The sequence below is a fragment of the Lates calcarifer genome, linkage group LG4 (assembly GCF_001640805.2).
Source record: "Lates calcarifer isolate ASB-BC8 linkage group LG4, TLL_Latcal_v3, whole genome shotgun sequence".
Classification (NCBI taxonomy): Eukaryota; Metazoa; Chordata; class Actinopteri; family Centropomidae; genus Lates; species Lates calcarifer.
In genome coordinates, this window is record NC_066836.1 from 11,882,456 (window position 1) to 11,996,108 (window position 113,653).

General features: G+C 43.8%; 1 protein-coding gene across 6 annotated transcripts; it reads left to right on the forward strand.

The window, feature by feature from the left end:
* The first annotated feature begins 20,356 nt into the window (after positions 1–20,356).
* LOC108883435 (zinc finger protein 521) lies at positions 20,357–111,083 on the forward strand. Of its 6 annotated transcripts, XM_018676556.2 has the most exons (10): positions 20,406–20,520; positions 21,184–21,224; positions 28,387–28,440; positions 35,368–35,568; positions 59,988–63,493; positions 63,670–63,754; positions 64,135–64,170; positions 91,949–92,080; positions 98,723–98,838; positions 109,614–111,083. In XM_018676556.2, the coding sequence occupies exons 2-10, from the start codon at positions 21,185–21,187 to the stop codon at positions 109,641–109,643; spliced, it is 4,200 nt and encodes a 1,399-aa protein (XP_018532072.1). In that variant the 5' UTR covers positions 20,406–20,520; position 21,184; the 3' UTR covers positions 109,644–111,083. The 6 variants fall into 6 exon arrangements, with proteins under 6 accessions (XP_018532077.1, XP_018532078.1, XP_018532079.1 ...); XM_018676561.2 differs by lacking the exon at positions 21,184–21,224 and having other exon boundaries at positions 20,357–20,520; positions 28,384–28,440; XM_018676562.2 differs by lacking the exon at positions 21,184–21,224 and having other exon boundaries at positions 20,357–20,520.
* Positions 111,084–113,653: the final 2,570 nt, after the last annotated feature.

Here is a 113,653-nt window from a genome sequence, read left to right on the forward strand (position 1 = left end):
AGAAGACGCCCGCCAACAGCCTCCAGCCAATCCCATTTTCCCATGTAATCCATACATGACCTCCAAGTTACCAGGAGAATGTGTTTTCCAATATTCCATCAATGTTGATATAACTGTTGTCTTGCTTTGCTCATGCAGCGTGTGTGTGTGTGTGTGTGTGTGCACGCACCTTAGATTCCAGAGTTCATGGCATGAGTTTTGATTTACCTCTACAGTGTGCCGCAGTAATTGGATGTGACACCATTCTCTCTGCTCTCCCTGGGGGATATAACAGGAATCTGACTATTATGGCCCCAGTCATGAATATGTCACGACAGCTGCAAACAAAGGCCTGTGATTTGGATAAGACTCCTCTGTATGTTGTCTCTACGCTGATATATGAGATAAATGCTGTGAGGGTAAATGAGTTTTCTGTAAAGCAATTTGCAGTGTTTACAAAGAATGATTAATTGCCATTGTTTGGAGAAAAAAAAAACTATGGTAGAGACGATGTTCAATATTACACGTTCATCGTTATGCCTCCCAGATATATACTTGCCTCACAGATATTTGTGAAAGCTATTATATCTAGTTTCAAAACAACTGAAAAATATTTTTTGGACCTGACATACATAAACAGGGTGATCCCCTAGAAAGACATTGTTTTGCATGCATCTGACGTGCAGTGCTTTGTTTAAATCCCATCGTTTGTAGAGGGTTTAGCCATCAAATCAAATTGAGTGTGCTGTTTTGTATGTGTTCTAGCCTCATAAAAGTAGTCTCTGGGTGAAATAGCAGGTATGCTGATATCAGTATTCCCACAGCCTGCATAATTGCTGTAATTTGCTTTCCCTTTGGGTAATCTGTAAACATGGCTGTTTTGATGTTTTTGGCATCCTCCATTGGCTGAGCTCTCTACTCCTCCAGTGGAGCCCCCATCCCAGCCCAGGGTGACACAAATAGATCCTTCCCCAGAAGGCGCACGTAGTTCCACATGGGCACAATCAATACAGCCCAGTCGTCACTGGAACTGTGGCGGTATTAAAAGCACCCCGTGAGCTGGTTCTCACCATGCCGGTGTTTTAGGGAAATAAAGCTATTGATCCTCCGGGGCTTCTGGCAGAGCATTAACCTGGGTCCGCAAATTAGAACGTGCTCATCTGGACACATCTGCCCACAATGTTCCCAAAAAGCCGGTCCCAGGGAGAGAAAAGGAGGGCTGCGAGGCCTGCTGCTTCCAGTGATGAGTAGAGCGCTACTTGACGCCCATGTCGGAGCAGGGGAGGCGTCTGGATGCCCAGGACTTCCATTAGAGGCCCAGGATGGTGGCATGGGTCGATGTGGTAAGGTTTGGTTGGGGGTACTCCATCTCAGATCAGTGTGGTTCCTTCCCCCTGATGTAGAGAGAGAGGGGGCTGACCCATAGTAAACCTGAGCTCCTGACTGGAAGGACAATGAGGGAAAGGGCTGCTTGTTTCAACTGTGTCAAAGACACTGCCTCTTTTTGTACAATTTTATATTGAAAACCAGAATTTCTATCACATTCAGAGATGTATCCAGAAGAACTAACCAAATATCCATGCAGATTCACCCTAAAGCACACTGCAAACAGTGAATATCCATTGATTTCTCCTCTTATTTGAAATGTCATATATTTCTGTTGGATTTAGTACAACAGTAAGCTGCAATTTGCCATTTTGAGATTACATTTTTATTTGTCTGAAAAACCTATAACTACTCCTCACTCTGTGGACTGATTTGTGTCACTTGCCGGGGTGCCATACAATCCAGTAATTATATTTGACAAGGAGATCGGAGTCTGGATACACAGAGATAAAAACACAGAGTTATGTGCGTCTTTGTGCTCAAACATAGTAAAGTCCTAAGCGACTGTTATTCCTTCATTTTTACCATGTCTCCCTGAATGCAACCCACCTGTATGACAGGTGACCCCAGTCTGACCCCTTCACTTTTCCTTTTGACACAAAATGTGATTTAACTGTGATCTTCCCTTTTGTATTTCACCTCTAGACCACATTTAAATGTCAAACTGGATGCAGGGGATATGTTCTATGCTTAAGAAAGATTTGCATGATTAGTGTTCACTGATGAAGAGAATCCATGTATCTCTCTTAACAACTCTTTTCACCAGCTTACGCTCACATAGACAAGAGACACTTTGGAAACTTTCCCTCTTTTTTTCTCAGCTTGCCCTAACAGTGGGAAGCTTGGAAGTTCTCTGCCCCAGTTCTCCATGTCCTTGAGAGTTGTGCCTTCGGGCCGGGGCTGGTGGGGTCCCGCGGAGCACAATGTGTGCTTCTCACTCAGGCTCCCGCTGTACTCCGCCGCCCCTGCATGGCTCTGGAGAGTTGCCAAGCTCTGAGGGGTTGTCCGTGTGAGTGGGGGAGCATGCATGTTACCACAGAACCGCTCCAAACATCTCACTTCCTCACTTCCTCCCCCCTCCCACCCACCCCGCGACAGTCGACCGGATATAAATCACTTTCCTGGATTGGCCGACTACAATGGGAATGCTCTGGAAGACGTTGTTATGAATAATCAGACTAATTGCAATAAACAGTGTGAAGTGATGTGCAAATGACTGATCTTGTTTTTCCACATTCTGCTTTTGCAAAGGTTAAACCATGGGGTAGACTGTGTGATGCCAACTCAGTGAGGTTAACCAAAGCCTATGTGTTATAGCATGAAATATGAAGAATATTTAATTTTTCTTGGTAAAATATCTTTTAGCATCATTTCCTTTTGTTTGGCGACTGAATTAACATCATAAGAAAAGGCAATTATAGAAGGTGGTCATAATTTGTAGCTGTATGTGTTTGACAAATCTCTTTATATTTTATTCAACACATATGCATTGTTTTTTTCTTTTTTTTTATAATTAATATGGATATTGGCCGAGAGCAAAGATAAAGATCCATTTTCTAATATTTTGTCCTTGGATTGTGCACTCAGGGAATTCACTCCCCTTTTTCTCTTTCGTTTCCCTGGCTAAGGCATGGGGAATTGGTGGGATGAGAGGCTATTCCCTAAATAGCCCATGGCAAGAGGTATCCTGATTAGCATGCTGCCTGCTCTCTGGCAGCAGTCCTCCAGGCCACCAGCGCTATCACTTACGTGCTGTTTGTATTTGTAGTTGATAGTGTGTGCTGTTATAATTGGAATGAGCTCAGGAACCTCGTTTGCTTTTGATCCGCTGCCAGCCACTCAGAGTGCTACTGGGCCACAGCTCTCACCTCAACACTCCCAGTGGATTATGGGAAACTGCAACGCTTATGTTCTAAAAAGCGCCTGACAGCATCTCACTCAAGGTCGAACAATACAATGGTAAGTGTGGGGAGTAGAACAAAAAAAGATGGAGGAAAAAAGTTGAACAGATATTTGATGTAACACTGGGTATTGAGTTGGGAACTGGGAAAATGGCATTTCAGACTTGTGAAAGTAAGAGGCAATTATCAAAGTAACTGTATGATTGTTTGGGGTACTTTCAATAACACACAAGGGTATGTGGAATTACAACTGTCAGAAGGCCTTGGCGTAAATCTGCATTTTTATGAACAATAAGCTGATGTAGAGATGTAGCCAATAAAGGCTGAACTTGTACAGTCAAACATAAAAACACAGCAAAGGCCATTGTCATTGCAGACATTTTGACTTGTCATGGTTGGAAAAGCACAGGGGTCACTAATGACAATGTTATAATGATTTCAGTCCTGGTTAATTTGGTGACACCTATGGTCACTGGTGGTATTACAGCAAACAAACCTTGAGTTTTAAAGAGCAACAAAATCACATTATCTTAATAAAAAGTCTCGTCTCATGAACAACCGTAATCTGATTGATGCTTCACATGGCACAAGTAGATTTCCACCCAACGTCAGATCATGATAAAGGGAGTTTGTTACCTTGCTGTGTTGGAGGCGCGCAACTATCCAGAAATGACCAATATTATTTGTTTTGTAGACTCATTGTTGACTATCATTGTCATATTAATATCAGTGCCAAGTACACTGGATTTCCTATGACTGCTTCACAATAAAAAGGCACCCCATTGTTCTCTGAGTGAATGCTTTTAATATGAAGCAGTAGCAGTAGGAAATGATTTAATTGGGAAAAAAAAGAAACTTGACACAGTTGATACAGCTGTGGGAGGGTGAACAGCAACACCAAGGCTAATATTAATGAGATAAAATTACAAACAGTAAGACTGGATTACATGTGGCAGTTTCCTGTGAATCCCATGTGCAAAAATTTGAATCCAGTGCAAGAGTGGCGGACCCTGCCATTAAAAATGGAAACTACTGTAATGAGAGGTAATTACAGAATGCAAATACACTGAACGATTATTACTGAAAAATGCTTGCCATAAACAGTATTAAAAATTGGCTTTGATTTCACAAAAATTGTATTATTATTACAACTTTACAGTGTGACAGTGAGCCAGCATGCACAATGTGAGGACCCTGAAACTGAAGCAGTTAAATGGACTTCAGCCAACATTAATTTTATTATTTACACGTGCGCTTGTTCTACTTTTGACATGTTCAAATTTCTTGAAATGACCTATCACAGAGAGTTCTTTACTGGTATAACTTCATCATACAACTAACGCATCATACTTTGGTGATGACTCAACAGGCATGACCCCAGTTTACTCTCTACAGTATTGCTCTTTTGGACCTCATCAAGAACTCCAATGCAAGACATGAAGAAGGCTCTCTAATGATGTATCCTTGTGGTTCATTTCCTTTCGCTCCATGACATTTCTACGGTTTGATCTGCTGGCTCAGCACTTTTCCAGAGTGGACCAACTCCAGAGACTTATGGGAGTTTGATGCTCCCTTGCTGCCAAATGCCAGCAGGCCAATGAAAAAAGATATCTGAAACTCCTAAGCTCAATATTTAATCAAGCGCTGGGTTACATTTGCTGTTTGATTAGGTAAGAGAATTCCACCTCCCAGAGTCTGTGATTGCTTTGAAAATATTTGGCTGAAAAAATTTATACTCTTCTTTGAACTGTGTGTTCTCAGCACTAATGTCTCAGCACCAGTAACAGTTTATAATTATCATGGTTACATTTGTGTTCTGTCATAGACGGCACAGAGGCACTATTTTTCTTTTTCCTCTACCTTTATCCTCTTAGATTATTCTTATTATCAATATTATTGTTCATATCATTAGCATTATTATTGGATGTTGCTGTTTATTATTATGGTCCTATTCAGCAGTCACATTATTACCCATGTTTTTCGACCATAAGTCCATCTTGTCGCATCATAATCACCCAGGACTGCAGAGAGTCACCTGAGAATAACCCTGATGAGCTTGCTCCAGGAGGGCATTACCACTGGTTAAGTACAAACACCTGCTAAAATATTGGCAATTAGGACATAATTAGCTGCTAATGTATTTCTAATCCGAAGCGGGCCATAGATTTGTCTTTTTTTGCGAAGACTCCCTTTTTTAATGTTCTCCGTTGTTATTGTTTTCCTCAGGTATTTGTATCCCGAGAACATTGACTAAGTGCCCTAGTTCATCATATGCAAATGGCTTATTAATTACACATGCATTATGCCCGTATTCAGAAGACATCAAAGGGCCTGCGAGTCTTCAGATGGTCCCCCTCTGTACCACACTCAGGTTACAAATGCCTGCGTGTGCACTTTCCTGCATGCCTTTTTCAGGCAGAATAACTACATCCTCAATTAAAAATTTTCACAGGAACCTCTCTCTTCTTGCCTCCTAATATTTGAGAAACACCTCCGGTGGTCTGTGGTTGTTTGGTAACCACAAATTGCAGATAATCATTTGAGCCTAGATTACATAGCATTATTAGAAAGCAGTGAGACTGTGAGTGTATCTTTGTAGCAAAGCCTAACCAATATTTGCTTTACTAAATGAGAAATGTCTATAGACGTGTATGGCCTGGCTAAGTTGCTCCAAATCTTTCCCATTGATCAGCTCCTTGATCACCATAATAGCGATTAGGTATATCAATGCTTCAGTCTGAGCTTCAGATGTTTCTGTTCTGTGTGTCTGCATGTTTGTTCTGTCTATTCCTCCCTGGTGAGTTCTCTGTTAACAACCCATACAGCAGGTGTCAGAGTGTGATTTATACAACCTATAATGCCTCACATTGATTAGCAATAGAGCTCTAATGGGATGCCAGCTCTTAAACTCAGGTTACAGAGAAAAAAAAAACAACACTGCATACTGCATACTTCATGGTGCTATTCTATATCACTATGCATCCTGTTTTTTTGTTGTGAAAATCAGCAAGGCAACCTGTCCAATGAGATGCTGTAGAAGGAGTTGGTGTGTGCAATCACTGTAACCCTGGGCAGTCCTCTTATCAGTCTCTGGTGGGTTGCTCTGACTGGGTGCTGCTAGCATAATTAGCACAGCACTCACTTTGATGATAAAATGGGTAATAGAGCATTCCTTCCCTCCCCTGCCTACCTGATTTTACCATCGTTTATTGATCTAATTAAAATAATTCAGCTGTTAATGGTGTAGTTTTTGTTATGGAGAGGAAGTTTTGATTAAAGACACTTAAAAAAGATTATGTGTATGAGTGTGTTTGCTGTTATTGACAACACGCACAACACATTTAATTTAAAGTTTCTTGTATCTGTTGTATTAATGATATCAGTGCTTAATGTATAGACTTAATGCTGAAAATAAATGATCTCTGAAGCCACTCCTGAGTTGGTCATGTTTTAAACACCAAAAGCAACTTAAAAGTGTAATTGTGAAGATTTACTGCAGTAATATGGAGGTGCTGTGGATTACTGATAGAAATGCAGAGCAATTTTTCCTCCCCATGTATAGGGGCATATAGTGTACATCAAAGCCACCAGGTGGGGCTGATTCTTTCACAAATGACTCCCACTTTTGGTATTTTTGCTGAGGATCACAGCAGAAAATGCATAAATGAAGTGTTATTCTATGGCATTTTTGTATGGCACCTCCAAAACTATCATTTCTCATTAGGAGACCAAACTGTTTGTGGTTGTCCTCATTACTAAAAAGGTAGAGCTCTACCCCCAAAGGTAACTTCATCAACACCAGAGACAAATCTATCTTAGGTGCTCTATTTATATTTCTGACTCACTGCCACAAAGATTTATTCTGCACTCCTGTCAATCCATCTCTCTAATGGGCAATGGCATCGTTTTTAGTTTAGATGGCTGGTGTGTGTGTGTGAGAGAGAGAGAGAGAGAGTGTGTGTGCATACACGCATGTGTGCACATTCTTTAGCACCAGGATTTTTTTTCTTGTCAGATGTGCACACAAAAACAAGTACCTCGAAGTCACAGAGCCCGTCTCATCTCTAAAGAGAGTCATCTTTAGATAGAGAGCTCAGATGTCATGTAATTAAGATGATAAAAAAAAGCCCATTTGCACTTCCATGGGTTATTAATGTGGACTAATGATGCTCAGATCAACTATAAGATGTCTGCTAGTTATGGGGTTAATCTCCTCATTCTCGCAAAAAGCCGTAAAGATAAACATCTTTACACAGAAATGGGCTCATGAAAGTCCCCAGAGAGCTGCATCCCAACTTCATAAGAAAGTTTGAAGGACCAAAAATAAAACTGCTGTGCCACCTAGCATGGTCATTTTTGCAAAATCAAAGCCAAGTAAACCAAGCACTGCTACTAAAAAATAGTAAAAAGTAACTGAATCTTTATCCATTAAGAAATACACTATATTTCAAATGATATATTTACATCACAAAAAATGTAAAATGTTAAATGTTTAGAGTGTGCAATCATATATTATTCTAAACATATTGAAATATATGGTGTTTATAACACTGATATTTTAGTGGAACAAATTAAAGAATAACCACGAATCCATTTGAGCTGCTTTTGTGTTTACAAACTATTGTAAAACTAGTAGTATATCACAATAGACCAATTGAGCTTAATGCATATTCCTGTTTTTTTGGTATGTTTTCAAAGGACTTCATCAGTGTAAGACATCAGAGATCTATTTATTACCTTCAAGGGATCTTAAAACTAAATCACTAAAACTGAAGATGCAAAGTTTTCGTCTAAGAAGTGAAGATATCATAAGCTGTTTGTTATCACTGAGGGTCACTGTTCTAAACTCTAAATTAAAATCTTTAATGACCTCAGAGTTTCTCAAATTGATAAATTCATGAGAAGGAACCTGGGGTTCACCTGAGTGTCTGGGTGGCAGAGCTTCTCCTAATACATTGAATGTGTAAATGTCATGCCTTCTGATGACTTTATCATGAATGCTCTGATCATTACATTGTCATTAGCTAGCAGACATGGTTGCACCTCGTTAATGCACGCAAACAATCTGAGGAGCAGCAGATAATGTTGTGTGGTGGTGGTGTTTAATGAGGGTCTGCATTTGCATACTGGCCTCCACCCCCACTTGCATTCCCACCCCACTCTCATTTATAAAAATAAATCACATTAGAACATCACCAGCTAATAAACTCGACTCCGGCCCACATCCCACATCCCAGTGATAGCCAAGTCTCAGTGCAGGAAATACACAAAGCAGTCTCTCAGGATTAGAGAAAACCTATTATAGAAAATTCTCATATGGCACTGGAACATTCTTCATATTAACACTGTGCTGCTGAAGTAAATTATGCCAGTTGTTGTGCATGCTACAATCAAATAATCCATCAAGGAATCTCCTCTGGAAGTTGGAGCAAATGTTGAAAGTCAGCCTATCAAATAATGCAACCACTTAGAAAAGTCAGATTTAATTACATATCCTATCACTGAAAATAGAAGTAAAATTGGAGAGTGTTTGATTTTGAAGTAGTTTGTAATCTTGATTGCACATAATTGTACAGGATACCACCTGAGGGGAGCTAGTTTCACTGCCATTTCTGCATTATTGAAAAGCTTTGATTTTGTGAAGAAAAGATTGTGCTTTGATTATGAAACAAATGCAATTAATAGCAGCGCTTGCATTTTGAAGTCAAATAACTAAGCCTGCTTAATATGCTTCCCTGATACCATGTGGTGCTGACTGTGAACATCGCTGCCCGAACCAGAGAGGTCAAGAGCTACAACCTTGTAGGAGCGCTTTGTCTTGTGTCGGTGTGTCTGTCCAAGTGTGCACACGTTTGTGCCCCCAAGTCAAAGCCCGCTAAATAAACAGTGTGTTTCCTGATGCCTAACGGTGTGCATGGCCCATGCACCGCTGATGTCAATCCACCCAGGACTACCAGTGGCCCCACTTCGCTCACTTACTTACTCTTTGGCTCACTCCATCCTTCCTTCATGCTCAAATTGACACTTGGTGCAGAGGCAGGCAGACAGGGGGCCTCTCCGCCCGGCGCCTCCAGAGATGTGGCCCAGCTGTCAGCCGTCTAATCCAGTCCAACCTCCCCCTGAGCCAGGCAGGAACTCCAGGCTGCTCACCCTACCCCCCACCACCCCCACCCTCACGCCTAGAGGCACAGCAAACAACTCAGCCCTCGTCAACACTACACACAGCAGGGCCGGGATGGGAGCACTTTGCTAGTCAAATCAGTCTTGACCATTCTTCATAAATCAAGCACGACTGTGTGACTGCACACTCCAGAAGCCTTGTGATTGTGTAGGAAATACAACAGGTTATAGACATTATGTTGACATTGTGCTGGAATGTACTGCATCATATACCATATATCAGTTTGACGGATTTTGTGATATTTAATGATGCTGTGTTATTTGTAGCACAACTGCTAAAGAGTTGCAGAGGTTTTAATATTTTTTCTGTCCAATCAGCTCTCACAATCTGAACAAAGAATCATAGGTGCTACTGTTGGCATGGTTACTATGTAGACAACTGTACAGAGAAAATAGAATATTGTCAAATTCAGTTGTACAGGCATGACTGAGACACTATCCAAATCTCTGCTGTCTTTTACACATTCAGTAATTTGATCTGACTTTGCAGCCATGCATCAATGTAAATATATGTATGTTACATCATAGACAACTGCATAAAAACAGCATTTCAAAAATCTGGATTTTTGTTTGTGTGGTTTGTGGCAGAGTCGTGGGCATGTGTGTTTTCAGGAGTATGTCTGTACCTTTTGTGTGGCTCCCCATGGCATTCCCAATATCAGTATTCCTGTAGATGTGTTTGATGTGTTTGAAGCCACGTAGCATACCTTGGAACATGACAGTAAACATGGCAGAGGCTCTCCCTCAGTGGAGCAGTGATGCACGTCACCCCTCAGAAGTGTGTGACGGGTGTACAAACCAAACCCACCGGGCCACGTAGTCTCCTGGGACTCTCCCTTACTATGCTGCTCTGACTGGCTGCATGTTGCTCAATGCTACGCTGTTCAGAGTAATTTCCAAACCCTCAGCCTGGAAAACAAAAGAGCAAACTAAAATGGGAGACAAGCAAAAGAGGAGAAATGCAAAACACGGACTTGTGTGACAAGTTATGGAACCCACTTAACTGGTTATCTGACCCAGCAGCACTGGATGTCATGATATATCCTGTTCTAATGTTTTCCCTGTGTTTCATCCCTGGAAAATCACTAGTGTATGTTTCCTGCATGCATCCCTGGGGAAATTAAGAGGCACACTATGTATCTCAGGAGGATTCCCCCAAGAATGAGAATAAAGCAGGCAGCATGAAAGAGTAGTGTTGGTGTGAGGGAGTTATTGGTCTGGCAAAGGGATTGCCAACACATCAAAATAGCATGGGTGTTGAACAAGACAGAAACTTGCACCATTTACACCTGCCACTGAGAGGGAGAGAGAAAGACGGAGAGTGCCATCCTGACATGGAAAATTTTCATAGCCACATACGCGCTGCATGATGTGAAGTGTAAGAGTTGACGCTTCATGTCAGATTGAATTTCATGAAGTGACATGTACAACATGTTCACATGACAGAGGTGCTTTGAATGTTGTTTTGGGGTTGGTAAGATAAGTCATTTGTATACAGCAGCAGTTTTATAATGTCACACAGGCAAAGCTTTGAAAAGAGGATCCTATGATCTGGGACAGGGAAAAAAAATGGAGTGCACCAACAGTTTGACAAAATAGTCAGTCGTCTTAAAATATTATCTAGCTTTTCACACTGTATCTGACACTGGATGCCAACAGCACCAAGAGTGATGTTAGAACATAATGAGACTTTATTACTCACTATAGTGGAAAATTGTCTCTTGTCTCATCTGGGACATACTGTAACAGCTGACATACGGCATTGATTTGTTAACATCCATTCACAATAACTTAAAAACAGCAAAACAACTGCTTTTAAGAGATACAGCCTCAAAATACTTGTAAAGCAAGAACACTTTTAGAAAACGGTCTTTGTCAGGGGACTGAGAGATGTAGTTGAAAGCTTTGGTGGATCATGAGTTACAAATTTAACTGCATGTAAGTCCTATTAGTACTGTCTTTCTAAACTTTATGCCCTATGTAGGAGTTTCCCTCCATGTCAAATAACAGTCGTGTTGACCCCGTGGTGTGCCCTCTTTGTTCAGCAGGACTCATCTCTACCTCAGCCTTGCAAACTGTTGTATCGTTCGTTTGCGTACAACGCGCATAGCTGACGTTTAGGTGAGAGGCCGTGTGTCGCAAATTGCCGTAAAACCCACACCTGCGACGCGTATTTCAAACGTGCCGTACACCTGTCCAAACAATGCTCCTTTAACCACATTAATTGGAGACTTAATTGGAAAATGGACATTTTGGATAATGGCTGAATATCGTCCTGCCCCCCTGTAACAGTGGACTATTAGTGTGCATGTAAACATACAGACAGACTCACTGTCGGAAAGTGGTATTACGAAACTGGCCGAGGCTAGCTATTTAGCATGCTAACTTCAGTAGACGTAAAGAAGTGATAAAAGTGGAAGTGGAACAAGAGTTAATATTTGCGTTGTTTTCCACTGCTGGACATAGCTCCTGGCGAGTAATGGGATGCAGTTTGACGACGAACTCACAATGTTTCTTCTAGACTGGTAAGTGAACGTATAAATTTACCTGTAAATGTCACTTTGGCCTGTTTAGACGCTGGTGTGGTTCTTACTTTTCAAGATCACTGCTAACAGCACGCTGCCTGCCCATGGCTTATAAACTACAGTGCACATTTGTTTACTTTGATTTTGTGTTCCCCCTGTCAGAGCCAGCAGCTTTCACAGCCAGCATATTTCTCCAAAGACTTTGGTTTCTAACTTTTAATAATGATAAAAAAATTACAATAAATTTAAACTAACACTAACATTGTTTTTTTTGAATGGGATGAATAAATGTAATTTCAGTTGCATTATTTTGTCAAACTACTTTTTCCTAGGTAATGGATGAACTTAACTATAAAAAAAATAATGATAGTAATAAAAAAATACCAGATTTAATAATGCCTCCAGAGATTGCACATATACATATGCTTCACGCAAAGCAAACCTTATGGATCTTGATGGTAAGATATGTTTTAATAAGAAAACACCAGAAGTACAAGGCTTAAGTCTCCCAGGTGTTGCTTTGACAAGCTGTATCCCAAATCCATACTGCATACTAACTTTATACAATATGTAATTTATACTAATCTTTGAAGAATACTGTTTCTAAAGCTGCTCAACAAAGAGACAGCAAAATGTTTTTTTTTTCCCCCCAAGAATGTGATAATTATTTCTCATGTGTTCCTGAAGCTGCTTTGCCACCTTCCACAACTACTCAACAGCACACTCCAAAATCAAACTCTAAACCTGCTTATCATTTGTAGTATGGATTTAGGATTCAACTGCAGGTTTTGTTGTTGTTGTTGTTTTTTACAGTGGTAAATATCTGTTTCATTTCTATTTTCAAGATGACTTTTAATATTTTTGATATTAACGACTATTGCCAGAAAACAGTAAAAGCAAGAAAGACAGCAAGATAGGGCGATGTGTGGGGATAGAGAGGTGGTTTTGGAGGAGGACGAGGAAGAGGAAGAGGAGGAGGAGGAGGAGAAGGAGAAGGAGGAGGGTAGTTCATTGAGGTCAGGATGACAGTAAAGAACAGATGAGATAGGGTGGCTGAGGAGAGTTTTGTAGGTGGGATGCTGTAGGAGTCGGGCGAGTGGGGCTGGAGGGGAGTAGAGGGGGTGGGTGGGGGAGGAAACTAGGCCAGTGTCCAGACTCAGAGCACCAAAGGCCCCGCGTCCCTGGATGCCCTGTGTCAGCCCTCTGACAGGAGAGATGGGACTTTAACACAGAGTTTTTCACCACCAGACGCTCCCCGTCTCCTCTGAAGAATACCCCTCCTCCTCGATGCACTCACCAGTCAGAGTTTGAGGAGAGAAATGCACTCGTTACAATAAGGAGGGCACATGGCATGGGACCTGAGGCTTTGAGTGCCGCCTCCTCCACACTCTCAGTAGAATTAGGATCTTTCCTGCAAGTACTGTGAATTTCCAAAGTTGACGTGGAGTAAATAGAATTTTTGAGGCAAGTTCACACTGCTTAGGTGCATGACCATAACAATATGTTCCTCTGCTTGTTGGCCATATGAAAAAATAACAAGCTCACTGAGCACGAATACACGACTGTCTGATAGCTGAATTTGAATATTCCTCCTCATCCCTGCAGTCTATTGAGCTCTCTCCTACCCCACAGATAAAGCAGACTTATTGTCAGGCTTAATCAGGTGGTCTGTTACCTTGGCAATTAAAGCCTTGTTAGAGATATAAAACCTTGAGACTCAAATGGAGAGTCCCTGGCGAGTCAAACCACTGAGCAAATCCTTAAACCAAACAACCTTCCAGTGGGAACACTTCTTCTCTGAGGATAGATGTTTAATTATCTCTGCTTGTTTGGAGGGGGGAGAAGGAAGAAAAAACTGTTTCACTCCCTCTTGTTTGTCTTAAAAGCTCATGTGTATTTATTGGAATTAATTCCAAGTGGCAATCAGTGCGCTATGTTTGATTGTCACAATGTATTGACCTAAGACAGTGAATATTACAAACTGTTTGTGAAAGATGGGAGAGGAAAACCACACAATGAAAGTGAACTGAAACACAGAGATTAAATCATGGCTTTAAATGTTTTCCTTAACAAAGGTAAAGCATTTTCAGGAATATTAAACAGATTTAGTGTTCTTAATTTACTGTAATGAATTAATCTTTAAGATATTGCTGCTAAGTGTGATCCATTTATCATTTATTCCCAATTGATGCAAAACACCTATTTCAATGTTAGCTCTCCTAAACTAGGCCAACTATTTTCCCGAATGAATATTCTTTTTTTGAAAATAATACTACATATTTGGGCAATATGATGTGATAATTTATCATTATTTAATGATCTCCCTCAGACAGTACATCACACATGGTGCAGTCAGCGACAACAGCTGTGCAGGATTTTGATGGGCTAATTCTCCAAGACTCGGCTTCTCAGCATGTTCATTCCCACATAACCTTTCGACCTCTTCTTTGGTGTCCACTTTTTCCCCTCCTCTGAAAGGCCCTCTCTGTTTCCCTTCTTGTCTCCTTTTATCTCACCTTTTTGTCTTTTGTCTGTTTCTCCTTACCTCTCTGACATACTCCCCTAAATGGACCTGGCATGCATCCCACTGTCTAACGAAGGTATGTGTGTGTGTGTGTGTGTGTGTGTGTGTGTGTGTGTGTGTGGGCGGTGTTTAGGGAGGTGAAACCTTCTCTGGGACACACTAATCAGCTCCAAACCAAGGCCTGGGCAGGGAGGCTCTGGACAGGTGAGTGGAACCACTACGCCCCCCCCCCGGCTGATCCTTACTGTGAGGGTCAAATCAGCTCCATCCTTTATGCCCTAGTCACTCCTTCATCCCTGTGTCCCCAATCACCTGGCTTCCATCCCTGGTCACTGGGGCCCTTCCTGGGGACCTCTGAGGGAGGAAATAGTGAGCAGCTGCTCTACCAAGGGAGCCTCCTGAACGCGCCTTCTGCCGGGCCCTGTGTGTGTTAACCTTTTCTTTTAATTAACACCGTCCCAACTCCCAACTCCCACCACCATAGTCCGGAGAGAGGTTCTCGGGGCTTATGCAACTGTCAGAGAAGTGGTGGTGGTGGTGGGGGGGCCATCAGGGAACGAGAAAGGTGGTGGGCGGGTGGGAGTGATGAAGGTGAGAAGGGTGAGGAGGAGGAGGAGGCAGGATGAATAATGCGTGCATGGCCTGGGAGTGAGGGTTCTTCTAATCCTTCGGAGCCTTCTTTATCCGCATGCCTTCACACAACTACAACGCACCAGTCATTCTACACAGCTGCCTATTTTCCAGGGACAATCCCGAAGTAAATTGGACAGGCTGATGAGAAGATGGCTGCCTCTAATTTGCACTACAGCTCATTAAGCTGCATGAGAGTCAAAAAGCTTTCGTTTGTGTTCTTGTCATTGACTACGAATGAATGGTAGATATTTGTAAAAACTCACAGAGGCCTAAACATATGCAGCTCTACATTTAGAGCTGCATATGTTTGTGTTTTCCAGGTTACAGAAGATATACATGCTATTTTCAAGGTGTTTAATCCTTGTTGTATGCAGAAGCAGTATCCTTTGTAGCAATAGGCATTGCCATGTTCTTAAGTCAGGATATATATTTATTTAAAAAAAAAGGCTCTAGTAAATTATTACATTCAGAGATCCATTGAACCTGATAATCAAACATTGGTACCACACTGATGTGAGTCTGGCTGATTGTGTAAAATGTTCTGTATGATAAGGGGCTCTCCAGCACACTTACATGCTGCAGCTTAGTTAACTACCAGCGTATAGAGAGGTGAGCAGGCTTGATCTCATCTTAAAGTGAAGATCTCCTAATGAGAGAGTGGTAATGAGCAAGAAAAAAAAATCACTCTCATTTCAGTAAAAAAAAAAAAGGAAAAAAAAGAAAAGTGTTGAAAGGTTTGCTATCTTTTTCTTTCATCTTGTGTGGCAGTGCCAAGTGGAAAATGTCCCATCTTTCACCGGGAGATTTTTATGTTCGTCTTGGCTCATGGTAATGCCCCCAGGGGATCCTCTTTCTTGGCATGTTCATAGTGGTCACCATTTGCTGGAGACGGGCTGTGGAGGTCAAAGCCATTTGAGAAGGACATAAAACCCCTAGAATGATTTTTGATCACACTATGAAACCGTCCAATTGTGGTTAAATGGTATTCTTCATGCCAATAACATCTTTGTGGAGGTTATTGTCATGACAATCGATTTGAAGTTTGTCAAGGGGAATAAATCGACATTCCATAGGTGAATATTCTGGACATTATATAAATGTAGCCAGCTGGTAAGTGAGTGTAATCCATCTAGGAATTTTATTTGATACCAATCAGCTAGCTGATGATGTGAAATGGCTTTCAGTGCAGGATCCAGTGGCGCAGGTGATAATATTGTTACCAAAGCCATGACAACACCCTACAGCTCAGGTCGTGATGTTGCAAGTGAAGGCTACGTGACTCTAACATCTCATGACCTCAGTTTTATGATGGAGTAAGTAAGGGGGAAAACTGCCAGGACCTTCTCCTCATGAAGACCCAGAGCAAGGGCACTGTCTCCCCAGCCCCATAGATCAGCCAGCCCTGAATGTCAAACCGCACAGCAGCCGCTGCAGTGCCAGGAGTCCCCCTCTCGCTCCCTCTCTGGCCCGTGATCCACTGTCTGGTGACACCACTGCGCTAATGACCCGGTTTGGGAGTTGCTCCGTGGGGCTCCTTGGCTTGGGAAGATGGAAGTTGCGGATATCCAGCTGGAAGGTCAATGTTGACGAGGACCACTCACTCCCTCTACTTTGTCGACATCCTTCAGCTTACAAGGATGTTGAGACAAGGAGCCTGTCACTGACCGTCCTGTTGAAACGGGCATCCGTTCACTGACGGGCAAACCAGGGATATCTTATGTGATTTCTGCACAGATTTTGTAAATATGTGTGCTATTTCTCAGTAGAGAAAGAAACTATGTTTATGTGAACTGCATACATATGATAAGTTTTTGCTCCAGTGTTTAATTGCCCAGCAATTTGGATAACAGTGAAGTTGGAAAGCAGCACTCACGCCTTGCTTGCCAACTCTGAAGCCGTCTGATTGTTAGCTCTCCATGTTGTTTTTGTTCTTTTTTTAATCAGTTTACTGTGAGAGTATGCCTCAGTGCTCAGAGAGGGCAATGTTTTCAGTCACTCGCATTCTTGACTTTTTTTTTTTTTTCCCTCAGCCTCGGGAGTTTGGCTTGTCGGAGCAGAGTGTAAAGTCCCCAGGGAGCACTCCTCTGGTGATGGGGGCACTGCCTCGACCTCACTCATGCCTGGTGTGGGTGGCATCCAACTAGGGAGACACACAACGGAGAGCAAGACTGAAGATGGTGATGCTTCTGGTGGACTCTCCCAGGACTGAGCCTTATTCTCAGGGTCATGCATTCCAGCAATCTCTGTAATTATAAGCAAGTAAGAAAAAAGTTGAATCTTCTGCCTTTCTCAAAATGAACGTGCCCCACTCCTCAAGGGAAACATTCACATCTCTGAGTTCTAGTAGCTGGATGGGTTTTAATGAGCCAAGTCAAGAGTGTGTGCGTGTGCGTATGTGTGTGTGCTTGGTGTACATGCATGTCTGTGTATCTGCCCTCTTCTAACGAGCGTAATTGACCGACTGTGCTTTTAAGCCGCCGTTTTTCACCATTTGTGAGAGTATTCTACTAAATAGCCTTCAGTGATTATTATTTCTACAGGAGACACTTCATTGGGATTAAAACTTTCTCTGAGTTTTAAAGTTCAGTTTCTACTTGTTTTTTTTTTTTTTTTTTTTTTGGACATAGTGCTGTCGGAGTCAAATGGACAGAGGTTGAGCAGGGCCACAGGTCAGGAAGAACTGCCGAAGGATCCCGCCACCCAAGGGCCGCAGATTCCGCTGGGGAACGTTTCACCCCGCTGTGAGGCAGAGTGAATTCTCTGATGCCGCGGCACACACACACATGCTGCGGCGTCTCGATGTCTAACTAAAAGCTATGGGTGGTGAAAAAAAATCTCCACAGAACTGCTCAGTTTAACTACAAACACTGTGGTAAGAAGCTTAGGTGATCTGAAAACAGACTGTGCCTCTCTGTGTTTCATGGCATTCTAAGGGCTTGCAGTCTGAATCTGAATGTAGCGTTTCTAAAGGACAACACAGTCAGAAAGTCGATTAGAACATTTACATGACTGACTAAATATGAACACAATCATATCATATACGTATATGTTGATTGTAAATATCCTGGCTGACATGTTTCTGACTAATGTGTCATGTTTTTTTAGTTATTGTTGTTTGATTCCCTTCTCTCAGAGGTGAAACTTGAAACAAAAACATTTGTGTTGGTTTTCATCGTGCCTATTTGCTCCCAAAAATGTATATTTGATTCTCCTCTCCATATTTATAAGGTTATCCCTGAGGGACGAGCCGTGTCAGACAGTTTTTTGGAGCATCATGAGCAACCGTCCTCACATGAGGCTTCTTCCACTACAAGAAGAAGGGAAAAAAGCAAAACAAAAAAAACAACAACTTCTGAGCAGGAGAGTACTGTAACTTGGAGACTGAACTGCGCGAGCACCGAGTCAAGTCAAGCCTTTTCCCAGTTACTTTGTCACTAATGAAAGTAGCAAAGAGCCCTGGAGGACTGAAGAGCACTGTTTGTTTGTGTTTGAGAGAGCATCCGAGAGGTACAGAGGGGGGTGGGGGTGGGGTGGGGGGGGAAGCAAGGTGGTAAAACTTTGGGAGAGCCGCCTGACAGAGCACTGAGACAGAGAAGGGGGGTGTGGGGGGACTTTGGAGCATTGTTAAGATTGAAGTTTTAAGGCAGCTGAGACCTCCTGACAGATTCCAAGCACCTACAAATAGATGTTTCATATGTGTGTGTTTACCAACTTTACTGTAGTATGGGAGGGCTTTGAATTTACCAAAGCGCATCACGTCAATCTATGTCATACTTTGTTTCACTGATCTTTTGCACACATTTTATGGCAGCTTGTGGGTGGGGGAAATTATCTGAATAGCAATGGGCGTAGATTAAATTACAAGACACAAATTGAGCATAAACAGAATGGAAGCATTGACACCATATGTAGGTCACATGTCCCCTCTTATTGTGTTTGATTCTCACATATCCACAAAAGATGTAAAATAAAAAACCTGTTTTTTTTTTTAAACATAAGAGTCTTGTAACGACTGTCAACTAATGTAGCTTTGAATTTTACATTGCATTTAGATTACTTTGTGTTAGGTGATTACCTTAGATGTCTGTAACAGTATATGGCCTCATTATGAACTCCAAAGTAAAACGTGGGAATACCCTATAGAATAAGTGCAGCCTTATTATATACTCACATCATTAACTTTTACAGTAATAGTTAACTTTTATAGTGATTTTCTTTAACAAAGTTAGATTCCACCACAGCAAAGGCTATCAAAGGTGGTTATTAATTTTCTTCTCCAACACCAGTCCGTATTTGGGAGTTGCCCTTATCTACTGTTTCTCTGCTTCCCTATAGGTCTGCGAAGAAAAAGCCCTCGGTCTCCTTTTCCATTCTCTGCGAAACAGCCGGAACAGAAAATGCATCGAAAAGTGGGGAAAAGCCAGTTTGCGTGACTGTGATTTTTAGATGAGGCCCCTGGCAGAGGCTACCTCCAGGCTGCGGAGGCTGAAGAGTGCAGAGTGAGAAGCCCACTGCAGGACTCCTCTCTGGATCTCATTTTCACATAGCAGGGGTAGTGTGGGGTGGGGGTCAGCCCTGGACATCCACATGCAGGTGAGGGTGTACACCAGTGCACTGTTGTGGATGATTTTGAGAAGAAAGAAAGAGTTTGTGTCATGTTTTTACACAATAACAGGTGTGCAAATTAAATTACTTCAGAGTTTACAGGCTAAAATTAGTCTGGTAAAGGTCAAATTTACTCCTGAACTACACCTGTAATGATTCAAAAAAATATAATGAGTAAGAAAAAATAAAACAAATTCTGCTAGAAGAATATTAAAAAACTAGAAATGTCATTTTAAACCTGAGAAAAGAGGTGTTTCTTTATCAATAATATTCAAATAATTAGTGGCATAAAACAATCTGACTGATTTTGCATTAAAAAAAAACTCTAATCTGTAAATAAAGTGATCGTCCTTAAATTCTATGCGTGCCATTGCATGTCATATATGTCAACAGCCACACAGAAAATGTCTCTCTGCTTAACCATTTCTACCAGAAGGGGGACCAGTCCGTCTGCCGTAGACGGAGAGTGGCCGACGGCGAGCTGAAGGCAGAGGAGACGCCAGGGTGAGCAAGCCGACTTTGGGTTTAGAGTTCGACTCCGGATCCGGGGACCAGCAGATCCAGCAATCCGCATCTTGCCATGATCCCTAGGATTTTAATCATGCCTCTCTGTCTGTGTGTGAGTGCAGGCAGGCTGACAATGATTTCCTCAGTGATTACGTACAGAGCGAGTCCCTGCGGGGTAGGGGCCCCCTCTGGAGCCATCCTGATGGCTTTGGGGGCCTTGCTTCCATTTTCCATTATTATGTGGACTACCGGAGCGACAGCGCAGTCCAAGACCTTGCAGGTTTGTGATGAGGAGGGAGCTTCCATCTTCTCTCTGCTTCTTCATCCTCTTTTAAGAGCAATTTAGACGTAGACTTAGATCAGATTCCGAACCTAATTCATGATTAGCTGACTGGAGTGAGAAAAGGAAGAGTCTATAATAGTTTTGATGCTGTTAGGTGGATATGAAGTGAAAAGTGTAATTATCATTTTTTCCTCCTTTTTTTTGGTTTTGTTGCATTTTTTTTTGCACTCTCACAGGAGGCGTTTTGCTGATGTCTTTCTCACGCGGATGCATTTGAGATGAGAGGCGAAAAGCAAATATTCCGCTTTTATTTCTAAACGAACATCATGCCTACACGCGTGTGTGTTTTCCCGGAGAATGGAAGCGCATGACGGGATTACTATATTCTCACACTTTTCCCGATACCCAGCTCAACTAAATAGTGTCGCCTATACCGATCGGGCTAATTGGATTTTATAACATCCACCTACTCATCACAAAATAACAGCAAACTCGTGCTCAGACCGCGCGGCGAGGGGCTAAGTTGCATCTTTTTCTGTGATGGTAAAAAGACCGCCGCGATTTTGGTCAGGGATATTTAGAGAGACTACACCTTTAGACTATCCCGTCTTACACAAATTATCAGACAGAAACTGAGCAACTTCAGCGTTTTTTCTATAGGATGTCGCGCCGCAAGCAAGCTAAACCAAGATCACTGAAAGGTAAGTGATAAGCCTATGTTTGGTGGCTCTCAGAACATTTTTATTTTTAAGGCTGATGACAAGTCTAGACGAGCATGAACTGAACTTATCGCTCACTGAAATGTAACTGTCCCCCCCTCACCCCCCTCCTTTTTTTTACGCATTTGGAAGTGTTCTTCCTCTTGTGTGTTGCGCATGAAATCCGACTGCATATATATATATATATATATATATATGCATGTGTATATACGTACTTGGCATCGGAAGGAGGTGAGGGGGGGAGCTGGTCGGCTTCAGCTCAAGACTGTATTGTAACGATAGTTAAAGTGCAAGGGCAGGGCATGGATAATTTAGAGAGCAACAGTGCAGCGCGACGCTGGCAAAAAAACATCTGGATGTGTTAAAGACGCTCCTGGTCGGAACTTAAGCCGTCTGATGGAATGGGGTGCAGAGTCACGTGACCCCCCCCCCCCCACTCGGCCACCTCTCGTCTGAGAAACTAAGGAGGAAACATTTTATAATATTTGGGGGGGGGGGGGGGCTGTGGCTGTGATGTGTGTGCGTGCGTGTATGCGCGTGTGTACAACAGTTGAACGTGAAATAGATGAATAGAGGTGGGGATAAGTGCTAATTGGACATGTTCATTAATAAGTTGGAAACATCTGGATTCATGAGCCATCAGCTCAAAGCTCGAAAACAACTGAACTTTAAGGTGTTTTTATTCCACGTAAAAGCTCAGCTGAGCATGTCAGTATATGCATAGTAGGTGATGTGTCAGATTTTTGTTGTTTTACTTTATTTTGTTACCTTTTGGGGTTTTTTTTTTAAACAGTTGAATTGGTGGTAATTTGACCGTGTGTTTGTGCCTTGAGTGTAGGTACATGTGTGTGAGTTTGGGGGGGGGGGGGGGGTAATAGAGACAGAACGAGAGAGCAACATGCATGGACACACACACACACTCGGCACACACACTACTTTTCTGTGTAGCCTTTTGATGGGAGAGCTGCTGGGTTTTTGGAGGTTGAGCTCCAGTTCATCTGGCAGGCATTGTATTTTGCTCAGCAAATAATTGTCCACAATTTCACATTCCCAGCTTGTGGTCTGTGGACCCCTTTCTCTCTCCCCTTTCGTTCTCGGAAGTCTTCATCTCAAAGGAAGATTACATGGTCTGCGGTAGTACATTCATGCAGCCACCATTTTAAATCAATACCCAGGAGAGGGTGGAAATGTGAGTGCATGCACATCTTAAAATTGTCACATTCTGTTTCCAGACCTGCACTGCTCTATTCACAGTAAACAGCTCTATACATAGATTTCCTATTCTCTCCAGACCAGATTGGCATTGACTGTTTTTTTTTTTTTTTTTTTGTTAGTTGGTGTGACATTTTCTATTCTCAAAAGACACATCACTTATATATAATCGTCTCCTGCCAGCATGCCTACATGCTACAAGTGTGTGTGAGAGTGTGTGTGTGTGTGTGTGTGTGTGTGTGAAAGAAGAACATCTGTTAAGATTTGTGTACATCTATGTGTGCGACAGAGAGGGATAGAGAGTGAGCGTATCAGTATGCAAATGAAGTTAGAGTGATGACATTGTTTGTTTTGTTATTGTCACTAAAAATTTAAATTGGAAAAATGTAGCGCACAAAACACCCCGACTTTTATGTCTTCATTCTGACTGCTCAAGCGGAGCAGAAATGCAGATACGTCATAGATATTTCCCTGTTTTGGACCAGACCCAAAGAAGGCCAGGCAGATGTTATTTATTGTTCTTTGTCTATCTCTTTCCTCGGGGACAGAGATACACTTATACAGATGTCCACAATAACTTTCCTTGTCATTTTTTAAAATAGTTGCTTGACACTGCATTCTTCACTCTTGTTTGTAGAAGGCAAGAACTGTTGTTTTATTTGTAGACTTTTTAAATATTTCTCAACACAAAAGCGGCGTCTCTAAATCTGTGTCCATGTGTTTTTAGATGTGCCCTCACGTGCACGCACGCGTGTGAACCTGTGTCTGCATGCACTGTATGTTTTCGCGAACAGAATGGGGTTGCAGAGTTCAGGTTTCACTTTTATAGGTTGTCTTCTGCTGACTTGAGGCAGTGGTCAGTGTGGACGGTGCCTTTTTTCCCTGCACAGAAAGAACACTTTGTTCTGCGAAAGGGAAAATAAACAGAGGTGCCGATGGATCATAGAGGGAAGGTAGAGCGGGCATCATGTGCGGTGTTTGAGGGGCTGGTATGGATAGTATGGACATGGAAGTGTATGTGGAGATGAGAAAATAACGCTGTGACAGTTGGCACTCCTTTTTTTCCCCTGTGTACCCCCAACACACACACCCACTTCCTCAGTATTGGCTGCTTGTGGGAGTCAGAGGTTATGTTTTTGGTCCCATCGAGGAAAAGGGCAACATTACAAGTCCCGTTTCAATTAAGTCTGAGAGACAGATCCGGCTACGTTATTGCTTGGGGGAATAAATGGCACAGGACGAGACCATACATCATTCGCTTATATGCAAACACTTCACCCCAGCCACTGACATTTACTCAATCCTGAGCCCTCTACATTTCTCAACTGTAGGCACATTGTAATTTTGTTTTGATGTGCAGAGGCTTTGGGTCAGCACATTGCCTCAGTCAGTGGTGAGCAGCGAGGAAGGAGGATCTCACTCCAAATCCTGCATGTAGCGTGTGATGACTGCCACGTTGCCTGTCCTACAGCACTTCCTGAATAATGTGAGGCTGGGTTGATATTTTCATTTGGAGCACAAATGACACTCTCACGCTTCAGCCCTGATGTGTTTATTGGCTGAGGTGGAAGTTTCCATGTCTGTCATCTGCATATATAAATATATTTTCTGCACCATTTACTATAAGTATAGCGGTCATCATGAAATCACTGCTGTGTCATGTATACCTTAAATATTTGATGTTTTTGAGGGAATAAAATTTGTCGCTGTGTGAATCAGCTCTTTTGCTTTGCTGTACATGAAAGGAAAAATTATTTTGCGCTTTAAATATAAACCTCACAGACCAGGTTGATTTACGAAATCTGTTTTTAAAAAAAAGTTAACAGACTAGTCTGTTTTAGGTTAAAATTCCTCTGCTCAGACATAAACAGAGTAGACTTGAAGAACATTTTTATTTCCCTTTATGTCAGAGAATAAAACTGCTATTGATATTTGACCTGTCAGAGAAAGCTAAAACAGATCTGTATTTTTTACAATCCACATTTGTCATAATCTGAAGCTTTTCTTTTTGGAGAGAAGAAACTTCACTATGTCTGTTGTACATGCATAACCACTCCCCCTGTCAGTCCTCATAAGCATAGGCCTGCGCAAGTGAAATGGCACCTTTAAGGTTAAGTATTTTTGTGAGAAAAAACTATTCAAAAACCCATTCCGCTCTCTATTTTAAATACACACTGTATTCAGTGTGTTTAATGTTAAATGTAATAAAGGCCACATCTTAATTTGAACAATTAAAAATGGAGAAAGGCACTCTTCCGCTCTATTTTTTCCTCCCCTATTAAAATGTCTATTAACAGTTGCGTCATTCTTAGTTTATAGGAAGCTGCAGTATTCCAGTCTGTTCACAATTAATGATCTGTGGCATAACACCCATTAACACTTTTCTAATGTGACACAAAAATATGGTTAGTATTATCATTAAGGAAATTATGATGGAGCCGTAGAAAAATCCCATTAGCACGGCTGTCAGTGCTCTTGACATGCGACTCAGTGTGTTGGACTGGGTGTCGCGGGAGCTGGCCGATATCTCTTCTTATTCCATGGCATGTGTCTCTCTTGTCATGGATTGTCTGCCACATGGAGAAAGAGTTCTGATTCAGAGACAATGATTGATTTCCACCACTTCTGCAAATGAAATTGCTGGGCTTATTTGCATCAGTCTCCTTTGCCTGTGTAAATAGCATTAATATTTTTTTTTCTTTTTTTTGGAAGCTAAATTTGCAGTAATTGCATAATGTGATCATTGATTCATGGCATTTTTTTTTACAGTGCTACTAGTGGAGTGCAATTTTTAGAATAGGTGCTCTCATGATTTGCTTACAGTACGTGGCAATATATGAAGGATTACCAATATTATGCAACGTGATTAACATGCTCCTCTATTGCAAATTATTTATGACACTAATCACCAGTTCAAATAATGCTCATTAAGAAAGTTATTCATGTGCAGTGTGTGTCCTCCTCCCTCCCTTCACAGCCCTAATTGAGGAGGGTTGACCTCTTGACCTGAGCTAAATTGAGTTGTAGTCCCTGTGGCGAGCGTCTCCTTCCCGGTCAGTCAGGGCGGATTACACAGCCATTGTGTTCGGCACTGTATCGTCCAAGCTGGCTGTAACCAAGCAGATGAGTCACGCATATCCAGGAACACACTCAGGGCTTTTTTTTTTTTTTTTTTTTTTTTTATTATGTATGAGAAGTGCTGCAAGAGATACCCACACACACACACACACACACACACACACACACACACACACAAATATGTGGCAGTCCTCGTACAAAAGCACAAAATATTTACAGTATATGTACACACGTTTGTGTGCGTACCGTCTACACACACTTCACTCTCTTCTCTTACACAGCAGGAATTCATTTGATGGATTAGGAAAGGTCCAAGCTGCTGACTTTGTCATGTTTTGCTTATTCATGTCTATTAAATCATTAGTTTTTTGCGCTTGTGATATTTCATTGTCTGGGCATGTGGTGACCAATCTGTTTTATGAATTCTGTTTTGTTTTAGTATATTTTGGTTTTTACTTTGTGTTTTGTTTTTGCTTCTTGTTTTGCTCTCCTATCTGTAGACAATTAATTCATCCCTGAAAAAGGAAATGTCCCGTCTTGGGAATTGTCACTCACAATAAAATGACAGTTACTAGGTTCATTTTTGTGTGTGGCCAGCGTGTTAATTAGTGGCCTTTAATGCTGTGCCACTTGTTGTGGGATTATGTTTTTGCTGCTCCACGTTTTAAAAATCAAAGGAGCAGCGCTGAAATGGTCCCAAGTGTGTTTGGTATTGTATCAACAAAACCTAGCAGCATGATTACAGTTTGTCACCAACTGAGTGATACACTGTACCTTGTCAAACATTAATTAACTGATAGCGTTGACGCATTAACATCAGTGCAAACGGAGTTGTGTTCAGTTGAAGTTCTAGTCATTATGAGGCGATCCTGAGCTTTAGGGTGTATTAATTAAACCTGTCCAGCTATTTGTATTTACACTGTGTCATGACTGTTGATCAAATGTCCAGCTCGTATGAAACATCACAGGGGTTTGCCCTTACTTGACAGCTCACCCTCTATGATCACTCCTAGCTGGCTATTAATTATCTAGCAGACAAGTGCAAATGAGAAAAAGAATTTGCACTGTGATGGAAGTTGTTTACTTTAAATGACAAAAACTTTTAATAAGTTCACAGTGGTGACAAATCATCACAAACCGCCGTTACGTTTAAGTTCTTATGGCATTGTGAAATAGAATTTTCTGCCTGAACTCCCTCATCTCACCAACAGGGATGGTAATCAAAACAAAAACTCCAGCTCCCACCACCAATCTCTGATAGAACCATGGGGGATTTATTAGGACCCCCTATCCCTAGCCCATTTAAATGATCCTAGATGCAAGGCGCTCAACAGTGCTGGAGAAACTCATTAAACTCTCAGGGCGTCAGTCACTAAGGCCTCCTTTAACAGGACAAGGTTTCTGTGTTGGCTGTTGCAGTCCTCTTTGGTGGCTCCTAGGGATGTAACGCCATGGTGTCCAACTATGTCTATTCCATCATTTTTAATTGATTTCGCTAATTAATTGCCAGACCCATGACCATTTGTTTAGCATATTTCCTGTGTACATCAATTAAAATTGTTACTAAGGCAAATATTTCCAACCAAGTTTGAATGGATATTGACATTTCTTTACAAAGGCTATTTTGAATAAAAGCCTCTCGTAGGAATTTCGCAGGAATTCAGTTTTGGCCGGACAAGGCCTGACAGCAAAACATAGTTGCTCCGTCGTTTGCCGTCTTCATAAGAAACAGCTCAACATTTTTTCCTCTTCATTTTTCACTGAGGTTTGACACCCTGCTTGACACTGACTCTTGCTCCCCTGAGGGAAAGGCTTCTGCCACCATAGGATCCTGCCTTAATTATGCAAAGTACAGGATATTTTGTGCGATTTTAAAAGTGCGCCAGTTTCTGCTTTGGCAGTCACTGCCACACTCCCCTACTGGGAGGTCCTGTCAGACTCCCCCTTCCTCTTTGCCCAGGAAAATGAAAGGCTAGAAAGAAAAGACATAATGGAGAATGCATTTCAACTGCAGGGGTGGAACGCAGAGGCGTAAGAAGTCCTCAGTGAGACCCTCATTTTACATGGAACAGGTGGGAGACTCTTTTGTTCTCTTCCCGCTGTTAAAATCCATTTCATTTCTTGTACTTGACATGCCACGAGGAACTCTCACCAGTTCCAAAAAGGCTCCAATGTAAGAGGTTCCTACCTTTTACTAAACAGAAGTCGTGTTTTTCAAGGCCAGTGCTGTTGTCAAAAAGTCAAAAGTGGTTTAGTTGCCATGCACCTAATGAGCGGATCTGAGTGCCGATCAAGCCGTCACTATTTTGTCAGCCACCCTCTTAGAGAGCTTCACTTTGCAGCTGCTTTGGCTGTTACGACACGTAGGGCGAATATATATATTTTTCTTTGCATTTAAGTTTGGATCACAGTCAAGCTTTTGGAAGGACCATGTTTATACTGGCGTCTACAAATCTTCCTTTTGATACCCATCTAATTCAGCTAACCAAGGCACTATACAACCTTCTTACTAATGCAGTCATCAAGGTGTTTTTCACTTGGTCACTGTTGATGTTGGGAGGACGTTTCATGGGAGACGTTCATAATTCATCACGTCATTACCCAGTCCAATATGTTATTTACGTGGGTGGCTGTTTGCCTTGTTGCCAAACCTCATACATATGAAAGGCTTGCGCGGATTCCCAAACCACAGGTTGAGCTGTCGAAAGCTGTTGAAATCTCTTGGAGTTTCCATACAGAAAATCTCAATAGTAAATAATAAAAAAGAAGGAAATCTCAATGTGTCTAACTTGTTTTCCACTGTTAACTGTTTCTTTCCCTCTTTTTCTCCCCCTTCCTCTTTTTCTGGCAGTAGAAGACAATGTGACAGAGGACCAGCACAGTCCCGGGCAGACTGCCATTCCAAGCGGTAATGCTCCATTTCATATTTCATCATTTTCGGCTGGAAAGTGGATCATGTGTCTGTGTGTGTTTGTGTGTGTGTGTGTGTGTGTGTGTCTGCCTGCAAAATCTTTGCTGTGTTCAGAAAAATATAAAGTATGTGTTTCCTGTTTTTGAGGTTTTTCGTACTGTAAACTGCACGGCTGCATGTGTTTTTTTTTTTTGTTTTTTTTTACAAGAGAGGGGTCGAGCAGTGCGGTTCTTGTTTGTGGGTTTGCGTGCATGCATACATGCAGGTGTGCTTATGGCTGTCCTTGTGTTCCTGACGTTTTTTTTTTGTTTTGTTTTGTTGTTTTTTTTTTCCGACTCTTTGTTTCCCGGCCCTTCTGTATGATGTAGAATAGAGCTACCCAGATGAATGTGTCCTGTCTCCACGTGTGCCATTCACAGTGGCCCTCCAGGAACAGAGCGGTAATTCAGGTCAGGCTAGCAGAAAGCCCCCTATGAATGAAGCCTGCTCCTGATGCACCACACTGTATATTTTCATTTCATTTGTCTCTGGTAAAGGTTAAGTCTCAGGTGTGGTTATTTTAAACCCGATATGGATGGTTTTGCCCAGCAGGCTGGGGACCCTGGGTACTCCTAGGCTGCCACATTAGTCCAGCATTTACCCACAGCTTTCTGAGTGCTCCTGTGTGAAATGCAGGAGCTGCATGCACCACGACAATAGATTCTAGCTTTTCTCAGCCGCTTACAACTACAGTATTATGTTCTCAGTTTTTTGTTTGTGATGTCTCTTTAGAGTCTAGAAGGTATTTAGAGGTAGATTTGAGACTCTTGAACGATACCGTAGTTAAACAAAGGCAGGCTAACGCCTCTGATGTCTCACAGAAAGTGCAATTTCTGACATTTGGCGTTTTCACTTATCACTCTCCTTTGTGTCCAATTGACCCTTTACTCTATAATTGATCAGAATTTTTTTTTTGTTTGTGTTTTTTTTTTGCTACATGTTTGCCCATTGCTGGAAAAAGCAGAGCGGCATCCATCTGCTGCCGTGTTAATGCGTATTGATAGGTATTGGTGGGTGGTTCTGTGGAAAGAAACTGCCTCCTTAGCCCATCTAACCCCCAGCTCGAGGGATGAAGGACTGGGCATAAGAGGCAGACTTGCCTCGGAGACCTCCTGTCATCCAGAGCCAAAGCAGAGCTAATGAGTGTGCCTGATTACAACGACCCCCTCAGACACACGAATCGCCCCCCCCCCCCCCCCAATCCCTCCACCACCTCTATCTCCAGAGTGAGGGGAGACAGCCGCCACATGATCGATGTCTGCCTGTGGAGAAATCAGGAGGGCGCACAAATTAATTTCTCACTTTCCTCATTTGACTTCGTCTGACTGATTTATTTTTTAACCCCCTCTCAGGATGCAGCCTGATGAATGGTCAATGAGAAAAGACTTGTTTGTGGCGGGAAAACTTTCTAGGCGGTGGGACATTTCTTTCGCTATATGCCAGTTTGTCACCTCCAACTTTTTTCATTGCCTGCTTGTGCACCGCCCGGTCTTTTTCCGTAACAGCAGTAATCCACCCTTACGGTTAAAACACTGCCCAAACAAGCCCCTTTTTAACATCAAATTGAAAAGCGGCGGAAAAAGCTTACCTGCTTTTCACGCATTTGCCACTTTGACGGACACGGCCACAATAGCCATTAGTCTCCTGACAAGCTAAGGGCTTAATCAGACATGGTGTCAAGATCTGCCTGATAAGTAGACCCCCAGTCGTGCTCTTCTGTGACTCTGCAAGTGTTCTGCAGGCCCTGCATCCTGTTTCTCATTCATGTTTGATATGTAGCAAAAGCAAAGGAGAAATGCTAACAAAAGAGGCCTTCTAAAAGATAGACAGTATTATGCATAGTATAGAGGGGCAGAAACAGTGTGATATCTGAGATTTAATGAGGCAGTGCGCTTTTTTACCCAGAGAGTGTCGAGCAGGCTTAAGATCTGCAGCTTGGCTTTACCACTGCGCTGCCTGTGTGTAATTATAACCACATGCCCCGTGCCTTTTCTTCTCTCTTATATATACATCCCTCTCTTTTTTCTTTCTTTCTTTCTTTTTTTTTCGTCGCTCTCGGCTATGTCAGATTGAGGCTGTTTTTTGGAGGAGGGTGTCAGCTCTGTCAAAGTGGAGTGGACTGAGGCAAATAGAAGTATTACAGAGATCTAAAGGGGCGTCTGGGTGGCAAGGTGCCGTAGTGTAGAGTAGTGTAGCGGAGTGGTGCGACGTATGAGACTTCTGGCTCTGGCTGAGGTTGAGGCTGCCCACAGATCAATGTACTGCAGGGCTCGCTACAGCAGGAAGAGGAAAGGACTCTTTCACTCCACCACTTCAGAAAATCATATTCTCTATTATTCATTTCCTTTGATGTTTTACTGCACTAATGGCATAGCAAGGCGCTCCGTTCAATATTATCACTCCCTGTGAGAGAGCGAGTGAGACAGGGTGAGAGAGAGAAAGAGAGCATTTGGTATGTTCAAATGCTGTTTCTCATTCAGCTGCTTTGATTTCCATTCTTTGTAAGCTCATATCTTTTTTTGGTGCAGCGATTTTAATGGTGGATGATGGCGTCTGTATACCTGTGATTATATGTGCTGCTTCCTTCATGTAGTGCTCTCTGTGTTGTCTTCATTGTTTGTTCTTACTCCTCCTGTAATTGTTTGGCACCTTTTCTCTCTGTGTGTGCTAGTTGTATTTTTATCTCAGCATGCATCATAAAATTTTCATAAATATGGTGCATGTTTATTTGTAACATATAACAAGGTAGGAAACATTTTCTGTCAGGGCGTCACTTTGAGCTTGTAATGTGTTTAGCGGTTTAAGAGAGATGACTTATGACAAACACCTCTGCTAATCTACTTTCTAATTTCAAATGCATCAAAATATTAAACATCAATTAGCCCTTAATATGAATCTGGGGGACTTGAAGCAGATAAATCAAATTGCATGTATCGACCATATGAACACAGACCCCCCCCCACCCCCCACACACGCCCTCCCTCCACATGCAAATTCTTGACAATCGTTAACAATCTGGCAAGTGTCAAGCTCACAGCCTCGTCGTCGGATCATGACGTTCTTTAATGATGGGGGATCAGTGGATGTGACGGCCTAAGTGGAGAGCCCCAAATCCCATCCACACAGAGGAGGATACACTCGGAGGCACATGTGGCATTAGAATGTAGTGTGACCTATATATGGCGGGTGCTCGGCAAAAGTTTTAGATTTTTAAATAATGAGGTGCCGGCAACCGTGTGAAGGTTATTCAATCTTAATGTCCTCCTATTTCTGACAGCCTCCCTCACTCTGATAAAGGAGCGTACTCACCTTTGATCAGGCCTGCCGACATGTGTCGACAGAAGCTGCTCGCTGGTTAAAATAAATTCTTAATTCGAACTTGGGGGTGGGTGGTTGTAGGGTGGGTTGCCAGGGAGGGGGCATCATAGGATCAGGATCTCTGGGAATATTGGGGAAATGAGGAGATGGGTGAGCTGGTAATAATGTTTTTCGACACCAAGGTCTTTCATTGCACAAAGAAAGACTCGGGCTAAACCCTGATGGAGCTAGACTCACTGTATCTACAGGCAAGTAAGAGCATAGCCCTCAGTGATTTCCTACTTTTCGTGCTCAGTGTTTTGGGGCAGGATTTGAATGAATTTCAGTTCGAAGCGCTGACATCCATCACATGTTGCGTTTCAAGAAATTGCGTAGTACCCAACAACAACTTTTCTGTGTCTCTTTTCCTTGTTCTAGGCTTTCAATATTTTATTTAATCTTTATGCTTAGGGTTAGACATAAAATCTCCAGTGAGGTTAAAGGCAGGGTTCATTGAGAGAGTTAACTTTTTAGATGGAAATTATACAGGCTTTGCAGCTTGGCCAGACTCCTCACTTTACCTCCTCATATTTTCTTTTTTTTTTTTTTTCCTTCCTCCCTCTCCCTGTGGTCAGTGTCTCCACCTGTCTCAGCGTGTGGGCCAGACAGTGGGGGACAAATGCAGGCCTCCCTGCTAGGGACCACGGGTCCCTGGTGGGTCTATTGGAGCAGAGAAGAGAATATCAATTAAAAGGTTATAAATATTTAACAGCAGAAATATTCAATAATATAAGGGTGGGGGCTCCAGAGGACTCCTCAACTTACAAGATGAAAGTTGTGGCATGATAAATGTCACTAGGCGCCATAAGAGACAAGAGCGTGTATGATGGATGGACTGGAACTCAGACAGATATTACATGGCTCTAAAGATGTCAATCACCATTCAGATTTCCACATTTTATTAGTATAGTGCTAATGCGCTTTTAGTGCCATAAAGACCAAAAATTAATCTGTAAAAATATTTCAGTCAGATCTTCATTATATTCCCCCCATGAATAATTTCTCAGTCTGAGCTGCGATCGTCTTACTTCGAGCTGACCTTATCAGAATATGGATCAGCGGTCAATGTAGCCTCCCTCTTGTCTTTACCTTATACACCAACATTGTCAAGCTGATTAAAAAAATTTAAAAAAAGGGCGTTAGGCATGATGAAAAATTCTCAATATGCCACACATCTTCCCTCCCATATTCCACATGTGATTGTCAGCCATTCCAAGCATGCCGGTATCGATCCGCTGTCCAGCCTGTAGAGACTGGTAGAAGAGGATGTCCTGATCTGATGGATTACTGTATGAGGCCCAGAGGCACAGGAACCTCAGTATTGACGCGGCTCCTTAATCCCAGGGTTGGACGTGACCTTGCCGTGTCAAGCCCACCCACCCCCCACCCCATCCCCAAAACATGTAGCAGTTTACACTTCCAGCAGCGCACCGGAGGTCACTCAGCTCGACCGAGAGCGCTGACCCGGCGTGGATTCACTGGAAGTTACAGCTGAAAACTTGTCACTTGGAACAAGAGAAAACAAGGGAGTGGAAATCAAACTCACACATGCATGAAGCTCTCTGGGTTAAAAGATCATAAATTTCCCAGTTTCTCTGAATAGTTTTTTCATTTGGTCATTACTGTAGATCTATTATGCGTGAAACACTGCAAGGATATCACCTTAGTAAGAAAAACAGCATAAAATACGTCCGCATTTTGCACTGAGAAGTGTATTTTTATGTCAGTTAAAACATAAAATGCTTAAATGTAGTCGTCAGTTGTTTCCCTGACAGGACCGAGTTGTAATATTAGAGAAATTAATGATTCATAAAGGCCGCTGGAAAAAAATATCAAAGTCTTAACCTCCTCCACAGGCACCCTGTAAAAAAAGACATGAAGTGTTCACATTTCAGTGCATATTGTGAATTCTGTGTCTGTGTGTGTGGATGAATCATAAGTCTATATTGTGTGGCTTTTGGCCTCAGTCAGAAGTGTTTCCCCTAGAGCAAGAAAGGCCTGCATCTGTGAGGATTGGGTTGGGATTTTCATTTTCTTGAAACACCTTCTGTTCTGTTCTGCATGGTCCCACCGGGGACCACAGTGCTGATATTTTTAGAGGGCATGTTCCGAGAGCCTCAGTCGCCAAGAGGGAAGGACAATGGAGGGTGTGATGTTACATCAATACTTGGCGCAAGTGGGGGAAAGGAAAAATCCTGGGTGGCCTTGATGAGTTCTGGAACGCCTTTCCTCAAGGAATTTCACAGTTTAAGAGCACCCTACAGAAGGAGGACTTAAAATGGCCGCCCGTGTGTGTATACACCCTGATATATACACACCCACACCTGCACACATCAGTGCCACACACTCCTTGTCTTAGGGGCTGTTAACTGTGTGCTAGGTGAAAAAAAAACAGGCTTCCTCCTAACGTCCCCCTCCGGAGTTTTAGGACAAGCTGAGGAACACTTGGCATCAGTGGGGCTTAAAATGGCTGCCAGTGAAGTGCAAGGGTTCCTCTCCCCCCAGAAAGCCTTAACCCGGGTGACATGATTGTTTGATTGTAAGTATGGCTTTTTAATCAGTCTTATTGTGAAGTGTAATGGTCACAGTGGGGGAGAAAGAGGGCTGCAGGCCATGCAGCCTATTTATAAGCAAGCCAGATTCGCTTTACGACGCTTCTGAATGAGGATGTTTATGGCACACTGCGAATGGACAGGGCAAGGTTTGATTTGCTGTCGGAATATTTTTGAATCTCAAGAAGAACTTGAGGTTAGACTGGTATTTTGAAAGATGATTCCTAGTCCTGGTTCAGGGTAAGTCAGTCGCCCACCCCTGGCACTGCTGCAGCACAAAGCCAACAAGAGACAAAACTGCAGATGGATTGAAGAATATTGATGTGCGCGACCCGCGGCTGCCTGCGAGCAAGGCTGAATAATTTAGGGAAGTGTGTGTCGTGACGACAGCCTAACACACACCAATCTCAGTTTTGTGTGTCTTACTGTGCTATGCTCCATACATCCACAGTTCTGGCTTAGATGTCTGGATAATATGGCAGGGTCTGTCTCCTTTGATAGACGCTGACTGATGCAATTCAGCACGCACTGGCGGAATTTCATATTTCTTTGGTCCAGCCAAAACTGCAATCCAGGATTTATTGACTACACATATTCCCATCAGTCTAGTTTCATATACTGAAGTTTTGCTTGGGTGAAGCAGGGCAAACACAACGTAAAACCATTTCTAATAACAGAGCCGCATGTGTGTGTGTATGTGTGTGTTAGATTTGTGTGTGTGAGCATTGTACCACCCTGTCTGTGTGTGCCTGTATATCTCTCACCCTCACCTGCCCAACACTTCTGTTATGGCATGAGTGGTTGAGTTACAGAGGCCCAAATTGAACCTGCATTTTTATTACAGCTTTTATTATTGTTTTTATTAAATCCAGAGTCTAGAAATCCATTTTATTGTCACCCAGAGGAAGCTGTAGTACTTCACTGTGTGGGTCACCCCTCTGACTATGTGGTGCTGTCATTTCCTGTGGCTCGGCAGATCCAGAGTGCGCCCTCGAGAGGGCGGCGGAGGATGGTGAGACTGGGCGTCTGAGGAAGAGGCTGCTCTCTCCAGAGGAAGGAGAGGAGGGAGAGGAGGAGGACGAGGAGCCCGCGCTGCACAGCTGCGACAGCTGCCGGCAGGTGTTCGAGTCGCTGAGCGATCTCACCGAACACAAGATTAATCAATGCCAGCTGACAGGTAAACAACGTTCAGCCCACCGAGCCTCCCCTCCACTCTGCCACTCAGCTCCTCTCCCACTCCCACTCTCGCTCTATGCCTTCACCAGAGAATATGCCACACTATGTGTGTTAGTATGCTGCGCCAAGGGGAGCACAACACCAGACTACCAGTTTCCTTGGTAGATATCCAAGAACATAGACACATGCACAGGCCTCACACGCATAGCACATTATTTATATGTGCTGTACATCAACATCCACAGACGTGACACACAAATAGGCCTCCATGTGTCCTTATAATAGATCACTGTAGGCTACAGTATGTGTATTTATAGTATGTGCATTGTGTCCTTCCCTATTTCAGTATAACATTTTAGACAGCACAATACTATTCTAACATTTCACTAGAGTGTAACATGCTGCTGCGAGGTCCCACAGTAACCAGACCACCAACTGGAAACAGATCCTTGCTCCAGGAAAGTCCCTCAGCTGGTCCCATTGCTAGCTAGCTGCAGTAGTAATACCTAGTGGGACTGAAAGAGAAGGATGCCATTGGCAGACTGTGTCATTGACCTGTTGATGGATGAATAGAGCTATAAATACCCTGACAAGGTGGCAGACAGAACTAATGATGTGAACTGAAGGTTTCCATGTGCTTCTCCTGGACTTGCTGTCCTCCTTTACACGTCCTGATGGGCCAGCATTGAGAAACACCATCTGACACACATTTCCCAATGTTTGGGCACAGACCTTGTCTCTTCCTATCTTGTTCAGTAACATAATATGAACAGGCTAAAGTGTAATGATCCCGTTTCTTATGGAGCACAGAAGCTACTGCTTATCATTTCAATGCAAACTCAAAGCACTGTGCAAGAGAAAGCTAGTGTGGCCTCTGTTTACATTCAAGCACAGTTTGATTTCATATTTTGCAACCCACAATCAGCAAACCACAAATTACAGGGTCGATATCCCATGAGTTTTACAAAGATTTTCCATTAACTGTAAGACAGTCTCACAAACTAAGTCTTGTGTATGTTTGTGTGTACATGTGTGTGTGTGTATAAGCGCACACACGAGAATGCTATCATGCCCCTATTGGTGTTAATTTAAGCAGAAATGCATGCATGTTCATCGGAGGTGTGACTTTATATGTGCAGGCGTGCCCGTTTACTTGTACATGTGCCTCGGGTGTGCTCATGTGTGTGCAAATTTTTTTAAAAAGTGATGCTCGTCGACTTAAGGTGTGAAAATCTATCTACTGTTCACTTGCACGTGACTGTCATCCAACAAATGCATTTATCGGTTTGAGGGAGACTGAGTTCAGAACCTCCTGACACCCTTTTTTCAATGTAACACCCAATTCTGTCAAGCCAACACAGATTTTTGGACAGTCTGTTTGGGGAGCCTAGGAAATAAAAACACAAAGGGCATTATTTAAGACAGAGGGGGACATGCACAAACACAGCTTGAATTAAAATTCCCTTTTAATTATACTTATTTGTCGGTGTAATATTAAGGAAATAGTAATGTCAAAAGAGTTGTGTATTTGATTCAGGGGCAGGCCTTTTATGTTCAGCACCATTCTAATGTGGTCATGACTGACTCAGCCATATTTTTCCTATAATTAAGCCTGGCTTTTATAAATGTCAATCTTACGGACAAATAACTCTTAATTGCTCAATGATGAAAAAAAAAACACAGTTTGGATAAGAGCCCCCGTGGAAACCAAACAAAAGAATCTAATTGCCATTAGGGTATTGTGATTGTGCAGAAACACTCTATTAGTATTCAAACACAGTGGGAGAAAAGAAACTTCTAGATGGCATACTAAGTACTTTGAATGTGTGCGTGCTTGTGTGTGTGTGTTTGTGTATTCTCTGGAATATGGGAGGAGATTTCCTATGTGGCATTATGTAGACATCCATGACCAATTAATCTGCCTTACATCAAGTCTCTACTCACAGATGGATCCTTTATTAGAACCATTTTCTAATCAACCACCAGCACCTGCTAAACCCCCCATTTTTACAATTTCAAATGTTTTATTTTTGGTAAACAAATTGCAGAGCTTGACTGGAACCAATCCACATATGGAGATTTTGCTTGCTGTTCCCTAACAGAATTCAGCTCGGCTTTTTCTCCCCAGCTGATATTCCATAAGCGTATACAGTGTATTACCAGAACCATGCTTTTGCTGGACCTCATTATACTGTGTGTCCATGTTGTACAGCAAAACATAAGTTTCACAACAGGAGTGAGACAAAACAGACTAAATAAAGTCTAAACAGATTCTAGCAGCATGTCGACCACGCCCAATGGACAGAGAGAAAGAGAAAGATGTTACATGTCACCGCAATCAATGGCGGCCATTGTCTCTCCCCCGTCTGGCAGAGGTATAACACCTTTCCATGCACTTAAGCCGTGACCACTGCAGTGCGCTAAGGGAGCGCATGGGTATGGATTGCCTCGTGTCCCCGATGCGATCGGTGCTATTGATCGCGCTAATGCTGGACTGCGGAGGAAGGCGAGAGCCTGAGAAAGGGAGCAAGGGAGAAGGAGGGAGATGGGGAGAGAGACAGAGAGAGAGAGTGCTGCAGGAATGCGTCCCCAGGGAGCCCGTCTTGGGCTGGGGCAGGGCTTCAGGAATGCTCCCCAGGAGATCCCAGTGAAGGCTAGGGCAGGGCTGGAAGAATGCTTCTCTAGAGAGTTGAGAGTGGAGGCTGGCTGGGGCAGGGCTAGAGGAATGTTCCCCCAGAGCACCCCTTTAACTCTGGGGCAGAAGTGGTGGGGCTCCGCGGGGGGAGAGAACGCTCCCCCGTCCCCCCTCCGGCTCCAGGATGGCTGCGGATCAGGTTTCCGTGTGGGGATCAGCATCCTGCCGACAGGGCTTTAGGCTGCCCTGGGGAGGAGACAGGAGGCTGGAGGCACTGCTATTCCATAGGCCTTTCCAAAAACACTTCACAAATGCTTTGTCTCACTGTCTCACTGTATTGTCTGTACACCCTTGTATTGTTACTGATCCTTCTTGGAGAAAAAGAAACAGCGTCTGTAGTTTGACTTTTGTTCTCAGTTGGCACAAGACACGTTCATGTGCTAGATATGAGATTGCAGTGGTAGGCAAAGAAACATGCTTTCAGACTTGCTCACCAAAGAAATACCTTGCTCCTCAGCTCATTTCCACTTGTGTTTACTAGCTAGCCCACACTGTAAATAAAAATAACACCTCCAGCTCAGAATTTAATTCAAAAGATTGCATTTTCACAAAGCCTTTCACTGTCAGTTCTCCAATTCCGTCTCTCTGAAGGTATTTGAATAGCCTAGTGCACACATGGGCTGTCAGCCTGGTGGCCATTCTTTCATTACGGGTCCAGGTCCCTTGAGCAACACCTTTTCTTGTGTCCTTCACTAGAGGAGGGGCATGGCTGCTCCCCCCAGAGAGATCCGTGCCCTGCTATTTTAACCCTCTGTGAGATGACCTTTTTAATAAGTGTCTTTCTCTGTTTTCCTGCCGGCCACTGTGCGAGCAAACAGAGCATGTCTTCTGCTTCCCTCAGATAAAGGAATCAATCAGAGAGGGTGCAACAGAGAAAGAGAGAGAGATAACTGGGCCATATATGGATTTATATTATGTAGATTTCCCCTTTCTTCTTCCCTGTAGACATTGCAAAATGCACTCAGCTTCAATAAAATACATTTCAGATTTATGAGAAAAATACAAATGAAATACTAATACTCAGTGAAAAACAATAAGATCCCCCCACAATGCAGAGGAATGGTAATATGATAGAAATAGTTTAGACAAATTTCTAATATGAAGTCTCTGTTTGCAACAGCTAGCCAGACAGATTTTTTAAACCCACTGATATATGTTTTCCCCCTTCCATTCCTAACCACGACATGTTTGTTTGAAGTGTTTGAATTCATTTACATCAAGTCTTTGGGTCAGCAGCATGGAAACATTCAGTAATACCCTCAACTATGAACAGGCTCCTGGCAGTCCGTGTTTTCTACTAACTGTTTCCAACAGGCTCCTATTGGTTGTACTGTGTCTCTTTTTTTTTTTTTTTTCAACTAACTTTGTGTATTGATCCAACAGCTGCTTTGTGGCTGCCAAGAAGAATGTGCCAAACTGCAAAGACTTTATTTGCTTCAAAAGGGCTCACATAAGAGGAAAGCGACATGAGCAAGACCTGATTAGCCGAACTCTGAGCCACTGCCGTTCATCAGAAATTCTGCTGTGTTTTTTGCCGGGGCGTCTTGCGACATCCTGGTACAAAGAGCAGCACACTGATTACAAGGCTTTGAAAGGAGGAGAGGCGGTCAGGGGAGAATAGCTACTTCTGGCACAACGCAGCCACTGAAAAGAGACCTCATGCTAGAGTGAGCTCTCAGAATTGGGCTTGAGTCTTTCCTGTGTGTATGTGTTTGTGTGTGTGTGTGTGTGTGTGTGAATTGGGGGGGTATGTTCGATGTGAGTGTCTGTGGGAGAAAGACAAATAGGTAGGAGGAGAAAAAGCGGTAGAGAAAGAAAGGGAGAGAAAGGGAGTATTAAAGTAGATGTTTGACTCCACGCCGTAGCATCCCTGTGCATTTCCTCTGTGCGACAGTGCCAGTAACGTTAACAGGAGTGTCATTAGGAATTCAAAGCATATGCCCTCGTGAGGACGCCCTCTTTCTCTCTCCCCTGTGCTTCACACCGCACACATTATGCACTGTATAAAGTATTTATTGGTCTTTGTAAGACGAGAGCTGCATTTTCTGGAGAAAAACAATCAAAATAAGAATAGAGGAGCCTTCGTTTTTTTGCTTGTGCTGTTGTGTGTGTTCAAGGCAGAAATGACAATGGCCAGCACTGCAACTCTTTGCCTCCCTCATATTCACATCCCCCCCTCTATCTAACACACTCTGTCTCTCATGTATTTGCTTGCTCAATCAGTCATCTGCTTAGGCATGCTAACACACACAGACACATATTAACGGGCACACACACACACACATGCTCCCTCGCAGCACCTGCGTGCTTGCACTTTGCATTTTAGACGACACATAATTCATCGCCCAAGAGGCCAAACACATGCTGTGACTTTATCCAGTTGACCTCTTTCTTAAGTAGGTAGCCACAATAGCAGGGATGACATGTGGACAAAACAGAGATAATCTCATGTACTCACCCAGAACTACACACTGAGTGAAAACACTATATCAACGACACTGTTATTTCCCCCTACACCGTGTAGCATCCCTTTGAAACTACTGACTTCAGTTGTGTGACAAAGACCTGGCCATGGAGCGGATGTCTCGGTTTCTCTTGCTCTCTTCATCTCTCCCTGGCCCTGGCTCTGCCTGCTCTTTGTTCACTCTCTTCCTCAGCCTGCAAGTCTTTTTCAGCGGCACAAGCAGAAGAATGGCACATTAAATCTTAATAGGACTGCGTCTGGCCGTGTTGAATTGCAGAGCGTGTTAAGCCGGCGCTTTCCTCCCCCTTGGCACACGCTCGTGGAAGTGGAAAACAATTGAATAAAAGAAACCGCTCCCTCCCTCTGTAACACAAGTGACTTCGGCTGATCTGCTGAAGCTATGAGACTGAACTGACTCTGGCTCACAAATGGCTTAAGCCCTTACTGAGAAACTGTAGCATAAATTACACTAGTCCCTTTTCAAAATGCATAGACATACATGGAAGGTAGACACAGGATTTACCTGACCACCCACAATGAAGCCGTTGCATATTCCCTTCTCAGTTATAGTTGGAAAATGCTGCCGTAAACTCACGACTAAATATTCTTCACACTAGCATGTATGAATGTATGAAGACATGGGAAGGACAGAGAAGGAAGAGGGAAGTTAAGAGGGAGAAAGCGATAGGTAGAAAATGACAAGACATGCAGAGAGACACAGTCAAGGTAGGGGAGAGCCAATCTTAGCAGCAGCAGCGATGTGAGTCCAGGCCTGCTTTGTAAGGCAGTCAGAGGTGGTAATTAGCCAGTGATGAGTAGACTGGTTGTGTGTCCAGTGCACGGCACTGCTGGGTGGGGCTGTGGGAGGTAGATAAGGCCAGCAGTGGGCTTATCTCTGAGAAGGACAGGCACCAGGCCTGCCAGGCAAATCCACCCACAGACCAGCCGCATTTTATTAACAACATCATTAATGCCAGACAGGTTATGTGCGGTGGCTCGGAAGAGAGACAGGAAAAAGTAAAAAACAAATAAAGTCTCAATTCCTGCTTGGCCGGCCGGTCTAAAGTACATAGGCACCGGTTGACGTGTTTTGAAAGCAAGGAGCTTGTGGAGATGTTTACCAGGTAGGCAGTCAACGGAAGGGCACGGAGAGCGAGCTTGGATCTTACCTCTGGGTTTTGCTCACTCTCCTCTGGGTCCCCAGAATTCAAATGATTTTCTTTTTTCCCTTTCAAACGTGGGACTGCTCACCAGAATAATGATGAAGCAGATACAGAGAAACATAACTAGGCACAAAGAAAAGGCAAAAATGTATTTTAAAAACTTTATGGACATTCTGAGCTCAGTTTTCTAACAAATGCTTTGTGAGATGTTGAGGGGATTTTTTTCTCCATAGTACAATCTGGCGTTCGAATTCATTTGAACCATTTTAGTTAAAAAAAAAAAATGTTAATGAAAAATACAATTTAATGCTAACAATACAGGAAGTTCTTTTTTTGTACCATTTTTTTGCAGCAATCTTATTTCCTTTGATCAGATGACACCTTAACAGGTGTCTGGTGTGTTACACAGCAAATGAGCGTTCACTCACTTTAGCTTGATTTCATAAACAATCGTGTGAATTGCGCAATACGCACAAACACTTGGTGTGTAATTAACACTCTATATTTGCATATCAAATGCCAAAGAACTTTTCAGTGGCGTGTCTCTCTATGATAATTTACACCAGCAGGCAACAGGATGTAACATGGCTTCGAGACAAAGACAAGTTCACCAATCAACATGTACCTCGTTCACAGACACCTAAAAGAAACGTGCAGGCTTTTGAATCACGTTAATACTCCCCGATGAAAAGGTCACAGGATTTTGCTTATGTCTGCGTGGAAATGTACTGAACATTGATCCCCATAGGGCTTTTTCCTTCAATGGCTTTTGCCAAACTCACCAGTAATGGGAGGAAGGGAAGGAGGGAGATGGAGGGCGGTGGAAAGAGTGACCAGTCCGACAGGTTTATGTCTCCCTGCAGGCTGAGCTCTGTGGAGTGGGTCCACAGGAAGGAGCGGAGCCAGCTGTGACGGCATCCTGCTAGCCACTGTGGTTTAGGAACTTTGGGGTTACACTATCACCGACTCAACATTTCCCCCCTCTCCTCTACCCCTCCCAGGGGTTGTTTTTGTTGGCCAGGGGGTAGTGTTTGGGTGGGGGCTGCTATGGGGCTCTGTGGAACAGCCACTCCTATACTTCAGGATATGAGGAGTTGAGCCACCCACAAGGACAGGGATTCTCAAATATCATGTGAAGTAACACATTTGTTCCTTAGTGCTAATTGCCATTTTCGGACTGGAAGGTGGGTTCATAAATTTTGTTTTATGGGCAGGATGGGTGTTGTTTAAGGTCTCCAAGGCCACCAGCTGGACTGCTCTTTGGCAGAGGGAACAGTGTATGTCGGTACAGAATGTAATGGTTCAATGGTAAAGCCATGTTATCAGGTAACACAGAGATGTCCTCTTAATGTCAAGAGCAGTGGACAGCAGGGGGTCCAGTGCCGCTGAGAATGTAAAGGTCATCTAATCTATTCCACCTCCAACCTGCCTAGCTGATCAATCATCCTGGAGGAGTCAATCGATTTGATCAGAGAGCCTCTCCTAAGAGATGGCCTCCCAACGAGTACCTGGGATTCTGTGGAAGGCTGCAGAGCGCGCCAGCTTGGTACATGTCTCCACGATAAACCAAGACATTAAAATCCCTGATTAAATAGTAACTCGCCACCTGTGGTAGCCATTCTCTAAATAAGCCACAGATTTAAAACAGCAAAGAACATCTACTGTTACCATCACTTCATCATGTTATCGGGCTCATTCCATATGCAATGCATGTACACTAAAATCTGATCATCAAAATCCTGCAGGACTGACTGACAGCCAAGAGAGATTGGACTGTAGTAAACAGAGTGGTAATCTTTATATTAGGACATTATGTGCCCCCCAGTCAAAGCATGATGCATCTTCCTCATCATGAACTTGGTTTGTAGAACATACCCCACAAACAAAGTCAACAGACAAAACCATCGTGTGATTGGATTTTAATCCAATTGCATTATTATTCAGGCCTCCCATTGGCCATTCATTACTCTCACATGGAGCCTGTGTGGGTTGTTATCACCCAATCAGGCTCAAGACTGTATTCTGGAGAGCATGCTTTCGTTTGCATCCTTTAAACCCTGTGAGCCTTCCCTCTCTCTGGGCCCGCCAACGGAATACCTAATTCCAAAGTAAACTGATTGCTCTCTCCAACAAGATTACGCTGTGATGATGTTAGCCAAATGAGACCACTATTCGGATGCAACCAGGGCAGGCGAGGATGCTTACCGCAAGATGACTGATCAGCATGTTAAGAGAAACGAGTTTGGGAAAAAAAAAGAGAGAGAGAGTGAGAGAGAAAACGAGGGATAGAAATCGAAAGAGTGTGAGAGAGTTGTGCGCGTGGGGGTAAGCAGAAATGTAATTTGCTTCTCACCTCAGGCGACTGGGCTCTGAGGCCAGTAAATATGCAAACAAGCTGAGCCTGGCCATCAATATGAAGACCCTAGATGATTACTAATCTTCACCGCCGAAGTAGATTGAGGTCTGTACAGCAGCAACATGAGGAGAAAAAAAAAGAGAGAGGTTAGAGTCCAAACTAGATCTCCATATTGGCCCCAACGCTAGGCACATCTCAGAGTTATGGGAGTATTTGACCTTCAGTTTAAGAAGTAATATACTATTTATGACGCATACAAATCTGCAAATACAGCAGCATTTAAAATACATGTGTCTTAAACATACATTGCAAGCATTTTGAAAGGATTCATTGATCTTACATCATATTGTGAGTATAATTCAGAAACTAACGCCACAACTTCTCAGTAACTTTGAACCTTGTTCTCAACTCGCCCCGGCCTTTTCATCATGGAGAACTCCTTGTCTGATATGAGCTCTTAGACGTGAGGCACAGTAGTTTACCAGCCCATTGTCATTCCCCGTCCGTAATCCGGGATAAAAAAAACCTATGGGACACGGACCAGGCTGGAGTCATTAGGTGTGTGCGTGGCTTACCCAGACAGCCAGATAAACCAGATGCCTCGGGATGGCCAGGGGTCATCTCTCTGTGAGAACACGCTGTTGATGTCCTTGTTGCTCTCTACCTCTTCTTCGCCCATGCTCCTTCTCTCGCCCCCATCTTCATCGCTCCTTTCTTTCTCTCTTTCTCTCTCTCTCTCTCTCTCTCTCTTCCTTGATTGCGTGCACAGTCATCACAAACACAGAGGTCCGCGTTGCAGCTTAGCAGTCGAAGAACCTGTCAGCTAAAGGGAAGGAGGAAAGACAGACAGGGGAGTAGTCTGTGGCCCTAGGTTGAATGCCTGAGGGTGTACTACGTGTGGAGGATAGTTAGTGCAGAAGGACGCGGCGCAGTCTGCAGGTGAATCCTCTCATTTTGGGAGACTTAATGCATTTGAATCATCACCTCTAGGGGGGAGTGTTATGACTTTCTGTTACAGAAGAAACCTTGATATAAAATGCAGCAAAAGTTGTGTCTTTTTTTTATTTTTTGTTTCTAAATACAGCAGGAGGGCCATGTAAGAGGAATATATATTCTAAGAATGTCTTCCCAGTCTTAAACATAATTGACTATTCCTTGTATTTTAGAGTGTGTTTCCAGCTTTACCCTCTGCAGTGAGTGCACAAGGCTTGAGGATGTTTACCTGGCATGGTGCCTGTTGTAGCTGCCCTCCTGTTGAGGAAAAGCAGGTCAGGCTATAGCTTTGTGTTTGTTTGTTTGTGCGTGTGAGCCTTTTTTTTGGGGGGGGGGGGTTACGAGTTTGCGGATGCGTATTTGTTTGTGCATGTATATGCGCGTGGTATGTGTATAAGGAGGAGGGGGAGATCATTAGGATGGAAAGGGTCAGAGAGCGCATTACATTCAGCCAGGCAAGAAAAAGAGGATGTATCTCCAGTGTTAGCATTTATTTTTCAGGAGTGGATAGGATGTGTGGGTATGGGGGTGGTGGGTAACTGGACTCTCGATCCAACTGAACCATCCATCTGCTCTGCCATCAATCTTCCCCCCTCTCTACTCCTCTGTTCATTTACTCATCCAGCCATTTATCCATCCTCGCCCATGGCCAAAGGGCCACGTCTCTTTGTGGCCCTGATAATCTGGACCAATTTCCTCTGCAATTTATTTTCCAGCCAACCACCCACCTGGTCAAGCAGCATCAGGCTTCTCAAGGTAGAGCCACTCATCCCAGCAAGCCCCTTCCCACCAATCACATCCTGTTTTTTTTCCTCCTCGAGCCTCAGATCTTTTGTCTTTTGTGTTTTGAAGTTTCAATTCAGCACTGGGGTAATACAACCTTTCCTCTTTCCTTTACTGTAATCTCTGACACCACTCAGCAGCCGTTGTTTACCTCTAATGTCCTAACCCTTCTCTGTCTTTGTGTTCTATTATCATCTTCCATTTCTATCCATAGCTCTCCCTGCTGCCTCCCCTCTTTCTCTTTCTTTCTTTCTCTCTCCCTCCCTCCCTCCCTCCATCCTGTCATGGCTCCTCAGTATTCTGCTGCTGTCTTGTGTGGAGTGATTTTGCCCAGACACGTCTGGCTCTGGGTAAAGTGCGGTCCCCAGAGAGCGCGCTCTGCAGCCCCCAGGTCGCCGGCACCATGAATACATTATGATCCCCATTTCCATCCTGTTGCCACGGCAGCACTTTTTGAGCCGCAGGGCGATTAAGACGTGTGCTGTCGATACCCTGATAGGAGCAGAAGTTGGATCTGGAAGCTGGCCTTTGATCAGATTCCATCCTCCCTGCCTGCTTTTGGTGGCTTCAGCACAGGAAGACAAAGAGGAGGTCTTGTGGGCTTTTTATTGGTTTGACAAGCTCACCTGCTGTACATAAGCATACCATGCATCCATCCTCCAGCTCTTTTTTTCCCACCTCTCTGCTTTATCTCTGTCTTTCCTGCCTGAAACCATTTCCCTCCCTTATTCTCACTTCCGTTGCTCCTCCCCATCGCCGCAGTTCAGCTAAGGCAGCATTATACGCAGTCTCTCTCTGCTCTCTGATATTCTGCTTTCCTCACAAAGGAAGCAACTCCCTTACCTTTTATTGTTTCCTTTTTTTCTTTGGGGGATGATGTATAAAACATGGTGCCTCAGGTAGAGGATGTTGGGTAGGAAGCCATGTCCCCCTAAATGGCCAGCCGTGTGCATGCGCCTAACACTTCACTGAGCAATCTGTCAACATGTCAGCAACACATGTTTTGTAAAAAGCCTCTGGTGGGAGCCAGGGGAAAAAAGGCACTCCTGCCAGACCAGAGAGGAAATGCTTTTTTCTCCTCTATGCAGTGGATTTTCTATTGCTGGTGCTCAGTCCCACGGGCCCCCCACCACCACCCTCCCCTCCCCCACACACACACCCGTTGTCTGCACTTCAGAAATTTGAACTGGGGACCCTCGAGGGGGTTTACTGGGAGGGTGGGGGGAGGCTGGGAGGGAGGGGCTCCCTCTTTTTTTCAGAGCGTATGAAATTGTGAAGGTATATTGTGGCAGGTCCCCAAGCGGTCTTTTCTAATACCTGAGTTTCTGGCGAAGCTGGAAATTACCAGCGGCTCCCCCGAGGGACGGCTTTATCCACACCAGGAAGGGGAGCAGAACTCAGTGGGGAGGTTACTTAATGCATGGCTGAAATAAAAGAATTTCTGAGAGACAGAGGCTGAAAAGCTAGCTTTTTTCTTTTTCAACCCCCCCCCAACCACCACCACCACCACCACCCCACCCTCCTCCGTTCCCTCTCCCTCTCTCTCTTTTCCTCCCCAGTAGTATAGTTTACTACTCTCTGCCTTCTCTTGAAGGGTTCTAGTTTAATAAACTTTCAGAGGATCCTGCTGGTGCAGACAGCTAGACAAATACCCTTGTGTGTTCTCTTTTGTCGGAGATACAGCTTTTTGTTATGTTCTTGCAAATTTGATTTCTCCCTCTGTCTTTCGTTTTCTCTGCCGCCCTCTGTCTCTCTCCCTCTCTGCATTTGTCTTCATCTCCCTCGTCCTCCCCTCGCTTTCTGTCTCGCTCTTCGATACACACACACACACACACACACACACTCACACACACAAAGTCAAACTCTGTCTCTTGTGGTTGAGTTTATTGTTTGGTCTGTCTCTTCGTTCTCCCCCTCTGTGCTCCCTTTTGTTTTCTGTATGTTTTGTTGTATTGTGCAGAGAGGCTGAGATGCAGATAGAATGCAGACAGTTTGCCCTGGGTGAAGAGCGCGCTCAGGCACCCTTGGTGTCTCTTTAACAAAACACATTCATCTGTTTACACATGACCAAATGTATAAAAACTCTTACTTGTTAAGCACAGGGTATACTGTGTTTTTCATCAAAGAGATTTAATGCATAATGTTTTGGGGGCAATTTACTCATCCCTCTGTATGGCCTTATTTTCTGCTCACTGTATGCCAGGATGCCCTTTTCCTTGGTAATCAGCACCTGTATCTAATGTCCATGGATCATTAATCTTGCCTTCTTCATAACCCCAAAAAAACAACATAAAAATCTCATCCCGTGTATGAAATGCCTCTCTCTCCGTTTCTCTCTCCCTCTCTCTTCCTCCCCCTCTACTGTTGGTAAATAATTCAACCTTTTCCCTGTAACAAGTGCTGGCCTTAATAGGGAGCAGTACCTGTAGTTGGGATAAACAAGGCAGCCAGCCTCACCAGTGAAACAGAGGGATTTGGGCTTCATGAGGGCAGAGAAATAAGTCGTTTCCTTCTGAAAGGCAGAGTAGACTGGCTGACATTAATTAAACCCTATAGGATAAAGGTTATCTGAGGCCTAGCAAAGCAGAGACTGTGCATACATGCGGGATGTTATGTCTGCCGAATCCTAATCAAGACTTCTTATTAAAGCGACATGTGTGGGCTCAGGCATGTGTAATATGCGTGGTCTGTTTTGCGCTATTATGTTCCAAAATCGGTGTGTCAGGGAGCTGTTGATGTAAAGGAGTCACAATAACAACCTCTTTGGTCCTCCACCTTCAGCTGCAGATGAAAACTGATAATCCAAGGAAATAATTCTTGAAAAATATGGTAACAGTCTGGCTACCACCTCTGCTACATTTTCAGCATTCAACACATTCCTAAAAATAAAGACAGAGGCAACTTCCTGGAGAGTTCCATGTTTAGAAGACATTGTTTTGCCCACCATGCTCTGTAGTAGGTGGTGTGCCTCCTCGCCAGAGATCCTCCCATGGTGCACCTGTGACTGAGTCACCTGACCCGAGCTTCGGCATGGCGCTCAGGTGCCATGGCTCATGTTTTACAAATTACCCAGGGGGCTGTGCACCACCTCTGTGCCCATATTTCCTCCCTGCTGTATGCATAGTGCGTGGGATTATATTCCCCAACGCCAACTCCTCCCTCAGACAATGAACAGCCGCAGAGATGACAGTCACCTCACTAACCCAAGAACACCAAGGAAAATACAAATTAAGGAAGGGAGAAAGCAGTGCTCTGACCTACTGCTACCTACTACTGCCTCAGTTTGTGCTGGATGTATACTAGCTAAAGAAAAAAACAGCATGGATCCTGTTACCAGGCGGGTAGGGCTCTATGTGTTATATGTGTGTGTCATCAGGACTCCAATGGTAATCTTAGAACATCTCTTTCTCTCACTCTCTGCCTGACTCGTCAGCTTATTTGCATGCCAAATTTAATTAAAGGTCACCTTATTGGTAATATTCTCTTGATATTTAAAGTAGCCAAGTAAGATAGCCACTGGAGTGACATGGGTTTTATTACCATCTCATTGTATGCTGTTTCTGTATTAGTGGTACAGTAATACTAGGTCTTTCACAGTAATAGCATAATAGTAATGTCTCCTCCTTTCATTTACCGATAAAGGTTGATGTCCAAAAGTAATTAGCTGATATGGATGTTATTGTCAGTGATAACTGATATTGGGGGACTAATACATTCACACTCCTGAATGATGATCCTTGAGGGGAGTTCATCACAGTAAGACGCAAACTCAGATAGACGTGGGATTACCACATATAAGAGGGAAAACTCTGTATTACTGCATTAGAGTTGTATATCCAAAGATGGTGAGACACCTTTACAAAACTGTCATAATATCCACAGAAATCTAAAAGATTTACTACACTGTAGTCTTCCCTTCTCCTTTCTATAATAACACATGACTCATCTTTGATATTTGATTTATTCACTTAATATTGTTTTTAAAGCAAATTTCAAATGTAAACTCATACTGAGCATTGGAGATTTTCCTCAAGTTTACTTGTATTGAAAGGATGATAATTCATATGGGGGTGTTGGTTGGCAGTCGTACCGAGTTTCTCTCCTGAGAGAGACATAAATAGCCTCCCAGGTGGTGGTGTGTAACTAAGTAAATGGTTACTAAGCCAAGGATTGCTGGGCCTATGTAAATAGGGCAAGAAGAAGTATCCGTTGAGGTGCTGGAGTGAGTGGAGGGTATTCAAGGGTAAGATGAACCTCAATAATCTCTTTTAGGGATTTTTCTACAGTGACCCTGAAAGTTTTCCACTAAGTACGTCAGCATGCAAACTTTTAGCAAAACAATCCGGGGGAAAGGTTTTTTTTTCCAGCTGATAAATAGATAAACAGGAATAAATCAATGTGAAGTGATGGATGAATAAGTAAAATGCCCTGTAGTCATTTGTCTGGTTGTATTCAGGCCTCATATTCCAGCCCTGTTCTGCAAATGAAGATGAGGTTGAGGGCAGTGAAGGAACTGATTCAGCGAGGCGTCGTGCATTTCTGTGAGTTGCGTATTAGTGTGTGCATATGTGTGTTTTCATAGTACTTAGTAGTATTAAGATATGATGATGAGCTGCTTGGATACCAGCAGAAAACAATAGGAGGGGAAACAAAGCAAACCCCTAAATCTGTCTGCCATTTGCGCTCACATACTGTACACACATGTCATGAGTATTCTGGCACAGTTACTGGGCCAGGGAAGTGCTGGTCTGGGGCCTGGCCCATTCTCCAGAGACACCCCCCCCCCCCCAACTGCCTCCTCCCTCTCCGCCCCCTTCCCCCTTCCTGTGCAGTCTGTGGACACAGTCTGAGGCGACAAGGTTGCACAACAGCTCACAAAACCTTCACTTTACAAACATGATCATAAAAAAAACACAGCCTGCCATTAGAAATCTGTTTAAGGAGAAAAAATAATTAGGAGGACTGTGATAATTGTGTCAAGGGGGAAATAGATCAGACGAATTATGGGAAGAACCAGAAAATCTTGCCGTGGCTTTGTTACTTTGCTGTTGGTTCATTTCGACATTGATCCACCCTTCCATCTGTCATCCTTTTCCTGTGCTCCTTCTACAACTCTCCATTTCTTTCTCCCTTTCTTTCTCCCTTTCTTGGATTCGAGAGTGGAGGAGCCTTCTGGCTTTAACAGAGAGGGGATGAAGATGTTTATTCATCTGGAGGGTATTAGAGCCATGATTAAGGAGAGGAGGGAGTAGTAAGGCTGATGCGACGTCTGCATCGCTCGTTCGTGGGCCGCCTGCGGGATTCTAGCCAACACACCAGGAAAACAAGAAATGAAGAAGAATGAAAAAAAAAACTTTAGTAGTGAAATTCGATTCTCTCGGGAAAGGACAGAAGTTTAGACTTTAGCCGTCTCGCTCGCTCTCTCTCATTCTCAGTCTCGCTCCCTGTCCTCACAGCTAAGCTAATTATTAATGAATGCGGTTTCTGTTGAACCTTGGAGAGGTGTCAGTGCTGCAGTCACTGAGGGTTAAGAAATCTTGACATTTAAGACAGGGATGCATGAAAATACATCGTCTTGCTTGAGTTGATGCTTGTTTTTCTTCCCCTCCCGCTCTCCTCTCCAAGATGCATGTTTTCTTCTCCCTCCAGGGCTGTCTCCAGTTGTTTTACCACTGACAAGCTGGGATGGCGTTGAGGAGGTATCAAATAGAGCCACAGTGTATTAATCAGGGGAACTAAAGGCCATGGGTCAAGAGGCAGGGTCAGGTTTTTCTGATAAATGCTAATGCTAAAGCTAACACAGGAGTCCACTGCAAGGGTTGTTTGCTCATATGCATGTGGTGATTTTTTTTTTTTTTTTTCAACCTTTGCAGTGAGGGAAAAAAAGAGGTGTTGATATAAGACTTTTTTATGGGCATTTGGCAGAATAACTGCCCTTTTTAAAAATATTCCCAGCGTACTGAATCATAGATCCAAGTGTCTGAAGTTGTCCTTACAAAGTGAAATAATTCTTAGTTGAAGTCTAGCCCAAGTTTTATGGGTCACCATGAGGTAGTTTGATTAAAAAGAATTAGAGCCTATTTTCCGAATTCACTGAGTGCTGTGCTTGGTTTTAAGTAATGGATAGCTCCTCTTGAAACTTGCAGAGCAAACCCTATTTTAATGAAGCAACCATACAGTAACTCAGCATATTTCTATACGCACAACAATTTTTTCTTTTCCAAGCTGATCACATAAATCACATTTCTGTGAGTAACTAAGAGTGGGGAAAAATAAAAGAGCATCCAAGTAAACTCTCGCCCAGTGAGGAAATATTAGCAGAGTTGTAGCACAGTACAGCACAGCGCTGCAGCATCTCTCACAGTGGCTGACTGGCTGACTGGCTAGCTGACTGTCCACTGGGTCCTGCGCCTGGCCTGCCGCAGTGTTGAGGGAACAGCACACACTCACTCACACACACACACACACACACACACACACTCAGAGGCTCCCCTGCCTATTGAAGCCCAGCCCAGCCCAGTCCCGCCTGGCCCAGCACTCCCTTAGAGCCAGTGCAGTGAGGCAGGCGGTGAAGGGGGCATGCTGGGGGACAGATTGTCATCCTTCTTTCTCCCCCTGGGAGGCTCACTGTGGCTGCAGGTCCAGCCAAGACCTAGGGAACAGCCTCCTTCCTGTTTGTGCTGTTGTCTACCTGAAGTGGTCAACTGTCCTTCCTCTCCACACCACCAGCCGTTCTACAGGAGATGACACCACTGCCACCACCCTTCTCCCACACACAGACTGCTCCACCTACATCTCACACAGCTCTGACCACCTTGCCTTGTAGCACCTTCAGGTCTTATCTCTGCCAAAGCCTTTTTTTTCCTTCGAATTATGAATAAATACTGAACTGTATATACTGACCTTTTAAGGTATTCCACTTGACTAAAATGTAGTTTTGCCATAGTGACAGTATCCATGCAATTAATACTCATTTATTAGCAATTTTAAAACACCATATTGAGTTTCACTGTACACTTCAGGTAATGACATGCATGCTGTGAAGCGCATTTTGATTCAAGTGTGATCCACGTTTAATAATTCAAACACTTCAAATCAAGAAAAACTCAACTGAAACAATAAAACGTCAAACATTAGCCCTGGAGCCCACCCACTGCACTCTGAATAGTAATCTATTAAGAACCCCAAATTCACCTTTCTTGAATAATGGTGTAATTAAATGTCCCAATTTTCTTCTCTTCTCATTAATTTCTTTTTTCTCTTTTGGAAAAAAAAAAGACTTAATTTTGAAAGCAGCAAAAATGAAGCACTCCTGACAATTTAATTTCTTGTTAACCCTGTCTCTGTGACTTTGCCCTGCCCTGATGTAACATTTGCTTCTCTTACAGAAAAATACACAGTAGAACGCAGGCAAAGCTGAATATAGTAATAGAAGATACAAGACAGCCTCCCTACAAATTGCACAAATGGCCTTTTTTACCCAAAGTCTTTGTTTAAAAGAAATGTTGATAATGCTTATCAAACAGTCAAATACATAATTCATAACATTTTAACAAGCCTGTTCAACCCTATCTGGCATTCACATTACAGTATATGTTACAGTGTGCTGCTGACCTCAGTGACCTCAATGTAATTGCATGCAGTTGTTATGAAGGATAAGAAATGCGTTACCCGGCATTTAGTCATCTCTGGCATGCTTACAGAGTTCAAACACTGCGGTTATGGATTGTTACGCGATGCTAATTTTCGCAGGAAACACAATGAGGCAGATCCTGTGCGTAGCACAAACATCCCCCTTCATTTGAGAGGCTGGACATTATTTTAAGAAATATTCGTATTGATTATCATTATAGGTATTGATTTCAGTTTGTTCATGTTGGTGGAAAGACACGAGTGCGCAGCAGGGACATGTCTCTGCGATAAGTAATGGAATTCCACTTTTCTTTGTGTCTCACTATCATGGAAAGAAAAAAGCCTAGTAAAGGATGACTGGCCGTCCTACTTTTCCTCCTCTGGCCTTCCATTTGTCTAACTTTCCTGGGACGCCACTGGGGCACTGTGATTTCTGGGACAGTGACCAAGTGCTCCTGTCTGAGCTGGGGGACGTGGGTAATGTGGACAAAGTAGTTGACAGTTTGCCGCTTCCCCATGGTTGAGAGACAGAGCCATGAGGGCTGGAATAATGGACACCCAGACCACAGAGTTAGGACAGCGCTTGATGTTCCAGCTCTTTGTGTCAGGCCCTGTGTGGAAAAAAAAAAAAAAATCCCCACTGACTGCAGTTAGGGGGGGATGTGTGTGTGTTTGTGTGCATGTGCATCTTTCCTCCAAGCGTGTGTGCATACGTGTTTTTGTTGTGTGTGTACATGATGTTAGGCCGGAGTAACTCGCTGCCACGGCACTGATGAAACCCCGGGAAGTGAATCCTCATTTCATCTGCTGTTTTTCTACCTCGTCCAGTCAAAGATAGCATCCTTGTTCTGCTGCTCCTCCAGTCGTCTCGCACAACCCCTCCTTCTCATCCTGTAGCATAGTGGATTTGATTGATCTGTAGCATGGGGGGAGAGGGACCTGACATTTCTCAGTGATGTGTAAAAAACATATTGTGTTTGCTAAGAAAAAAAAAAGAAAAGAGAGAGACAAGCTGAGTACACACACAACACACGCGCACACATACGTAGACAATACTATATCTGAGGCTGAGGATGTAATGATAAATAGCAGCTACTTTAACTACCTCTACTCGTGCTTATTTGTGTGTGTGTGTGTGTGTGTGTGTGTGTGTGTGTTAATCAGCTGCATGGTGCAAAAAGCCATGTCTAGCCACCTGGCACTTTTGTTGACAGCTACTGGGAATTATCAGTGTTTCATTTTGACTGGATTTGATGTCTTAAAACAGGGATGTAGCAGGACTACTGTGAGTAAAGCCCAGCACTAGGCCCCTTCCAATAGCTCCGTGTCCTCTGAGCTCCCGGTCCTGAATCAACTGAGTGATTCGTTCATCTGACTGGAATTAGTCCCAGAAATTCTACCCCCCACCCTCCCCTCCCTCTCTCTTTCTCTCTCTCTCTAAGTCAGGGAGATTGGAGTCTTAGCTAATGTAAAAATTTATCTCGCCACCTCCTCTATTAGATCTTAAGTGGTTGTGTCACAAACAGGGCCGTACATGATAGTGTGTTGTTCAGACACACATCGCTATTTGGGCATCAGAACAGGAAAAAGCGTTGAGATGACACATGCTTTGTCTCACGGGGAAAGGCTCACTACTTTTCCCAGTAACTGTAAAAAGATCCCCTCTCTGAATATGAAGTGGGGTCATGGTGTTACATCAGACAAGTTGTCAGCTTTTTGTTTATTCAATGAATCCCCAATCCCCAATGTGCCACAAATACACTCGCACAAACACATCTCTTATGACAACCACTACGTACAGATCTCTGGTACAACACACAGGAAGACAGGATTTGGCGGCTGAAAGCATGGGCATGCTTTGCTTCACTGGAATGGCTTTTGAACAAAGTCTAGCTTTGCTATAGAAGTGGCAGATGAGTGATAGCAAAAACACTTTTCTGATAAGATAAGGTCCTGGACCTGGATAAGAGTTTGGCTTCCTACATAGAAGAGATGTACTCTGTTGCTGTCAGGCAGTGATAAGCCATCTTGAACTGTTTCCAGGACCTCAGACATGAAGCAGTGAGTTATTCCCAAACCATGGTCCCTGAAAGGTTTCAGGAGGGTGTATTACTGGAATAAAACAATAGCATGACAAATGCCTGTTTATCAAGCATTGTTTAAATTGTGAGCTTTGGGCAAAGCCTGTGATCAAATGTCCATTCTATGATTTTTAAAAAAAGTAAATAGGTAATTATGTAAGTAAAACTTTCTTTATCTTTCTTTTTGCACTTTTCAAAATAAGGCTTTCATAATTTCAGAAAAGGCTGGTTCAGTCTGGGGATGGTCATTGTTCTTTAACATCTATAGCTTGGCACTAAATCAACTACAATGCAGTTTTTCTTCAGACATTTTTTAGCGATATGTTTTGGTGAACAGACACCAGCGTGGTGCTGATGGTTGTTAAAAGACATTTCACGACATTTTGAAAATGGCAAGACACAGGTGTGCGTGGGTTTGAGAGGAACAGAACACCTTTGCTGAGCACTGTGTATCCAGATTTTTGTAGTATTTTGGCAAAAGGCCATTTCTGTTTTAAGGATTCCTTACAGTATTTACACCACCAAATGTTAAATCTTAGCTTTAGCCCCAGTACTTTTAATACAAGAACTATTACTACCATTATTCTATTACTATTATTCTTGTCTGCTTCGTTCATTTTTGGCACTTTAACATGTTAGGCATTAAAAGAAAGAAAGAAAGTCTTTTCAAATTATGAGTATTAAAAAAACAGATACAATATTTGCCACCATATGTATTGTATAGTCCAAAGGGAAACAGTGTCATCAGGAAAATTAATGACTCGCTCTTAAAAATATATTTATATATCTTGGTAATTCTCAAATACATTAATTGCATGAATCAAAAAATTCTTCAGGGGTTTTGAAAGCTGTGCGGCAAAACTTACCTGTCCCCAGCATTTTATTTGAACAAGAGTATTTACTCTGGGAAAGGGTGCTATAAATGAACATAGAGGAAGTGGTACACAAAGAGTAGTTCAGACTTGCTTAGAGGAAACTGAGACTTGCGTGTGAAGGGGGAATGTTTAGTGGTTACTTTTGCAGTACAAGGAAGAAACACTATATAGAGCTGTTGCACATGTCTTTATTAACCTTATATAAATGGATTCCTCAAACTTGACAGCCTTTTTTTTGTTTGTTTGGTTTTTTTTTTACAAAAGTTTTCTTGTACTGTAACTTGGGTCTGAATTCATATCTTACCAGTCAATATGGCTTTGACACATGTTATGCCATCCCCTATACCAGCACTCCAAATGAGGTTGTTTTGTTCCATATAGGAGACATTTAAAAGAGAAAGAAGAAGGGGGTAGGGACAGAACTCCCAGAGAGGGACAGGCCTTAAGATGGAGGTCTTCCTCCCAGGACGTGACAGGCTGTTGGCTGGAGGATGCTCAGGAAGGCCTTGGCAGACCAACAAAGACAGCCCTTCAGCTGCAGGGTGTAGTTTTTCAGGCCCCAGCATCCCCTTTGGCAGCAGCACAGAGAGTGCTGGCGTGCACAGGCCCCCGGCCCGAGAGACAGGGAAGTAAGGCCCGTTCTTTTATTTACTCAGGCTGCTGCTGAGGCCTGGGCATTTCTTGTCTGGGTGAAGAAGGAAAAAAACAAGTCTCTCTCTCGTTTTCCTCTTGAGGTCTCCTGAGGAAGATTGCTCTTTCATCTACAGTTGTTCACACACTTGTTTCGGCCATTGCGCTTCTATCAGTGTATTCTATGTGTACATGTATGTGTGCTCGTATATATGTTTGTTACTGTTAGTCAGTGTGCAGTGTGTGCACATGCTCTCTTGTGTGTATATTACTGAGAGTGTGTGTGTGTGAGAGAGAGAGAGAGAGAGAGTAAAACTATAGTAAGTCTCACTATGTGGGACAACTGTATCTGAAATGTACAGTTTAAACTCTGAATGCTCTAAAACAGAGCTTTCTTTCTTTCTTTCTTTCTTTCTTTCTTTTCTTTTAATGGCCATCACAATAAGACAAAGGATATAGTGGCCATGTATTTTACAGAAGCAGCACCTTTAGAATTTTACGCCAGCATACGTATAACATTTTTAGCCAGAATGCAATTCAAAGGCAAATTAATTATATTTTTACACTGAAATATCAATATTATTATATTATTTCATCATTCAGCAGCTTCTCTAATATTTCAAAACATAGCTGTTTGCCCATCTAAACATCCATTCTACTAGTTGTGCTCAAGCAATGTTTGCAACTCCCACATGTCCCCCACAGATACGACTTTATGTTTGTGTGGTATTGGAGTAAAGGCACTAGATAAATAATATACATCAAGTAAACAACAAAACAAAACAAATCAAAAAATGAAATGAGTTTGTCCCGACAGCTTAGTAATGTCTCAAGGCAAAGACATCCTCATTTAAGACAGTAGAATTTCATTTAGCCTTGTATACAGGCCCATTTATTTGTTTGTTTTATACTATTGTCTGGAAGCCAATATGTATGACTGTAAGGCATTGGCTGGGGTCATTCTTCTTGCACTGTCTTCTTTTCCTATACCCTGGGAGGCAGTACGAGAGAGGGCAGATCCACCCCCTCTGTGGAGGAGGGCATAGCACTGAGTCACCCATCCTCCCTCAAACCAGAGAGGGAGAGAGAGAGAGAGAGAGAAAACATTGAGACATGTACTAGAGATAAAGCAAGTAAATCAGGCAAGGTTCGCTCCTTGAGTGAGATGTGTGCACAGAGTGGGCGCCTTGCCAGGGGTGGGAGGTTTCCGGGAGGGCCACGGTGTGGAGGTGGGCTCTCAATGTGCCGCTTTCAGCAGTTTGGAGGGGCAAGGGAACGGCCTCCGACCCCATCTGTTTCCTGAAGATAGGCCCTGATGGGGGTAAGTGCTCAGAGAGGGCATGATATCCTGACAAAGGGCAGATCTCCCAGCAAAAACAACAGACAAGGGGAGAGAGAGAGAGAGAGAGAGAGACTTAGATTTGTCAGCTGAAGGAGAGTACCGAGGTTGGATCCTGGAAAGAGCTCATGCTTTTCCTTCGTCCCTCTCATAAATCTTTGCAGTTTCCTCTTGTTTTTCCCATTCCAAGTTTTGGCCTTTTGACACAGTTTTTTTTTTCTGAAGGGGTTGGGATTACGTTGTTTTATTTAGGTAAGGAAGTTCACAGCACTTAGAATTCAGCAGCGGGAAGAAGTGGTCTGTAACCTTTTGAACTTGTGGAAAGTGGTGTTCTGTGTTTTCCATTCATATCACTGCACAGTGAACCAGTGGAATGGAATGTCGGCAACAAAGCCATTTGAATAGGGACACATTAAAGTAATTGTAAAACGAATGTGGGCTGTATTGTCAGTCGACTGGTGTTCCCTGGTCATTCTCTGCACCTGCTTGTCCTTGAGTGAGATTGTTAGCCACTTGGTTGTCTTCCCCTATCCGTTTCCCTGCACTCCCCTACCCCCTCACCCACCTCCACTCTCCACTCTCGCATCAGCACATGGCACATTCATCCATCTAGTATCACTTGCCTCACGGCTTAGCGCAAACCACACAGACAAATATGATAATAATGCATATTCTATAATCTGATATCTATTGACTGATTGTTCCGAAAAGCCCATGTTTCATGAAAATCATTTATTTTGCAGAGGAGTGTTCCTAAAGGCTGTGCATAGCTGTGGTCTAAATTGCACATTTAATCTTCTCTCTCACTCTTGAGAACTACTTTTCCCAGCTTTTTTTTTTCTCTCTCTCTCAGCTTAAGGTCATTTCAAGGGCTCTTGTTTTTCACAAATATTCCAGTAATTGTTCAGGAATAATAGAAATGTTCTAATTTACCTCATGCCAGGCTTACATCTTAAAGTACAGCCATTGTCTTGTGTTGGCTTTAAATGTCAGAGAGATTGTGTTTTGAGTCACAGTAGGCTAAGCCATTACATGGCCACATACAAGGTTAATTGTGGTAAAAGTATTTCCACTTATTCTTTTCTCTAATTATACTTAAAATTGCATATTTAAATAGATAACCCTTTATATAACACCTAAGGAGAAGTATTGTTTCCACTGAAGAAAAAATGGTCTAAGTAGCAAAGAATTCTAAATTCATACACCACAACCTTATAATTACTATGACAAATAACACCACGGTGGCCCACCTTTTCTATTTCAAAGAGTGAGACAAATGAGTTGCTAATACAGTCTTACAAAAACACCTCTCTTACACAGTCTCTCCTTTTCTCTCCATCTCTTTTCCTCTGACTTGCTCTTGATACCCTCCCTTCTCTCTTTTTCCCTCTTTCTGTCTTTCTCTCCAGACGGTGCTGATCTTGAGGATGACCCATCGTGTTCTTGGCCAGCATCATCTCCCTCCAGTAAGGATCAGACTTCTCCAGGACACTGTGAGGACTATGATTTTGGCGAGGACGAAGGAGGCCCTGGCCTGCCGTACCCATGCCAGTTCTGTGACAAGTCCTTCAGTCGCTTAAGTTTCCTGAAGCGTCACGAACAGAGTCACGGCGATAAACTCCCCTTCAGCTGTACCTTTTGCAGCCGCCTGTTTAAGCACAAGCGCAGCCGAGATCGACACGTGAAGCTCCACACCGGCGACAAGAAGTACCACTGTGGAGAGTGTGACTCTGCCTTCTCCCGCAGTGATCACCTCAAAATCCACATGAAAACTCACGCCTCCAACAAACCCCACAAGTGCCCTGTGTGCCGCCGAGGCTTCCTTTCCTCCAGCTCTCTCCACGGCCACATGCAAGTACACGAAAGGGGCAAAGATGGCAGCACCTCCAGCCTCTCTAGAGCTGATGAATGGAAGCTGAAGGAAACGCGCAAATGCAGCCGTTGCGAGGAGGGCTTTGATGTCCCAGAAGAGCTCCAGAGGCACATTGCCGAGTGCCACCCTGAATGCTCTCCATCAGAGGATGGAGGCCTGGGTGCCACCTTACAGTGCATCTACTGCCATGAGCCCTTCAGTGACGAGGGCACCCTGCTGACTCACATTGACCAGGCCCACAGCCGAGACAGGAAGGGCCACACCTGTGCTATCTGCTCTGAGCACTTTCTGTCTGTTGAGGACCTCTATGCTCACATGGACATCCACCAGCTCCCTGAATCAAGTAACCATAGTAACAGCCCTTCCTTGCTCACAGTGGGCTATACCTCTGTCTCTAGCACCACTCCTGACTCCAACCTCTCTGTTGACAGCTCCACAATGGTGGAGACAGCGCCACCTGTGCCCAAGACAAGGGGCAGGAGAAAGAGGGCTGCTCAGAACGCATCAGACATGGGAGGACGTTCCTCCAAACAGCCTAAAGTCTCCTACAGTTGCATCTACTGCAACAAGCAAGTATTCTCCAGTTTGGCTGTGCTTCAAATTCACCTGCGAACCATGCATCTGGACAAGCCAGAGCAGGCTCATACTTGCCAGTTTTGTTTGGAGGTCCTGCCCTCTTTACTAAATCTAAATGAGCATCTTAAGCAGGTCCACAATGCAGAGGACCATGCTGCCCTGTTAGCCAGCTTGCCTGATGCCCTGCTTCAGTGTAATTTCTGCCCTGAGGTGTTGAGTGACCTCAATGCCCTCCAGGAACACATCCGCTGCTCCCATGGCTTTCCTAGTCCTGTGGCCAAGGAGAGCAATGCCTTCTTCTGCCCCCAGTGCTTCATGGGGTTTTTGACAGAGGCAACCTTGGAGGAGCATGTTCGTCAGACTCACTGTGATGGGGGAAGCCTGCGTTTCGACTCCCCCCTGGCTGTAACTCCCAAGGAGCCTATAGTAGAAGTGTACTCCTGTTCGTACTGCACCAATTCTCCCATATTCAACAGTGTTCTGAAGCTCAACAAACACATCAAGGAGAATCACAAGAACATTCCACTGGCACTGAACTACATCAACAATGGAAAGAAATCCTTGCGCACTCTAAGCCCTTCTTCTCCAATAGCTGTGGAACCGACCATGCTGAAACAAGGCAGCTCAGCCTCACGCACTGCCAGTGAGTTCATATGTAACCAGTGTGGAGCCAAGTATACCAGCTTAGACCTTTTCCAGACTCACCTAAAAACTCATCTGGATGGCCTGCAGCCTCAACTGACCTGCCCACAGTGCAACAAAGAGTTCCCCAACCAAGAGTCCCTGCTAAAGCATGTGACAATTCACTTCACTATTACCTCCACTTATTACATCTGTGAGAGCTGTGACAAGCAATTCACTTCAGTGGATGACCTGCAGAAGCACCTACTCGACATGCACACTTTTGTGTTCTTTCGCTGCACGCTGTGCCAGGAGGTGTTTGACTCGAAGGTGTCTACGCAGCTCCACCTGGCTGTAAAGCACAGCAATGAGAAGAAGGTGTATCGCTGCACCTCCTGTAACTGGGACTTCAGGCATGAGACTGACCTACAACTACATGTCAAACACAGCCATCTGGAAAACCAGGGCCGTGCCCATCGCTGCATTTTTTGTGGAGAGTCCTTTGGCACAGAGGTGGAGCTGCAGTGCCACATCACCACCCACAGCAAGAAGTATAACTGTCGTTTCTGCAGTAAGGCCTTCCATGCTATTGTCCTTCTGGAGAAGCATTTGAGGGAGAAACATTGTGTTTTTGAGGGTAAGACACAGAACTGTGGTGCTAATGGCTCTACTGTAAGTGGTGGGGAGGGCCAGCCTAAAGAAGATGCTGAGCTACAAGGTCTCCTAACTAACAGTCATGGTCCAGGGGCAGCAGGAGGATCTGTGGTGGAGTCTCAGAACAGTCATGATGGAAGTGAGGAGGAGGTGGACACTGCAGAGCCCATGTATGGGTGTGACATCTGTGGGGCATCTTACACCATGGAATCACTCCTCACTAACCACCAGTTGAGAGACCACAATATACGCCCTGGTGAGAGTGCCATGATAAAAAGGAAAGCTGAAATGATCAAGGGCAACCACAAGTGCAATGTCTGCTCCCGCACCTTCTTCTCTGAGGCCGGGCTGAGAGAACATATGCAGACCCACCTTGGGCCTGTCAAACACTACATGTGTCCCATCTGTGGGGAGCGTTTCCCTTCCTTACTCACCCTGACTGAGCACAAGGTCACCCATAGTAAGAGTCTGGACACAGGCAGCTGCCGCATTTGTAAGATGCCACTGCAGAGTGAGGAGGACTTCCTAGAGCATTGCCAGATGCACCCTGACCTGAGGAACTCCCTGACAGGTTTCCGCTGTGTGGTCTGTATGCAGACCGTCACCTCCACATTGGAGCTCAAGATCCACGGCACCTTCCACATGCAAAAAACAGGCACCATGTCCAGCAACCAACCCATTGGGCGCAGCAATGCCATCTCTCACAACCAGCAGCAACACCATGCTCAAAAACCTTTCAAGTGCGCCTCCTGCCTGAAAGATTTCCGGTCCAAACAAGAACTTGTGAAGCTGGACATCAACGGACTGCCTTACGGACTCTGTGCATCCTGTGTGACAGTGGCCGGCTCTAAGAGCTCCAGCCCAACAGTAAATGGAGGGAGGCAACAACAGCAAGGCGGAGCCACCACTCCAGCGACAACTACAGGCGCATGGATCCAGGGGGAGAGTCTCAGCCCTGGAGATGGAAAAGGCAAAGCTGTCTCTTCGTCATCATCATCCTCTTCCATATCCTCATCATCCGCTGCCAAGACACGATGCTCCAGCTGCAATGTGAAGTTTGAGTCTGAAGCAGAGCTGCAAAACCACGTCCAGACAGTGCATCGGGAGCAGGCTGGGGATAGCAACAGCGGGCAGCTCAAGACCCCCCAAGTGTCCCCCATGCCTAGAGCCAGTCCCTCACAAACTGAAGAGGTATTGTTAATTAGTGTTGTATTGAATTAGGTTGAATAGCTCATAAGAACATGCTGAGGATCACAAATTGTTTTGTATTGTCATGTTAAACTGCTAAAACAAAAGTGGTTTAATTTGTGATATCTCTTATTCAAAGTTGACTACAATAATCTCTTTCCTCTTGGCCTCATTTACAGAAGAAGACATACCAGTGCATCAAATGTCAGATGGTGTTCTACAGTGAATGGGACATCCAAGTTCATGTGGCCAACCACATGCTGGGTAGGAAATAACTCTTTTCATTAAATTAATTATGGTCTTTGTTGCACTCCTGCGACAAAGTCATAAAAAAACAGCGCTTGTGTAGTAACTTTGTAAATGTGTTTTTCTACATTTCCCAAAGTTTTTCCACAATTTAGTGTAAATGTAATCAATGGGGCTTTTATGTGTGTGATTTACATGTTAGAGGGAATGATTTTGTGTGACATCATTGATATAATATTCAAACCATTAACAACAAATTCACCCAGTTTCACCACAAATATTTGATAATTTTAGATAAATTACAGATATAGTGTTTTTATACTTTTCTACAAGTAAATATCACATATCAGGAATTGATGAGATATATGTAATAAAATATTTGACCCTGTCTCATTCAGGCTCACAAGTATCTGGATCACATCACCACAAAATAGGTGGAATTATTTTAATATTTTGACCATCAACTGCATCCCCAGTGTTGTGCATTTATAAACCCTTCATCTTCATTTCCCCATGCATGTGTATGGTATAATATAGTACGTGTGCATGCTTGTGGAGCACAGTCTCTCCACTTCAAACCACTCTGTTATGAAGGTAGTTTGAAGTAGTGGAAACATACTGTCCAGATTATTGAAATATTTAAAATACCAAAACTAATTTCATAAAAAAACTGTTTAAATTCCAAATATTATTCCACAGTTTTCCAAATAATCTTCATATTGCTGCTGTACTTTTTATCTTTCTTTCTTTCTTTCTTTCTTTCTTTCTTTCTTTCTTTCTTTCTTTTTTTCATTTGCTTGTTTATTGTGCCTCTTCACTTACTGTAAGTACTCTGTTTAGATGACTGAGATCTGAATACAACATTTGGTAATATATTCTCATGCTCTCAGCATTTAATGACGTCAAATCAACTGAAAAAATGGATATTTGATTTAATTACTTTGTCAATCACAAAATTACTCCAAATTTCTCATTTCCTTTCCTAAGATTCCTAAACAAAGAGCGCTAACCTCCACATTTTCGAAATGTCAGTAAGTTTTGGTTGTCATTTGTATGCAGGCAGAATAATTTGTGGAGAACAGACAATTGGAAAACAGGTTTTCTTGCCTGCAGTAAGTAGGCGTCTGAATTCCGGTCTCACGTTCCTTTATTCATTCATTTATTCAGCTCGTTTGGCGGCTCTTTCATTACACTGCATTATCTGTTGTCTTCAGTGGGAGAGAGACTCATTGATCTGGAACCAAACCGCCTCTCTGTTTGGGACACGCTTCTAGGCGCAGGTGAATTTAAACACGGTGGGCAATTCTATCAGGACCGGTAGGCAATTCTATCAGGGACCCACTGTTTGTGCATAAACAATCAGAAGCATGTGATTTGTGATTTTGATGCTGCGGTGTATTTGCAATGGAGAGAGACGAGCTGAGAGTGTGTAGGTGTGTATTTTGTATTCATCTTTGCGATCTGCTCACCCACTATTCTACTGGGGGTGCCTAATACAGTACCATGCCAGCATTAGTCCTTTCTCTCGCAAAGGCAGGCACGGAGCACACTGGGAGGGTAGAAAACAAACCCCCCTACTGGTTATTTTATGTCTTTCAGCTGCACAAGCACACAGTTTCCCCATAATAGTGGAATTCAGACAGCTTAAGATAACAGGAGGATAGGTGATTGGGTTATTGTCTGATGTCTTACTTCTCTGATATGCCATTGCTTTGTATTCAACATGATCATGGTTTTCATCAGACTCCTCAAAGGGTTTCTGTTAGATGCATTTGTTTTGCGATCTGGAAAATAGGAAGAAAACAAAACTCATCGTAATGAAAATTTAGCTGAAAGATAAAGTTGTGAAGAAGAAGTGACTTCATTTGGAAAACAAAGCAACAAAAAGGGAATTGAATAAATAAGGACAAAGAAAATACGTTTAACTGAAAAGCGATTTAAAAAACAAAACATATGTATCAGGTTAGTTGTGTCACAGTGCTAATGTTGACCTAATGGTTTTGTATGGCTTTTGAAGAATCCTGTTGTAATGTAGAATGGGATTAAATTCAATCCAGCCTGTGATAACTGCAAAGCCAATTTGGGCCAAAAACACAGAAAAAAAAATACTCATTTGGAAAAGCTCTAAATACCTTCTCTACTGAAAAAAGGGACACTTTCTCCTTTTAATGGCCATCTGCACAGGAGAGGGGAAACAGGGGGCTGGGGTCATCTCCGCTCAGCTGTCAGCGTTATTAGCGTAGGTAATGGAGCAGACGCTGGATTCATAGGGGTGTTGTTTTCATCCATGCCCCGCTCCATGGTGTCAGTTCACACTGATAACTCTATATATAGTGGTGTGCCGTGACATAACCATAGTGCTAAGTGTATGGAACAACAAAACCTGAGCCTGTCTCACCCAGACAAGTCCATATTAGCTGCCTTTGTAATACAATAGTCTCCCTAAACCAAGTGCACTCAGCCTCCACCCTCACCTCCTCCTGTCGGGCCAAAGTGCTCGTGGCTGCCTCCTCTGTATAACTGCCAGCACATTTTGATGCATGGATATTACACTCAAATGATGACGTCCTAGTTCAGACATAAAGCGCAGCTCTGGTGCCCAGCTACTCAACATTTACTATGATAATGGAGGTAAATGAAAGGGTAGGAGGTGGCCATGGATGCAGAAGGGTGTGTTGCAGACCAACCCCAGCCAAGCCTGTGAACGGCCCCACGTGTCTTAAGATGGAGGCCGCAGCCTGCTAGGGCCCAGATGGATCAGTACACATTTGCTGTACAGCTGGTCGCTCTGTTTGGGGACCTGGTGTGATACTCCTATGGAGAAAAAAATGATATCGCCACCATCCAAGGAGCAATTTAATAGCAGGCCAGAAGACAGCTGGCCACTCTTTAGTTTAGAGTTTTTTTGGCATGGCACACTTACAGAATTGAGGGTGTCCGATTTTTCTCCAGAGACACACAGATTTATACAGCTTTCAGCTGCTGCAGTCACTATCAATTCTTTTACGTCTATTTTTCTTTGAGATTAGAAAACAAATCTGACCAATAGTTTAGTTTGCCATCTTGATGTGTAGTAATTGCATTGGAAAAAAATATTTAAAATCATAGTGCTTTCACAAAGTTGTCTGTTTTTCTGAGAGGACCTTTGAAGGTCTTTCATTGACACAAAAGCCTGTTTGGTTTTATCAGCATGCCATCATGCCACCCCATTGCTTCACTTTGACCCCACTGTAAACTATGACATTTGGAGCCTCATGGGGGGCACGTTTGGCCTATTTATCGCACTGTTTCAAATGTCCCTGTGTGGATTTTCAGAGCCCCGACATGTTTTGAAGCACAGGCTCTGTCTTAAAGGGTTTTAAAGGTGAAAAGGGTTTTTGCTTTTCTGTTATATCTGCTTTCAGTCCAATTCTTCTCTCGCTCCTGTCCATTCCAAGCAGCTACTGCCAAGGTGGCAGCGCTCAGAAGGACAATTGTAAACAAGCAAACCAAACCACATCCCAGAAAAGTGTTTTTTGGGGTCACCTCTACGGATTTTTTGGGTTGGTGACAGCACTGAGCTTGAAGCCAAGTCAGGGAGGAGCCTTCTCTCACAGAGAGGAGCCGATGGCCTGGTCGGCCCAGGCAGAGGGGGGCACTGGAGGGGTGGAAAGGTTCGGGGGCGGAGAGGGAAAGGCACATTTGCTGTACAGCTGGCCGCTCTGTGTGAAGCAGGCACTGTGGGCCGTAACAGAGCTGGAGAGGAGAGCGAGTGAGAGGCCTTTAGCTCTCCCCTAGTTTCTCCTCCTCCTCTCTGTTCTCTCTTTCTCCTGCCCCCCCTCTCTCTGTCCACCATCTCTCCATTTTCCTCTGTCTGACTATCTAACGCTCACATTTTCATATTAACTGAGCTCCAACCTGGCATAAACACACACTGTGTTGGCTGTTAGAGGGTGAACAGACAGGAGGCACACTGTAACAGTATTTGAAGCTGAAAGCCTTGTTTTGTTTCTTGCTAAGGGCCGCAAATTATCCTTGACACATATCCTCTTGTCTTGGGCCCCAAGAGCAACTTGGCCAGTGTATGTTGATTACATGGTCTCCATCACTGTCTCTGCCCTGGTGGCAACACATTCACTACTCCATTAAGCTTTTTTTTTTCCTCCTGGTGCACAAACAGAATACGGTATTTTCATTCTTTGTTTCTTTTTCTATAATCCTCTTTGATTAGGTATGTCTGATGGTGTTCCCTCCGTTTCTGGGACTCATTCATAGAGCACATACACATGTAATCTGCTAACAAACATGGCCAAACACTCCTCATTTGACTCCTAGGGGGCTGGATCAGAGTCAGAACTCAATAGACAACACGGCACAGGAACAAGATCAATCTTATGAAATAAATAAGAGAACAGGCTTGGACCAGCCAGTGGAAACAAAGGAAACCATGCGTGCCATATACTGAGTGTGATATCTGCCTGCTTTTATTAATTGGTGATTAATAACACCTCTCTGTTCGTTAGCGCAGTCACCTCCCGTGCAGCCAAGTGTGTTGCTGCTAATATGCAATTATGCGCACCTTACTGCTCGTTACATTATACCTCTCCCTGACTAATGTGGTGTCCATGAGGAGAATAGAAAAAAGAGTGAGCTGCAAAAAAGAGCTATCAATAAGATTCGCACATTCACTGTGTTACCTACCTGTCTGGATGGAAAACAAAAAAGAAGTTTCTTATAAATTCCTCAATGCAACCAGGAGACTGCATTAAAAGTTTTACAGCATTGCAGAGACTGTTTTGCTCTTCCTGGTGTTTTTGTTGTAAAGCAGAGGTAATTGACATCACCATGGGGATGCTCTGTTGCTAGGCCAGACAAGCTCAGTCTGATGTGGTCCTTATCTATTGATTTTCCTGACATTTCCCCACACCTCACAGACTAGGCCAACATGTGAGAAAATATCTGATGCTCTCAGTTCATACAGCCTGTTTGTACAAACTCTGAGCGAGCACTTGCTGCCCCTTACTGCATTGCAATGGGTAGACTGGTGTCACCATGGTGATTTGGGGCAAATTCCTTTCAGTGATCTGTGCTGAGCTGTGCTCATTTGTTGAGTTAATCATTCTAAAGCATAAATTACAAGCTAAATGCAATAATCAGACAATTTCCTTTGATTTAAAGACATCATCTAGTGAAGGACTCACTGGTGTGCTTTTCGAATCCTCCTATGCAAGTCTAGTTGGGAACTTGGGCGACCTGAATAAAGGTAGGCTCTTCCTGTGCTTCTGGCTATGTTTTATTGATATACAGGAGGGATGTCTCCTTTAGAGTGTTAATGCCAACCCTTGTTCTGAAGTGAAGCCCATAAATACTGGATGATCAGAATTAACCTCTGCATTACTCCACCTCCCCACGGTCTCTGAGATGTCACCAAGGCCGTAGGTGCAAGCGCACCCCTGGTCTGATGGGGTTGCTTAGCAGTCTGACTGGAGGGGGGCTTATGGGAGAAGTGCAAACAGACAGTCCTGCCTTAGTAAAGGTCAGAGCTGCAACCTACACCTCTCAAATCCCAGTCTGGCCCTGGTGGGACCAGGGTTCCAAGCGTGCCTAGAGATGCTTGTGGTAGGGGAGAATTACAGAGAGAGTGAAGTGGTGCTTTACTGCTGAACTGCATGGCTTTTAGAGGTTGTCAGCACCAATAGCAGTGTGACAGATCTGATCTGATCTAACTTTGTGTAGTGGCTGTTACTTGGTGTGTTTTTGGAATGACAGACACGCTGGGACACCAGTAGCTATCATACGCTACTGAACAGGAAAGAGTTTCAGTGTTGTTCTCAGAATGGTTGTATTAGAGAGCATCTTCAAAAGAGCACCGCAAAAAGTTTTAGCTCTCTTTATGGAGCACAATGGTGGTTTTCCAAAGTACCATGTAACGAATGACTATCCTCATCGAACTTTGGCTGTGCGAATGGCAGACAGGGGAGGAGAGGGGAGGGGGATAGGGTTCTGAAAGGCCCCCCAGCGTCAAAGCCTTAATAATCATGTGAGCAGCGCTGGACTTCATTACCCTCCTGTTCGACAGGCCGAGTGCCAGCCTGGATTGCTGGCTGGCTGTGGCAAGGTCAACGGCGGAGGAAAAACCAGTTACTGTGTTACTCTGGAGCGGAATGGAGAGGGGCGGCCATCTGTCAGCTCAGGCCTGCCATACCCGCAGAGCAAATGGACACGGGCGGCCAGAGGAGAGGCCACAGACACCCATAGAGCTAAACCCAGTGAGCATAACACTGAGGCATGGACACAGATCCAGCCAAAGAGATGGGCCTTGATACCACTAAAACACATATATACACACACATAGCAGAGAAGATAAGGCTATCTCCAAGAAATTTGGCAGCAGGTTGTGTGTGTTTATGCATGTTTGTTTTTAGTGTCAGTGCACTATTGGGCCCCTACTGTTTTAAGTCCAGATGGCAAACCATTTGATAAAAAGTTGATAAAAGTTTTGCTTGGCTTGCCAGTGGTAAACGTTTTAATCCTAGTGATCCTTTACGAAGACGAGGCAAGAGCAGAAAATATCATCGTTGCCTTAAGACTTCATTTTACATTTCAACAGGGATCACGGGCGAGTGTGGGATTTGGTGTAAGCAACATGTTTTCTTCATAACGACAGTGCCGCCATTTGCAGGGTGCACTCAGATGTCACGCTCCTCCGATCCCACTCTTGTTTTAGTGTTTCACCTTGCTGGCTGTTTGTCTGAGTCTGAGTCGCGCGACCCTCTCTGTGAGGACCTTTACGATGCCCTCTGGCCAAAGTGGAAGAACCCTGTGGAATGTTCCAAAGCTCTCTAATAGGTTTCAGGTGCTGCGGGCCACCGGCCAGCCCCCCACCATCACCCCACTCTGTGTGTCTTGTGTGATAGGACTCCCTGCTCAACAGTCAAAGCACCGCCATTTCTCCTCTAAAAGAGAGAGAACAGATCTTCGAAATGGATACTCGTTGTTTACTGTAAAATCTTTGCTTATTTACTCTTCCTTTGGTGCATCTCCTTTAGCTGGCATTTAATTGCTGGTTGAATAAAAGCGCTGCAGTTCCTCTCACACATATGGCTGAAGCTCAGGCAGAAATGCAGTTTTCGTCTCTACCATCCCACGACTCAGCACAGATAAAGTTCTTCCGTGTTTTCCTGAGAGTGCCGACCCCCCGGCTTGAGCATCAACATGCTCCGGAAAACAGGGAGATGGTCCTGGGCGATTCCCCCCCACATTAATGGAAATCACACAGGAACTCCCTGGATGAAAGCTTTATTAGTTATTAAGGTTTAATGTTGATATCGGTGCTTATATGTTTACTGGAGTGCACAGTGCTGCTGATGTGGAATTGTCAGAGAGGTGCAGATTTAGTAAGGAATTAGTGTACACCCAGGATTTAATTAAGGGGATCTATTTCCATCTTGTTAGAAAGAGATAATGTGAGTACTGCATGCATCATAGGTTACCATATTAAGTGCTGTTTCCTGTAACAGCATTATATCCACTACAGTAGTGCTTGTAGATTACAGAATGGAAACAACATGCAATATCAAGCTGGAAGAATTGCAGCTCAAAGGTAGCTAATATATAATTAATTTAAAACATTTATTTCAAATAATATTTTGCTTTATTTTTCTTTAGTTTCATATGCAAACACAGTGATAAAAAAACGCTAGTGACAGTAATTAGAAGTAAAAATGATCACACTTACACACTTTTCATATGTCTTGTTCCATTTCTAGCATGACAGTGGAGTGTGAACACAGAAGCGACATGGCCTCTTTGTCTCTCCATTTGTCCCACCACTGCCTAGAGACGTAAACCTTAAGCCACTCACTCTCTGATTAATCTTTAACATTTATAATTACTAATTAAGTTAGTAAGAGACTTTTAATGTAGTCCTCCTTCAATGGGGAGCAGAGAGGACAACAGATCATTAGCTTCAATAATGAACGCGGATGAGACAGATAATGGCCTGTGATAGGTGAATACTGACAGTTATATTAAATGAGGCGAGTATATGGGAAATGCTGCGCGCAAGACGCACTTCATGGATTCAAAGGCACAGGGAGACAAGGTGGTGAAGTAGTCTACTAACTCCAGAAAGGCCTTAAAGCCTGAGGAAATTGTAGAGATAGTCTGTACTAATTAAAACATCTTTCTGTGATACAGGACAAACTATATTAGCATGCAGTATGTATGTATCTGCAGTGGCAATTGTGTCAACCCCAGTTTCAAGTACAGATTTTATTTATTCATCCACACTGGTTTCATTGAGTTTTTGGTCTCCCGGATGTCTTCCGTGTATCTCATTATCACATTATTACATTAGTGTCTGCATTATCCTGGTGGCTGTAAGTTGCTGCCCATTAAAAGAGTCATTTCATCTCAGGTTTTTTTTTTTTTTTTTTTTTTTTTTACCTTAACGACGATGCTACTCTGGCACATTCCGTGTGCCTTCCCACTTTGGGGAAGGTGCTTATGCCATAATGATTATTATCATTAAGAAGATATTAATGTGCTTAGTGTTTGCGACCCAGCTGCTCATCATGGCCTGAGTTCCCTGCCGGGGGAGGGAAGAGAGCTGCTGCCAAAACGGACAGTGCACGTAGGCCACCGCCCACCTGTCCAGAGGTTTCAGGGTCGGTGGAGGTCACACCTACCTACCTCCCTGCCCTCTGCTGAACTGGAGGAGGGATGGCTCAGAACATAAAATTGGAGGAGATGAATTGTGCTGTGTGTGTTGTGGAGTAAAGTTTAAAAGCGCTGCTGAATGAAGCCAAGCGATTGTAAGCGTCTTCCTCTAATGTCAGCATACATATTAATTATAGTTATGTTACTCTGCTGTGAGGGGAAATGTATGTTTTCCCTGCAGAGATTCATAATTATTCATTGAATTCCATTTTTTCCCCCCGTTAAATCAGAGTTTTGCAAATAAGTTGTTTAGTTTTTTTAATTGTGTTAATCAGACAAAAACAGACTTTCACAAAATCAAAAAAATCTTTCTGTCACAGCAGAGGGACAGCGTCAGGATATTGTGTGATGACTCCTGTTTTGAAGCATCATATACATTCATATAGATGGTATAGGGCCGGAGGCAGCCTGGCTCAGCATCCTCCAGTTTCTCAGTTTCAAATTGCTGCTTCATTAGGGCTTGGAAAAGAAACCCATGGTTACATTTAATCAAACGAATCGGTATGGCAGACCCGCATAATCAATCACAATCCTTATCCAATATGCTACATTCTGTAACTACCAAGCTGGCTTGGAGAAAAGTCAATTATGGCCCCTCTCTCTGCTCCTCTGCCGGGGTTGCTGTGATATTATACTGTTTCTGCAGTTGTTTTCATTATGCAAACATGGAGTGTGTGCATCTCACATATACAGCCTTTTTCTATTTGTACAGCCATTTCCTATTTTCCTTTTTGTATGATACATGGACTGGGGGTTTTGTTGGGGAATATGATGTGCCATATCTGGAATAATCAAATTAAGTATTAATGATTTTTTGCTCTCAAACTAACACTTGTGTTACACAGTGGGCTGCAGTCAGTGATGCTGTTCATATTTCATATATTTCATGTCCATATGGATCCCTTCTCAATGTCTCTCTCTGTATGAAATCGTTTAGACTTTATTTCTATAGACACTCTACTTTCTCACCCCATATCCTTGAGTACATTTCTGTGAATGCAAACATGCACACACTGCGCATTAAGACACATGCACGCTCGCACGCAAACACTCTAAACACGCTCACATACTGTACACACCCTCAGCACTCAATCCATCAGTCCTCATCTTGTGTGTTCTTTCTCCCTTACCTTTTCACTTCAGCGCTCAGCCTCGCACAACAATCAGCGCGCTCCACACAATACACACGAGCGAGGAAATGCACACAGGCGCGCACACACAAGGTAGCTAGGTTGGTGGGGGCCATGGCTGCAGCTCTTCTGCGCAGTCCCAGAGTGGCTCCCGGGGCTCGGCTGCCAGTTGTTTGCCAGCGTCTCCGGGTGGAATTCATTCAAATTAAAGCGGTGGAATGAGGCCCGAGTCCCAGAATGCCTCGTCCCTCTCCTTCATCAGCATTCCGCCGATGAGAGTAATTAAAGCAGAAATTAATTCTGCTGTAAGCAGAGGAGCCACAGAATAACTGATATTAGAGGCTGGATGATGAATGCTTGGCATCAAGGGAGGTCTCAGGGGAGGAAGGGGAAATTCACAGATCTCTTTTTCTCTCTTTCTTTTTTTCTCTCTTTCTTTCTGTCTTTCTTTATTGCTGTCTTTCTTTATTTTTCCACCGTTCCACTTTCCCTCTCTGTTGCTCTCTTTGCCCATTCCTGTGTTGTTATTTCTTTCATTTATGTTGTCTGCATTTCTCACCTCTATGTGTTCCTTCCTTTGTGTCTGCTCACCACTTGCCCCATCTCATCGCTACATTTCTTTCATCCGCCGTGGCAACATTTGTCCTTCCGTGCCACCTAAAGATTGCCACAGAGAGCCGAAGCCATTGGCTTTAAGCATGACTGAAGACATCACCACTAAGCCTCCTCTCTCAGTAACAGTATTTCACATTCTGTCAGCACTGGTGCTCTCATTTTCAGTCAACAGGCATATTAGAGTGTACTGATGCTGCAAATGCTAGCACTTTGTTGTTTGTCAACAGAAGCCAAAATGGAGAGCGCTTCTAGGTGAATTCTATAATACCAGGGGCATACTATAAAGTGTCACAGAAAAAAGAAAGAAATCAATGTAATTGTTAATCAGAATTTGAGCAACCATAGAAATGCGTAATTATTGAATTTGACTCTCTATAAAGAGTGGCTTAGAGCTAAATACTGTGTATAATTTTCACAACAATCTGCAGGGTTTTTTTTCATAGTTTGAGACTGAACCTTGAAGCTCTCCAGATGATGTGATATTCTACCCAGGATGATTCAATGATCCCCCACGTCCCCTGACGCTTTATTTTTGGAATAGCACATCTTTAGCAAGAGCAGTCACAAGACTGAAAGACAAACAACTGAACTCTTAAAACACTGAGGCTGTATGAGGATGTCAGTAAGACTGTTTTCCTCTCTCAGAATCAAATGGAATTGAACAAAGGTTAGCTCTTTGGGGCTTTATGGTAATGTGATATACGATGCTGCCATGGAATTTGCCAATGCATGTCTTAGCACTGTCTGACTCCAAGGAAGGAGTGAATGGTAATTACGCTGACCTCTGCCCCTCCCTCTCTTATTCTGCCCTCTGGGTAAAAAGCCTGAGGAGGTAATAAACAATAGATAGATTTGTCTTGTTTGTATTGCAGCTGCCACACTCTTAATGACACACGAGATTGGTGTCTATTTTGAAAATAATACATGCCAAGATCTGCAGGTAGCTGTATTGCATTTTTAATTGGTTTGTGCAAGAATATCTCAATCAGATGTAAATGAATGGAAGCACAACCTGAGAGTTACTGGCTGTTATTAAGAATTTAGCAGGCTGGCGTGGAGTTGAAACACAGAATGAATGATTAGAAGCCATAAAGGGCCCAAATGCAGAGGAGATGTAAACTTGAGACAGAACCAACCACAAGCCTGTTGATGAGGCCAGGGTGTGAGGTTGAAAGGCTTGAGGGAAGACTTCATTGTCACTGCCCAACAAGGCTAAACCTTACGGGGTCAGACTGGCTGTATTTCCCCTGCTGTTTTACACCTGGGATTTTAACTGTAGATACACAGTACATTCCACATGCTACGAGGCAACAGAGTGACTCACTATACCTCTGATGCACTTTACTTACATTATACAGTACACATGTTGGTTTCATTCTAAAATACAAGATATGCTTTTTGAAATTTGCTATATGATCTTCATCAGGAAATACTTAAAAAATATATATTTTATAAGCATTCATGTTATAGAAATAAATTTAATAGTAATGCATGATGTACTGAACCTCAATGCCAGTATTAAATATGGAAGAGGAATACGTGGGTGTCTGATATTGCAGTGAAATTCTTCAAAACTAAAGTATGAGAGCACAATATTATTCTGACTCCCCCCCAATCTTCCGTGTCATTTTTCTGTTCCTGTTTTCACTGCTTTTTCTTTATTCTTTCTTTTGGAAAGATGATATGAAGCGTGAAGCAGAAATAGTAATCATACAGTAAAGGCATTTCCTCTAAATTATTTAGTAATGGTGTCTATAAAAAGACACAAGGTTTACCTATGGACCTTACTAAAAGCTTGGTACTTAGCAGCAGTTTTCAGAGTGTATCTCTACAGTGGATCATATTGCTGTGGCGCATGATATTTCTCTCTATCATTCAGAATGACAATGCCGTCATGTACAGGCAGGGCATATCTTGATGTCTGCCATCCTGGAAATGGCGGCAGCGTTGTTTGTTTGTCTACTTTGTTCCATACACCAATAAAAATACACTCAAAATGAAACCTTGGTGTAACGATGACCTTAAACGCAATGACACTCTTTCCCATAACATTGTCCTGTCCAATAGTCCAGAACTCCCCTAAGAGGCCTTACAGCAAGTCTAGGAGGAACCAAATGAGAGAGAAATCGATTACTTTCCTCTCTCCACTGTCTCTGCCCTGGCTGAATTACTGAAACAAGATGCTGCACTTAGAGGAGTCTTTGGAGAGGCTGAGGGAGAGGGAGAGAGAGGGGGAGAGAGAGGTGGGGTAGAGAGAAACACTTTTAGGGACATGGGTGCCATTTAGACTAGGACCATCTTCTCACAGAAAGCCACTAAAAGCAGTGAATGATCCTCTTCCTGTCCCTGCCTGGGAGGTGGTTAGCCTCCTGTGGTTAAGTGAATCCAGAACATAAACTCAGGTTTGAGGTCAAAGCAAGATCATTAAAAAGAATATTAATTTCTGAAGTCCAAGCTTGACAGTCACGCGCATGTAACCGTACCGTTCTTCACTTGAGCTAAGCATGTCAGGGTTATGATGTGTCAAAAAGCATGACATCAGGCCACATGTACCGAATCTGGTGTTGTTTTCAGACTTCCTAATGTCAAATGGGTTTTGCTTAACATCCGCACCAGGTTTTATTGTCTGAACTATGAAGATGAAAATGAATCCCGCTCGTTTGGTAGACAGAACGTGGTGCTTAAGGGACCCAATCCCTGTAAGTGCCATTAAGTGGAAATTGCCGTTCACATATTCCAGTGGTTTGATTAATTACACTCTCTCATGTGTTTTCATAAAGGCCCAATGAAATATGGGGAGCAAATTGCATTGTGTTCCTGTATCCTGTTATGTAAAAGCAGTTTAATTATTGACACATGTTTTGCCACCTGGCAGGGGGAAGGATGGTTGGACATGAATAGAAATCGTACAATAGATATTATGGACGGGTAGAGCTAGCACTTGAGATGCCATGTGTTTCTGTATCTGTGACTCAATTTATGTCCCCGCCTTCACCTCGCCTCAGATCTCCCGCTGAATCAGAGCGCCGGAGTAGTCGTGATCAGCTGGATATGTCATAGTTGTAAGGGAAGCATTTTGTGAAAGTGACTGCACTTTAAAACCTGTTTAACTTTGTGCGGCAGGACTGCTTTTTGAAAGGTCTCTTCTAATAAATATGTAGTTAAGAAGATATTTTGTGAAGGCTGCACCGTCTCTCTGGGGGATTAAAAGATCACTGCTGGCTTTGTGTGATATCTTAAGATAGCTCTTTTTGATCAGAGTACAGGCTTAGACGCTGTTTAGTTACTGACACACTGATACTTTGAACTCGAGGAATCAGTGTAAGGAGACAACAAGCAGATTGCAGTTTTAACAGAAATGTCTTTATTCCCCTTTTCTTCCCTTTTTCCTTTGTTCCTGGGCAGTGTTTTTCAAGAGCAGTGCCCTCTACTGCCAAGGAGACTGAATGACATCTCAGGGCAGTGCTTCCCGTCTGTTGTAGCCTGTAGTGCTTAGGCCTCACTCTATTCTGTATTCTACAGTGTATGTGGAGGTATTAGCTCATAAAACCCTCCTACTGTCATATGAACCCACTGCCGTCCCCGAGCTCTATATGAACAGCAGGGCTCTGATACTTAGTCCCAAGCTGTTCCTGTTTGCCCAAAACGATCAGGCCTGGCCTCGTGCTCTCTACCTGATCTAGTTGACTGGGCTGTGTAAGTTAGGTAGGCAGTCCCTGTCTCCATCCCCCTCCTCCCTCCCAATATGCACTTGGACCCAGGCTCAGGCTGCACCTTTTGTGTTCCACAGGGATAGGGGGGCCAGATGGAGGAATTTGATTAACCAGCAGTGGAGGACCAAATGTTCAATTGGATACAGAACCAGTTGGAAGGCGGGAGGGGAGCGAGGGATGAGGCGGGGTAGAGGGAGAAATCTAAAATGGCTGGTCATGTGCGCCGGCCAACACTTTCCAAAGGGGAGCCCAAACAGACACTGAGGTGTAGTAATGCAGAAGCCCTTTTCCAAGTACCAGCTGGGCCTTTTAGGAGCCTCTATCCCCACAGCAGACACTCGGCAGCCTCCGAGCAGCTTGACTTTACCATATGTGGAACTTTTTTATGCTCCACCTGGTTTCCCCAGGGGACCTGTGCCGCTGGGACGCCGGAGGCAGGTGAATTGCTCTTAATGCAAGGCACTGAATCACTGGGCCAACAACATGAGGGAAGTGCCTAGGGAGAGGAAATGGATCTGCAGAAAGACTGGCGCGGACTGGCACGACCTTGGAGCTAGTGCCTGCTGCGGGAGCAGAAAACGAGGCCGCGTGACGTGTCATTGTGCCTCCACTCAACACACACCTCTACTTTAATAATATCCACACCTATATTTCTTATATAACGTTGTGTATCATTTTACAGAGTATTTTTCTAAAATGAACCTTAATCCATTTGTAATTTGACTGCTGACTCTCAGCTTCCATTTAGAGCCTCTGTGCCACTACCTGAGTTTCTCCTCGTCTCTTGCATTTTCTTTTTAGCTCTGTCGCTGTATGACTGTATCCTGGCATACAGCATTTTTGTCACAATTCAATATTTGCATTCTTGTCATGCAAATAGTGCATTTCTCAGTAACATCAGTTGCTGTAATTCTGCTTGGTGATAGATATTTTTCTTACATAGTTAAGAGTCCAGACCATCAGGACAGGTAGGTCAGATGAGGGAGATTTTGGCCCGGGCAGTGGGGGTGTGGTCACTTTCCTGCCTGCACCTGTCTCACTGAGTCTGTGGCACAAAGCCAGAGGTCAGGGGTCACCACAGGGGGCTGTCAAGGTCAAAGGTTTATCACTCTCCGAGGGGTCCTGGAGCCATCACTCAGGCCCTACAGCACACACGATCTGCCCAGTTGAGTGTTTTTTTCTTCCCCCACTTTTTCTAATCCTTCCAAATGGCTCAGGCAAAACTCCTGACAGCAGCAAGAGAAACAAACTGTGGGGTGTGGAGCTCTAAGCCATCAGCTGGAGATTTCACTTTGAAAAGATTCCCTTTTACTCACTGCCCTTTCCACCAATCAGAAGGCCCGCCAGAGTCCAGGCACCCAGAGCAGCTGCCCTCTGACCCTGCCAGCGGTTGTTGGTTTATTTTGTTTGGGCATTTTAGAGAGGATGGGGCTGCTTTTGACAGGTCAGGCAGCAGGACTTGGATGAGGTCTTTAGCAAAGAGAGGGAGAATTTTACAGCTCAAGAAAAGACTCAGGCTACCTTGAGCTGGTGTTGCAGTTCCACTATTATGCTCGCATTGCTGGAGAGGTTGTCATATTCATTGAGACATGTGGAAAATGGGCCATTTTGGGGGGAAAAGAGGGGCCATTCATGCAAAGTCAATTCCATCAAGCAGACAGAAATTCCTCGATACCCCTGTTTATGCAGCTGTGCCCTCCGATCAAATTACACCAACCCCCTTACAACGTCCACCCCTCCTTCTTCCCCTTTTTTGCTGCCCCCCTACCCCGCCCTACCCCCTGAACCTAATCTGAATGTGCCAGCAGCCTCAGATGGGTCTCCCACTCACAGGGGAGAATGGGAGAGGTAAAGATGCATGAGGGGCCACGTAACCTAGAGTTTCACCTACCCGCAGCAGTAATTGGGGCATCGCCACAGAGCTTCTATGGGTCAGAGAAGGGGCCTGTCATGTGAGGGGCACGTAGGGGCAGGCGAAGGAGGCACGTCCCCAGAGAAGAAGTACTAACCGTCATGCTGTAGCACCAAGTCTGACAGACCGCGGGGAATGGACCCGCCGCGTCGAGCCTGTCAGCTGTTCCAGCAGAGCAGAGTGATCGTGGAGCCCTCCACTGGGACTGTATTACTGAAGGCTTTTCTTCTCTGCCTGTTTTATTTTTTTGGGTGGGGAGGGCAGGGTTGTGGGGTCTGTGTGCAAGAGGGGGTGTTGAGGGGTATAATTGAGAGCACAGAGGGAGCTTCGTCTCTCCATCTTATGATTTGGAGGTGAAGACAAGCGCCCTCGGGGGCCCCCTGTCAGAGCTTTTGGGCGCGCTCAGTGCAGACTTCAATAAAAACACACAAAAAGAATTCCCCCACAAGGGCGCCTGGCTGAATTGCTGACGCCAATGTAAAAGATTCCGTTTTCTGTGAATCATTTAGTACGCGACCCTGAGCTCTCTACACAACGTGACAATAACAGGAAACCCCCCTCTGTCCTCCTTATCGTGAAAAAAATGAGAATTGCAACCAACCCAGAGAATGCCAAATTATTTTTTTCACACATACAGTTTCACACATTGATCACCCTCTGCCACTCCTCCATTTTCCTCTTCCCCTCCCACCTCTCACTCCTCTTTTCTTTTCTCCTCTCACTGTATTCCTGTCATGACAAATGTCAGACAGTCAGTTATAGGAGGCTGTTTTTTTCCTTTTCTGTAACCAAGAGCTTGCCAAGTCGAATGTGCGCTGGGACAAGACTGCTGCGGAAGCATCACATTGGAGCATCAGCATCAGATATTTCTGTGAAAGTAACAGAAATGTTTGAAGGTGTTGTCACAAGCTCACAGGTTCCTGCTGTTTGTGTGCACCAGAGGGAAATGGCGCCTTCTCAGCCCTTTTGTCTCCTCCCTCCCGATTGTTGTTTTTAAACTTATTTCTCTGTTTAGTTGTTATCACTTTTATTGTGGTTAAGAATCTCAGCATGGCTGTTTTCTGTGGGTTTTGACAGAGGGGGTCGGTGTTGTAGTCAGAGTTAAAATTAGAGGAGTTGCTTTTCTGTGTGACTTGGAGACATGTCATCTTCTAGAAGCGGTGGGGAGTCTGTCAGTCACAGCCATGGTGTGTTTTAATCATCTCTGTCCCACTTGGAGAAGCGCTGACGGTTAGAGTGAGGGTTCCCTCCCCTGGACAATACCAGTATGCTAGAATCTCATACACTCTGATGTCAGACATAGCAACCAGTTAAGAAATATGAGACGTTTCTTCCTCAAGTTAATCCTGCAAATTCAATAGGGGAATCAAGCAATGTCTGGTGAATTTGAAGACGTATCACAAGTGTGTTTGAAGGTTTTTGTGATCTTTCAAACGATATGACAGCTGGAAGGAGATTGGCAACAAAATAGCAGGAGTTTGTCACTATAATAAGAGAATGAAGCTGATAGAATAATCAAAACCCACGACGTCTTAGAGGCTTAATGAGCGAGGGCTCCCCCCAAGCGAGCAATAACAGTGTTTTGTAATTCTATAGCCCTTTTAATAATACTCCAAGGAATTTTAAATAGACATTTCTTTGTAAAGCAAAGTAGGTTAGACTGCGAATTATATTTTCCATAATGTTGCAGCGATGACGACAACTGTCTTTACAGTATTCGTTGCTGAGAAAGAAGGTACGGTCAGGATTGCTGTAGCAGAGGAGTCGGGACACAGATTCCCTTAACTCTGCACGGAATTAGCTACCACACTGCACCCATCCAGCTCGTTCTCCTTTAACCCAGGCCCCCCGTCTGAGCATGCTCCCTGCAGACCTCTCCAGAGATATGGCCTCTCATTTCTGAGAGCATCCTCTGACAGTCTTAATGGACAAGTAGTCTCTCTACAAGGCCATGAGAGCTCTCGCTGAAAAGACCACTCCGGGCAAGTCTGGGATAAGTACTGTTTTCTCCACTCTCTCCGTCTCAGGCCCATCTAAGGTTGTGTTTATGGGTAGAAATTAAACGGAGCTGTCAGACGGAAACAAAAAGGCAGGAAGAGGGAGGAGAGGAGAATCGTTCGGTGCTGTACTTACCTTAACTTAAATAACAAGAATGTGAAATAGAAACTATAAGCACAAAAAAAATAAAGTATTAAAAGATATATTAGACTATATATTAAAGTTGTGGAATATGAATCTTAATCATAATACTATGCTAATTGCTCTAATTGCAGTTGGAGTTTGGAGATTTACATACATTTGAGGCATTTAATGTTCACCAGAGTGACGTACGCCACTAAATTGAGCTTTAAACAGAAGTACTTAGAAAAATATTCCTACAAGCCCCCAAGCAATTAATCCAGCTGCCTGCCTTTGTCCACCTACCCATTGTGTTCTTTGTAAAAACCATTCTCTTTATACCTCCACTTACTCCATCCTTGGAGACGCCATTGGAAATCCAGGGCTCTGAGTTGAACCCACAGTTGGTTTAAGTGTAATGAAATGTATGTCATGTCTCTGGCTCTCTCTCCCTCTGGCTTCCCCTCACCCCTGGCCCCCTGAAAGCACTGCCTTTGACAGGAAGGCCTCTGTGGCTTCTTCTGCAGTGATCTTTAGCCCCTTCAGGTCCCATTGACTATTTCAGGACGTCCCTGCGATTTGAGGGTGGACTCAACCGTTCACGCATGCTTCAGAGCATTGACTGAGGAGAAAAATAGACAGAGCGATGGAGTGGAAGCCTCGGACAGCTAAACCAGCCCTCTGGGAAATCCCACCCTGATGCCTGGCCACATTTTAAAAAAATGAAAAAATAAAAAAACAGCCTTTTCTCTGATAGTGTTTATTAATGTTGTACAGTATTCATATTGAAAAACACAAAATCGGCAGTACTTAGTATACATGCTGAGGGCCTACCTACTTGCTCATTAACTCTGCCGTTTTCACTGTTTTCACCGTTATGTGTGTTCTCTCCTACATTGTACATAATAATAATAATAACTACTGCAACAGAAGTCAGGTGCATTTTCTGTAAAAGGACCCAAGCTGAGCCATTCCAGATGATACACATTTAAATTTGAACATGTATTGACTCAGTTCCTGGTGCCTGTTTATTTATCATAGATTCAATCTTTATGGAGATGAGGGTGAACAGATCATGCATGGAGCACTTACCTTGCATCTGTGTGTGTGTGTGTGTGTGTGTGTGTGTGTGTGTGTGTGTGTGTGTGTATGTTTATGAGGCTGCGCGCGCAACTCACCTGAAGCTCTTGCGAGCGTGCGACTGTACGTGTGCGTGTGCCCGTTCCCCTCGCTCACATCCGTGTGCGTGGACATGTGGTCTGTGCATGGATATTGCAGCTTGGAGACAGTGTGCATGTCCACTATATTAGACGGAGCCCGCAAGGGGCGCCTCAGCATGTGTGTGCTGCTGTCTGTTCGGAGCTCTCGGCGCCAGCAGGGTGCGCCATTCCAATTTACCCATCAGCCACAGAGGTGGGGGGTAAAAGCGCGGGGCATCACTGCCGGAGATTTCACATTCGAGGGACGAGATTACCAGTCAGGAGAACCCTGTGTGGAGGTGATGAGGGAGGAAGACCGCGGGGGCGCAGTGTGGGGGGAGTCGGGACTGTCAGGGGGAGGTGTAGGTGGAGGGGGAGGGGACAGCGGAGCGGTGAGAGGTGGGGGTGGGGGGAGAGAGCAGCACGACTCAACGCCACCCTGGAATCCGTGGACTCTCTGTTTTCTGGGGAGCTTAGCTGCCAAGCTGCACATCTGTTTGACACCAGGCACTGTGGTATGGCAGTCAGGGGCTGTCTGTCCTGATTCACATCTCTCCGCTCTCTAGTTTGTTCTAAGAATCTGGACAACTGCTGTCTCTTTAGAGATCCTCGCAAAACTGTGTGTTGTATAGATTTCAGAAACGGAAAAACAAAGGGTGCAGCATTCTTACTTTCAGCAAATCATTCATCCTCGTGTCTGTTTTTTCATTCTGCCTCCTCCAACCGCATGTACAGGGAAGATTTGTGTACCCTAAACACTACAACATAATCACGGCATTGTAAAATAATCTTGAATAGTTACCTCAGAGCCAGAGATCCAGACTCGTCGGCCGTGCTCACTCAGGCTGTGTTTGAGTGTCGGCCAAGTCAGCTATGGCTGCTCCAGAGGCCCTGAAGCCTGTTGGGGAGACGGGACATTCCAAACAGCATAACTCATTCTTTACACCCTCTCTGCTGCCATTAGTTAATTATATGCAGGTGTTTTCCTTTCTCAGGTTTTTCGCTGTAGATCTTATAAAAATGTAACCATAAATACATAAAGCCAGATAGACGGAAGAAAAAGGAAGAGGAAAACAGTGTGGAGGAAGTGGCTGAATGTGCTGTGTGAAGCAAATTATTGCCCCCATGTAGATTCATCAGTTCTCCCTGCTGGATTAAGGAAGGGCCTTTCTAATGAAGTTCGCCCCGTCAAAATGAAGGGACTAATTCTGATTTAGCTGAGGTAATGAACTTCCCCTCTCCTAGTGAGAGCAGCACCATGGGGCGAGGAGAGAGGGGTGGTTGTGTAGGAGGGCGGGGGCAAAGGAGAGTGGTAGCGGGAGAGGGAGGGAGGCAGGACGGAGACAAGACAGGAGAGAGACATGGGGCGAGGACAGAGAGATAGAGGGAAGAGAGAGGAAGCTGGGTGGAGAATGAGAAAAAAATTATGCAAAACGCCTGTCTCGTATTTGCTGAGATGTATTAAATTTCCAGTGCGGGTGCCTGTGTTATATAAAATTATGCTAATGTCTCGTGGCCCGCTGCGAATGGCGGCTTGCTGGTCCTGAGCATGCGTGGCTGGCCGCTACACGGAGCGCACTCAGTGGGACTCAGCTTTTCTATTAAGGAAAACCTCTAGACACCTGATGATGAATTCTCTCTCACCAAATGTTCCCCCTTTTTTGTGTCGAAAATATGAGCGCTTTTCTAAATGACTTTGGAGAGCCCGGCGTGGCGCTTGGCGGCCTGCGTCGAGCAGGGGGGGAAAGGGGTAAGGAAGGGGGAGGGGGGGGGTCCCTCTGCAGCAGGCTAAGGGAGTCAATTAAGGCAAGCACTGATAATTATAAGCCGGCAGAACGCAGGGGCTGGCTAATTGTACAGTGTTCCATGCCGCGAGCCCAGCCAAGGGGCCTCTCCGCAACGCTCTCTTTCCCTGCTCCTTTGTATGGACCACAGACCCCATAGAGCCACATACCTCAGCCTGACAATGCCACAGTGAGGCTAGCGAAAAAAGCCGGGCATGTGCCCGTAATTAACTTTTTACATTCAGGCCACTCACTCTTTTGAGACCTGAAAGAGATTCTGGTTAGATTCACACCTCATTTCTTCTCTCCTTTTTGCTTGCCAGAAAGTTTTCCTTTGCCCAATTTACTGTTTCTTTTGCTTGTTTGTAATTTTTTTTTTTCTCACTCTGCACAGCAACTTTCACCGTGCACAAGGAGTCTTCGAAAGTCAGGGCGTAGTCACTTGACCTTTATTTCCTTCTAACAAGAAAAAGCCCAGCAGTTTAGAATAGGCATGTATAGAGTAAATTAGAGCATTTCAGTGCAGAGTGGTGTTTGTGTGGCTGCAGGGGGTCCGGCGCTCCCATGCAATCCATCTCAGCAGCCTGCACTGTTTGTCCCCAATGGACCTCCATACCTGCCTGCAGCTGCAGCGCCTACACATCATTCGTTAACAAGTATTCGACTCTCGCCTTTGTTGTTGTGGATTTCTCCCTTCTCTTTTTTTCTCTTTTCCTCTGCCTCTGTGACCTACACACTGTTCATTTGACCGAGTTTTAGCCATTGTGGGTTTCAGCTGTAAGAATAGCAGGTAAAGTGGTCCAGGCAAAACACAAAATGGCAGACTATCCTTCAAAGCGTACTGTAGCGCCAGATCTCGCTGAACCACCAGCTTCATCCGGTTTCACCAGCTACTTTCATTTTGGCAGGCTGCAGGGTAATACGTTAAACTCAGTGTAGTTTCAAATCTAAAAATACATATATGCACAAGATCTGAAATATATCCAGTGATTTGGCCATTTTATAAGGCCTCCAAAATTTCAGAAAGTACAGATCTTGACATATCTTGTGCAGGCCTAACATCTAATGTTTTTCCTCAGTCTTTTTCTACAGATTTGAATCATAATCTGTGCATTAACTTGTTTTAAAATAAATAATACATTTGTCAACAACTAAATATTATTGAATGAGTACCAGAAGAAGCAGCCGGGGTGTATACCCCAAATTTTCTCATTTTGTCGTTGATATCATGTCACTGTTTGGCATGTTGCCATTAGACAGTTGAGTCATAAAAGCTTGTATATGCCTAATGTAAGCCATGCACGGAGAAACAAAAGCACAGCAGGGTCTTCATAAATACCCGGCTGCATGTAGGAAGTGGCACATGCATTCATTTAGTGCAAACCTATCATTTATACATCAGTCTTCAGATCTTCGAGTGTAAAATGGTTTAACACAGGCTGCAATAATGATGCAGAGTAAAACTGTTTGATTTTTCTCTTATGTCTTTAATGCTTCATTAACGACTACCGGTGTTATATTCTGCATTGTCTGCTACACATTCAAAAAAATCAGAGTAATCGCTAAACACATGCACAGGGACTCTTGGCAAGTAACTCAACTGGAAATGTCTGCTCAGTGCGTCTATGTTAGGGAGAAGGAGAAGTGTCCTTATGTTTTTGTCCCCCATGTTTTGTGAACTCCAAAAGGTGTTCTAGTCGACTAAACCTTTTGTAACATCCATTCAAGCGTTACGCATGTTTATCTCGACACAAAAACCTGTCAGTTTGGTGTTTCTACCTCTGGCCCAGCAGCCAGGGGAGCTGTGAGGCGGTTAATGTAGGCGCAGAGTGGCTGATCCTAGCAGGAGCCTAGCCCTGCTCTGATTAGCACCTCCAACGAGCTGCCATGCATCAGAGCTGACATTCTCCCAGAGACATGTTCCCCCAGAATCCTTTGCTCTCGCTGTGCGAGGGCGTCGCCGCTACTGACATGTCACAGCCAACAATCTCACCTCACCCCTCCTTCTCTCTCTCTCTCTCTCTCTCTCTCTCTCTCTCTCTGGAGGTTGGAAAACAGCATCAGGCAAGTGCCGAACTTGGGACCCTGACATGAGGGCTTTCACTTTTCACTTTTCTCTTGCAGACACAGTATATGTTCTTTTATATGCCCCCTTCCCTACAGGCAAACTCGAGTAAAGCTTCTCCTTTCATGCTGTGGTAGTTTTCCAATCTCTTTGATTTTATTAGCTTGCACTCAAACACATTTCCATCACTGTTCGTGTAATACATTAACTCTTTGATAGAATGGGGTGAATTTTCAAGGTGCTATGATTAAATCTTGTACTTTAATTTCGACATTTTGCACTTGATTCACTCTGTCCTTCTCAAACTGTGGAGGCAGGAAATAGATATTAGTAATGTTCCCCCCGGGCACCAGTTCTCCAATCAGCCCAGGTCCAGGGGGAGTCCATCCCTTTGTGCTCCCACCTACCACCTTACCACCCCCATCCACTGCATTCTCCAGGCCTTAATGGGCCTTGTAGTATTTCTGAAATGAGTTTGTTCCTTATGAGCAGTGCTTCTACCTCAAGAGAGCACACCACACGGAGGTGGAGTCAATTTGTATTCACCCATAATTCCCTGGGCCTTAATCACTCTGATTTTCCCCCCATTATCTGTTAATGGATAGTTCCCGCGGAGAGAAGAGAGAAGTAAACCCACCTACTGTTTACAGGCCTGAAGCTGTCTACTCTGCTACCATCCACAATCCCGCAGTGGGTTGTATATACAGCAGTGAGTCCGCTGAAAACCAAATCTTCTTGGTTTATTAACATACAGCTCCAACATCAGGCTGAATAGTCTGAGACAGATGGTGGAACAGAAAGCAAACTCTCGCTAAAGGTGAAATTCGTCATAAACAGGAACACTTCAAGCAGGTATTTCAGTTTTTATGGCTAGGTTTGGCAGTTACGAAATTGACCTGTTAGTTCGACTAGACCAGCTCTGATTGCTACGGTTGTTCTGTCTGTGAATTTTCCAAAACAACCCATTCCTGCCTACTAAATATTCTCAATTTGTTCTCCCACTTGTTTACTCATTACTTTCGGCAAAGAAGTGCCTTGATTGATGTCCTTAATATCATTTGTTAGAGTGTGCTGCTTTGGCGACACAATCAGCATGGGTCTCCCTGAGAGTGAGCTTCAGAGAACCATTCACTATTACCCCAGAGAGGAGTGTAAATCTAAGTATCAGATTTTTCTCTTCCAAAGCCAAATGCTAGAAGTGATCCTGAATTCCCCTCCAGCTCAAACTGCTCCTCGGCTGAATTGTTTAAATAGAGTAAGGGGCAGTGGCGGGGGGGGGGGGGGCGGGGGGTGTTGTAACGGAATAAGCTGAGGGAGAGTTTTTTAATTAAGCAATGCCCTGTGTTATACTTAACTACACGCTATTATCAGAAAGTTAGGCTGTCTCGAGTTGCTTTAGTTTCAGTCTTTTACTCACTGTCGGTTGATGGCCACGCATTTGCACTCTTAAGCAAAGTGAGACGTCTCCATCAAACTCACAGACACTTTTGTAGCCGCCTTAAACTTACAGAATTCAATATGCTGCAGCTGTGTCGTCGTTACATAAAGACTTCACTAAACTATGCAAGCCAAACCTGCAGGCCCCAGCGTCCCAAACAACCTTCAACAGCACATGAACTTCAGCCCGGATGAAAAAGTAAACAGCACAGAGAAATAAAGACCATTCTTTCTGAGAGTAGTTTTTCCTCTCTCCCTCTCCTGTCCTCCACATGGGAGAGATATTAGGCGTTTGTGTTTTAAGGAGCTGTGAAATACATAAACCATGAGCCACAGGAACGCGAGGCCCTGTGGATATGCAGATGGGCTTACTTTGCTGGTGTCAGGGATGCTTAGAGGGAGCAGGCACAGGAGCAGTTCTCATCTAAAGGATTTTCTTAGGAGTGCAGAGGGACAGGGTGGTGGCAGCGGAGAACACTCGGGAGACTCAGAAACAGAGAGTGGGAGGAGGGAGAGAGAGGGAGAGAGAGAGAGATGAGGATAGAGAGAGAGAGAGCTGACGGTCCCCTGTGGCCCTGTAACTATATCCAGAGTCTGCTCAGTGCATAGAGAGGGGTGGGGGCTCACACAGGGCCATGCTGATTGGGCAGCCCTGGAGAAGGGCTGGGGGAGCGACAGGAAGTGACCTCAGCCCAATGAGGCAGCTATAGGGGCGAGCAAGCTGACTTCCTCCCTTGGCTCTCACTAAGAAACAGGCTGCCAGCCTGATTCAACCCCTGTTACACTACTGAATATAAACCCAGCCCTGCACAGGCTGCTCATAATAGACTCACAGTTAAATCTCTATTGCACTCTCAGTCTCCTTTTTTCTTTCCACTTGCCTGCTTCTATTTATATGTTATGTAGCACTCTAACAGCTGAGGGTTGCATATAAACTATGATAAAATATGAGGCATGTAGGTGAATCATAAATTATATTCATCCAGTTTTTTGTCAATGAATGAATTAATCTTACTAACATGAGCCTGGTATGGCTCATTCCTCTGTGCCACAGAACTCCGTTGTCAGAGTCACACTGTTGCACCGGATGGCATGTTCCTTCATTACGATGAGTGAGTTTATTTAGTGTCATTCCTACATGCACCCTTCTGCTACAGCACCAAATGTGTATTAATCCTCAAAAAACAGCCCCCAGCAAATGTGCGATTTACACCTTAAAAAGAAAAAAAAAACTACAACATTAAGCTGATTTAGGAAATTACTTGGCCTTTTTTTAAAAAATTAAACAATATATTTGTGACTTGTTTTTTAAGGATCTTCAATAGTAATGAGTGGGTTTGGGGCCCAGAGCCACAGCAGGGTAAGAGACAGACTAACACATTGTTGGTTTTAGTCTATTAATGGGATTTGATGACAGTAAGAAAAATACAGAGTAACATCATCCTTATTCTTCAGATTTGAAGCATACTATATTTATATCTTTTTTCTGTTTTCCCCTGATGCACCTGCTTCACAGACATAAACACACACATTCATGCACGCACAAGGTCGGTCGGGCAGGTGCAGAGTTATCTGCATAATGAAGCAGGCCAGGTCTCCGAAGGGACAGTGTTGTGCACTGGGGTCAAATGAGGGCTGCACATATGGCAGTGGAACAGCTCTGTGAACCCTGCAGCAAGCTCGACCTCGGTGTGCACTCTCACACAGATAAGCAAGCTGAATGGTGATCAAAGAGGGCAGTGATCCTCTTGCAACGGCTATGTGGATGCTCTCGTGCCACCCTCCTCCCACCCCCTTTTCACTGATGCCTGCTGCTACACTCCGACGCACATGTAGGCTACAGAATATCTCATCTGTCGAATGCATGATTGCAGAACACACCATCAGCTCTTTCCCTTTCAAACCACCGTGAGCTGCTTTGATCGGCCCTTACCTTTTGCCAGACAGTCATGAGGGGACGCAGTCTGTGAGCTTCACAACTTATGGCTTGTTTTTTATGGGGTAGACGCCACCTCGTGTGATATACTATGCCATATGTTTATGTTATTGAGAAAAGCTTGTAAAAGAACATGTGGTAGTAAGTTACAGTAAAAGGTTCAATATGTATACACCCCCACTGTTTCTTTTGGCACTGCAGGAGATGTTTCCATCCCTTTTCTTGGAATATCAGAGCTCACTGGGTTTCATTTGTCACTAGGCAATAGGCTAAGTAAATAAATAAATTAATTAATTAAATTCGAAAAATCTGTAATTTAAGTTTGTTAAACAGCATCTTTCAGCTCAGGTGAGCATTTAAACTAATTCCAAAAAATAGTAATAATAAAGTTATTGGTGGGTGAGCAGACATGAACAACAAACCAGGAGGTATCTTGTCCATTGATGTTACTATTTTATAGAACAGTGCTGCTTTTCAGCGCACGTGTTTTGCCAGATTTGCCTAAAGCACCTTCGATTAACCCTCTACTCAGATCCAGGACTCGAGCAGGGCACAGCTGGTTAGGTGAATTGTGTATTTGTGCTTTTTGGTATCCAGGGCCTATGTGGTGGGTACTGGGCTGTAGAGACCTGGGATAAACTCTAGATGAGTCCCTGGTGCGTATACACCCCACCCCCCAGCCCCTCGCAGTAGCTTGGCCTAATGTCGGGGTTTGGCAGGAGTTTGATAGAGCACTAGTCCGGCCCCCATAGCGGAGCATATAGGCCGTTTATTGACGCACTGGAGATGGGCAGTTCTCTGGAAGTCTGAGTCAGCAGATCGTTGTGCTGCGAATGAGTGTGCAGGTTCACAGTCTGAACGACATTTATTTAAGCTATCTCTGGCCACAGCTGAGGTAGTCAAACGTTGAGATAGACGTGTGGGGAATTCTAATGCCAGGCAGATAAACTGTGAATCTGTCTTTCTCTTGAAATAACTGTCGTATCACTGTATTAAAAATGTTGACGTGTGAGCGTGTTGTAAGGGAGAGTTGTTTTGGCAGCCTTGACAGTCGGTGTATATACACTGAGGAAGTGATGAGATGATTTGGAGATATAACATGAAGGTTTTAAAAACATTTTTTGTCCTTGCAGTAATTGTAATAACCCTCTGCACTGTTTTAAATGAGATTATTTTCCTATTCTTGATTTATTTCGATTCATTTTCTGCAAAGCACAAATGGCTATTTCCCTCAAATCAAGTTTTAATTTGAAGACGCTAAAAATAAATGATATTTTCTGCATGTAAGTTAATCAAAAAGATGACGCTCGCCATGTTCAAAGTGCAAGGCCTCGTCTGAGCGTTTAGGACCCCGGCTGGTCATCCAATTTATGCCTGATGGGAGCAGATCACACATTATATTATTTCCTGTCTGAGTCATGAAAATCACAGGCAGGAGTCTTTGCCAGGAATCTGTTGAATTTAAATTTCATGTGAAAGACTAAAGTTAAAAAAAAAAGAAAAAGAAAAAGAAGCAAGGCAGAGTGAGACCTCTGCTATTCACGCTCTGCTTGTGTTTCGCTCTTGTGATTTTTCTGTGTTTTTTTGTGTCTCTTCTCTACAGAGGAAGGATTGAACCATGAATGCAAGCTCTGTAGTCAGTCATTCGACTCACCTGCGAAGCTTCAATGCCACCTGATCGAGCACAGCTTTGAGGGCATGGGAGGAACTTTCAAGTGTCCTGTCTGCTTTACAGGTGTGTATATTGTGCATGTGTTTAAGTGCATGCGAGTGTGTTTGCAACTCAGTGAACAGATAGAAAGATTAGAGAGGCAGAGTTAGTTTTTGTGCATGTTAACTTTTCAGATATTTACATTCTCAATATGGAAATCTTTGCGTTCCAAGCATCTTTTTTTTTCAATGCGAAAAGGCAAATGGGTTCTAAATGAGTTGGTAAAGGTCAAGCAAGCAGGTCGGCTAAAGCTGGGAGTAGTTTGCTGCATGTGGCTTTTTTATTTAGTCAAATTGCCTCCAAATCAAGGCCAAGGAAGTGTCGCGAGGTGAGAGGGGGGTAGAGAGCAGGGGGGAAGACAGTGTGAGCTGAGGGGAGATGGGGGTGGTGGCGGAGTGGGGAAAGAAAAGGAGATGTGCTAATTGTGGATGGCAGTGGTGCTGATAGCTGTAATGATCTCATCTGTCTCTGTGCGTGGAGGTGGAAGGACCGGACTCCTCCTGAGAGGATAGTGCCCTCCTTCAGTGTCAACAGGGTTAACTATCTCTATAATGAAATCTGCAAAGTCGTTAACTTCAGCTCTTCACTCTTTCTCCCTTCTCAGCTCTTTACTCTTCCTCGCACTTTTTTGGGTCCTCAGCTCATTTCCCTCACCTTGCGCTTCCTGCGTCCCCACCCCCCACCCAGCTCCCACCCCCTATCCACCCACCCACCCCAAAAAAAACTAATTCGTCTCTCCTCTACTTGTTACATCAATTAACATCATTAGCTCACATTTTGCATTTTGCATTTTTACCTCTTCATCCACCTTGCCACTAAGCTCTTTAGTCATTTTCCTCTCTCTCTTTCTCTCCACCGGCTCCAACTACTCCGTTCTACTTCCCTCATTGCTGTTTTGGCCTTATCTCTCTTTTAGCAGAAGCCTATTGATATATCCCCATCCCGAAACCCCCCACCCCCACTCCTTTTCTCCCCCTCCCACCTCCACCCACCCCTCACAGGGGTCTGAGCATTTAATATACAGAGCATGCCTCCTTCATCTGAGCCTTCATTTTCCACCGCCGGCTTTGACAGACAGGTCCCCCCTCTCCCTCCGCGTCCATATCGATCACGGCACATGAGAGAGAGGGATGCTGGGAGGGAGAGGGGAGGAGGGAGAGACAGAGTACACCCTCAGGACAGTGGTCGCAGAGCAGACAGACAGATGGGCGAAGGACTGTGGTAGCGGGGAAGGCAGGCGAGGACGGACTGAAAGGCCTCCCTCTGTTGGGGATGCAGGGGACAGGCAGACTCAACCAGTCAGAGCACTCAGAGGAAAAGGAGAAATTGAGAGATTGGCTGATAGCTGTCCTTGAATATATTTCTTCAAGTTGAGCTTGGCATAAAGCAGAGAAAGACACTAGTTTAACACCCTTACATAAACAAACTAACAGCATATTGTTTAATAAATGTATGTAGCGTTAGCAGGCTTATTTTTCTTTATTTGTTCAGTTTGACAGATATGTTACTTTTAAGACATATACAGTGGTGGAAGATTTATTCAGATCTCACAGACACACTATTTAATTTGTTTTCCCACAATATCTGCAACTAAACTACAATTCAAATTTTATGGATGTGTTTAGGCAAAAACAGGTTAAGGTTAATGAAAGATGGTGGTCGCTGTTAAATATTGAAAAAGTCTACACTGACTTAAAGCAAAAGGCAGGACATGATTATTTTATTAACGCAACCAAAACCACGATCATTTCTTAACCTTAAACTTGAGGTTGCGTAGACCTAACCACATGCGGGACTCAGGATACAAAACCCCAGTTTCCCTCACAGTGTAACAGGCAAAACAAATGATTATGTAAATATAATTTCTGAGAGACGGGGTTCAAGTAAATAAATGAAAGTATGCACTTCACAGAATTACTTCCCACATACTGTATACATATATATGCTGTATATTAACACGTAAGCAGCATTTTTATGTTGTTCATTGCTCAAAGTGGAATTAATTTAACTAATTTATGTAGTGTCGGTAGTTTAATCAATAACAATGCATCATCTATTAGATGATCATATGGTCATCGTCATTAATATGCAAAGTAATTAATAGTAGGACAATAGCAATCATAATATTTCTCCCTGAAATGTAATGGAGTAGAATCATAGCATCAAAGTGCTTTGTTTGTTTTGGTTTTTTTTTGAAGTACAGTACTTCAGTAAATGTTATTTTTCATTACTGGACATAAAACAGGCTTTTCCAGATGCAACCCTCAACAATTCACTCAACAAATCCTCCAAACTAAACAATCAAATAGGTCGCTTGTCCCTACATATCACATAATTATAACAAGCACATGGTTAAGGTTGCGATTAATTAGGTTTAGGAAAAGATCGTGGTTTATTTAACTTCCATAAAGTGAGAGGACCTTTTATACAATGATAAACTTGCAGTTAAGGTTGTCGACCAAGGAAAAATAATAACATACACTGTATCAGTGTCACACAGGAAGCAAACAGCAGCCTCCAATATGAAAGTCCTGTGCTTTGTCAACCCATTCGTCCACACCAGCTTCTTCCTAAATTGGACTTTGTTGCTCTATATCACCTTGTTTCCTCTTTTGCTCCCATTATAATTACTACGGCCGCTAGCAGTCACCTAACAATAAAAGATAACTATGAGTCGTAATAAGCTGTTTACGCAGACGACCTATGCAGTCATTTCTTACAGGACAATGTCTTAATTCACTATCATGATCTCAATTCACAGATAGTTTTAGCCAGTTTTCTTTAGTCAGTGTGGATGAGATGCTGCTGATGAATCACTGCATGCAGTATTCCGAAAACTTAATATACAGAGTTAAAAGGATCCCTGTTACCAACATAATGAGTCTGGACATAAAAGCAAAACTTTGATCAAATCAGGCGGTGGCAGTGATAGTGGCTTGGTCATTGAGTTAATTTGATTAACAAGGTTACTCTTTGTTTAAAAGATCATCCCCAATCAATGCCCATGTTTTAGTTTGATCTACCCCCACATGACCTAAAACTCGGTGGGAGGCAGGAAGCGATTTTCATTCTTTGACATACCTGATTATCCTCAATCCACACCGCGGGGAACAGAGAGAGGACAAATCACACCACAAAACAGACCGGGGTAAAAGTATGGGGAAAAGTAAGTCATAGACAGTAGATGAGGGGAGACAAAATAGAGGAGAAAAGGAGACAAAACTTGGAGGAAGCTGAGAAGGTTGCAACTGGCAAGTTTGGATGTGAGATGAAAGTGGGGAAGAGGAGGAGGAAAAGAGAACTGTGTAGGGGAGGGAGGGTAAATGGAGAGAGGTCCATAAGCCCCTGGATGATGAGAGAGAGGCTGACTCTCTCAGGACAGATTTGACAGGTTTCAGAAGTGGGGGAGCCTGCAGCTAGAAGTGTCTGCCTGCACCCTTAGGAACAGTAGTGAGGGCTGGTGTGGAAATTGTGATTGGGAATATGTGCTTAAGACAAACAAAACAGAAGAAAGTGTGCCTGATGAAAGTCGTACGTGTTTGTATGTGTGTGTGTGTGTGTGTGGGTGTGTGTGTATATACTTTTCTTTTACTTATGTCACAGCATGAAGTACAAACTTGAAAAACTACAGGATGCACTGCTTTCAAATCTGCAAGAGTCTGACAAATACAGTAGTTTAATTAGTTTTTTGTTTAGTTGCTGCCCACATTCTGCTCGTGTGTGATGTTAGAATTGTGACATCTTACATGCAAAGAACTGACAAAGGCTTAGCTTTAACTCAGAATTAGTAGTTATCAGCTTATAGCGCCAAATCAACTTGCACAGCTGACTTTGTTTGTGTTGCCTCAGAACACTTGGATCAGCCTCTGCATTGTGAACTCTTAGATTAAGCAGAACACATGTAGGCTAGACGAATAAATAAATGAAAAGGAGAAAGGGGGAAAAAAGGATAAACTTTTTTTTCCTCCCTGCACAAACAGCTTAGTATTGGTGCAGTGCAGCCTGCAGAGAGCACCACCCTGCCAAAATAAAGATGAGCTGGGGCCTGTAGTAAAGGAGACGTCTGCCATGGGCGGCCCCTGAGATCTAATCAGAGGGCTTAATATCCCCCACAGCGAGGAGACCTTGGCCCCTCAGCCCCCTCAGCCCTGACACCCCTGACGCCCAACCCGGCTCAGCGCTCTGTTCAGCTCCGCTCTGGCTCCACGGCCAACAAACTCCACAAAGTTCCCTCTCTCTCTCTCTCTCTCTCTCTCTCTCTCTCTCTCTCTCTGTCTCTCTCTCTCTCCCTCTCTCTCTCTCTCATTCTCAGCAGGGAGAAACACAATGGCCAGCCACTGATCCTGTTTGGATGTGGTTTTGGATTATTTCTTCCCCGTTTCTCTGTGTCCTCATTTTAACCCTCTAGGAGGACATGCCTCTGTTCCTCCTCTAAATGGGCATTGCAATGGCATTTTTCATATGTGACTCGTGCTGCCAAATGCCAATACAATGTCCCTCCATTGCCCATCGCAGCTTATCCCTTCATTACAAGTTGCATGCTAATTTGACGAACGATGGTGAAGACAAAGAAAGCGTCTAAATTGTAACCCTCACCGCCAATTAAATAATTACCACAGTTTATATCAGTAAGTGCAGAATTTTGCAGTCATCTTTAGTCATCAGGAATACGACCCAAGCCTTGAAGGATGTCAGAACTGAACTGTGTAAATTACCTGAAAAGTTGTTGAGCTCTCATTTACATCTTTGCCTTAGTTTAGTCAGAATTTATTGGTCTTACAGGAGGCTTGAAGGTGCCATTAATGCATTTTAGGCTCTGGCACTCCAGCACTCTGGCTCTGAGTATAGAGCTATAATTTGATAAATGCACAGCTGATTAAATGTGTCTCTTTCTGGAACTGGACCAGATGCGCATGTAAACAGGGAGAAACAACTAGCTTGACATCTCAGTTGTGTTTAGCCCTATTGTACAGTATTTGAAGGCCCCCCAAGTCTCAAATCCATTTTTATTTTTGCTGTATTGACTTTTTCCTCCTCTAGCCAAAGACATAATGAAGGCTTCCTGCAGCTGCTGTGACCTGCTCCCGTACAGTATATGCAGATAGAACACAGCGAAAGAAAAAAGCTATTGTTTATCATTGCTTTTTCTTTTCCTGTCAGAGCATGTATTCCCCACAAAGAAAATTGTCATCGTTTTTGGAGCATAACAAATACGCATGATAGCCGTGGCCTTAACCTTGAGCTGAAATGTTTTGTAACAGACTGCGAAACCAGCCATCTATCTGCAATTATGTTTGTCTTCATATTGCTGTGGTCATTAGTTTCAGAAATGGACCATGGAGTTGTTGTTTGTTCATTAGAGGAGGGTTTGTTCATTTCTGGTTAACATGCCGCCATGTTCCAGAGACAGCTGTCACCCAGGCATTAGCAGTCTGAAAGCATCGCCACAGTGTGTCTGCTTTGGATCTAAACTTTTATTTCCCAGGTCAGGAGTGTGACATTCAATGAAGCCGAGTGGGTCTCAAGTGTACGTAGCTCAATAATTAATAACCGCTCTCCCAGGTGAGCTCAAATTGGGACACGTTAATGTTGCAGAGCCCCCCGCCACGGGGCTGCTGCGACCCCAAAGCCATCTCCGACAGACACCTCACCTTTCGTGGCTTGTGCTTTTTTTCGCCCTCCCCCCCACCCCCCACCCTCTCTCCTTGTGGCCCCACGGTGCATGCATTAGAAGAAAAGTTATTTTGAGCTGTAAGAAATTCAAATGAAGCCCCCACATGCTAACTTTTCCAGAGCATCCAGACCTTTGAGATTAGACAGCCATCCTTAAAGCACAAGGGTCTGGGATAACAAACGGCATGTTTGAAGTGCTCCTTGGAGAGTGCAGACACACGCATACACACACACACACGTGCACACACACAGACACCCACACATGCAAGACACATACACTCAAGACACAATTGCATCCCCCTTAGCTTTCCGGTGTGGACTATGGCTTAATTAAAGCACAAATGCATGGTATATGTTTTAAGTGCCAGCGAGTTGTGTGTTTATATGATGGTGAATGCAGTCTTGAGTCTGCATGAATAAGTAGCGCAACACCATGAATATTTATATTGTCAATATAATTAGCGATGTAGACTAATGGAGGCCATGTTTTGCACTTGAAGCCATGCCAATTTTTTGTGGTTGTTTATTTTCTGGCTTGTTGTCCCCACAGTAGTGCTAAATAAAGAGCATCATTATTCCCAAAACATTATGCATTCACTAGCTCTAGTGCCATGAATATGACCACTCTAGTTTCACTGTTAACATCTAAATTGTTTTGTTTTTTTTTTCAATTATATATCTCATAACAATGTTTTTTTTTCCCCTATTGTTGATAGTGCGTTCATTTGTTTGTAATTAAGTAATTTTCCTTGCCATTTGACAGGGTATTTCTTCAATTTTTCTTCAGACAGCTGCAGTTTTGATGCTGCCTTTGTTCCCTTAATGCAGACAGAAAGGTCTATACTCAAATTTACCACTCAACAAAAAGAAGCAAAGAGTAGAGGCTTCTTACAGCGACATTTTCTGAAACACAAGACTTGGAAAGGCTTAAAAATTTGTACTAACATTTATAAATTTCTTCTCTGTCCCTGTGTCTCCTCTCTACATGAGCAGTGTTTGTCCAGGCCAATAAGCTCCAGCAGCACATTTTCTCTGCCCACGGCCAGGAGGATAAGATCTACGACTGCTCGCAGTGCCCGCAGAAGTTCTTCTTCCAGACAGAGTTACAGGTGAGCCTCGGGGCTGGCGGAGCTAGAGGGCCACCAGCAGAAAACCGCTAACCCGCTAATCACATATGACAGCTTAACAAACACTAAAACCACCGCCGCCGCCACCGCTTGCCGCCGCACACTCCGGCTATCCCCCTCCATCCCGGCTGGGGTGAGAGACTCAGAAGGAATTATTTCAGTCCGTTTCCAAAACTCATTTGTGATGTGCAGATATGATTTGATTTGCTTATTAGACCAGCAGAGCACTAAAATATCTGGAATTAGAGGATTAGTGGAATGTTCGTTTTTGAAGAGGTAATTACATACAGTGCAGAGGCAAAAACACAGTTGAGTCAATATGCCTGCATCTTCCCTCCTAATCACAGAGGAGGCCTCATGGCTAAATATGAGCTTTGTCCTCTGGGAGACCGTATCTGCCCTTCAACAAAGTTAGTAGTTGGACTTATGAACTCGCAATGTTAGAGAGATAATCCATTTTCTAGCAATCTTTTTCTCTGGTCCTTGGAGAACCTGAAAAAATGAAACAGACCTTATTATATTATTTCACTGTGGTGGTGTTTTCAAGCAGCTCTGTTTTGTTTGGGGGATTCTCTATCGTACACATGGCACACTTCTCATATCCAGATCTTTTTCTATTACCTTTTGAAGCTAAATCATTAAAATGTGAGTAGTCTGTAAACCATCGTGTTCAATCCAATCACTGAAATTATTCTTAATTTGTCGTAAGTGCAGAGACAAACAAGCAGCTCCTGACCACATCCTCCAACTACACCTACCTGAAACTTGGATTAGCCAGAACTATGTATTAACAGGTAGCCAGAGGAAGTATACAGGGCTCGGCTGCCTATTGATCGGCAACGATTTTCATATTGAGATTCAGGTTGTAAACACAGAGGCGTGCGTCTGCCAGGAGGAAGGTGAATGTGATCATTATCTGCTGGTCATTTGAGCACCGCAACCATGAATAAAACACGTCCTGATCCAAACCAACATGCAACTCCACCACAGAGAAGGTTATTTAACAAACCTCACGCTCCGCCAGACTGCCAACGTGGAGTCTTTTCATTCATGCCAAGGCCTCCTATTTATCACATTTTCATCCCTCATTGGTACGAGTGTTCTCTATATAGCAAGGGTTGTTGCAGGTACCTGTAAACAATCTCAAATAACCTGGGGATGTTTTCCTACTTTTTTTGTTTGACATTTTTTGGAATGAAGTGATCTCCACCTCCCGGAGGTGTTGTTTCATGCATGATTATATTGTTTTACACTCTGTGTGAAGAGACTAGAGCAGAACATGAAAGACCTATGGCACTTTGTTGTGAAACAGGGGGTTATGAAAGGAGAGCAGGAATGAGCTTGGGGGATAAGACGATCATTATGCTCAACCTGTGCCATGCTCCAAAGGCAGTCCCATGTGAGTGCATGCTCAAACTCTCTTGCAGTGATTCATAGTACATATAGATACAAGTACACATATTGTTTCTTATCACATTCATACAGAAAAATCCGCAGTGTCAGAGCTTATTTAGTCTGTGACCAGCTCAAAGCTGTTTGAGTTTTGGTTTTTTGGATGTTTTTTTTTTTTTCACAGGTCCATCTTTATTTTAGGATGCACCTCCTGAACTTAGTTATGTTAGATTTGCCTCTTTCACAATTAAAGCCTTCGACTACTTAAGCCTTCAACAAACAGTGCAGGTTGGAGTCTTGTTTTTAGTTGTTGTTTGTTTGCAGTTGCCATTTCCCATGCATCACACTTCAAAATGTCTCACTGACACGGGGCAGTCGTTTGTCAGTCTGTCTGAAGTGGAGCTGTCTTCCAGCAGCGAGAGAAGTGGAAGCTCTCTCTCTTTGCAGGGTCTTGAGTTTGGAGTTTCTCCCTATTTCTCCCTGACACTCTGGCCCACTCGCCGGCTGCCTGGGCTCCTCATCTCTCACAGTAGTCGGGAGGGGTCAAAGGGCCAGTGCAAGCTGGGAGAAGGAGCGGCGAGAGGGAGAGCTGCCACGGCAGGTAAAGGGAAGCAGGAACGATATTTTATTAATTTGCTGCTGAGATCCTGAAACAGACCAAAGGCTGTGACAGGTATCCAGTGCACCGCTCCACATCCTCCCCCACCGCCTCCCCCCGTGAACTCTACCCTGCGAGGGGCTAGCCAATTTTCGCCAGCCTGTCGAGATGGATGATGGGAGAGCATCCGTCTAATCAGCCCTCCTAGGACCCCCCGCCCGGCCGCCCCCCTCAGACCAGCCAGATTGACTGACTCCTGGGCCTGTGTGCCCCAGAATCCAGATTCCAAAGGAGAATAATCTCTCTTGCTCTCCCCCTCTCTCTCTCTCTCTCTCCCTCCATTTCTCTCTTTCCTCTTTCTCTCACAGACAAAAAAAAGCACTGAGATGCATAGACCACCATTCTCCTCAAAACTCTCCAGAGGACTCCCTTCCACCATCACACATGCTCACACAGCCTCCACCCTGCGCATCCCTCTCCCTCACCCCATTAAAATATGGAGCAAAGTCTAGATATTTCATGAGGTGCTGATGGGGAGGGCAAGTGGGCTGGCTGTGCAGCGCTCTTTCTGACCCTCAACTGCTGCCCACCCCTTGAGCAACTGCGGGGCAAAGCTTGACTATATATTCTCACCCAAATAAAAGCCACTGTCCTCTCACTTTAAAAGCAGCTGTCCCCTTATGAGAAGAAAAAAAGTCCCTGGGTTCTAGCAAAGGCCACATTGCAATGTGAAACTTGATAATAAACTTCCCTCTCCCTTTGCTTTGGCTTCAGATATAGTAGCTTTTCACATCGTGGAAGGGACTGAGCCACTGACAATGCTGCTAGGCTGGATTAATTAACCAGATTCATTAACTGATGGATGCACAGTATTAGCCACAGCTTAAATCTGACATTTCTCTGAGTGCATTTCATTTGTGAGGAAACACACAAGTTCAGCTCCTCCAGTCATGCGGCGTACTGGAGAGCCACGATCGGAGGCTTCTCCTCCTGACGATCCCAATTCCTCCACAGACGAGACAATGAGATTGAAGTTACACAACAGTGAAGATGACATTTTCTGCTGCGAGATTCCCTTGTTCCTTTTAAGCTGGGCTGTCTTTTATTCCCTCCATCCTCCCAGTTTCATTATCATTCCTTGGAAGTGACATGAGATTGTAAGTCGTGTGTTAAGTCACGCCGCAATCAACGGAGGAGAGCGGGAAGGACCGGGGTGTACTGTATGACTTCTCCCTCTCCTCAGACGCCCGCAGGACACGTACCTTAATTGGAGTGTCTTTTAAAAGGATTCCTTCAAAGACGATCCAGAGCTCCCTGGCCTTAATGAGTGCTGAAAGTGACAAGAGCACATCTGCATCATGTTCTACTTCCCCACACAAATGAGATTCTCCTCTCCCCGTGTGATAGCCATTATTGCCAAGCTGTGACCAATTCCACTGTTTTAATTAAGCATATTTATAGGCTTCACGGTCACCAGGTCAGTGTAAACAGCTATGCATGTCATAACATCTAGCTAAGACGGAGGACAGGGAGAGAGGGTGGAGAGATGGACAGTCTGAGAAGAAGGAGGGAGGAGGGGAGAGAACAACAGAGGAAACAAGTGCACGAAATGGGTTAAATGTTTCCAAAGAAATTGCATTTTATTGTGTTATTATAATGCATGGAATCGCTAAAGTTTATTCTATGAATGATGGCTCTTAAAAACAATATTCTAGGCCTGTCTCACTCTTCAGTCTGAAGCACAGAGACTTAATTCCCCAGAAGTTTTTCTTTCTTTTTTTTTTATGAATTTTAAAATATGCCCCCAAAAACGCCCCAACTGCCCCGCGTCCCAAACGTGGCATACAAAAGCAAAGCTTCATGTGTTTGTCCCTAAGTGGCTCTCAAACACCCCATTTTCTCTGAATATCTTGATCTGCCAAGTATGACAGCTCTTCATGCTTTTGAAAGTTGTATATATATTTTTTTCCTTTTATATGACAACTTGTTTTTTTCTTCATCACCCCAGGTGCTTAGATTTCTGTCACCATTTCAAAAAGTTGCACTACGAAATAAAAGAACAGTGAATTAGAAAGAAGAAAAAAAAAAAAAGCAGCTGCTTGTGGGGCAACATCATTAATATTTAAGCTTATTTATAATTATGTACAACACTGTACACACACTGCTCTGCACTGTAAATGGGGACATAAACACCCTTAGATGACTAGTTTTGTATTACAATAGTAGTGTTCTACTTTTGTAGGTGGATCAGAATTAGACAGCATGACAGACCTAATGATCCTGGGAGGATATTCTCTTTCTCAGTGTGTGCGCGTGTGCAAAATTGTGTCTGTGTGTATACATCTGTGTGCGTGCTGTATGTATTTGTCTTTGTCTCCGTCTCTCCCAGGGTCTGATATGTGCATGCAAACACATTGTCTGGAGGGAGACATGACAAAAACTCCCAGAAGCCTTTGAGCTGTTCCTTTTTTTTTCTTTTTCTTTTTCCTCTGTTGCACCACTGGGGAAAGTTAAATCCAAACAAAGAGGAGACGCTTGGTGTACTGTGCTAGAATCTATCACCGGATCTCTCCCTCAAACATGTCTCCTTTACTTTTCTTAGTTGACTTTTTCAGCAACTTTGATAAATACCATTTTAAGCGCTTCTCAGGAAATTCACCACAGGTTTAATTTGCCGTCTGTAGTGATTTGATTTTCAAGTGTCTCTTATGCTGTTGATGTTAACAAAATGCAGCAGAGGCCAAAATAAACAGCATTAGAACAATTATTCCCTCTCGAATTTTATATCCACACGTTGCAACACCAAAGTAATTTAACTCTTCAGTTTTGGAAAAGGATGCTGAATGACACCAATTGTCAGCCAATTAAAAGCTAATTTTCCGATTCGCTCCCCCATTTTCGATGGGAAAACATGAGAGTGCAGATCAGCGCTCGCTGTCTCACACAAGCGTGGAAATGCAGGAGAAAATTTAGTCCTCAAAAATACCCGCATTTATGAAGTGGCATATCCAGCAGCACAGGAGAGGGGTGGGGGCACTCTGTAGCATCCCTAGTCAAAGTCTGTCCCTGACTGAAGTGGTTAAATGTGAGAGTAATTGTGTTTTGTTTCTGGGACTGACATGTGGAACCCCATGGACCCCATCTCCCTCCCAGTGACAGGCAGAGATCCTCCCCCCTCGCTCTGTCTAATTAGAGGATGTAGCCCAGGGCTCATGTCCCAGGAAGACCCATCCCCCTCCCAAGATGGCTCCCCAAAGAAAGCCCTTAATTGGGTTCTTTAGTCATAGTCTTCATTTTGGCTGGAAAGGCATCTGTGTGTTGCTATCACCTCAGAATACAGTTTGTATCGCTCTCTTGTGTTTTTTTTTTTCTCCTCTCTTTTTTTTTCCTCTCCCTCTCGCCGGCCCTCTCTCTATTGCTTTCCCTCTCTCCCTCTCCCCGTCTCCCACTCTCTCCTCACTTAATGAGGCCCCATAATAACACAGCAGTTGTGCAGTTGTTTTGCTACCTCAGTCAAACAGCGGGATCACTGCATAGTGTGTTTCTAGTACCATTCACTTGTCTACTTAGACAGGGTAATGAGTATCATTTGGAGCTACAAAGCACCAGCCCACAAAAAGGGTGGTCCGTCATCTCCGGTTACACCTCAGAAGTACTTGGTTGTGGTAGTTAGACATCTAATCAAAGGATTTCAAGCATTATGGATTTATTATATATTTTTACAAGCATTAAGTGTGAATATGAACAGCCACAAAATGACACACATGGAAGATGTGGAAATCTATTGCTGTTGTCAACTCTACCACAGCCTGGTGCTGTTACTGTATGACCACGACTCCCCGGGCACCTCACTTCAAACAAGACAGTCTGTTACCAAGGAGACAGGGCCGGTTGTGGCACAACAGTGTTTGGGGTCAACCCTCCCCACGGCCTGATAAGTGATGACTGTGGAGAATGCCAACTGCTGTATTATTTATTTATTTGATTGTGTTCTTCATTGGCTAAACTAGCCAGCAGTAAGCCTGGCCTGAGGTCAAAGCAGGAAAGGATTACTCCCTCAGTGGACTGGTCAACAGTAGGGAATGCACAAAGGGAGGACTGAGTCAATACCAGGCCGAGTTCAACACACCATTAAAGATCAAGGCAGAATGTAGCACTCCTCGTCTCTCTCCACAGCAGTTTTGATCCATAAGAAAACAGGCAGTGGTGGGGTTTTTCGCGAAATAACCCCGAGACGCAGTGGGGTCATCAGCGATTGTCCATTGTCATTGTTCTTTCAATTGTTACACGAACATAAATGAACTTAAATATCCAAGTTATTTCCTTCCTTTAAAGTCACCCTGCAGTTTGGAGCCTTGAAGACAGACCGCGGGTTCTTTGTTTTAGTATCATTAGGTGACGTTCTCTCATGCGTTAATTAAATTCCTGAGTGATGACTACGGGTATGCACAGGTCTCAGTGGTTTTGTGCACACTCCCCCGTGCTCCAGATGCAGCTATGCAGACTTAGTGTATGTCAGCCATGCAGGGTAAGAGAGAAACTCAGCACTGACTGATAAGACTTTTAATCAGAGCTTAGAGGGGGATGTTTACAATTTTGACTGTTCTTTCCAATTTTGATTATAGATAAACCAAATAAGACACTTTAGCTGCAGGGGTTAAAATGAATGTGCTTAACTCTTCTAATTAAATTGTTTCATTAATGAGTTATCTTTTCTGTAAGTAACACTTACTTGAATTACTTTAATGGCATTATTGTTGGACTAGCATGTCAACAGACAGTAACTTTTATTCCTCCTATTTTTTAATAAGTTTTCCTTTTGTAAGAGTTTCCTTTCTCACTACTAAATAATTTACAATTACAATATTCACAGAGAATAGCCAAAACTGCCCTCAACCGCGACATTTATTGCATTATTACTATTTTACATATTGTTATGACATTTTGTCTGCACCCAAAGAATGTTTTATTTCAAGTTGTGTACATGTTTAAAATCCCCAAATCATTCTTTGTAAATAACTGTGTAATAATCATCAATAATCTGCAGTTCTTCCTGTTGCCTTTTTTCATACCATGTAACACATTAATCACATTTTAGGGTAAAGGCAGTTTTATCATTATCAAGTAAGTAAGTTTCTAACTTATCATAATGAGCACCAGTTAAGAAAAGTAATTAGAGATCAATTACATTTTGAATTAGATTGTTTTGTTGTTGTTGTTGTTCTATATATATATATAGAAATAAGATATAAATTGTACTAGACTTCAGACTTGAGGGCGACATAATGCGACAGATTCTGGTTAGTTCACTGGTCACCTCTGCACTTGTGTAAAACGCACACTGCTCTGTTTGTATGAGAAGCTGGAAAAGGCCTTGGCTTAAAAAGCTGTTATTGCTCGCTCAGCTCTCTAACCACTCGATAAAGCCTGGGTTTAATGTTACATTCTGGATAACCAGGTGGAGGAGCAGACGCAATGTACTTAACATGTGCTCTGCAGGTATTAACATCATGCTAATCAAACATTGTTAGCGTTGCGATTAAGCCTTACATCCTCTCTTCTGTGATGTTGGACAATGTGAAGATTGTCTTTAATACAGCGAGATCAGATGAAAGAGAGAGCGCGTCTGCTAGTCCACTAGTCTTCCTCTGCAGAGCTGATGTAAGAGATGCACCTCTGTTGCCTCACTGGAGACCGGGTGCTATCGATGGAGACCAGAGCAATGGGGAACGACATAAAGAATGATTAGTTAATAAATCAACTCCCCAGCCTACTTGCACTTTCCCGCTCTCTGCTCTTCCCCAATCGTTCCCCATTTTTTCTCACCCTCTCCCTGTCTGCAGCGGCGTTAAATTCCTAAGACATATTGCACCTGTTTGCATGGGTACACAAGACCCCTGCCGGGTGTTCTCCCTCCTCTTCCACTACCCCTGAGGGCGTTGCAGTAGGGTGATGTAATCAGATGAAAGTGGTGGTTTAACGGTGGCACAGAGCCGGTGAGAGAACAGGGGAGGAGGAAGAGGCTCGCTCCGAGCCAATGCAGCCAGTCTTCATAAGGGAGAAGGGGGTGCGCATTATTGATCAGAGCAAAATTTAATTTAGTGGAGAATTGACTGCTATGGTTTACCTGAATACTGCTGGTAACTGGGCCCTGCAGCAGGCCTGTGTGGCCAGCAGGTGGTTGAAAGGATCGAGGAGGAGATTAAGGGTTGGATAGAAGGGAAGGAAATGGATGATAAGGGGAATGGCAGAGTTTCAGGGGGAATAGGATGGCATTGAAGGAGGGAGTTAGGATGAGAGCTAAAAGGCTTAATGGAGGGCATCTAATCCTAAATTGCAGCGATTCTGGTGTGACACCATTAGTGACATCCCTCCTAGATGGGGCGCTGGACATTTTGGACAATTTCTCTGCGCGAGGTGCGAATCGTGTGTTTCACATCTGATTCGACACTTGCGGTTGCGTACTGTAGGTATTAAACTTATCCAGCGCCGGTGCAGAGGTACTTGAAGAACTTGACAAGGATGAAGATTGGAAAGTGAATTTGCACCCTCCCCCTCTCCCTCCCTACTCATACACAGAACAGTTTATACCTACTCTGCGGAGTTCAGTATCCACAGAGATAAAGGTATCAGTTTCATTTTCTTTTAACATTTTTTCCCCCTCTTTTCCTCTATTTCCCTTTAGTCTGCATGGCTGCCACAGCCACTGAAGTCGTTTAACACCGTCCTTGAGAAAGCCCTCAGTGAGAAAACTCCTGGCATGTTTAAGGAAAAGGTAGAATGCAGTGTGTGTCAGACAGAGCTGGGACATGCGGGGGGGGGGGGCATTCCCCAGAGGGGTTATTTTCCCCTCTAATAGCTGTTACGAGCCCTACATTATATCCAAGGAGCTACGTTCCTTTGGGGTCCACAGACACACACACACACACACACACCTAGATGCACTAGCACACTCACACAAAGGCATGCACACTCAGTTGAGCACAAATTTTCTCTCTCTGTTTCTCTCTCTTCCACACACACACACACACACACTCACACTCACATGGGCACACACACACACTCAGTCCTAGCCGCTTTGCTCTCCCCGTGTCAATATCCTGCCATTTGAAGTCACGTACTGCAGGGGCTTCTGGGAGTCGCCGAGGAGCCAGGCTGACGGGTAATGGGCCGCATTCATTAATAAGGTTGCCGTGCTCCTGTCCCTCCTCAGCAACGCCAAGGATGTCTTCACCGGGGGGTAGGGGGTTGGTGGAGTGTGAGGAGGGTGGGGGAGGAGGAGGAGGATGTGAGGTGGGGAGGGAGAGAGAGAAAGAGCGTCCCGTGGGGAGTCTCCTCCCAGACTCACTTAAAGGAGCTTTATTTCAGCAAGAGAGGAGAGAGGAAGGCAGAGGAGCTGTCCGGGGCCGCCTCTTTAAAAAAGGGAGAGCAGGGCCCAGGCGAGCCACGCTAACCCGTACAGGGGTCACACTCCTGCTCCCCGTCAAACAGCTTATTACCCCACCTGTCGGGAAGTAATCGCCCTAGCTGAAAGGAAAGCTGTCGAGGTGTTTAAATGCTTTATATGGAAGCAGCTGAAAGGGTAAAGAGGGAAGGAATGAATGCGAGGGGGGCTAATAGTCTTCTCCTAGTGCCGCCCGGGGGGACTTTGCACCAACAGGACTGAAGGTGACTGCTTTGGTAAACTCTCTCACTGAGGTTGCAGTAATCATTTTTAGGTTATCTTTGTCTGCCAGTTATATTTCAAAACCCACTAAAGCATTAAAAATGTTGTTTCACATGATTGTTCAATTACTTTTGTGCCTATGCGCGGGACAAAATGTATGTGTGCAGTGATGTGTGTGTGTATTTGTGTATGCATGCGTGCTGATGTCTCTGTGACAGGTGTGTCTAGTCCATGCCAGTTTAGAGAGTCCAAGGCCGTGTTTTAAACAGAGCGCAGCAAGTGGGGCATGTAGTTTGCATTAAAGGGATTAGCAGTCACTTCAAAAGATGACCTGGATTCAGCCCACCAGGGACACCAGTTACACACCCCCTGGTCCACACTCCCTTTAAAGAACCTGGCACAGCTGCCCCAATACAACCACTCTCAATGGTCTGTGTGTGTGCCTGCATAAATTTGGGAGATACAGCAAAACAAAGTGACGCCGTCAGCTTGTTATCCTGCCGTAGTGAATCATGCACCGTTACATATGTACAGAAGTGTGGAGGATCAAATCATCAACAGCCTCACCTGCGCCTGAAGCGTTTCTCACCCCCCCCCGCACTGTATATTTGCAGCACATTCAATACACGTAGGTGCTGGATAAACAACACTCCAAGGAAGATATTCCATCAGGTGTGTCAGCGCCTTGTTATGGATTTGTTTCCATGGACACAGCATTTGATCGGGAGGCAGGATTTTTGAGGAATGGGATCTTACCCATCAGTGGTCTTGTGCCTTTGTGTCAGACCAGGATTGTCGTAACTGTCCGTAATCCCAAAGCCAACTCATATTGATCCACAGACAGGTTTGACTCCTGTGCAAGTTAATTGGATCTGGATAATGAAAGCCTAATAATGATGATGTTCAAATGTCAAGATAATCAAAAGACAGCGGCTGTCAATCCTAATATTAAAAATAACTTGTAAGATGCAAGAGCGTTAGTGGTCTTGGTGTGGAGACTATGAATCATGCCTGCTTAATGAAAAGCAAGAAAAGTGGGAAAAAATGTATCTGTTATATGTGATCATAATGTTTCCCCTGTTTCTTCTTGTGTCTTTGCAGAACCACACGTTGACTCAGCACAGCAGCTAACATGGCAAAGATCAGCGCCGCGGCCCGAGAACAAGGATCACATGATGCAGAGAATAATGTCTGACCGCCAATTACCGTCAGTGCAGTTTCCCACTGACTGTCTTGCACTGAACTTTCGATTCAGCTCCACCACAAGGAACCATGCCACAGCGAGAAAAAAGAAAAGCAAAGAAAATAAAAAAAGAAAGAGGGGGAAAGAACATAAAAGAACCCTCTCCGTTCTTTACCGACCATTATTTCAAAAATAAAGAAAAAGCCAACTTGTTTGTAAATAGAATTCTTCATGTGTTGCTTAACTACAGCTATATTGCAATCTTATACAGTATTTGCCAATGTACAGTTCAAAATGTTTGTCCAAAAAAGAGAAGGGGGGAAAAAAAAGATCATTGACATCGTCAATCAGATCAGATGGGACTCAAGGAGTTGTGTAAGGGAGAAACAGGGTGCCACTGAGAGTGTAGGAACCGGCAAGTGTTGTCAGGAGGACTCTTTTCATCAGCGCCACTCCTACTGCGCAGTATGTCACTCTGTATCCTGACATGGTCAATCATTATGGGGTAGGAAAAGCTTGATTCACCAGCATAGGCTGAGATCTTGTCTGTGCGCCCGTTGTAACATGGCTACCAGAGGACCAGCTGAGAACGGCGGTGCGACTAATCTGCGCTGCCTGTGCTGGAGTTCAGATGAAAAAGGAGGAGTGGAGAAAAAAAAGAGAAAAAAAACAACACAGAGAAGAGAAAAACAGGACAGGATGCTGATATATGCAAACGCAGTGACACAGATTTGGAAAAGGCTAGTTCCTCTGGTTGGCTCATGAACAGAGGCGTGAAGCTCCCATGTGGCTCTCAGAGCATGGGGAAATCTCCAGCCCACTGACTCAACCTGTACATTTCTGTTGTTAATGTTTACTGCTCGTTGAAGCCTGGAGATTACTGGAATTTTCCTTTTTTTTTTTTTTTTTTGGTTATCTCCCCGCTACTTTTCGCAATGGGGGAGTAAATCCATTTGGATTTGGGGTCATGAAGATTGAGCGCAAGTTCAGTCTGTCTCGGGGATACACCATATTTCCAAAACTCTGTCCCTGGCTCTCCTGGAGAGTGCCCATGTAGTCCTCTTGTTTTCTTTGCAGTATCCCATTGCTCTCTGCTCAAGCTGGAAGCCACTGTGGCATCATACAAAACTTTAAACCATTCTGTTATGTAAATGTTTTGCATTCATTGAACCTGAGATGCACTTTTGTATGAAACTTTAATGTTTTGACATTTTGATTGAGAATTGTTCGTACACAGTTTACAGGAAATCACCATCTCCTGCAGCTAAAGGACAGTTATCTCCGATGTTATTAAAATGTATTGTACAAATATGGAGTTCTGTATTTGGCAGACCTCGTTTTTTTTGTGTTGCACATGTGATGGAAATATTAAAAACTGTATGAGGAAATGGCCTCAATGTCCCTTCATTGTGTTGTGTTGTGTTTGTGAGGCGTACTTGTTATCTGTGCGGTAATGTGTGTGCGTGTGGACACAATTAACCCATCAGACAAGACCTATGACAATATAAACGCCATCATCATCAAAAGCTTACACTGCTTCTTTTTTTTTTTATTGTATCAAATTGCATCCTATTTTTCCCCCCACTCCCTCGTGGCTCTCGCTAACGAACATCTGAGCATCTTAAGGGAGGTCTGTGTTATTAATGACTCCATTACCCATCACCCTGTGCGGTCCCATTCTACACACCCTTGTGCTAGGTCTATTTAGGGAGCCTCCAGCACTCCGGGGGACCGAGGGAAAGATTCTTCTGCCTTTGCCGAATGGGACAAAACCCGTGCAACAACATCTGTCTGTCTCGGCAAATGATTCATCAATGGTGACACGCGAGCAGCATAACATTTGTTGAAGCTTTCAGTTTTGTTTTGAAAAGGCTCAGCGTTGCAGCTCGTAGCACTGTAACTAGGTTATACTGTGAGTAACAAATGACTGTAAACTAATGCTTCATTTGAAATACAGAGCAGACGCTGTATTTCATTATAAACTGCATATGGGAAATACTGCATACTTCTGCATATGTAAGCATATTCAGACATAGATAAGAATAACTAGAAAAGCACAATAATATTCATATACATTTTATATACTCTTTTGATCCATTATGGGCAAAACATATATAAAAATATGGATGTGATTCCTCTGGATGATGATATTAAAGCTCATTTGTCACAGAAAATGATCACATACAGTGTTGTATAAAGCATCTGTGTAATCGGGCTTTGTGAGGCTTGTCTTATTGAATTTTCTTATTCCAAGCATAACATCAAATGTGCATGTTGTCTGTCATCTATTAGCTTTTATTACATTACTATAATGAGGATCAGATGAGGAATGGACAGGGCCTCTTGCAGTGACAGACTTCCACGGCAGAGACGCAAACCCCTCGTCCAAATCAGAGATGGTACAGCCCAGCATTAACTGTCATACTGAATGCAAGCTGGGCATCCATTAAACAACTTTGCTAGCATCTCCCTGTGCCAGGCACTTTTAATAAGCTTCAAGGGCATTTGAATGGGTCCAGAACTTTGCTTTGCCAGAGATGGACTGGCCCACATCATCCATTACATTAAATTGGGTGGCGGCCTCCAGCTCATATTTATGATTTAATTAAATTCACTTGTGAGGCGTATCAGAACCACTGCGGCCTCCCTTTTAACGCCAGCCTAAGCAGCAAAATGTACACACACACACACACGCATAGCTACACACGAGTGCATACACAACCGTTGTTTTTCTGACACTCGCCCAAGTGTGAGACTTTGTGGGCGCTTTGGCAGGGGCGTTCTCAGGGGTTCATTTAAAGCAATATAATTACACAGCCCCCAAGTATTCTTCCATCAGAAAGCAGCAGAATGAATGGCTTGCTCAGAGATAACTTAGCCCGGCCGATCCTCTGCGGTGTCGTCGCCTGAACGTAACCTCAATGCAATTGGCACTCAGCGCTGCTAAGAGCCTGGCCAGTCCTTAGTGAAACTGGGCAGTCGGGCCAGATGTTGGGGAGTATCTGAAATGCCATTGTTCTTGTCCAGGTTGTGTGTGAAATGGCATTTTGTTTTTTTATTTGACAGCCTAATACCCATCGTCCTCCAGAGGAAAAGTGGCAGCCTCTGTTAAGACTTTATTAAAGAATTATGAGATCCTACTGAACCTGTGTAGTATGTTGCTACCTGGGAAGCTGAGAATGTGCCATTTTATCCCGTATGAACAACCAGCACGGATATAAGTATGCATTCAGTGCTTGTCCCTTGTGTTCCAATGTCCTTGCTATCGCTCTTCTTTGGTTCAAAATTTAGTTTGGTGGAAACTCCACATTGTTAGGCTGTGCATTCCTCCCACTGAAGGAGACCTCAGAGACCTCTTATGGCATTCAATATGTGCGCCCAAGCATGAGATCCAGATCCATTTGGCCGGGAGATCCGCTGGGAGTGTCTGGGGTAACCCAATCTCTCACACCGGCTCTCCACATCCAGAGAGCCATCTTTTCACTTCAGAACTGTGTCAGCAAAATGGACGCCTCTACCTCAGCATGTAGCCTTGCCACAGTGTTTATGGATTGAGGCCTCTGCTGTTGTCTTTGGTGTGTTTCCTTTGTTTCCACTTTATATGCCTTTAAAATTAAATTGTAGCAATAATAATAAAATAAAAAAAGACAGGTATGGAAGCTATGCATCGTCCTCCTCAGAGTAACATTAAAGATTTTTTTTTTCCTGCAAATGTATGGCAGGCAAAGACAGATCTCAGGTAATAATTAGAAAAGAGGGCCTGAAGATACAAATATCACCCATAGGTCTGGTGAATCTGCGAATATTCACCTTCATCCTCCACTTCAAACTGCGCAAGTACAAAACTAGAACATGTTAATAAATGTATTTTCAAAAATAAAATATTTATTCAGAGTTGATTTGTGTTGGGAAGCTGCATCTTTCATCTCTCCATCCATTTTCTAAACCATTTATCCTC

What these genes read in the sequence shown, in the direction of transcription:
- LOC108883435 (XM_018676555.2), top strand. Translation starts at nt 21,185, where the DNA reads ATGTCGCGCCGCAAGCAAGCTAAACCAAGATCACTGAAAG. An exon ending in GCAGACTGCCATTCCAAGCG is followed by an intron (nt 28,441 to 35,367) that starts GTAATGCTCCAT and finishes GTGGCTCGGCAG; the next exon opens with ATCCAGAGTGCGCCCTCGAG. An exon ending in TAATCAATGCCAGCTGACAG is followed by an intron (nt 35,569 to 59,987) that starts GTAAACAACGTT and finishes CTTTCTCTCCAG; the next exon opens with ACGGTGCTGATCTTGAGGAT.